General features: G+C 33.7%; 1 long non-coding RNA gene across 2 annotated transcripts; it reads right to left on the bottom strand.

Annotated features, from left to right (window-relative positions):
* Nucleotides 1–139,578: 139,578 nt before the first annotated feature.
* On the bottom strand, nucleotides 139,579–141,375 carry LOC141683530 (uncharacterized). Of its 2 annotated transcripts, none has more exons than XR_012560346.1 (3): nucleotides 141,270–141,375; nucleotides 140,581–140,807; nucleotides 139,579–139,627 (listed from the first exon to the last, which is right to left on the bottom strand). It is a non-coding gene; the product is annotated as an uncharacterized LOC141683530 (long non-coding RNA). The 2 variants fall into 2 exon arrangements; XR_012560345.1 differs by lacking the exon at nucleotides 141,270–141,375 and adding an exon at nucleotides 140,904–141,013.
* Between the last annotated feature and the right edge of the window lie 2,804 nt (nucleotides 141,376–144,179).

Here is a 144,179-nt window from a genome sequence, read left to right as displayed (position 1 = left end):
TTTCACAGACCTTTGATGTAGATTTAACAGCTTCCACCTTCATCTCTTTCTCCTTCTCTAACTCAACAACTAGTGCAATGGATCTTCCCTTCTTCCTTCCCTTCTCCATCTTTTCATCTTGCTCTATTTCAAGCTCAGAGGTTTTTAGGATGCCATACAGTCTTTCCAAGGTGAACACCTTGTAATCTTGTGAATTTCTCAATGAGACTGTCATTGGCTTCCACTCCTTTGGGAGAGATCTAAGGAACTTGAGGTTAGAGTCTTTTATTTGATAGACCCTTTCATGTAGTTTTAGAGCATTCTGCAGTTTTTGAAACCTACTGAATATATCAGTGAGTCACTCACTTTCTTCACAGTGGAAGTGCTCATATTGCTAAATCAAGAGTTGCATCTTGTTCTCCCTTACTTGCTCAGTACCATCACAAATAATCTCTATTGTGTCCCAAACCTTTTTGGCTAGTTTATAGTTAATCATGTTGTCAATTATATCACCATCAACACTATTAAACAGTATATTCATGGCACTACTAGAAAAACGTCAATAGACATCGGCTAAAAACCGATGTCTATGAATGCAAAAATCCGATGTCTTCGTGGGTGATGTTAAAGCCCCCCCATTTAACATCAGTTATAAACTGATGTTAAATACATCATATAACATTAGTTCTTTCTTTAAAACCGATTTCTATATCTTGAAATTAAATTTCTCATACATATATAATCTTCATATATCATCATAATATGATATTTTTATCAATTTAAATATATGTGAGCTAAGCAAAATCTTTCAATTTAATCAATAAACTGATGTTACTAGTACCAGTAACAACAGTTTTCATCAAAAACCGATGTTAACAATCCCTTTGACATCGGTTCTTAATTGGTAACCGATGTCTATTTATAACAAACTGATGCCTATAATACTTAATAACATCAGTTTTTTGTTTTAAGATTTTTTTTGCTGTAGTATTTAACATCGGTTTTTATTGATGTTAATGGTCCACTAAAACTGATGTATTAAGCTTTGATAGACATCATTTTCCATTGTAATGATGTTTGTACCTATATTATTAATGCACATTTTAAAATATAGATTCCAAAAACCAATGAACTACCAAAACCAATTACTACATAATATCAGTTATCTATAAATCTAACAGTCAATATTCAAACATCCGATACAAGAGATTCATCTAATCCAAATATCAAGTACTACACATATCCGTTCATATATTCTACTACTGTCTATACAAAGAATTTGACTTGGTACCGACAATAACATGTAAAATATCATTTGAGGAATGCCCTTGTTCATCTGCATCTTCTGCTGCCTAGAAAAAGAATAAAGGGAAAATATAGGTATTAAATTCTAACATCTAATAAACATATAATCAGATAAAAATTGTAATATCAGAGACTGGTTAGCATACCTTTGCAGATGCCTTACCTATCGAAGGATGTGAACTCAATCCCAAGTAATCATTTCCGGAGATACAGTTACAGAAATACACAACTATCGAATATAAATGCTTTACCATCATCTTTCCCCCTTAATCTCTTCAAAAGACACGCAACCAAGCTGTGGACTCCAGACAGAATTGTAAATGTCTGGCATAGGTAGAAGCAATACAATTAGTTACACACCAACAAATACTAGTCTAGGGGTCTGTTAAGTAGTAAATTACAAGTATGATTTCTCCAACTCTGTTTTGGAAACAGATATTACTATACCTTGGCAGATTTACCCGCCTCTCCAAACGATCCTTTGAATCCTTTCTTCGTAATCAATCCAGAGCCTGATACAAGAGCATAAAGCCATCAATACGGCAACATAAAAAAACACATGAAAGGACCAGATCACACAATCTGCTTGATCATACAAAGAGAAAATGCAATAAACACCAAACAATTACTCCAGTTTTTTTCACTACTGGTGATATAAATTAGAGCACTTAATATATAAAGAACACGCCAATTCTCAACTATCTGGGAATCTAATTACGGAAACGCAAAGGTATATTGATATCAATACATGTCTACTTGACTTGAAAGCAGATAGTAATGACCAATGAGCTAAAGGATACCGGTCTTGGTTTGAATGGTGACTCATTTAACTTGAGAACTAGAAAGCCCTTTGTTTAAAAGAAAAAGTCTTCTGTGTATGAATAAATTACATTTTTATTCATTAGTTGAGAATAAAATCCTCAGGTTCTTTATCAAATGGGATCTTAACAGAATATAACTCACTCAACATTATCCAAAGATAAATCTTTACTCATTATATAAATTCCAGTTTAAACTACATATAATTAAGTAGGAGAATCATAATTTAGACAAGGAGCCATCTAAATTGATAATTAGAAAAAAAACATAATTTAGACATGGAGCCATCTATCAAATATAAATGCTTTACCATCATCTTTCCCTCTTAATCTCTTCAAAAGACACGCAACCAAGCTGTGGACTCTAGACAAAATTGCAAATGTCTGGCATAGGCAGAAGCAATACAATTAGTTACACACCAACAAATACTAGTCTAGGGGTCTGTTAAGTAGTAAATTACAAGTATGATTTCTCCAACTCAGTTTTGGAAACAGATATTACTATACCTTGGTAGATTTACCCGCCTCTCCAAACGATCCTTTGAATCCTTTCTTTGTAATCAATCCAAAGCCTAATACAAGAGCATAAAGTCATCAATACGGTAACATAAAAAAACACATGAAAGGACCAGATCACACAATCTGCTTGATCATACAAAGAGAAAATGCAACAAACACCAAACAGTTACTCCAGTTTTTCACTACTGGTGATATAAATTAGAGCACTTAATATATCAAGAACACGCCAATTCTCAACTATCTGGGAATCTAATTACGGAAACGCAAAGGCATATTGATATCAATACATGTCTACTTGACTTGAAAGTAAATAGTAATGACTAATGAGCTCAAGGATACCGGTCTTGGCTCGAATGGTGACTCATTTAACTTGAGAACTAGAAAGCCCTTTGTTTAAAAGAAAAAGTCTTCTGTGTGTGAATAAATTTCATTTTTATTCATTAGTTGAGAATAAAATCCTCAGGTTCTTTATCAAATGGGATCTTAACAGAATATAACTCATTCAACATTATCCAAAGATAAATCTTTACTCACTATATAACTCCCAGTCTAAACTACATATGTAGTAGGAGAATCATAATTTAGACAAGGAGCCATCTAAATTGATAATTAGAAAAAACAACATAATTTAGACAAGGAGCCATCTATCAAATATAAATGCTTTACCATCATCTTTCCCTCTTAATCTCTTCAAAAGACACGCAACCAAGCTGTGGACTCCAGACAAAATTGCAAATGTCTGGCATAGGCAAAAGCAATACAATTAGTTACACACCAACAAATACTAGTCTAGGGGTCTGTTAAGTAGTAAATTACAAGTATGATTTCTCCAACTCAGTTTTGGAAACAAATATTACTATACCTTGGAAGATTTACCCGCCTCTCCAAACGATCCTTTGAATCCTTTCTTCGTAATCAATCCAGAGCCTGATACAAGAGCATAAAACCATCAATACAATAAATAAGTAATAAGTTGCTTGAAACACGACTCAGCAATAATAGCATCAAAACTCGATACACACATTCATACATGCATCTAGCTATATATATTATATTCTACCACAGTATTACACAATTACAGTAGCTAGTTTACAAAAACCCAATAACTAACCTCCAATTGTTCCAGGTTTGAATACAATCCTGCATCGAGTTTCCTCCTTAGGGTGCCAAAATCCATTGGATTCTCAATAATCTCATGGTAATCAGGAAGCTATAAAGAATAAACAACATTAATTAACAAATATGAGTCATTTATAGATCAAACAACCATGCATCAAGTACAAAAGAATGCCTCATTCAGATCAACATGCTCGGAGAATACACCATAAGTGTCCTTCCTGAAGTTAAATAATTTACGGTACATATAAGATTTGAAACCTTGAATGGTCCAGTATCAGTTCGGAAGCTAACTCTCGGAACATATTTCAACCATACAGGAAAACTCCTGCATCCCAAAAGAAAGAAAGACCAATTTTATCACCTTGATAAAATATGAATAGCAATAGAAGCAACACAAAGAATACGAAACCATAGATCTCCGAAAGATGAATACCCAAAATTCCATTCAGCACAAACATAAGTTCCAATTCGAAAAAACTCTGACATTTTGCGACATTTACAGGAACAAAATATTGGAACCATTTAGCATTCAGGAACACGCATAAAACATATATTGAAACAGAATAGCATAAGAACAAACATACAATACAAGGATGAACTGAAATTAGCAGAAGTTTACAAATACATACACAATTACTAAGCCACAGTGCTACCACAACATGATAGTAATAAAAAAGTTCACAACAAAGAAATAACACAGAACATGACGCCATCAAACTATAACATCAACTTATGAAAGTAGTCTATTGCATCCCCCCTTCACATCTTCCCCTGCCGCATCTCTTTGCGCTCCATGATTGTAATATCCACATCCTCGTCCCATCCTACCAACGCAGTGTGGACAACTTAATGCATAATTAAACTCCGTGGAAGTGTTAAAAAATAGGTAGAATATTAACTATATAAATCTAATTAAAATTAACTAATTAAAAACTTAGGGTTTGAAATTGAAATCCCCAATTTAAAAATTAGGGTTAAGGCTTACCTAATTCAAACTTTGACCTCTGACTTGAGTTTTAAACACCGCTTTGAGCTTTCAGTCCTCAACTTCTAAACCGTTAAACTCTAACTTGAGCTTACTTCCCATCCTAAACAACCTCCAAACTTTTCAAAGTTTGACGAGAGGGCACACAGAGAGAGCAAAGAGAGTAGTTGAGCAAAGAGTGAGAGAGAGAGAGGGAGAGACGGGGAGAGCGAGATAGAGAGCGAGAGCAGTTGAAGGAGAGAGATGGAGCTGTTCTTTCAGTCGAGCAGAGAGAGAGGAGAAAGTTTTTGATTTATTTGATTTATATGTTTTTATGTTTAAGAGATGAGAGTATGTGAATGTATTTTAATTTTTAATTTATTTAAATCTTATGTATAAAGTTGAAAGGGGGAAAGATGATGATTTTGAAATTTTGCTAAAGGTAAAAAATAAGATGGGGGGAATTTTAAGAGGGAATGAATTATTTGACTAAGGGGGGAAATATGGGAGGCGTGCTGGATCATTTTTTGAAAACACACTTTTAATATCGGTTGGGATAAAACAACTGATGTCTATATTATACAAAGACATCGGTTGGGAAAAACTGATGTAAAAATAACTTTTTACATCGGTGCCAAGAGCAACCGATGTCTAAGAGGCGATGTCTATTCTACTTTTTCTAGTAGTGTGGCCTTTATATCTTTCCTGACTTGCTCAATGTCTGGATCAGACCATTCATGCCTAGTTTTTGGAACTGATGGTTCATTCCCTGTAGCAGCTCTCATAGGGACATGATGACCTCTTTCAATGCAATCCACATAAGCTTCATCTTGAGAAAGAAGATGTATGTGCATCATCACCTTCTAGTGGTGATAGTTGTCTTTGTCCAGAAATGGAATTTTAACTCCAACATCCTTTTTGTTCATCTTGTTGATAGTTATGTTCTTTACACTCTTTGTACTTCAAGAGCCTGCTCTGATACCAATTGTTATTCCCAAACAATACAACAAGAATTACAGAAGGGGGTTGAAAGTAATTCTGGCTTCTTTTTCGAGATTTTAAAGATGTTCTAACTTTATATATATAACAGTGTTTGATTTGCAATAATGTGGAATGGAAGAATAATAGAAATCCAAACACTAAGTAATAAAACACAAAGCTTTAAAACTTTTTGGTGGATTTGAATGTATCCACCAGATATATATATATATATATATATTAGATTGAGAACTCTGTGATGCTTTGAATAACACACAACTGCTTAAAAATGAATAAACAAACTTACAGAGAAATTCTTAACAAAATACAGCCTTATCTATTTCTTTGGAAAATAAGCTTACTCAGTTGCTTGTTCTACTTGCTACTCTTGGTTTGTATATCACCAAGTTACATGATAATAAGACAAGACAATAAAACAAAAATGAATCTAGTCTAATATCATGCTGCTACATTACTTTATCCAGCATCTTTGAATATCTTCACAATTGCATGGAAATGGTAATGCTTCTTTGTTCTTAAAATCCTGCTTAACAGGCTGCCACATTCCTTTCGCAAACACCCGATGCATGTGACTGTGTTGTCACTATCAATAGCTATTTTGAATATGATCATTGTTAGTGTAGGTGCCCTAGAGGCAATACATTATTCTTTCAAATCTTTATGTCAGTTGATCATTCAATAAATGTATTTATTATGACCTTAATTACTGCGATATTTTGTTAGCATAATAAATGTCTTTAGAATCATGATACACATTGTATAGTTTAAGTACATGACTTGAACTTAAGATTATATAATATATCATATTCTTAAAGGTCCCTAGTCGAGTATTATTATATAGGACAATAATAATACATATATAGACTAGTATGTTGTTTGACAAGATAACCACATCTCATTGGTTATAAGTATGGGGATACTAAAGTCAATACATAGGTAAATGTGAGAGTACATGGTACTGGACATACCCACAGTGAGATTCTTCATGTTTAATAAAGTCATAAGAAAGACTCACAGTGATAATGGTGTAACGATTATTTGACTTGAAATCATTATATTTCTATACGAGGATTAATATACTTTGACTACATTAAAAGTTACTTTTGATTTAGCAAAAAAAAAAGTTACTTTTGATCGGGTGATGATAAAGGTGGACATCGGGTATATCATGAGTCATATGAGAAAAATGAATGATAGATAAAGGATTTAACCCTCCTATAATTAGGAGAGATATTATTGGCCTCCTGATTGAGTGAGACTATAAAAGCATGGCCATGCTCAAATTATGATTTATCTTGATAGTCTACTCATGGATCGAGTAAACCCGGATTAAATGTTGAAGAGGATGACTAAATACATGCCTCGAGTTTAATCTATAATATGTATGGTTAAAGGGATTATATTACACGAAAAACATTAATCACGTAAGGTTTTATCTAATCACGATTTAATTATTGTTTAATTGGGTAACAATGATGTATTACTAGATACCGCTCATTGTTTATAATTTTATTAGAGAATAAAATTATTGCCAATTAAATAATAGCCTATAGGGTCGCACAAATAGAGCACTTAATGGAATACTTAATTTAAATTATGGATTTAAATTAATTGATGATTATTCGAATTTTATTATAATTAAGTAAGACTTAATTGAGATAATATAAATTCGAATTAAAAGGAATGTTTTTGCCCATAATAATTAAGTATGACTTAGTTATTAATTAAATAATAGAAATTCGTTTTTATTATTTAATCCAATACCTACTAGGGTTGGGCTTTGCTGTTATGGGCCTTTTTAATCAGCCATTATAAATACATAATGATAGGTTAAAAAGAGTTTTGGTACATTTTTTTGAGAAAACCCTAGCAGCAAAGAGAGGCAGAGGCAATTCGGATCGTCAAGAAGGAGGCTAGTACATCCATTCCGTGGTCAAGTTCGTGAGACGTTCTTGGAGGTGCTCGTGCGGATACCATAAAGGTGTTTCTCCGAGAGGTAGACACAAAGCGTGATAGCTAGGATCTCCGTTGAGTTCGTGAAAGTTAAGCTCTTGAAAGGTATGATTCGTATTCTCCATAATCTGCCCATAATTATACATGGATCCTGTTTTTGGGTTTCGAATTTTTTTTTGTTTTATTTACGTTTATCCGCTACGTTTATTGCCTCGGAACCCAACAATCATCCGTCGGGATTTTGTTGAACATCCTTCGGGAATATGATAAACATCCATCGGGAATATGTTGATCATCCATCGGGTGCCTTGTAGATCATCCGTCGGGAGTCTATATATGACTTGACTCCATTTCACTTATACAGAATTACAAGACATCTCATATTTACAATTAGCCAACCTATTTTGTATATCAATCTAGTAGTCAACATGACTTAGAGAATCCATCAGAATCTACTAGACTAAAACATTGTTGTTTACAGAAAAGTGCTACAATACTTATTGTTACATAAGCTACACTCTCGATGGATGTTCAGTTATCATCCGTCGGGACTATAAAGATCATCCGTCGGGACTATAATAAAACATTCGTCGAGAGCTACAAATTCACTAAGTTAAATCTACTAAGGTGTTTTGTTTAACTTATCATCAAGTTCCCAACATATTCCTAACAGTATTATATAGACCAATCGCCCGTTTCAGACAAAACAAACGCATATAGACTATAAAAAATATCTGCTTTCATTAAAAATACTTTCGAGACCACTACACCGTATTTAACCTGTAGCAACACCAAAACAAAAGTGTTATAATGGCCAAAAAGTGTTACCTAAAGCAAAAAAACGGGCTATGGTTACATTTTTTGAAAATTTGGGAGTGTTGGATTTGCCCCTGCTACAATAGGTGTCTACGGTTACACTTTTTAAAATTTTGGTAACACCTCTCAATGTGTTACAATAGAGTACCTATAGTTATATTTTCTATTTCTATAATAACAAGTTGAAGGTGTAACCACAGTTCCATTGCAACACACTTTACCCTTTAGTAACACCAAAAATATGTTGGAATAGACTCTTTTGTAACACCATATTTGCTATTGTAACATTCAATTCAATCTTTTGGTAACATTTTTATATCTTATTGTAACATTCTTTTTTAACACTCTGGTATTTTTGTTTTTTGGTAAACGAGCTCTAAGCCTCATAAAATGTATAAAAGAGAAAGAATTTACACGAGTCATTTCTCAAAATATCTCTTAAAACAGGCTCTAAGAAAAACAAAGTGAAAAAACAAAAAAACAAAAATAAATTACATCAAAAAACAAACCTAACTTAAAATAAGATATGCAAATCTAAAAGATTTAACCAAAAAGCCCACTAGTAATCAAGCAAAAATGAAGCAAAAACTGCAACATCCAGAAACCCAAAAGCCAGAATCACAGAGGTACATAAAATGCTCCAAAGAGAAAACCCCAGACTCCCGCGACGGAAGACAACAAAAAGGAAAACATGGTCCTCGAATGACAATACTTCGAAACAGCCAGACACCTGCAAAGCGAGCTCTGAAAATCTGGAAATTTCTGTAGAAAAAAACCAGACCAAAATCCCCTTCGCAGCATCACAAAATTCATATACTCGCCAGCAAAAAACTCCAATTCTCCTTTCTTGTTCTTCTTTGTTACCTCCTTGGCTTTGTCATCAAACTTTTCAACATTAACCCCAGAAATGTCAACTTTGGTTGATGTACCAATCACATATGTTTGGTTCACACGTCTCAAAGGGACACCGTTAACTTTATGGCCCTGTTGAAATAGAAAATTAAGAACACGACAATCATACTTTCTTAAACAAAAAATATTTTGTACTACTGTTGAAAAATACTACCAGAAACTGTAAAGAAGGGTTGGGGTAAATTTTAAACCATAACCACAAACCTTTAGGACTAATCAACTACAAACAAACTGAAAACATTAACGCCAGAGCTGCTGATATGTAATAAACATTTAAATATGGAGCAGTGCAATAGCGACTCTTCTAACACAACAATAGAGAGATCATATGAAGTGCAGCACGATACTAACATGCTTTGAGTGGAAAATACAGTGCTTGTAAAAAGCAGCAGAAGGAAAAGCACTATAGACTCAACCAGTAGGCTTTAAAAAGGAAAAGCACTGTATATTACCTGTCAAGTTTGACTATAATGCATGAAAAGACTATTAGAAATATTTTAGATTACATAGTAGAGTAATTACACGAGTTTTTTTCCATTTATTTTTGGGAGGAGCCTAGTTGCAAGTAAATAATGGGTAAAAGTAGTTTTCACATTATTAAAAAATAATTATTTTAATTTTAAGCTTCTTCTCCTAAACAACTGGTATTACTTTTACCTGTATACTCAAGTATTTTGGGTATATTGAGAATAGATCTGTCCATTTATTGTTAGTTAAGAAGTATATATCAGGTGTATATCCCCTCTATCTAGTGTTCTTCAACATGTCCTGCACTGTGTACTACTTGTAAAAAGAGTGTTTAGTTAAGTGTAGCAGCATCAACTCCCAGGCTCTGATATAAACATCTCACAAAGGTCTTAAAACATGATCAGAGCAACACCCACCTGCGGGAATCCAACTGGGACAAGAAAGAGGCAAATAAAAAAAGTTAGAAAATAGCTAGAGTAGATTAAAAGAGAAACAAAAATAGTGCAACCAGATAACGTAGTACCTGGCCTGACTCTTGGAGGTTGAAAGCCATACACACCACCTGCATCACCAAATATATTTAGTGCATAATGGGGCCCCCAAATATATATGATACCGAATTAGGGAATAAACTTACTTGCGAGGATCTGCCTCTCTGTTCTGAAGGAAGAGATGGATTTGTAAAATCCCTGATCATATGTGAAGAACAACATGTCAATGACTTGATACACTAACCCACCCGAAAACTCAAATTAGTAGGCCAAAAGACTTACCTTGATCTCTCATTATTATAGTTCACTTATAATTAATCAAGGCCAGGATAATAAGAAGTATGAATTGTAAATGATGAACATTAAAACAAGCTAAAATCAGAAACAACATGATGCAATTAAAAAAGAAAAAAAATACCAATAGTAGGATGGTACCATCAACTGCATAGGACCACGTTCAACTGAAATCGAACCAATACATTAAAGAACTGAAAATAGCTAATGTACTGCAGAAGATGTCTTAAATATTAATATATTAATAAGGATGGTACCATCAACTGAATGTTGTGAGGTTGGCTCTCCTGTGTCTTGGTTGATCAAGTATGCGATGTCTGGTTCTACTCCATGATCTTTTGCTATTCTCCCAAAATAACAAGCTAAGCCTGCGATATCTGATACCCAGCCATTTTTTCCTTTTATTGATGCCAAAACAACGTAGAATGATCACAGATGATTGTCACTGCAGTAGACCTAGTGAATCTTAATCTTTCGCCATCTGTCCAGCAGCTATTACAACTTCATAAACAAGCCCATTGCAGTGTTTTGGCTCAGTCAGAAGCTATGATGGTACTTTAGTTTAAACAAGAAACATAGTAATGTTAGATTAAGTTGGTAACAAATAGTCAAATACATTACCTATTTTTCCAGCCCTGTGAGGACATACGGTTCCGGTGCACACTGATATATTAAGCTGATGGTGTTGCACACTGATTGTTTTAAAAACAAAGCAATATAGAAATCTTGACTCAGGAAAAAAATGCAATATGATACTTACGTATGATAAATAAAGGCCCTCTTCATGTAAAATTGATAGGTATCTGTGTAAAACAAAATTGCAGATTAAACAATGCATAATATTTTTTTGGCTAACTTATAGATTCTAAACTGGAGTCACTTTTCATCTTTCTAATAGAAATAAAACTACCTATTTATAACTGAATTCTCAGAACTCAACAACAAACTAATCAAAAAATTCAGAACTTAACCAGAACCCAATACGAAATGCTAAGAGCCTGCTTGTGGTCATCGAGAAGTTTCAACCTTTCACTGCTAGTAGCGGTAAGAAGATCTGAGTTTACATTCACTTTGACTTTCAACTTTCAAGATCTCCATGTACAATGCATCTGTTAACTAATGGCTTGTACTTTTGAGATAGATCCAATCTCCTTACTAAGTACCATATTGTTAAGAAGAATATTGATAAATTCATCACAAGTAAACTCAAAATAGAGACAAGTACAAACATTATTTTTCAAAAAAAGGGCACCCAAACACTATGGTTATCTAGTAAACTATCAATAACCTATAAATTATTTTCCAAATACAAGAACAATTTTAAAAATTTCAAATAGCCTAATTTTCCCTTTTTCTATTCCTTGTTACTTCTTTTCTATTTTATAACAGTAACATAGTACGGATATGCCCAATTTTTGTAATTAGAAATCCGAAAACAGGATTTGCTCCATAAAGACACCCAGAGAAGGCCCAGAAGATCGAGAAATTTTATAAGGGAAATCCTGAAAGCCCGTCAAATTTTGCTTGATGAATTTGTTCCAAGAATTGGCTTGATGAATTTGTTCGACCAAGGCTACATATTTTGTGATGAATAGAACCCTAAAATAAAATGAGGGTGTTAATATTTTATTTTCCAAAATAAAATGGGCGGGTCAAATTTTTTGTTTTGGCCCGCTTAAAGTTTTATGAAAATTTGATAAAAAATTGGTGAGCCCGCCTAAACATTTAGTCCTACCGTAACACTAATTCTAATATCAATACTAACAATATATTATGTGTTACAATAGCGATTTCATCGTGTCTATGGTAACATCTAGTATCCTCTAATGTAACATAAAAAAACTGTTACCCCAGATCAAATTTTAGTGATTTAAGGCAACATTTATGCTTGTAACACCACAAAAAGTGTTTCTAGAGGCCAAATATGGTGTAGTGCATAAAATCTTTCGTTTCGAAAGGTCGCTTAATTTTGTAAATGTTTCTTAGTCGCGTAATTATCGTAAAATTGTATTTCGACTCGATTTCAGTTTTGATCATACCAGGTCAAATGTTTTGATGAAGTGAGTTATATGTGATATAAAATATATGATAAGTGCCTTATGTGCTTATGTGTTATGTGAATTATGAGTCCACGTGTCTATTAAACTTTATATGATTAAAGGCGATCCTTATCTGTTATTATCGGGCGGGTAGATGATAAGGATAAATGCATAGAGTAGACAATTATATATTGTCAGTTAATTAAATGGTATCTTTTATGATAAATACACATAGTGCGAGACATTCAAAGCTAGAAAGAGATTGTAAAAGTAAAGCCTGATTATGTATAGTAATGAAATGAGTGGATTCAGAATAGAGATAAACCTGAAATGGTTAATGATAAGAAAGGTCAAGTGGTCTGTCAATGGAAATGCAGACACATCAGGACTGAGTGATATGGCAGATAGTTAAAGATCAGAGGTTTATCATCAATTGAAGCAAGTATTCCTAAACTTTCTTCTAAAATACTGCAAATATTTCTTCATTCCTATTTTAAGTTCAGAATAATTAAATGTTTTTATATTTCACTGCAATTACTCTTAATTATGCAAGTACCTCTTTGATCTTGTTCCTTTATTATCGATTGATCTATTAAGTAAATACCTATTATTCCAAGTTATTTGCGAACCCTGAATCGGGATGTTTTAAAATCAAAGTGATTTGACATCAAAATACTCTACGGACTGGATGGTTACGACGAGGGCCAGGAATGAGCTGGACCTAAGGGCCAGAGATTGCTGGACCTTTAACTGGCCATAGTGCCTGGGTACCCTGTATGTTGTTGGGTTATATGGTTGGGTATAGATCTGCGCTATATCTTGACTGATCAGCAGGTTATAGTGCATATGTTGGTTTCTGGTATCCAGTCTAATTTATTGTTCATCGCCATTAACAACATTCCTTCTTGGAAAGTTTATGATTGTAAAAACAAATGAAGATTTGATTCAAGAAATGAATCAGTTAAACATTCACTGTTCTTTTACTGAAAAATGTGATTTATGATTAAAGGCTAATGCGGCCCGATGTTTTATTCGCTCAACTGTTTTAAATAAATAAAGATGTTTTAAAATTATTTAAAAAATGTTTCCAAAAGTTTCTTTGATCTAATACTTGGAAACCAATTATGATACTTGCTGGGCATTTTTGGCTCACTCTTGCTTTGTGAATTCTTATTTCTTTTAGAAATAAATAAGGATAAAAGTGAGTAGCACTTAAGAGACAGCAGAAGTTCGAAAGATCCCAGCTGCAAGAGAATGAAGATGTTAGGATAAATAAGATAAGGGAATTAGTACAGAGGTAATAAATTTGTAATTTAGTTGTTGTAGATTTTAGAAAGTTAGATTCTTGTTTAATGCCATAACCTGTAATTGATCCGCAATTAAGGGGTCATTGTATATTATTTTATATTATGTAAAGATTGTTTAGTAACACCAAATCTTGACCCCGGATTTGGGGATGTTACATTCCTTCAACTGGCTTGCTAACAACCTTTTTACAAAGGTAAGTTAGATGATTCACAGAGCCACATTTCTCACATTTCTTTCTTGGAGCATCTGCAACATAAGCAAAATTGTTGCTTTTGTTTATCCCAATTTTCCCATTTCTATTTTTCTTCTTCTTTCTTGCATCTCCAGTTTTTGTAATAACCCCAATTTTTGGAATTTTTGAAACCATTATGAATAGTGATTTTGCTGATTATGCTGAATAAGAAAACTTTTCATGCCACACTATGTAGGGGTTCTGTTATGGATATTCTGAGATTTTATTAGTACTCTATATGGTATATAAGTGTATGTAAAGATCGTCAGAATCCAATTCCGAACACTTTGATTTTTCCCGAAAATCTACCAGATACAGAAAGAATTGAGTATAAGGTAACAGAATAAAAAGGATTTAAATTCAAGGATTATAAGAGAGGATCATGAAAGGAATATAATGTATTGAGAAAGGTTAAAGAAACCTAAGTAATAAGATCCCGGGTATGATCCCTCAAACGATAAACGAAAACGAAAGTTAAGCGAACCGTATAACAGATCAGCGGTCATTAGGCAAGCAATTAGGAGTTAATCAAGGAGGTTAGGGATGATGATGTCATCAAACCAACAAGGTGTGGACAAGTGGAAGCATTATGACATGTGCAAGATGACATAAGCATGACAAGGGGTTTTGTTTTGTTGGTTGATTTTGGGCCATGTAAAATTTACCATGGTAAAAAACTAAAACATTTTCCAAGGCCAAAAAGGAGAAGCAACCAAGCAAATATCATAAAACACAAAAATTAGAAGTTGACTTTCCCATTTCAAGAAGAAAGCTCTCGGCTAAAACAAACCCAGCAACTTCAAACTGCCATATCTCCTTCAATACTCACTCAAAAGTTGTGTCCTATAGCTCTTTGAAAAGGTATTGAGATGTCCTACAACTCTTGTTCACAAGTCTCTTCCAAATAAGCATGGTAAGACCCTTATTTTTACAGTTTTTTAAATCGGACTTTTAGAAACTTCAAAGCCTAACTTTGTGTTCTTGATTTCTTTGGAAAGATCAAGCTTGTAGGAGGCTCCCTAAGGCTTCCTAGAAACTTAACACCTCCAAAGGAAGGTATAAATCTTCACACCCTTTAGTAATAAGTTTGAATGTTGAAGTTTGGAGATGGTTTGGATGGATGAGTAGTAATTTGAATGATAAGCATGATTCGAGCTTAATTGTTAAGTAGTTTAGTTGAATTTGGAGATGTTATAATATATGATTGGATTGAGATTCTTGAGCTTATTATGACTGAAATCAGTAGCATTGATGTGTATATTGAGTTGTTGTTGATTGGTAGTTGGATTGATATGATTTGGAATGGTAAAAATTTGGGAAATCGCGTAAACATAGCCGTCGTAATGTCCGATTTACTTTAGACTGCTTTTGTTCATAACATTAGGACCCGAGAACTCCCTGCTAAGTTTTTACCATTGCCATTTTTAGATAGTTCATGTTACGAGCTTCGTTTTGATATGTAGTTCGTTTGATTCTGATGTACGGTTTAGGAGAAACGACCGTTTTAAGTAACGGCGTTTCGCGACCGAACCATTACCCCTCGCCTTACTTTGAAACCTTGGTTAAGGATCTTAAAGGGTTAATTAGTGTATGAAAAAATTATGTTAAGTGTGTTAGGAAGTTGGTAAGACACTCGCGAAGGAATCGCCTTAAAACTCGTAATGGTTAAATTATTAAAAATGGTGGAGCCGAGGGTACTCGAGTGACTTAAGAGAATCAGTAAGCGCAAAGCAAGCGTTAGAGTCTAAGTTGGTTAAAGTATAGATTTACAAGTGACTTTGGTTTAATTCCAACTTACTTGTTGTTTATAGGTTACCAAACTCGTCCCGAGCCATTTGTAACCCCCAGTCGCTCAGGCAAGTTTTCTACCCGTTATAACTGTTGTTATGATGTATTTGTGTATATGCATGATCTTGCGTTAAATGCATATTTGTTATAGCAAATTCTTGCGATATATTGTAGCATGTTATATGGTACATATGCATGCCTATTTCGTATTCTTGCCATATATATCTGTTGGTTCAAATGCTTATTCGTTGCATAATACCTATGCTAGAGATAAGCGGTATTTGCGTATACCCTTAGTATAGGGGATCAAAATGTGAACTTTTTCTAAAACCGGGAGGCGAGACTCCCGAGTATAATATATATATATATATTGATATAGTTTTTAAAACTATTAATCGAATAAGGTTTATTCGATAACTTTATTTTATTTAATGAATATTATTACGAATATTCATTCGAGGACTTATGACTTCTTTATTTTAATAAATGAATATTATTTTGAATATTAATTCGAGGGCTTATGACTTCTTTATTTTATTAAATGAATATTATTTTGAATATTCATTCGAGGGCTTATGACTTCTTTATTTTATTAAATGAATATTATTTTGAATATTCATTCGAGGACTTATGACTCCTTTTATTTTAATATTTGAATATTATTTGAATATTCATTCGAGGGCTTATGACTCTTTTATATTATTTATTGAATATTATTTGAATATTCATTCGAGGGCTTATGACTCAGTTTATATTATTTAATGAATATTATTTGAATATTCATTTGAGGATCTATGACTCCGATTATTTGCTAAGGTATGTTTTTTTATTTTATTAAAGAATAAGGTGTCGATAATCAAACTTATCTTTGATTAATCAAATAAAGATAGTACTTTCGTATAAGTATATCTTTGGTTATTTAATACTCATTTCAAGTATAAGTTTTAAAACTTCTACTTCAATTATTTTTATAAAGATTATTCTTTATGGGAATATTATTTAAATAATAATATTCAGATATTTTCTAATATATTGGGACTGATTTATTTCATTAAATCAGCATTACTCCAAACACTCTTTACAGTGTTTTCGAGTCTTCAAAATGATTTTTAAAAGTTAGAGCGGATCCCAAAACTCATTTTTATATTTAAGATCTTTCTTTTAAAGGGGATTTAAATACTCGTTCAAAACTTGAGGGATCCGGCTCAGTGGTGTATTTTACATTCACAACGAGGTTGCTTTTTTGAGAAAACATCTTGATTACTTGCCCATCGATCGGGAAGTAAGTTCATCTATTTAAGTCGGCATAAGCAACATGGGTTCAGTGGGCGTCCATGAAAGTGTAAGTGGCTTAGTGGGAGTCCATCAAATGCGTAAGTGGCTGAGTGGCAGTCCAGCATAAGGTCCTATTGCGGCCAGGGTGATGACCAGTGGAGAATTCGTCCATCTACTAGTAGAAAAGGTTACTTATTGGTATCTTTGCCTGATCAGCAAGATATCAGGTTTATGCCAAGGTTTTCTCCTTTCCAAATTCATTGGATATTGCAACTCTGTTTATAATTTTCATAACAGAGGTTTTCAAGGAGTGTATGAAATGTATATATATAGGTATATATATATATCGGGATTTAATGAAGTATCTCGTAACTTCATTATTTATAATGATATTCAAAGATTGAATCTATTCAAATCTTGTCTTGTAGTCTCATCTATGTGATGAACTTTTGAACTGATTATAACTTGAACGGTGGTAGTTCAAGTAATATTTGGAAAAGATATAAGTATATTGGGGTATCTTGTAACTTCATATTTTCAACTTATATCTAGTTAATGATTATCTTATGCATATCAAAGATTTTCAGAAAAATATTGAGACAAGGGTAGATATATGAGATCACCTTGCAACGATATTTTTATACAGTTATAAACTGGAACTCTGTGTATATTATGCATGGAAGAGGACTTCCAAGATTTTGAAAAGTATATATGTATATATACTGAATATTTTGCGACTTCATCGCATTAAGATATCAAACTTGGTTCATTTCTTTTGACCAATACTTTCATGAGTACTATGAAAAGGCTCATATATTGTTAATCATTATACATATTATTTTGGTGGGCTTGCTGCTCACCCTTGCTTTCTTCTTTTATCACACAACAACAGATAGAAAAGATGAACAGGACCAAGCTCCCGATTCGCAAGCGGTTAGAAAACGTTCCGCAGTCTTCTGAAAGCGTTGATGCCGCCGTAGCTGAGGTAGGAGCTACCAATAGGCTAGGTTTTCAACTATTGATGAACCAGACTTATGTATAATATGAATTGTAATAATGGCAAGGAATATGTAAATTTATTCAGAACCTTTTTAAGGTGTAACGGTTTATAATTGTGGAATATAAGGACTTGTGTTATTTTTGAGTGTTCATCTCTGAGACTATAACTTGTGGTGTGTGTGTTTATTGTGGGGTCACAGTACAGAGTAGTTGATTATTTATTAAGATTGGGTGTTATTAAGGGAAATGGAACTCGTGACAACCCGGATCCCCGACCCCGGATTTGGGGGTGTTACAGTTTTGGTTTCTTTGACAGGTGTCTTGGAGCCTTGGTTGTCTATGAGCTTCTCTTCAGCTTTGGAAGATTGAGTTGCTTCTGTATTTTTCTTCTCATAATCTTCATCAGCAATTTCTTGCTTGATAATCAACTCTTCTTCACTGAAGTTAACTTTACATGCCTTGAACATAGGTGAAACAACCTTTTTCAGCATTGCTAGAACATTTTCATTTTCTGTTGCTTTTTCTTTGTCACCTATATTTTTCTTCTTGCTGTTCAAGGCATCGTAATCAAGACCAATAGAAATATTTGCACATATCTTTTCTTTCTCATGGTATTGTCTAACCAACTCAGATGCATTCTTGAAGGACTTCAACTTTACCTCATTCTTTTCCAGCTTTTCCATTAGGCTGCTTCAATTTCACTTGCACACTTGAGCTTATTCTTCAGATATGCTGTTAGATATATTTGATAATGTCATGGCTAATATGTTTTATGTTTAGCTTTCAGATCTTGTGTGAACAGGATAAATCAGTACTTAACTGTTGATCAGTACTTATACTGGAAGTCAGGACTTAAGGATATCAGTACTTGTATTATCAGGAGATAATAATCAGAAGATAGATATCAGAACTTAAGTGCTGAAGGACAATCAGATAAGGACAGTAGCTGATTAAAGGAAAGAAGATCGAGATAAACATAAGAAGAGATATGCATGAAGAAGGAATTCCGTGAAGAATGGAATACTTGGAATAGAAGATATCTGATTGATATATTTTAGGAAGCAGAATTATATTCCATATCAATTAGCGATTATCTTGTAACTGTGTAGTATATAAACACAGACATAGGGTTTACACTATAAGTGTTATCATTATCGAAGTTATTATTATATATAACCCTAGCAGCTCTCGTGATATTTGTTCATCACTGAGAGGTAACAGTTCCATATTGTAACAGAGTTTATTGTTTCAATAAAGTTTGTTTTCTGTTACTTAAGTTCTTTAAGTTCGATTTGAGTGTACTATACACTGTATTCACCCCCTCTACAGTGTGTGTGTGACCTAACAATTGGTATCAGAGCCTATCTGTTAACATACATACAGTTAAAGATCCAAACACAATCATGTCGGACACAGAAACTCCAACTAAGCCTACTAAAACTGAGGAACCACCGAAGACACAAATTCAGAGTCGGTATGAGACTATCAGAGTCCCCATACTGAGACCATCTGAATATCCCATATGGAAGGTAAGGATGACCATGTTCCTGGAAGCAACAGATCCAGAATACCTTGATAGAATCAAGGAAGGTCCTCACAAACCAACCAAACTCGCTGTTGCAGTTGCAGGTGAAGCAGCAATGACCGTACCAAAGGAGAAGAGTGATTATACTGCTGAGGACATAGCATCAATTGCTAAGGATGCTAAGGTACGACACTTACTGCATAGTGCCATTGATAATGTAATGTCAAACAGGGTAATCAACTGCAAGACTGCTAAAGAGATATGGGATGCTCTGGAAACAAGATGTCAGGGAACTGACACAATTAAGAAGAACAGGAAGACAATACTCACTCAAGAGTATGAACACTTTGACTCAAAGACTAATGAGTCATTGAATGATTTATATGATAGATTTGTCAAACTTTTGAATGATTTGTCATTGGTTGATAAAGAGTATGATCTTGAAGATTCAAACCTTAAGTTCCTGTTAGCTCTTCCTGAATGCTGGGATTTGAAGGCAACGACAATAAGAGACAACTACAATCTTGATGAAACAACTCTTGACGAAATCTATGGAATGCTCAAGACACACGAGCTGGAGATGGAACAAAGAAGCAAGAGGAAAGGAGGAAAGTCAAGGACAGTTGCTCTTAAGGCTGAAGAAGAATTCCCCAAAGCAGCTTCCTCAAAGAAAGACAAGGGTAAAGCTCTTTTCATAAAGTCTGATACTGAGTCATCAAGTTCTGAGAGTGATGATGACTCAGATTCTGAAAGCTTGCCTGAGACTGATGCTGATGAGGAGATGATGAAGCTGTGTGCTCTTATGGTGAAAGGAATCACAAAGATTGCATACAGGAAGTTCAGGAAGGGAAAGAAGTTTTCCAGGAAAAGCATAAGTTCTGATAAGAAGAATTTCAGAAGATCTGAAGGCAGAGGAGGAAAGTCTGACAGAGGAGATTACACCAATGTTAAATGCTATAACTGTGGTGAGAAAGGCCACATATCTCCTAACTGCAAGAAGGTAAAGGGTGACAGAGGCAAGGCTCTTGTCACAAAGCAGAAAAGCTGGACAGACACTTCAGACTCTGAAAGTGAGGAGAACTATGCATTGATGGCAAATGCTGATAAAGAAAGTGCTGAGAGCAGTTCTGAAGCTGCTGAAACAAAGGGCAACAGGAAAAATATTCTAGTTCTGGACAGTGGATGTTCAGGTCATATGACTGGAAATAAGGCCCTGCTATCAGACTTTGTGGAGAAAGCTGGCCCAAGTGTTTCTTATGGAGATGGCAACATTGGAAAAACATTGGGATATGGCAATATCAATCTTGGGAATGTCATCATTAAAGAAGTAGCTCTGGTCTCAGGACTTAAACACAACCTTCTGAGTATAAGTCAAATCTGTGACAGAGGTTATCATGTTGATTTCTTTGAAGAACACTGTGAAATTGTGAGTAAATCTAAAGGCAAAGTTGTTCTGAAAGGATATAGACGTGGTAACATTTATGAAGCTAAGCTTTCAACAAGTACTGATGGCTCTGCAATCTGTCTGTTAAGTAGAGCATCAATTAAAGAAAGCTGGAATTGGCATAAGAAACTCTCTCATTTAAATTTCAATAATATAAATGAACTGGTCAAGAAAGATCTTGTGAGAGGATTGCCAAAAACAGTATTTGCTCCTGATGGTCTTTGTGATTCATGTCAGAAAGCCAAACAAAGAAAATCTTCATTCAAGAGCAAGACTGAATCATCAATTCTTGAGCCTTATCATCTTATACATGTTGATCTATTTGGTCCAGTAAATGTCATGTCTATTGCAAAGAAGAAGTATGCGTTGGTCATAGTGGATGAGTTCACCAGATACACATGGGTGTATTTCTTGCACACAAAAAGTGAAACTGCATCTATCTTGATTGATCTTGTCAAACAGCTGGATAAAATGGTCAAAGATTCTGTAAAAATTTTAAGGAGTAATAATGGCACTGAGTTCAAGAATTTGATAATGGAAGAGTTCTGCAAAAGCCATGGAATAAAGCAGGAATTTTCTGCTCCTGGAACTCCACAGCAAAATGGAGTTGTTGAAAGGAAGAATAGAACTCTCATTGAAGCTGCACGTACAATGCTTGAAGAAGCAAAGCTTCCAACCTATTTCTGGGCTGAAGCTGTGCAGACTACTTGTTTTACTCAAAATGCAACACTCATTAACAAGCATGGAAAAACACCATATGAGATGGTGAAGAAAAAGAAGCCAAATCTGAAATATTTTCATGTATATGGATGCAAGTGTTTTGTTCTCAAGACTCATCCTGAACAGCTATCAAAGTTTGATCTAAAAGCTGATGAAGGAATCTTTGTTGGATATCCACTTTCCACAAAAGCCTTCAGAGTCTATAATTTGAGAACAAAAGTGGTCATGGAATCTATCAATGTCTCTTTTGATGACAAGAAAATCACTGGTCTTAAAGATTTCGTTGACCATGATCAGCTGAGATTTGAAAATGAAGACTCATATTCTGATACTGAAAATCCTGACAGTCTAAGTCCTGATACTACAAACTCTGACGGATTAAACTCTGATGTTATTGAAACTGTGGTGACTACGTTAAAGGAAGATGCACCTATGCAGGGGGAGCATACTCAAGATCCTACCACATCTCAAGAAACATCAGAACATGCATCTGGCTCTTCAAGTTCTGATTCGTCAAGTTCTGATAAGCCAAGTTCTGATAATGCTGAAAATCTTAATTCTGAAGAATCCAACTCAGAGAGCATAGTTTCAGGGGGAGCATCAGAAAATGAAAATGAAGATAGCATGGATCATGGGGGAGCATCCAGTTCTAGAGAAAACATTCCATCTGCAAGGAAGTGGACAAAATCACATACACCTGATTTGATAATTGGAAATCCTGATGCAGGTGTCAGAACTAGAACAGGTACTTCAAATGAGTGTCTATATAATTCTTTTCTCTCTCAGACTGAGCCAAAGAAAGTAGAAGAAGCTCTTCAAGATGCTGATTGGGTGCAAGCAATGCAGGAAGAGTTGAATGAATTTGAAAGAAACAAAGTTTGGACCCTAGTGCCAAGACCAAAGAATAGATCTGTTGTTGGTACAAAGTGGGTATTCAGAAACAAAACTGACAGTGATGGCATAATTACAAGGAATAAGGCAAGGCTGGTTGCAAAAGGATATTCTCAACAGGAGGGAATTGATTATGATAAAACATTTGCACCAGTTGCTAGGTTAGAAGCCATAAGGATATTTTTGGCTTATGTTGCTCACAAAAAGTTTACTGTCTTTCAAATGGATGTGAAAAGTGCTTTTCTCAATGGAGAATTGGGAGAAGAGGTATATGTTGAACAACCTCCAGGTTTTGTAGATACCAAACATCCAGATTATGTCTACAGGCTTGATAAAGCACTTTATGGACTTAAGCAAGCTCCTAGAGCATGGTATGAGACTTTAGCTCAGTTTCTTCTGGAAAATGGATTCAACAGAGGGACAATAGACAAAACACTGTTCTACCTCAACCATGGAAAGGACTTACTTCTGGTCCAGATTTATGTTGATGATATCATTTTTGGATCTACAAATGACAAACTTTGCAAGAAGTTTGCCAAACTAATGCAGTCAAGATATCAGATGAGTATGATGGGGGAACTTAGCTATTTTCTGGGCCTTCAAGTCAAGCAGAATGAGGAAGGCACTTTTATTTGTCAAACCAAGTAGACCAGAAATTTGGAATGCAAGATTGTTCAAGTGCATCCACTCCAATGGCCACTGCAACAAAACTGGATACGGATACCGATAAATCAGTAGATATTACTGACTACAGAGGTATGATTGGCTCTCTACTCTATCTAACTGCTAGTAGACCTGATATCATGTATGTTACCTGTCTTTGTGCAAGATTTCAAGCAGATCCAAGAGAACCTCACTTAACAGCTGTAAAAAGAATCTTTAAGTATCTTAAAGGAACAGCTGCTCTGGGATTATGGTATCCTAGAGAATCAGATTTTAAACTAATAGGTTACTCAGATGCAGATTTTGCAGGTTGCAAAATTGACAGGAAAAGCACAAGTGGAAGCTGCCAATTTCTTGGAGGCAGATTGGTTTCTTGGTACAGCAAGAAACAAAAGTCAATTTCCACATCAACTGCAGAAGCAGAGTATATTGCTGCAGGAAGCTGTTGTGCACAGATTCTTTGGATGAAGAATCAGTTACTGGATTATGGGTTAACATATTTCAAAATCCCTATTTACTGTGATAATCAAAGTGCTATTGCTATGACAGGTAATCCAGTTCAACACTCTATGACAAAGCACATCAGCATCAGGTACCACTTCATCAGGGAACATGTGGATGAAGGTACAGTGGAATTGCATTTTGTTCCCACAGATCAACAGTTGGCAGATATCTTCACAAAACCATTATGTGAAGCTACTTTTACAAGATTGGTAAATGAACTTGGAATGGTTTCAGGTTCCTTCTCTAAATCTGCTTAGACTTGTTCTGTGTTATCAGACTTTATGCTCAGTATTTACAGAATTAATCTCATTGTGTATTCTGTGCTTAATTGCTAAATATTTTTAAGTACTGACTGTTGTCTGATATATATTTCTCAACTCTGATACGTGATATGTCTGTTTCAGTAATTATTCAATCCTATGAGGATAACTGTGCTAGATAACTGACCTAGTAGTCTTCAATAAACAAATGATTCCATGGAAGAAGTAATTATTTCAGTGGAAATCTTATGACACTAGCAAATTCTGATAATTGAGCTTAGTTAAGTTCACTTTGTATATCTTATTACTAAGTCACAAATTAGAATAATGCTACTCATCTGTTAAGTTCTGATACTAGTAAAACTGCTGAATGCACTAAGTGTTGATAGACCTCTCTTATCAAAAGAAAAAGCAAAAAGATCAAAGAATAAAATCAGGTACTCCTTTGAGATCTAGAGTAAAAATGTGGAAGGGACGACCCAAGTGCATTGCTGGTATTAAGTAAATATGCATCAGAAAAGCAAAATATTTTCTTGGTGACTTTTCACACTCTATGATTACTGGAGAAATACTCTGAAAATAGCATAAATTCTGATAAACAGTCGTGACTCACTTACACTGAGAAGCCACTGTAAAATAGAATTTCAAAAGATGCATAAAATTAGCATAAAATAGTTGAGGTGGACTCAAGCATAAACTCATTCTTCAGTCGGTTTCAGGACAATGACAGATCTTTAGCAAAATTTTAGTTATGCCTTATTTCTAAGATGTACTGCAGTGAATCAGACTTTACTCTTTGTCTGTTTTTAGCTTAATGCACACACTAATCACTCCATCTGAATGATGAAAATTTCTGTGGTGGTCTATGTTATTTTCGATAAACAGTCAGTGTGTCCTTATTGCACAAATTCTGAGGACAAGTTCTAAGTTACATGTTCTAATGATTAAGTTCTGACGTCCATAACTCAGAACTTGTATGAGGATTTACTAAGATGGGCATTCCTTTTTCGAGTTAAGAAATTATGTCTTCTTCCTGTTCTTCTTCATCCTCAGCTTTGTCAGGCTTCTTAGCCAGGACTAAAGCTGTTGATGTTAGGATTAGAAGCTTAGGGAAAATCTTGTATAAGTATTGATGTAATTTCCATTTCATAAATATATTGACTTGATATATTAATGAAAACTATTTTTACTTCAAGATTGTGTCTCTGAGTTATTTTATCTTGAGTTGATAAATCCTGATTGATATTCTGATGACCATTTAAATTGTACTTTTAGTCAAGTTCTGATTCTCTGTCAGCACTTATTCATCGACATTATCTCGGTCATTTTTAACATGATTTATTTTCAGAATATTAATGTTGCAGTGACAAATAATTCAATCAGTGATAACGGGTTAAAATTTGAATTTTTTCCCTTGATAAATGGAATAGTTTTTCCTTGAAACTCGGCAAATGGGTAAGTCATGATTACTGTTTTCTCGAGCCCAGTAACTATCCGTTATTACTGCATGTCTGACAGGTGTCCAACGGTAATATTTTTTTTGTATAAGTATAGCAGAGAGAAGATTTCTTTAATCTTTTTAATTTCTTCATCTTCTATCTCTCTTCTTACTTTTACTCTCCTTCACTTTACTATTTCCGTTGTTTTCATACAGATATTATATCAAACACCTATCAGGCATACTTAACTCTAAACTTTTTCACATGGCACCAAAGGATTTAATCATTGATGGAGCTAAGTTTGTTCCAAACAACTATACTGCAATTCTTGATCATGCTGAAGCTCCATCTGAATTGCACTTTGTGCAAGATCTTCTTGCACATAGTGAGGTTGGGTACGCCTTAACTCAGCCTGAATTATTTTCAAGTCAACAAGTTCTGAGGTTCTGGAGGACTGGCATTTTTGATGATGGTGGTAACCGTGGAACTCCCAGTATTATCTTCCAAGTGGGTGATTCATCTTTTGTAGTCACTCCTGGTACATTACGCAGGGCTTTACATCTTCCAGAGGATTGTACTTTCTCAGTTCCAGAGGACTCAGCCCTTAGGGAGTTTATGGCTGCATTGGGATATGAAAAGAGTCTGACGAAACTTAGACAGTTGAAACTGGCTAATATCAGAAGAGAATGGAGTTTCTTCTTTGATTGCATCACCAAAGCTTTTAGAAATAAATGTTCGAATTTTGATGCTATTCCCATTATGAGTCAGCACATCGGGTATGCAATTATCAATCAAACTCATTTTGATTTTGCAACTGCTTTAATTGGTTTTATTGGGGATAGGATGACAGAGGATCGAGATGTTGTTTATTTTGCTAGATTCTGTCAACTTATTTACACTTATTGTACTGATGAACCTCAGTTAGTCAGCACCCAAACCCCACCTTTTAAGGTTGCAAAAAGATACTTTAATGATCTGGTAAATGCTGATACTAAGAAGAAAATGGTTAGACCATTACAGATTCCTAAGTCTGTAAAACAGATCCTGGTAAATGCTGATCCTGATACCTATAGATCTATTTACTCTGATGTTCAACCACCTCCAACCACCCAAAATCCATCAACCTCAGTACCTACCTCTCATTCTACTCAACCTACCCTCAGAACTTATCTCAAATCCTATCTCTCCACTTCACAGACTGCTCAACCTACTTCTTCAGCACCTACTGTGAAGCCTACATCCTCTAAGCCAAAGAGAACAAAGACTGTTCCTCAAACACCTCAAAAGAGGAGGAGAATTACTTTGAGAGATGAATCAGATTCTGAGGATCAGATTCCTTCTTCAGAACCTGTGGTAGATGAAGCTGAGAAGGCAACTTCTCAGAAGGATTCTGTAATTGGGGGTTCTAGGCTTCTCAAGAGGCTTAGACGTATGACAGTTCCTGAAACTCCCAAGGAATCCAAATCAACAAGGAAGTACAAGAAACAGAGGGCACAAAGGCCAGTTTCAGATGATGAGGAGGAAGCAGCTAAGGAAGGGGATCAGGAATCTCTGATCTCACAAGACAAGGAATTTGCTCCAGTCACTTCTTCTCCATCAACTCCATCTCAGGAAGCTGTATCTGACAAGGCTAATTCACCTTCTGTGTCTCTTGTTGATCCAGGCACAAGTGCTGAAATTGATATTCAGAACCTGGTTGCGCCTGAAATACTTTTCTTAGAAGGTCCAACAGCAAATAATCCTTCCACAACACCTGTTACTGATGCTGTTCAAACTCCTGAGTTATCACCAACACCTTCTCTGCATCAAGATGCTGATGATCAGATTTTAGGTGAGCATCAGGATATGGCTGTTGATCAGAACTTAGTATCAGATCAGCAATTAGAGGATGCTGAAGCCTCCATTGCTACTCACACTGTTGTCTTATCAAAAGATACTGATTCTCTAAGTTCTGATGCTGCAAATGTTGGAGATACTGGTGAGGCTGCTACAACTGTAGATGCTGATGAAGCAGGTCCTTCAGGACATACTCCTCCACTGACTCTTCCTAAGTCTGAACTGGTAAAGGAGTTTGTTATCAGGGATGCACCAGTACCTTGGAGTGAAACTTCTGCAGGTCAGGAGTGGACTAAGGAATGGAACTCAGTTTCATGAGTTCCAAATGCTTTACATCTTGCTGAGCACTTGACTAAAGCTGATGAAATGTTACATTCTGATGATTTTAAAACCCAGCTTAGAGTCACTGCATTGAGTACTAAACATCTACAAGGTCTTCATTCCAACACTCATGCAGAGCTACACAAGATTCAGGAGAACTTTATCAAACATGAACAAGTTTGGAAAATTGATAAGAAAAAGTTCTTCCAACCTACCATTGACAGGGTTGCTTATATTGAGAAAACTCAAGAGAAGCAACAAGCTCAGATTGATCAAATTCTGACAAATCAAGCTTCTCAGCAATCGCAACTTACTGAAATCCAGACCTCAGTGGAACTACTTATCTCTCTTTTATTACCTGCTGATGCCAAAAAGGGGGAGAAGGTAATTAAGTCCAAATGCAAAACCAACAAGACACTGCAAGGAAAGGATGATGGAAAAGATGACCAAGAAAACTCTGGAATGGGTAGTGGTCATAGTCAAGGTAGAAGGTTTACATCAAGACAAGCTAGTCACAGAACAAGTTCTGATACTGAGAAAAAAATAAGTTCCGCTGCTGGTAAAAGGATAAGTTCTGATGAACTTCTAGATCTTGATGAGGAAATGTCAAGACAGTTATTTCTTCAAGAAAATCCAGGGATGGACTTGGAAAGTTTAAAGGAAGAAGAAGCCAGACTTAAATCAGAGAAAGTCACATCTAAATCTGAAGCTTCTGGTAAAAAGTTACTTCCAAAACCTAAAGGCATTGTGATCAAAGAAAGGATACATACTGAAGAAACTTTGGCTAGATCACAACCACAGATAGATCCAAGATCCAAGGGTAAAGAAAAGGTTGGTGAACCTATCAAGCCTTATGTACCTCCTGAGGAAGAAGAAATTACTGATGGAAAAGATGATCTTGCTCTGACTTCAAGAAAAGTTCTTAAAATAACCTCTGACATGGCTCAAGTTGTTCAGAGTCAAGAAATTGTAAGTTCTGATATTCAGAAGAAGCAAGTAACCTCTGACAGTGCTCAAGTTAACTTGATATCAGAAAATAGATCTAAAACACTCCTACCAGGATTCACTAAAGCAAAACAGACTCAATCTTTGAAGACTACTCCAAGTGGTTTTGAAGCAAGAGTAGTTACTGGAAAGGAAGCTAGAGATAAAACTGGATTGGGAAGTGCTGATGAAAGAAGAGTACACAACACTACCAATGATCCAACTTCCTTGAGTGAACCAGGTATTGGAGCAACTCCTGAGAGATTGAATCAACTGGAATCTGTACAGATGGTTTACCATACCTACTTGAAAGAATACATCATGTTGTATTTCATGACAGATGGTAGGGTTTATCATATAAGACAAAATGCCATTCCTTTGAAGTATTTTGAAGAATTGGAGCATGTACTTTTCTTACTTCAAGTGGATGACAGAATAATAGAGACTGCTGCAAACTACTTAAAAGAACAGATTCAGAGACAGAAAAGGCTTTATTCTGTTAAGTCTGACAGCAGATATGTTCCAAAGTACAGAGATCACAATGGTGATATTGTTGATATGAAGCCTAATACTGCACAGATCAGAACGTATCTTGGTATTAAGGGACTTGAATTCAATCTTGAATCTGACAAAGCTTATGTCATAAGACTAGATCAGGAGTTAAGGAAAGCAAAGATTAATGATCTCAGAGCTGCAATCTTTCAAACTGGTGAAGATACTGCAGAGCTTAAAGGTATTAAAAGGAGAATGATTGATGAACTAAGATATGCTGAGAAATGTTTGTTGAAGAACTATCTCAGAACAACTCCTGACATCAGAGAGATCAGAAGATGATGAAGCCAAGTCGAAGATCTATAACTGCTTAAATTCTGATATTTATACAGATTGAAGTTGTTATCAGAAGTTGAAATTGGTAAAACTTTAAGGACTGTAAGTTGTAGTTATCTAGTCTATTTCTCATGCATTTGTACTTAATGTTTTTGATATCATCAAATATCTGTTTCACTTGTATATTTTGTTAATTTACAAGTTGGGGGAGATTGTTAGATATATTTGATAATGTCATGGCTAATATGTTTTATGTTTAGCTTTCAGATCTTGTGTGAACAAGATAGATCAGTACTTAACTGTTGATCAGTACTTATACTGGAAGTCAGGACTTAAGGATATCAGTACTTGTATTATCAGGAGATTATCATCAGAAGATAGATATCAGAACTTAAGTGCTGAAGGACAATCAGATAAGGACAGTAGCTGATTAAAGGAAAGAAGATCGAGATAAACATAAGAAGAGATATACATGAAGAAGGAATTCCGTGAAGAATGGAATACTTGGAATAGAAGATATCTGATTGATATATTTTAGGAAGCAGAATTATATTCCATATCAATTAGCGATTATCTTGTAACTGTGTAGTATATAAACACAGGCATAGGGTTTACACTATAAGTGTTATCATTATCGAAGTTATTATTATATATAACCCTAGCAGCTCTCGTGATATTTGTTCATCACTGAGAGGTAACAGTTCCATATTGTAACAGAGTTTATTGTTTCAATAAAGTTTGTTTTCTGTTACTTAAGTTCTTTAAGTTCGATTTGAGTGTACTATACACTGTATTCACCCCCTCTACAGTGTGTGTGTGACCTAACATATGCATTTTCTTTTCTTACAGCTTCAAGCTCTACCAACAACAATTCAGATTCTTGTTTCTCATTTTCAAGCTTCTCATTTATCTTCGTTTGTCTGCTAACTTCTTCATTAGCAGCAACCATACTTGTATGATTGTGAAACATTTATGTGCTCATCTTCTCTACAGTTTCCTTATATTGACTCATATTTAAATCAATGGTAGTGAGAGTTGGTAACTGTGATTTTGATGAGGATGATTCTCCTTGCTCCAAGGACATTAGTGCATAATTTCCAACTTCCTCATCTTTATCATTATCAGAGTCATTCCAACTTTTTCCCTCTGCAATATAAGCTTTGCTTTGTTGTTTCTTCAGAAGAGCTTCATACTTTACTTCCAATTCAAAATAGGCTTTGTCTTTCTTTGTTATCTTGGGTTTCCTGTATTCTATAGCAAAATGGCCTAGTTCATCACAGTTGTAGCACCTTATCTTTGATCTGTCAACACATCCAGTTTTGTAACAATTTTTTCTATCAGATGTGTACTTCCCTTTTCCTTTCCAGCTGCTATCTTTGTTGATTGATTGTCCTTTACCCTTGAAGAATCTTGGCTTCTTTACTCTAATGTTAGAGAACTTTCTTGCCAAATAAGCCATTGACTGATCAAGCTCATCAAGTTCATCTAGGGTATAGAACTCATCTTCTTCCAATTCTGGAATGACTTGTTCATGTGAATCATTGGTTCTTTGCTCACTTGTTGAGGCAACTGGAGTCTGGGATCTTGGCTCATCATTTGAGGTCTGGCTTTCATTGACAATTAGAGCACTTGAACCATCAACCACATGCCCTTGACCAGCTCTTAATGATTTTCTTTGAATCATTTCTAATTTATATGTAATTAAGATTCTATACAGAATTTCCAGAGTTATTCTGCTCAAGTCTCTCCTTTCTCTGATTGCTGAAATTTTCTGTTCCAAATGATCAGGGAGTGTAAGCAAGAATTTCAAGTTTACTTTTTCCCAGATCTGCTTAGCAGTGTTACAATTGACAATGATATTGTACATTACATTGTCAAGTGACTCTATCAATATCTGCTGTAAGCCACTATCCAGGGAAACTTTCTTTTTCTCAGGCTCTGTGTACTCAAAAGGATCTTTTGGAGCATAATGAGCTGGGATGACTATGTCTCCATCTGTAGATTTTTCAACTCTAACCATAGGAGTGAAAGGCCAATTTTTGAGAATCTGAATGTAGAGTGGATTGGCCATCCTGATAAACAACAACATTTTCTTTTTCCAAAGAGTGTAGTTAGCTTTGTCAAAATTAGAAATTTTGATGCTATTTTGCTATAATACCACTTGTTAGGTAATGAAATACACACAGAGGGGGGAGGGGTGAATGTGTTTTTATGTTTTTCTGCTTTTCTTAAAATGTTTATGGTTTTGAACAAAGTAAATCAAATCTTTTAGTAAGATGTGTTAAGACTAAAATTAAGCATGCAACAATGAATAACACAGATATTTCAAAACTCACTTAATTTTATATTAAAATTAAGAATGTCTTGCTACAAAATTTCTAGGCTCCTTGTTGATAAAGAGCTTAGCTTTAATCTTGAGAGAATACAAGAATTCTTGATTTATTTATTACAACTAACAAAGGACCGATGTTAAATTTATATGATAGTTAACTACTGGTTTACACAGTGTGTAATAAGAAATGCTATTCACTTTTGTAGACTATCACTAATCATTCCATTTAAGGAAAAAGTCTATCTTCCATTTATGGCTTAACATATCTTTGCATACTGTGTTAACTTTGATCTTCCTTTGTCAGTTAATCTACACTCTTGATCTTGCACACTCTTCAAGCTGCTTTGTCAGTTCTCTAGTGAAGAAATGACTTGTCGATATCTCCAATCTTCATGTCTTTAATTTGGCTTGTCTATATCTCTGTGTTCTCTAGTAGCTTTCTTGAGTTCTCTATAAGTCATTCTGGAATTCTCGAATAACTTCTCCATAACACAAAATATGTGACTTGTAGAGATCATGACTTAGAACATTTTTCTCAAAACAGATTTGTTCAACTCCAAGCTTCTTCATAATTCTTCTGAGGCATGACCTTCTTGATCTTCTTCCAGATAGAATTCTTAGGCTTGATACTGTTTAAAGAAAATGACTTCAGTCTGCTCTTTGACATTTTCACAGATTTTAAATGTTATAATACTAAATACAAACTAAGATAACAATACACCTTACTAGGGTTGTCAATTTGACTTAGTCTTGTTATTATGCAGGCATGTCTTGTACAACAGGGGTACCAAATAAGAATGCCAATTTTTATTTTTATAACCTTACTCAAATGAATATTTGTTTTATTAAATTCTAAAAAAGTTGAACAATTATATTTCTAATATGTAATATTTCATTAACAATAATGATTCCATGAAATATTACTCGATTATTCATTATGTTTCAGTTTCCCATTTGGAAATGTAATTCTTTTAAAAAAATAATTTTAACAATCACCCATATTATTATAAGATCTGTTAAAAAATCTAATTTTCCCCTTAAATATGAGGTATTTTCTTTTGTTAATTTTACAAATAAGTAGTTGCGCCTTGTAAATGATGTAATAACCGGGAAATTTACGTTATATTCTATCATATTTATAATAAAATATGTGTATTAATATGTCATTTATGTGTGATTATCTGTTGAAATCTAACTGTTATGTGTTATTTGCATTTCGTGTCATTTCTGTATTTTTAAGGTATTTGCAGATATTTTATTTGGCATTCATCGATTCCATTTCAAACATTTTATGACCTAAACAATGATTTTAAAACCAATATTTCAAATAAAATAATGGGCCTTATTTTTCATCAAACGGCTTTTACAATCGCATTATTCTGAATATCTAGATATTTTATAAATTTTCTCATTTTACGAAAAATAACTTTTCCGGGCCCCATTGGGTATTAAAAACCCCACAAAAATCATATTTTTATTTTTATAAAATTCTAGGACTTTCATTTATATTATTTCTTTGCATTTTTGTAATATTCACAATTTTTAGGAAATTTTGGCATATATATTGCATATATAAAATAATTATAAATTAAATTTTAATACTAAAAAATTATAAAAATTAGGGCCAAATATATTTATTAAATGTATAATTAGCCCCTTAATTTTATTTAGGAGTATTATTTTTACTACTATAAATAGCCTAATTATTATTTAATTATAATTAATAAATCATTAAAATCTGCAAAAATGCACAAAATTCTCTGAAATCGGGTCGGGAAGAACCGAGTCGGGTTGAAGAATCAAGCCGTGATTTCTCACTGATTACAGCATCAAATCGTGTGATTCCAGTAACCAAATCGAAGGTTTTGATCTGTCCTTTCCATTTCTAGCATCAATTTCACGTTTTAATTCGTAGTTTTTGATTTGCAAATTCTAGGGTTTATGTTCGAATTAGGACTTTTTGATTGCAGGGTTATTTTGATGTTTTGAGGATTGATATAGCTGTGTTAGATGATTTACAGTTGATTCCTGGTATTTAATTGGAGAAACGATATTTGTAGAGTGATTCACGATCTCTAGGGTTTATGTCAGATTTCCAAAACACAACTCGATGATTTCTGTGAATCTTTGGTTCCTGAAAGTTTAAGGCTTTGATTGTATGTATTCATAGCTTTAATTTCCACTATAGAACGTTGAGTTTGGTTTACAGAATCAAAAGATAGGATTTTGGCCGGAGTCAGTTTGATTTTGATCGGAGAATGATATACAGGGATGTTTTTTGTCGACTTTGGCCTGAAACAGACTGGGGGAGTGATTTGGAATGGTTTGGGATCAAAAACGGTACCAAACGGTGCTCATTTGGCCAGGAACAGAGATCACCGGAGTCCGGGAAACCCACCGGATTCTGGGAATTTTCCGGTGAGTTCATCCCCGACCCGGGATGTTCTTGGTGACCCGGTTGCAACCCGATTTGCAACCCGGGTTTTCAGACAAATGTTTCTGGATTTTTAATTTTTATTTTAATTTTTTATTAATTTTAAAAATCAGATTGATTTATTTTATAAATTGATTAATTAATTATTTAATTAATTGATTTATATTATAAATAATTCTGAATTATTTTCAAAAAAAAAAATCAGATTGAATTATTTTCTTAATTATTTATTAATTATTTATTATTTGATAACTATTTATTAATTATTTAAAAATGATTAATTATTTTGATAATTAATCAAATAATTTTCAATAAATCATAATAAATTCATTTTAATTCCATTTTAATTCCAAAAATTATAGAAAAATCATTTTTAATTCTGATTTTTCATAAATCGTGATTTAAAAATTATTTTTGAGTTTTAAAAATTGGTAATAATTATTTATAATAAATAATAAATTGAATTATCAGTGTTTAATTGATAATAATTAAACCGTTAGTCCGATTCGAGCAAAACGAAAGCCTGTTGACTCAGAAAAATGAATTCTTTTCATTAAAAATAATATTAAAGCTTAATTTATTCTAGAAATTAGTTGATTTTGTTACTTGTTTGATTATCAGTCGAAATGCGTACCGAGACGAGTCCGAAAAATTCTGAAAAAATGGGAAACGAGTCAGATAACGATTAGTTGAGCAATCAGCGAGTCGATTTTGGTTCTAAAAAATTATTTTAACTATAAAAAAATGATTATGTGCTTATGTGCTTATGTGTATTACGTGGTTAATTGAGTCTTAATTGCTAATAAGTAATACATGAGTCGGTCATAAGCGCATGGGTAGAAGTTAGGAACGGTGTGAAGTCGATTCAAGATGCAATTGAAGTACGAAGTGACTTAACCAGTCTGTTTTGCTAACAGAAACTAAGCCAGCCAGGCAAGTTGAGTCGGTATTAGTCCAAGATAATAGACGAAAGTGATCTAATTCTAGTGAATCGCACCGAAGGCAAGTTTTTTCCCTATTCTATTTTAAGAATAGTGATATTTCTTCAAATGCTTATCACATTTGCACTCTTTTAATTCTTGTTCTTAATCACTGATACACACTTGCTATTCCTTTGTTCATATTTCATTTCGATTCTTGATTTCTCCGTTTCTTTGGATTCTTGATTCATATGCCATTGATGATACATTGAGATTGATATATTCTGGTATTTAGAATATATCAAAGCATACCGATTGTTTTGGTTGCTAAGCGATGGACTGGATAATGATATTTTTGGGATTGAGTGTGTCTTAATCCTGAGGACCGGGATGACTGGTGCCTCGACATGGGCCGTAGTGCCTGGGTACCCGACTGGATCTATATAGTGAGATATAGATCTGCATTATATTCTCACTGATCAGCAGAATATAGATGCGAACTTGTGTCCAGTTTAGTTCCTTTGTACTCGCCAATAATGGCCTTCTTTTTACTGTCGTGAGGGTTATATCTTTGCAGATATACCCGGGATTACGGATTTATTTAAAATGCTTTAACACTGTTTATATTTTGTGAACTTGTTGAGCAATTTTTGGCTCACCCCTTTTTGTTGTTATTCACCTTATTGTTGTCAGTTAAGAAGGAATACGAAACCCATCAGGACTCGAGTGGTAAAGAAGCGGGTCAAGCCTCGGGATCCTCTTATACCCAAGGTGTTGATCCCATTCCAAGAAGAAAGCTTTGAGTTGCCCGAGCAGGTGGAGTGTTGATAGATAGTGTGTGTGTTTGAGTTAAAAGTTGAACTTATTTTTAAATGAATTTGAGAATGGCCGGTAATAAAGAGAGCTTGTGGGATTTTCAATTGGTTTGTAATAAAATAGTTAGTGGTTCTTGTTTTCATACTTCAACCTAAAAAGATCCTGGTTAGTATTAAAGGGGTTTAATTTCTTTTCTTTATTAATTGTTAATCAGATTGTACATATTTGGTTTTTAGCTAGTAACCCCCAGACTTATACCCCAGGTCTGGAGGGCGTTACAGTTTGGCATCAGAGCTGTAGGTTTGGTCCTTAAAAACAAGAATATTACGATTAAGATAAGATAGGGAGATCACATAAGATAGGGATAGTCAAATTAGGAAGAATAGTGTTAGGATTTAGGTCAGATTAGAATAAGGAAGTATAAATCTTAGGATTGTCTAGTGACCTTTTATTTTCTTTGGTATATTATCAGATGGCATCTTTTTGTTATTCTGCATCTTCCGAGAGGACAGTTACTGGGCCAGCAACACCAGTTATACCTCCAGTATCTGAGTATATGTTTCCTCCTCTAGCACCTCCACCACCATTGCCACAGGAGCCGGTACCACCAATACATGGGATAGTTCATGACCCCATGGAGATGTTTGATCCCTTTGAGTTCTTTGAGCCGATGGTTCCATTACCAGTTGAGCATCAGTTTATACCGGGTATTGAACATGAGTTACCACCACCACCATTGTTACCTCCTATACTAGTGCATGCCCCAGAGCCGGATATAGTTCAGATGATTCCAGTCGAGGGGATGGGAGAGCATGATGTGGATCTACAGTTAGGTTTACCACAACAGGGTGCAGGTATTCTGAGGGTTCCTTCACAGGAGTCAGTAGGTCAGGTTGCTCAGCCGTATATGGTACCATACCATGAGTATAGAGTTATGAGGGATGATATGGAGTATTGGCGGGCAAAGTGTCGAGAGATCATGCATCTGTTTGAGCAGAGGGACTGAGGACCGTTAGCAGCCATACAGCCGAATTATTATATGAGACAGCGATTACAGTCAGTGTTGATGAGTGCCACTTGGGAGCTTGATGATTTGACCCATGATGGACCTCCTTCTTTCGCAGAGTTCTACAGGATATTCCGCTTGGCACAGACTTTGGTCCAGGCACTTAGAGAGGAGCTTAGGCGTATTCCGCCTGGGTTTTGAGGCAGTGATAGTTTGAGACAGTGACTCCAGGATACAGATGTATATAGAGGCAGCATAGTATAACTTAGTGAGTAGTGTGTACGTGTGTACTAGTAGTTTAACTGGTAGTAGTAGTTTGACTTGTAACGGTAGTGTGACTTGTAACCGTAGTGATTACCAGTAGCCCGAGACTTTTTGTATCAAGCATTTACACCTGAGGCTGGTGTCACATATATATAAACTGAACTTTTCAAATTTCTTTTATTTAAATTTCAGTCTTTACAGTTTTACAGTATTTACTTTCACTTTCTTGTTTTACAGCTTTCCATATTATAATTCCTGTAAAAAAAGAACAACCATTTTATTTAACTGTTTACATTCATCAACTTTTTTCTTTATATAAACCATGTTATTAATACAGGATAAATTGTTTTCCTTTACGTCTTGTCAATTGTTATTAAATTGTTAAAGAAATATCACTTGTTTTATTATCAGAAGAAGATGGCACCAAAAAGAAAGACTAGAGCTGAGGCCTCTAACAGCAATTCCGAAGATCAGACTAATGAGACCATGAACCAAATGTTCCATCTGATGCAACAACAGATGGTAATGATGCAGCAACAGATGCAGCATTAACAACAGCAGATACAACAATAAATGTTACAACAGCCACCTCGTCCTGAGCCTCAATTACCACAAGTATTACCTGTTGTTACTTTTAAGCAGTTTCAGTCAGTTAAACCTCCAGAATTTGAAGGGTCTACTGATCCTATTAAAGCTACCACTTGGTTAAAAGTGATAGAGAAAGTGTTTGCACTAGTGAAGATAGGTGAGGACCAGAAGACTGATTTTGCTAGTTACTTGTTGAAAGGAGAGGCAAATTATTGGTGGGAATCTAAAAAGGCTTTAGAGGGTGTAGAAGTTGTTGCTTGGGGTAGGTTTAAAGAATTGTTTTTAGAAAAACATTTTCCTCGCTATGTGAAAAATCAAATGCAGATTAAGTTTTTAGAACTGAAGCAGGGTAATATGTCCGTGACAGAATATGAGGCCAAATTTACTGAGTTGGCTAGATTTGTCCCAGAACAGGTTGATACTGAAGAGAAGTTAGTTCAAAGATTTCAGGAAGGATTACGACCATGGATTCGTGGCCAAGTTGCAATTTTTGAGTTGACAACGTATACCGCCGTGGTTCAGAAAGCTTTGATTATCGAAGGGGAAAGTGAAAGATCTCAGCAAGACAAAGGACAGGGAAGTTTCCAAGATCGCTCCAACAGAAAGCCGGGATTCCAAGCCCGGGCAAATTTGAATTTTAAAAGGATAGGACAAGGTCCACAGAAAGTAGGTAATCGCTTCCAAACCTCCAGTCCGCAGGGAATGGTCAGAGTTCCAGTGCCGTACTGTAAGACATGTAATCGAACGCATACCGATGTATGTATTAAAAGGGATGTAACGTGTTATCAGTGTAAGCACAAAGGGCATTATTCTAATGAAAGTCTAGCAGGTAGAACAACGGAAATGACTTGTTTCCAGTGTGGAAAGAAAGGGCATATCGCCAGAAATTGCAAAGGACCAGCTATGGTAGCCAGTATTCCAAGAGTGTTGGTATTACCTCCGTCACCGCCTAATCAACCCAAAGCAAGGACTTTTAACATGACAATGAAAGAAGCAGTGCAGAGTCCGAGTGTTATTACAGGTACGCTTTTGGTGAATGCCGTAAATTCAAAAGTATTAAATGATTCTGGAGCTACTCGTTCATTTATTTCTGAAGAATTTCTTGATAAGTTACATTATGAAATCGAATGGTTGGGCGAGACGTTAATTATAAAATTAGCGAATGACGACCAAGTTCCAGTAGATCGAGTATGTCCTGCGTGTGATATAGAAATAGCCGGACATCATTTTTCGGTAGATTTGATTCCTTTTAAGCTAGGAGAATTCGATATCATTTTGGGAATAGATTGGTTAGCTTGTCATAATGCTCAGATAGATTGCACGAATAAGAAAGTCAAATTGTGAACTGCAGAAAATGCAACGGTAATATTCAAAGGTGAAAAACAGCGGAAGAAATTTCTCACTGTGATGCAGACTAAACGATTGCTTCGACAAGGATGTGAGGCGTAAATAGCTTACATGTTAGATACTGAAAAAGGAAGTCCTAGAATAGAAGACATTCCTGTTGTATGCGAGTTTCTAGACGTCTTTCCAGACGAGCTTCCAGGGTTACCGCCAGATCGAGAAATTGAATTTACGATTGATCTAACACCAGGCACAGAACCAGTTCCGAAAGCTCCATATTGAATGGCTCCAGTCAAAATGAAGGAATTGTCAACGCAACTGCAAGATCTTCTAGGCCGAGGTATCATACGACCTAGTGTATCCCCATGGGGTGCACCGGTGTTGTTTGTAAAGAAAAAGGAAGGCAGCATACGACTGTGCATCGACTATCGGGAATTGAATAAACTCACTATCAAGAAAAAGTATCATTTACCGAGAATCGATGATTTGTTCGATCAGCTAAAAGGAGCAGCATGGTTTTCAAAGATAGATCTGTGATCAGGCTATCATCAATTGAAGATTAAAGCTGAAGATATTCCAAAGACTGCGTTTTGTACGAAATATGGGCATTACGAGTTTTTGGTAATGGCATTCGGTTTGACAAATGCGCCAGCTGCATTCATGGATTTGATGAACAGAGTATTCAAGAAATATTTGGATAAATTTGTGATTGTATTCATTGATGACATCTTGATTTATTCCAAGACGGAAGAAGAGCATGAAGAACACTTGAGGATAGCTTTGGAAATTCTGAGGAAATAGCAACTATACGCGAAATTTTTGAAATGTGAATTCTGGTTAAGGGAAGTACAATTTCTAGTGCATATTATCAGTAGAGAAGGCATCCAAGTCGATCCAGTGAAGATTGAAGCTGTGTTGAATTGGGAACGACCAAAGGCACCGACAGAAGTTCGAAGTTTCTTGGGATTGGCCGGGTATTATCGAAGATTTGACAAAGATTTTGTGAAAATAGCAATGCCGCTGACCAAGTTAACTCGAAAAAGTGAGAAGTTTGTATGGAATGATAAGTGTCAAGAAAGTTTCCAAGAGTTGAAGAATCGGTTAGTAACCGTACCGGTACTTGTATTACCAGACGAATATGGAAATTTTGTCATTTACAGCAACGCTTCGTATCGCGGGTTAGGATGTGTATTGATGCAGCACAGTAACGTCATCGCATATGCTTCGAGACAACTTAAACCTCATGAGCAGAAATATACTACGCATGACCTGGAATTGGCAGCGATCGTATTTGCGTTGAAGCTTTGGAGACATTATCTCTACGGTGAAAAATGTGAAATTTACACAGATCATAAAAGTCTGAAATATATCTTTACGCAGAAGGAGCTGAACATGCGACAACGTCGATGGCTGAAATTGATAAAGGATTACGATGTCAAGATCAATTATCATCCAGGAAAAACAAATGTTATAGCAGATGCGCTGAGCAGGAAAGAAAGATTGAATCGGTTAACTTCATGTGAAGAATTAGCCAAAGAATTCGATAAATTGGAAATCGAGATTCGTATTCCCGATGAATCTGCAGAAGCTGTCTACACTATGACTTTCCAACCGGAGTTGTTATAGAAGATTCGCCGCTGTCAAGAGGAAGTTATGAGTCAAGATGACGACCTAACGGGAGAAGAGATTCATAACTCAGAAAGATAATGAAGGAATTTTATGCTTTGCATCGAGAATCTGGATCCCTAATGTGGTAGAATTAAAAGAAGAAATATTGGAAGATGCGCACAATTCAAAGTATTCCATTCATCCAGGGAGCACAAAAATGTATCGCGATCTGAAGAAAAACTTCTGGTGGCCGAACATGAAGAAAGAAATAGCAGAATGGGTGAGTAAATGCTACACATGCCAGCGAGTTAAAGCGGAACATCAACGTCCGAGCGGATTATTACAACCGTTAGACATTCCAGAATGGAAATGGGAACATCTAGCGATGGATTTTGTAGTAGGACTATCGAGGACTAGGGCAAATCATGATGCGATATGGGTAATCATTGACAGAATCACGAAGTCGGCACATTTTCTACCAATTAACGAAAGATTTTCACTCGACAAGTTAGTGCATTTGTATCTCAAGGAAATTGTGATGCGACATGAAGTTCCAATATCTATCGTGATGGGCAAACTGAAAGAACTATCCAAATGATTGAAGACATGCTACGAGTTTGTGCGATCGATTTTGAAGGCAGTTGGGATAAGCATTTACCTTTAGTGGAATTTTCTTATAATAACAGCTATCACGCCAGCATTGGAATGCCACCGTATGAAGCACTATACGGGAGAAAATGCAGAGCACCAATATATTGGGATGAAGTTGGAGAACACAAGATTTTGGGTCCAGAATTAATTCAACATATTTTGGGATGAAGTTGTATTAATATGTCATTTACGTGTGATTATCTGTTGAAATCTAACTGTTATGTGTTATGTGCATTTCGTGTCATTTCTGTATTTTTAAGGTATTTTTCAGATATTTTATTGGCATTCATCACTTCCATTTCAAACGTTTTATGACCTAAATAATGATTTTAAAGCCAGTATTTCAAATAAAATAATGGGCCTTATTTTTCATCAAACGGCTTTTACAATCGCATTATTCTGAACATCTAGATATTTTATAAATTTTCTCATTTTACGAAAAATGGACTTTTCCGGGCCCCATTGGATGTTAAAACCCCCACAAAAATCGCATTTTTATTTTTATAAAATTCTAGGACTTTCATTTATATTATTTCTTTGCATTTTTGCAATATTCACAATTTTTAGGAAATTTCGGCATATATATTGCATATATAAAATAATTATAAATTAAATTTTAATACTAAAAAATTATAAAAATTAGGGCCAAATATTTTTATTAAATGTATAATTAGCCCCTTAATTTTATTTAGGAGTATTATTTTTACTACTATAAAAGCCTAATTATTATTTAATTATAATTAATAAATCATTAAAATCTGCAAAAATACACAAAATTCTCTGAAATCGGGTCGGGAAGAACCGAGTCGGGTTGAAGAATCAAGCCATGATTTCTCATTGATTACAGCATCAAATCGTGTGATTCCACTAACCAAATCGAAGGTTTTGATCTGTCCTTTCCATTTCTAGCATCAATTTCACGTTTTAATTCGTAGTTTTTGATTTGCAAATTCTAGGGTTTATGTTCGAATTAGGACTTTTTGATTGCAGGGTTATTTTGATGTTTTGATGATTGATATAGCTGTGTTAGATGATTTATAGTTGATTCATGGTATTTAATTGGATAAACGATGTTTGTAGAGTGATTCACGATCTCTAGGGTTTATGTCAGATTTTCTAAACACAACTCGATGATTTCTGTGAATCTTTGGTTCCTGAAAGTTTAGGGCTTTGATTGTATGTATTCATAGCTTTAATTTCCACTATAGAACGTTGAGTTTGGTTTACAGAATCAAAAGATAGGATTCTGGCAGGAGTTAAGTTTGATTTTGATCGGAGAATGATATACATGGATGTTTTTTGTCGACTTTGGCCTGGAACAGATGGAGGAGTGATTTGGAATGGTTTGGGATCAAAAACGGTACAAAACGGTGCTCGTTTGGCCAGGAACAGAGATCACCGGAGTCCGGGAAACCCACCGGAATCTGGGAATTTTCCGGTGCGTTCATCCCCGACCCGGGATGTTCTTGGTGACCCGGTTGCAACCCGATTTGCAACCCGAGTTTGATCTGTTTTTGTCAGGAATTGTTTTCTGACAAATGTTTCTGGATTTTTAATTTTTATTTTATTTTTTTATTAATTTTAAAAATCAGATTTATTTTATAAATTGATTAATTAATTATTTAATTTATTGATTTATATTATAAATAATTCTGAATTATTTTTTTAAAAAAAAATCAGATTGAATTATTTTCTTAATTATTTATTATTTATTAACTATTTATTAATTATTTAAAAATGATTAATTATTTTGATAATTAATCAAATAATTTTTAATAAATCATAATAAATTTATTTTAATTCCATTTTAATTCCAAAAATTATAGAAAAATCATTTTTAATTCTGATTTTTCTTAAATCATGATTTAAAAATTATTTTTGAGTTTTAAAAATTGGTAATAATTATTTATAATAAATAATAAATTGAATTATCAGTGTTTAATGGATAATAATTAAACCGTTAGTCCGATTCGAGCAAAACGAAAGCCTGTTGACTCAGAAAAATGAATTCTTTTCATTAAAAATAATATTAAAGCTTAATTTCTTCTAGAAATTAGTTGATTTTGTTACTTGTTTGATTATCAGTTGAAATACGTACCGAGACGAGTCCGAAAAATTTCGGAAAAATGGGAAACGAGTCAGATAACGATCAGTTGAGCAATCATCGAGTCGATTTTGGTTCTAAAAAATAATTTTAACTATAAAAAAATGATTATGTGCTTATGTGCTTATGTGTATTACGTGGTTAATTGAGTCTTAATTGCTAATAAGTAATACATGAGTCGGTCATAAGCGCATGGGTAGAAGTTAGGAACAGTGTGAAGTCGATTCAAGATGCAATTGAAGTACAAAGTGACTTAACCAGTCTGTTTTGCTAACAGAAGCTAAGCCAACCAGGCAAGTTGAGTCGGTATTAGTCCAAGGTGATAGACGAAAGTGATCTAATTGTAGTGAATCGCACCGAAGGCAAGTTTTTTCCCTATTCTATTTTCAGAATAGTGATATTTTTTCAAATGCTTATCACATTTGCACTCTTTTGATTCTTGTTCTTAATCACTAATACACACTTGCTATTCCTTTATTCATATTTCATTTCGATTCTCGATTTCTCCGTTTCTTTGGATTCTTGATTCATATTCCATTGATGATACATTGAGATTGATATATTCTGGTGTTTAGAATATATCAAAGCATACCGATTGTTCCGGTTGCTAAGCGATGGAATGGATAATGATATTTTTGGGATTGAGTGTGTCTTAATCCTGAGGATCGGGATGACTGGTGCCTCGACATGGGCCGTAGTGCCTGGGTACCCGACTGGATCTATATAGTGAGATATAGATCTGCATTATATTCTGACTGATCAGCAGAATATAGATGCGAACTTGTGTCCAGTTTAGTTCATTTTTACTCGCCAGTAATGGCCTTCTTTCAACTCTCGTGAGGGTTATATCTTTGCAGATATACCCGGGATTACGGATTCATTTAAAATGCTTTAACACTGTTTATATTTTGTGGACTTGTTGAGCAATTTTTTGCTCACCCCTTTTTGTTGTTATTCACCTTATTGTTGTTAGTTAAGAAGGAATATGAAACCCATCCGGACTCGCGTGGTAAAGAAGCGGGTCAAGCCTCGGGATCCTCTTATATCCAAGGTTTTGATCCCAATCCAGGAAGAAAGCTTTGAGTTGCCCGAGCAGGTGGAGTGTTGATAGATAGTGTGTGTGTTTGAATAAAAGTTGACCTTAGTTTAAAATGAATTAGACAATGGCCTGTAATAAAGAGAGCTTGTGAGATTTTGAATTGGTTTGTAATAAAGTAGTTAGTGGTTCTTGTTTTCATACTTCAACCTAAAAAGATCCTGGCTAGTGTTAAAGGGGTTTAATTTCTTTTCTTTATTAATTGTTAATCAGATTGTACAGGTTTGATATTTAGCTAGTAACCCCCAGACTTATACCCCGGGTCTGGAGGGCATTACAAATGACGTGAATGCTGGGCCTGCTGGCCCAACATTAAGGCCCAATAGAAAATTAGGAACCCAAAATACCAGAAATGTAAAGGTACCTCCTGCAAGCATTTAACAAATGGGATCTTCATGCGAAAAAAAGAGAAAAAAGAAAACTAAGAAAAAAATGATGGGATGTAAACAAACATATATAAAAAATATTGATACTAGAACAAAAAGATTAAGACGTGCTTAATAAGGAAAAAACATCTAAAACAAAATCAAATGAAATTTAGAGCCATTAAAGACGTTCCCCGTTAAAAAAAACATCTAAACCTGAAATAAATAAAATATATATGTAAAAAGGACATGCTTGCAAGGAAAATCACCACATAAAATCGAATAAAATAAAAAGTTTTATTGTAAAACTTTTATACAAATATCTCCAAAATTAAATATAAAAATTACTGAAAATATAAACAACTAGAATGTAGTATATCACTGACTAAAATCGGATAGACCACTACATCACTATTATATTAAATGTTATTGGAAAATAAATTAAATTGATAGAGAATGAAGCTCTCTAAATCAGTCTTTACGAGGACGTCCTCGTGGCCAACGACTTAAAAGCTGACCAACACTACTTCCACCAGACTGATCAACATTGCTTCCACCAGATTGACCAAAATTGCTTTCACCAGACTGACCTCCATTACTCATGCGATTACCAAATCCAAGATGACCAAAATTACTCATATCATTACCAACTCCAAGATTAAGAATTTGATTGTTTGAGAATGGCCGAGGATGATGTTCTTCACTGTTGGAAAGAGCAGGATTATAGTAACCCATTGAATTTGGGATCGAAAGAGTTGGATCAGAGTATTCCATTGAATTTGGGAAAGAACCTGGTCATGATGGCTATATGACATACAAAATTTCCACACTGTTAGAAAAAAGTTAAATGTTCATCGGATACATGACTATGCATATAATATCACTACCCATAAAAGAAAATTATTCTAATAGTAAGCAAGTCCATATTATATAACATATGAGGTATAAAAGGTACGAGAATAGTTAAAAATTCAAAATCTAAAAAAAATCAAAGTGAACATATTAATATTTAATCGGACCAGAAAAAATCGATTATCTATCATATAAGCTCAAAGAGGTTCGATTATCTATTAGATCTGATAGCAATCTTAAGTATAAAATGTTAATCAAAAAATAAATACAGAGTTACATCAAATAAAGAGATAAACATATAAGAAACTTACAAAATGATACATTCAAGTCGTCGCCTTTCTCAATCTTTATGGAGCACTTTCTTCATTATTTAATATAAACAATAAGCAAAAATAACAACCGAAGATGAATATAAACACTCAAAAATATTTTTTTTTTATAATTGGTCTTTTGGGAAAAGATCGTTGGTTTCATTTTAAATACTAATTAAGAGATAAAAATGATATATCATAATCAATATGGCATTGATTGAAAATAAATTTTACAAACTTAAAGAGAGAAAAATATGTTTGGATCTCGATTTGGGATTTATGAACTCATGAATGAGGCGGCCGAAAGAGAAAGAGCAAAGAGAAAAAATAATGTGACTGAAACGGGTAAAAATTAAGATTTGTTTATGTATGTATATATAGAAAAGAATGTGTTCGTACTATTTCTATTTTATTTATTTACTTCAAAACCATATAGATGAGTTGGGCCTTAAAGTCTCTTGGACATGGATCTAGCTTATTTTACATGTATATCTTAACGACAATTTTAATAATTTCGGATATATTTCAGTGATAGGCCCAACAAGTTAGACAAATCATAACAAAATATCATAAATTTATTGGCTTGCAAATAGAAACACTAAATTGATTCTAATTATTCCACAATAAAACCATGAATCCATATTATGATACCCAACAACTTACAAATTATTTTGCATTCACTTACTCACAAGATAATGAATATTTATGAATATGTTATCTTATTAAACATGATAAATACTATATCTTAACACTAATAAAATAATGTTAAAACATAAAAAGTATTATCCATGATAATTGAAATACAATGCAATAAAAATTGTAAAAAAATGCAAAAACTTTGACTGGTAATGTCTGTTTTTATTTTTATTATAGTTATGATATAAAATTCTTATATAAAGTTATTAAAACAAATCATAAAACAAATTATAAATTTATTAGAAGAATAAAAGAAAAATGATTAAAATTTTATAAGGATAAGGATATAAAATTTAATTAGACTAGCGCGCCTAAAATTTAGTTCAGATTTCAATACATATAAAATGTAGGTTAGGAATTAGAGTTTTAAAATACTATATATAGATCATAAGTATATTTCTCATCATTGTTTTTAGAACTTGAAGAGTTTAATAAATACAAATAGACAATCTTGTAAATTTCATCCCTATAACTTTCATGTGTGATTTTCAAGAAAACATTGGTTAGTTAGTTAAAAGGCTAATATGAATATGATCAGGCTTTAGTTAAGTTTCTGATCCATTTTCTAGTGTTTTCACTTGTGTGTTACGTGTATATTCAATATCGAAACTTGGGCTGAAGAATGATATATTTTGAAATGATATTTGTTGTGTATATGTTGCGTCTAGATGATAATTTTGAGATTCTGAATTGTGAATATATAAGAATCAGAACGTATGACCGAGTAAGTGGGTTGTAGTGACAATTTTCTAAAAATTCAGGACCATAATCATTGGGTTGTAATAATCGTGATAATAATCAAAAGTGTTCGTATCGTGTATCGTTCCATGTAGATTATCTCCTTGACTAACTTGAATGACTTGAATGTGAAGCACATCCTCCCCCTCACTGATTGGCTCTCCTTGACTAACTGGGACAAATGAGTCTTTTTCCCCCTTTTTGTTAGCATCAAGTTGAGTGGAGGTTAAAGTTTGTGCAGCCACCAGCTTTTGAAGCAACTGATTTTGTTGGGCCTGATGTAAATGAATGGGAGTGATAGAGGCTTCTACTGCCTTTAGACTTGTATCCAGGGAATCCACTTTGGTTGCAAGATTAGAATTCTTTCTTAACTGTCTGTTGATGTCAAGCACTGTTGTATTTGGAAATTTAGCATCCAATCTTTTAGAGACATCCTTCTTGACTTGGTCAATCTCTGTTTTGATTGAAGTGACATCCAGATTGTGTTGGAGATTGTATTTGATGTAGTTATAGAGAGTTGAGGTGTGCCTGTAGAAGCTTCTTGGTGCTAGCATTAGTGGTGGCTTGAAGAGCAGCCTGTGTCTGTTGAATTATATGAAAGAGAGTGGACTTGAAATGATGTTCATCACAATCTTTGGAAAATGCCTAAGATGGCATGCTAGATCTGGAGCTAGGGCCTTCTTCTCCCCCCATGTCCATTGGCTCTTCTTCATCATCATCTTCATCTCCAAAGAACTCTTCAGAACCACCATTTCCATAATCAACATCATCACCAGCTGTAGATGGCATCCTTTGCTCTTTGCATTGAACTAGTTGTATGCACCAAGTTTAGCATCTTTTCTGCAGCCACATTGTCCTGTTCAGCTAGAACTTGATATACTGAAACATGGTGAGTAAATGCCTCAGCTTCAAAAGAAACAGAATTTAAAACAACTTGATATTTTTGTTGAATTAGCTATCTTTTGACAGCCTCATTGACATCCATTAACTCACTTACAATGGGCTCTTCCCATTCAGCTGTACATGCTTTTCTCTCATTTTCTCTCTGTTCTTGCATCAAGGCTCCCCTTGGCTTACCACCCTCACACCCTCACCTTCACCTACTAAGGTGGAACTCCTCTCACTCTCTTTTTCCAGGCTGGAAGAAATAGCCTACATGATTTCTCTCTTTTGCTCTCCTTTTGCCTGAGAGCAACTTAGCCTCTCACTCAATTCACTCCCTTCCCTCAGTCCTAAGAGTGATTGTACAACTACTAACTCATCTACACTTGTAACAATTTTTGAAATTTTAGTTTGTGTAGTGAGTACCGAAGGATGAGGAACATCCATCGAGGTAGTAGTTAGGATAGCCGACGGATGACTACTGTTAGGCACATCCGTCGGGATATAATCACTAACCGATGGATGAACAATATCCACCGGAATAGAAGAAACGATAGAGTTTGGAGTGGAAACTATTGTAGACTCTGTGCAGATTGATGATAATTTGGGCACAGATGTCTTAATAGTTCCTAAAAGAATTGGCAAGTGAGCCAACAAATCATCTAAAAGATGATTCTCACTTGCACTAGATTTTGGCTTCTCCAACAGAGTTAAAGAATGAGAATCAAGGATTGATGTGTTGATCATATCCACATCCAGAGAATTTGTGGGAGAGTTTGGTGTTTGTGGTGCTTCTATGACTAAAGATTTTGGCCGTGACTTCACATTTATTGGAGCCACATCAAACTGAATTTGAGATGGTGCAGTGACTGAGTCTTTAGCTGTAGTTTATACTGTGTGTGTTCCCTGTGCATCCCCAATGGTCTTAGATCTCTTCTTTTTGGCATAAGTTTATGGTGAGCTTGTGTCCCTTACCCTCTTGGTCTGTGATCCTGGTTGGGAGCTTGTTTCAATAGTAACATCATTTTGGGAGGATGAAACTAGAGTTGTGTTTATTTCCTTATTAATCACCATAGTTTTTTGGGAAAATATGGTGTGGCTAGGCTTGGGTACACTCATCTCTCCATCCATATTCTTGGGGTTTCTTTGATGTTCACCCTGTCCCTCACCTATCTTACCACCCTTCACTCTCCACTCTTTAGTTTTGGTAGATTTTGCAACTAATTTCTTTTGAGAGAAACGAGAGGGGGTTTTCATTGTTTTGGATTTGGAAATTTTTGTTTTGGTGGCTTGGGTAGATATCTGTTGGGCCATTGACACAGATGCTATAGCCATACTCAAAGGCAAAGAAATTTGGGAGGTAGAAATAGTAGAGACAGTGGTGCTTACCTCACTTACCTTAGGGCCCTCCATGATTGGAAAATAGAAAAGGGGCACCTCATTGTGATGACTTGCTCTGTTAAGATCTGCAATCACTCTCCTTTCTTGAACCCAACTATCCAGTTTGTTGGTTGGGTTCTCAATAATAATATACTCAATAAAATGGTTAGCAAGAATCATAAAGAATCTAGCATAATAGACATTTTTAGCTCTCTTTTTATTTCCCCTAACTTGTAACCTAACTCAAACATGATCCTGTCACTGAAATTATAGTACTTATCAGTAAATAGCATATAAAGCATGGCAGTGTTGACATAATCAAAATTACTTATCTTACTAGAAAACACCTTGGTAACTACATTACACAAATAACTCCAGTCTTTTCCTAAGACCTAGCTTTCTAATCTCACCTAACTTAGTGGTCGGAAGAGAATAGCCAATAGAATTAAGCATGGTAACTAAATTAGCATCTGTGTATGGTTCAATAGTAGTGTTTTCAGGAATCTTAAAGCATGCTTGAATTTTATCATTGTTAATGCAGAATTGCTTACCTTTAAGAGTAAAAGTTATGGTTTTGTCAGCAGACTGGTACACAGCAGTTGTCCATATCTCCTCCACAACTTCACAGTAGATTATGGGTGATTCCAGCATGGCATAACTGAGTTTGCATCCTTTCATAAAGTCCATTTTGTGGAAGTCTTCAGATGCAGGAATTTCTTTGTTCACAAGAGCAGGGAAGTCGTTCTTCTCATAGATGAATCCTGACTGAGACATGATTTTGACTACTGGAGCCATTGTTAAAGTGAGGAAATTTGTAGTGAGAAAGAGGATTTTGCTTTGAGGAAGAAGATAGCAGTTAGTTGCAATAGAGAATCATAAAAGTTAAAATAAACTTGAAGTGAGGCTTTTATGTATTCTCAGATTAAAATGGAATAAAAATTAAATTAAAAAATTAAAGACCCAATCAAAATTGCCCAAAATAGCCGTTTTAAAAATAAAATAAACTGTCAAAATTCTGTCAATTATCCGTCGTGATATACGTACAGACTATAAGTATATCCGATGGATAATGTTCAGTACTTTTAACAGCTAAGATATAGACGATTCGACGGATGAGAATAAAGTAATTATCCGTCGGGTATAAGATAATCCAAAAAGGTAATTGATTTTTACCAAGCTATTCTATTTCGACGAATGATCAAACTCGATGGATAATGAGCATCCGTTGAGATGTAAATTTTGACTTAGCAAAAATTTCATCTAAAACTAAAAAATCAATTAAGTTTCTGGCTGCATCACAACTTGCAAAATTATCAGAAATAATTTAAGAATAATTCAGCATACCTAACTCACTTACCAACCTAGTAAAGGTGGATTCATCAAGTGGCTTGGTAAAGATATCTACAAGCTGCTTTTCACTTAGAACAAAATAAAGTTCCACAGTACCATTCATCACATGCTCCCTAATAAAGTGGTACTTGATATCTATGTGCTTGGTCCTTGAATGCTGAACAGGATTTTCAGTAATTGCAATAGCTCTTGTGTTATCACATAAAATAGAAATCTTATTCACCTGTAGACCATAGTCCAACAGTTGATTTTTCATCCATAAGATCTGTGCACAACAACCATCAGCTTATTTCCTAGAAATTGACAAGTTCCTATAGTACTTTTTCTATCAATCTTACAACCTGCATAATCTGTATCTGAATAACCAGTTAGATCAAATCCAGAATCTCTAGGATACCAAATTCTAAGTTTTGGTGTTCCTTTGAGATATCTGAAAATTCTCTTAATAGCTACTAAATGAGATTCTCTAGGATCAGCCTAAAATCTAGCACAAAGACAAGTAGCAAACATTATATTTGGCCTACTAGTTGTTAAGTACAGAAGTGAGCCAACCATGCCTCTATAGCTTGAAATATCTACAGACTTTTCAGTAGTGTTTAATTCAAATTTAGTTATAGTGGCCATGGGAGTTTTTGCAGATGTGCAATCCATTAGATCAAACTTCTTTAAAAGATCATAAATATATTTGGTTTGACTAAAGAATATTCCATCACTAACTTGCTTAACTTGTAAACCAAGAAAGTAAGTTAGTTCTGCCATCATGCTCATTTCATACTTACTTTGCATCAATTTGGCAAAGTTTTTGCAAAGTTCTTCATCTGTAGAGCCAAATATAATATCATCTACATAAATTTGAACAAGTATACTAGAGCCATTAACATTTCTAAAGAATAAAGTTTTGTCAACAATACCTCTTGTGAAGTGATTTTCTTAGAGAAACTTTGACAAAGTATCATACCAGGCTCTAGTTGCTTGCTTCAATCCATAAAGTGCTTTCAAAAGATAGTAGACATATTCTGGAAAATATAGATCTTCAAAACCAGAAGGCTGACTGACATAGACTTCCTCCTCCAAATCTCCATTCAGAAAGGCACTTTTGACATCCATTTGATAGACTTTGAAATTGACATGGGCTGCATAGGCTAAGAAAATTATGATGGCTTTAAGTCTTGTAACAGGAGCAAAAGTTTCATCAAAATCTATTCCTTCTTGTTTACAGTAGCCATTAGTAACCAATCTAGCTTTGTTTCTGACAACTATGCCATTTTCATCCATCTTGTTTCTGAATACCCACTTGGTGCCAATTGAATTCTTTCCTTTAAGCTTGGGAACCAGCTTCCATACCTTGTTCCTTTCAAATTGTTTTAGCTCTTCCTGTATAGCTAAAACCCAATCAGGATCCAACGCAACTTCTTCTACCTTCTTTGGTTCTATTTTAGAAAGAAAGCTGCTATACAGACATTCTTCTTGAGTTGCTTTCCTTGTTTGAACTCTAGAAGATGCATCACCAATAATGAGCTCAAAAGGGTGATCTCTAGTCCATTTTCTCTGTTGTGGTAGATTAGTTCTAGATGAAGAGACCTCATTGTTGTCTTGATGTGTGACTGAGTTTTGATTATAAGAAACTCCCCCCTTAGTTTATGGATCTTTGACTTAAAGATGGGGTTCTTTCTGTAAGTCATCTGTTTTGACTCTCAGCTTCTCTCATTGTTCCAACAGATGATCTACTTTGTATCTCGATCGATGAAGCTGATTGTCTACCGACGAATGCGGTAGATTTTCTACCAACGGATGAAGCAGTTATGTAATTTGACGGATGTTGAATTATGTGCTTCATTAGTTGTAGATTTTTCTGCATTATCCTTAGCCACTATTTCTTGATCACTTTCATCACTAACCATCTCAACATTATCGAATTTGAGGCTTTCATGGAAATTCCTTCATCTGCTTTGGCATCAAAATTTTTATCATCAAACACAACATGTACAGATTTCATAACAATGTTGGTTCTTAGATTGTAGACTCTATATGCTTTTCCCACAACATATCTAACAAAAATTCCTTCATATGCTTTGGCATCAAACTTTCCATGTTGATCAGTTTGATTCCCTAAGATATAGAGTTTGCAGCCAAAGACATGTAAAAATTTCCATATTGGCTTCCTGTTCTTGAACAATTGATAGGGTGTCATGCATTTTGCTTGATTGATCAAAGAAATATTCTGAGTGTAACATGCAGTATTCACAGCTTCAACCCAAAAATATGTTGATAACTTTGATTCTTCTAGCATTGTTCTTGCAGCTTTAATAAGGGATCTGTTTTTCCTTTCCACCACTCCATTTTGTTGTGGAGCTCTAGCTGCAGAAAACTCATGAATAATCCCATTCTCTTCACAAAATGATCTCATCACAGAATTCTTGAACTCGGTTCCATTATCACTCCTGATTCTTCTTACTTTGAAGTTAGGATGATTGTTAACTTGCCTTATATGATTGATGATGATTTCACTAGCTTCATCTTTGGATTTCAAAAAATATGTCCAAGAGAACTTTGAGAAATCATCTACAATTACTAGGAAAAATCTTTTCCTTAAGATAGACAATACATTGACTGGTCCAAATAAATCCATGTGCAATAGTTGCAAAGGTTCTTCAATTGTTGAATGAAGCTTCTTTCTGAATGATGCTTTAATCTGCTTTCCTTTCTGGAAGGCATCACACAATCCATCCTTAGTAAACTCCACTTGAGGAATACCTCTAACCAATTCTTTCTTGACTAACTCATTCATGGTCTTGAAGTTTAGATGGGACAGCTTCTTGTGCCATAGCCAACTTTCATCTTGACATGCTTTACTGAGAAGTCAAGTTACTGATTCTGTATTTGATGAGTTGAAATTAGCTAGGTACACATTTCCTTTTCTCACTCCAATGAGAACCACTTTGTTGCTCTTCTTGTTGGTCACAACACAGGCTTCAAAATTGAAAGTGACTGAGTTGCCCTTATCACAAAGCTTGCTGATACTCAACAAATTATGCTTGAGTCCATCCACTAGGGCAACCTCTTCAATGATGACATTATCTTTTGAAATCAAGCCATATCCCACAGCATAACCCTTGCTGTCATCTCCAAAAGTGATACTTGGGCCAACTCTTTCCTTGAACCCAGTGAGCAGGGTAGAATATCCAGTCATGTGACTTGAGCACCCACTATCCAAATACCAAAGATTCTTTCTGTTTCCCTGCACACATCAAAATCAAATCAAGTTGATTTTGGTACCCAAGATTTCCTGGGTCTTGCCTTGTTAGCCTTTTTTTTGGTTTCTTAGGTTTGACCTCATTTGACTTGGTAATTTCAGATTCATCCTTAGTCATTTGAGTTGGACCTTTGAAACCAGTCATTGAAATAGAATTATCATGCACATTTCGGTTTACATGAAAAGGCATGCTATTTGCAAACATGTTATTCCAGTAAGGCATGCTAAATGGAATTTGAGGCATACTAAATGCAGCATAATAAGGATTAGGTGCAAATGGCATATTAGCAAATTGTGCATTCATATTCTGAGCAGACATAACATTTATAGGCATGGCAGTCATGTTGGGAAAAGAATAAGGTGCATACATGGGAGTAGGCATATCAAGTTTTCAATTAACAGACAAATGATTAACACTACCACACTTAACACAGATTTTTCTTGGAGCATATTTATCAGGTGTGTAGTTAATATGTTTGTTAATCCCTAATTTCCCATTTCTACCATTTTTCCTTTTTGATTCTGTTTTAACCTCAATCTTTTCTAATCTGTCATTCAATTGCTTGAGAGACAGATGCCCAACATTAACTCTCTTTTCTTTTCTTACTTGACTTGATTCTCCTGGAACAAAGTTTGTAGAAACTGATCCATACTTATCATTCAACTTAGCTAGCTTAGCTTTGCTAACTGGCTTACTAACATTCAATGGAAATGGCTCATTGTCTTTCGACGTATAATCCTCTTGATTATTCGACGGATAATTTTCATCATCTGTCGAGTCCACATCTATTGAAAGTCCTTCAACCAAGTTGGAATCAAGCTTCTCTTTATTCTTTTTCCAGGCTGCATCACAAAAGGATTCTATACCTTGAACTTTAGTGATTTGAGCATGGACATCTCTGGATGATTTCCATGCCTTAATCACTTCATGTTCTCGTTCAAGTTGTTTTCTTAAAATCTCCTCTTTCTTTAAGGATTCTGTAAGTTCATCCTTATCAACCTTGCATTCTAATTTTAATTTTTCAAACTCAATAAATTGAGTCTCTAGCACATTGTTTCTAACACTTAAAAACACATTAATTTTTTTAATTTTATTGTTTTCTTTAGTGAGAGACTTGGGTGTAACACGCATGTGATATAATTCAGTAGACATGTCATTTATTGCATCATTAAACTCATCTTAAGACAAATGAGCTATGTTAGTTGTGATTACCTGATTTCTTGATGAACTTATCTGCGTTTCATCTGACTTGGCCATTAGGGCTAGATTGACATAGTAAATTTCTTCATCTTCATTCAATCCATCTACAGCCAAGTCATTCTCCTGAGTTATGAAAGCCCTTTCCTTTTGTTTGAGCAACCCAAAGTATTTCTATTTATAGTCAACAGGATCAAACTTCTTTTTACCAGAATCAGGCTTTCTGCACACACTGGAAAATGCCCTGCTAAGCCACATTTGAAATACTTGAATTTTGACTTATCAACCATGTTTCTTTTTGGCTTGGCTGCTCCAAAATTCTTCTTGAATTTGAGCTTGGCAAACTGCCTGGATAAAAATGCTAGATGCTCATCTATATCATCCATTTCATCTTGGCTCAATTGTTCTTCATTTTCAGCTACCACCCCTTTACCCTTGCTTTCACAGACCTTTGATGTAGATTTAACAGCTTCCACCTTCATCTCTTTCTCCTTCTCTAACTCAACAACTAGTGCAATGGATCTTCCCTTCTTCCTTCCCTTCTCCATCTTTTCATCTTGCTCTATTTCAAGCTCAGAGGTTTTTAGGATGCCATACAGTCTTTCCAAGGTGAACACCTTGTAGTCTTGTGAATTTCTCAATGAGACTGTCATTGGCTTCCACTCCTTTGGGAGAGATCTAAGGAACTTGAGGTTAGAGGCTTTTATTTGATAGACCCTTTCATGTAGTTTTAGAGCATTCTGCAGTTTTTGAAACCTACTGAATATATCAGTGAGTGACTCACTTTCTTCACAGTGGAAGTGCTCACATTGCTAAATCAAGAGTTGCATCTTGTTCTCCCTTACTTGCTCAGTACCATCACAAATAATCTCTATTGTGTCCCAAACCTCTTTGGCTATTTTATAGTTAATCATGTTGTCAATTATATCACCATCAACACCATTAAACAGTATATTCATGGCCTTTATATCTTTCCTGACTTGCTCAATGTCTGGATCAGACCATTCATGCCTAGGTTTTGGAACTGATGGTTCAGTCCCTGTAGCAGCTCTCATGGGGACATGATGACCTCTTTCAATGCAATCCACATAAGCTTAATCTTGAGAAAGAAGATGTATGTGCATCATCACCTTCTAGTGGTGATAGTTGTCTTTGTCCAGAAATGGAATTTTAACTCCAACATCCTTTTTGTTCATCTTGTTGATAGTTATGTTCTTTACACTCTTTGTACTTCAAGAGCTTGCTCTGATACCAATTGTTATTCCCAAACAATACAACAAGAATTACAGAAGGGGGTTGAAAGTAATTCTGGCTTCTTTTTCAAGATTTTAAAGATGTTCTAACTTTATATATATAACAGTGTTTGATTTGCAATAATGTGGAATGGAAGAATAATAGAAATCCAAACACTAAGTAATAAAACACAAAGCTTTAAAACTTTTTGGTGGATTTGAATGTATCCACCAGATATATATATATATATATATCAGATTGAGAACTCGGTGATGCTTTGAATAACACACAACTGCTTACAAATGAATAAACAAACTTACAGAGAAATTCTTAACAAAATACAGCCTTATCTATTTCTTTGGAAAATAAGCTTACTCAGTTGCTTGTTCTACTTGCTACTCTTGTTTGTATATCACCAAGTTACATGATAATAAGACAAGACAACAAAACAAAAATGAATCTAGTCTAATATCATGCTGCTACATTACTTTATCTAGCATCTTTAAATATCTTCACAATTGCATGGAAATGGTAATGCTTCTTTGTTCTCAAAATCCTGCTTAACAGGCTGCCACATTCCTTTTGCAAACACCCGATGCATGTGACTGTGTTGTCACTATCAATAGCTATTTTGAATATGATCATTGTTAGTGTAGGTGCCCTAGAGGCAATACATTATTCTTTTAAATCTTTATGTCAGTTGATCATTCAATAAATGTATTTATTATGACCTTAATTACTGCGATATTTTGTTAGCATAATAAATGTCCTTAGAATCATGATACACAATGTATAGTTTAAGTACATGACTTGAACTTGAGATTATATAATATATCATATTCTTAAAGGTCCCTAGTCGAGTATTATTATATAGGACAATAATAATACATAGATAGACTAGTATGTTGTTTGACAAGATAACCACATCTCATTGGTTATAAGTATGTGGATACTAAAGTCAATACATAGGTACATGTGAGAGTACATGGTGCTAGACAGACCAACAGTGAGATTCTTCATGTTTAATAAAGTCATAAGAAAGACTCACAGTGATAATGGTGTAACGATTCTTTGACTTGAAATCATTATATTTCTATACGAGGATTAATATACTTTGACTACATTAAAAGTTACTTTTGATCGGGTGATGATAAAAGTGGACATCGGGTATATCATGAGTCGTATGAGAAATATGAATGATAGATAAAGGATTTAACCCTCCTATAATTAGGAGAGATATTATTGGCCTCCTGATTGAGTGAGACTATAAAAGCATGACCATGCTCAAATTATGATTTATCTTGATAGTCTACTCATGGATCGAGTAAACCCGGATTAAATATTGAAGAGGATGACTAAATATATGCCTCGAGTTTAATCTATAATATATATGGTTAAATGGATTATATTACACGAAAAACATTAATCACGAAAGGTTTTATCTAATCACGATTTAATTATTGTTTAATTGGGTAACAATGATGTATTACTAGATACCGCTCATTGTTTATAATTTTATTAGAGAATAAAAATATTGCCAATTAAATAATAGCCTATAGGGTCGCACAAATAGAGCACTTAATGGAATAGTTAACTTAAATTATGGATTTAAATTAATTGATGATTATTCGAATTTTATTATAATTAAGTAAGACTTAATTGAGATAATATAAATTCGAATTAAAAGGAATGTTTTTGCCTATAATAATTAAGTATGACTTAGTTATTAATTAAATAATAGAAATTCGTTTTTATTATTTAATCCAATACCTACTAGGGTTGGGCTTTACTGTTATGGGCCTTTTTAATCAGCCATTATAAATACATAATGATAGGTTAAAAAGAGTTTTGGTACGTTTTTTTGAGAAAATCCTTGCAGCAAAGAGAGGCAGAGGCAATTCGGATCGTCAAGAAGGAGGCTAGTACATCCATTCCGTAGTCAAGTTCGTGAGACGTTCTTGGAGGTGCTCGTGTGGATACCATAGAGGTGTTTCTCCGAGAGGTAGACACAAAGCGTGATAGCTAGGATCTCCGTTGAGTTCGTGAAAGTTAAGCTCTTAAAAGGTATGATTCGTTATCTCCATAATCTGCCCATAATTATACATGGATCCTGTTTTTGGGTTTCGAAATTTTTTTTGTTTTATTTACGTTTATCCGCTACGTTTTATGCCTCGGAACCCAACAATCATCCGTCGGGATTTTGTTGAACATCCTTCGGGAATATGATAAACATCCATCAGGAATATGTTGATCATCCATCGGGTGCCTTGTAGATCATCCGTCGGGAGTCTATATATCACTTGACTCCATTTCACTTATACAGAATTACAAGACATCTCATATTTACAATTAGCCAACTTATTTTGTATATCAATCTAGTAGTCAACATGACTTAGAGAATCCATCAGAATCTACTAGACTAAAACATTGTTGTTTACATAAAAGTGCTACAATACTTATTGTTACATAAGCTACACTCTCGATGGATGTTCAGTTATCATCCGTCGGGACTATAAAGATCATCCTTCGGGACTATAATAAAACATTCGTCGAGAGCTACAAATTCACTAAGTTAAATCTACTAAGGTATTTTGTTTAACTTTTCATCAAGTTCCCAACATATTCCTAACAGTATTATATAGATCAATCGCCCGTTTCAGACAAAACGAACGTATATAGACTCAGAAAAATATCTGCTTTCATTAAAAATACTTTCGAGACCACTACACCATATTTGACCTGTAGCAACACCAAAAAAAAGGGTGTTAAAATGGCCAAAAAGTGTTATCTAAAGCAAAAAAATGGGCTATGGTTACATTTTTTGAAAATTTGGGAGTGTTGGATTTGCCCCTGCTACAATAGGTGTCTACGGTTACACTTTTTGAAATTTTGGTAACACCTCTCAATGTGTTACAATAGAGTACCTATAGTTACATTTTCTATTTCTATGGTAACAAGTTGAAGGTGTAACCACAGTTCCATTGCAACACACTTTACCCTTTAGTAACACCAAAAATATGTTGGAATAGACTCTTTTGTAACACCATATTTGCTATTGTAACATTCAATTCAATCTTTTGGTAACATTTTTATATCTTATTGTAACATTCTTTTTTAACACTCTGGTACTTTTGTTTTTTGGTAAACGAGCTCTAAGCCTCATAAAATATATAAAAGAGAAATAATTTAGACGAGTCATTTCTCAAAATATCTCTTAAAACAGGCTCTAAGAAAAACAAAGAGAAAAAACAAAAAAACAAAAATAAATTACATCAAAAAACAAACCTAACTTAAAATAAGCTAGGCAAATCTAAAAAATTTAACCAAAAAGCCCACTAGTAATCAAGCAAAAATGAAGCCAAAACTGCAACATCCAGAAACCCAAAAGCCAGAATCACAGAGGTACATAAAATGCTCCAAAGAGAAAACCCCAGACTCCCGCGACGGAAGACAACAAAAAGGAAAACACGGTCCTCGAATGACAATACTTCGAAACAGCCAGACACCTGCAAAGCGAGCTCTGAAAATCTGGAAATTTCTGCAGAAAAAAAACCAGACCAAAATCCCCTTCGCAGCATCACAAAATTCATATACTCGCCAGCAAAAAACTCCCATTCTCCTTTTTTGTTCTTCTTTGTTACCTCCTTGGCTTTGTCATCAAACTTTTCAACATTAACCCCAGAAATGTCAACCATGGTTGATGTACCAATCACATATGTTTGGTTCACACGTCTCAAAGGGACACCGTTAACTTTATGGCCCTGTTGAAATAGAAAATTAAGAACACGACAATCGTACTTTCTTAAACAAAAAATATTTTGTACTACTGTTGAAAAATACTACCAGAAACTGTAAAGAAGGGTTGGGGTAAATTTTAAACCATAACCACAAACCTTTAGGACTAATCAACTACAAACAAACTGAACATTAACGCCAGAGCTGCTGATATGTAATAAACATTTAAATATGGAGCAGTACAATAGCGACTCTTCTAACACAACAATAGAGAGATCATATGAAGTGCAACACGATACTAACATGCTTTGACTGGAAAATACGGTGCTTGTAAAAAGTAGCAGAAGGAAAAGCACTATAGACTCAACCAGTAAGCTTTAACAAGGAAAAGCACTGTATATTACCTGTCAAGTTTGACTATAATGCATGAAAAGACTATTAGAAATATTTTAGATTACATAATAGAGTAATTACACGAGTTTTTTTCCATTTATTTTTGGGAGGAGCCTAGTTGCAAGTAAATAATGGGTAAAAGTAGTTTTCACATTATTAAAAAATAATTATTTTAATTTTAAGCTTCTTCACCTAAACAACTGGTATTACTTTTACCTGTATACTCAAGTATTTTGGGTATATTGAGAATAGATCTGTCCATTTATTGTGGTTATACCAATTCTCAGTTAAGAAGTATATATCAGGTGTATATCCCCTCTATCTAGTGTTCTTCAACATGTCCTGCACTGTGTACTACTTGTAAAAAGAGTGTTTAGTTAAGTGTAGCAGCAGCAACTCCCAGGCTCTGATATAAACATCTCACAAAGGTCTTAAAACATGATCAGAGCAACACCCACCTGCGGGAATCCAACTGGGACAAGAAAGAGGCAAATAAAAAAAGTTAGAAAATAGCTAGAGTAGATTAAAAGAGAAACAAAAATAGTTCAACCAGAAAACTTAGTACCTGGCCTGACTCCTGGAGGTTGAAAGCCATACACACCACCTGCATCACCATAACCTGGCTATTGCAAAGAAAAAGGAAATCATATGTTTAGTGCATAATGGGGCCCCCAAATATATATGATACTGGATTAGGGAATAAACTTACTTGCGAGGATCTGCCTCTCTGTTCTGAAGGAAGAGATGGATTTGTAAAATCCCTGATCATATATGAAGAACAGCATGTCAATGACTTGATACACTAACCCACCCGAAAACTCAAATTAGTAGGCCAAAAGACTTACCTTGATCTCTCATTATTATAGTTCACTTATAATTAATCAAGGCTGGGATAATAATAAGTATGAATTGTAAATGATGAACATTAAAACAAGCTAAAATCAGAAACAACATGATGCAATTAAAAAAGAAAAAAAATACCAATAGTAGGATGGTACCATCAACTGCATAGGACCACGTTCAACTGAAATCGAACCAATACATTAAAGAACTGAAAATAGCTAATGTACTGCCGAAGATGTCTTAAATATTAATATATTAATAAGGATGGTACCATCAACTGAATGTTGTGAGGTTGGCTCTCCTGTGTCTTGGTTGATCAAGTATGCGATGTCTGGTTCTACTCCATGATCTTTTGCTATTCTCCCAAAATAACAAGCTAAGCCTGCGATATCTGATACCCAGCCATTTTTTCCTTTTATTGATGCCAAAACAACGTAGAATGATCACAGATGATTGTCACTGCAGTAGACCTAGTGAATCTTAATCTTTCGCCATCTGTCCAGCAGCTATTACAACTTCATAAACAAGCCCATTGTAGTGTTTTGGCTCAGTCAGAAGCTATGATGGTACTTTAGTTTAAACAAGAAACATAGTAATGTTAGATTATGTTGGTAACAAATAGTCAAATACATTACCTATTTTTCCAGCCCTGTGAGGACATACGGTTCCGGTGCACACTGATATATTAAGCTGATGGTGTTGCACACTGATTGTTTTAAAAACAAAGCAATATAGAAATCTTGACTCAGGAAAAAAATGCAATATGATACTTACGTATGATAAATAAAGACCCTCTTCATGTAAAATTGATAGGTATCTGTGTAAAACAAAATTGCAGATTAAACAATGCATAATATTTTTTTGGCTAACTTATAGATTCTAAACTGGAGTCACTTTTCATCTTTCTAATAGAAATAAAACTACCTATTTATAACTGAATTCTCAGAACTCAACAACAAACTAATCAAAAAATTCAGAACTTAACCAGAACCCAATACGAAATGCTAAGAGCCTGCTTGTGGTCATCGAGAAGTTTCAACCTTTCACTGCTAGTAGCGGTAAGAAGATCTGAGTTTACATTCACTTTGACTTTCAACTTTCAAGATCTCCATGTACAATGCATCTGTTAACTAATGGCTTGTACTTTTGAGATAGATCCAATCTCCTTACTAAGTACCATATTGTTAAGAAGAATATTGATAAATTCATCACAAGTAAACTCAAAATAGAGACAAGTACAAACATTATTTTCAAAAAAAGGGCACCCAAACACTATGGTTATCTAGTAAACTATCAATAACCTATAAATTATTTTCCAAATACAAGAACAATTTTAAAAATTTCAAATAGCCTAATTTTCCCTTTTTCTATTCCTTGTTACTTCTTTTCTATTTTATAACAGTAACATAGTACGGATATGCCCAATTTTTGTAATTAGAAATCCGAAAACAGGATTTGCTCCATAAAGACACCCAGAGAAGGCCCAGAAGATCGAGAAATTTTATAAGGGAAATCCTGAAAGCCCGTCAAATTTTGCTTGATGAATTTGTTCCAAGAATTGGCTTGATGAATTTGTTCGACCAAGGCTACATATTTTGTGATGAATAGAACCCTAAAATAAAATGAGGGTGTTAATATTTTATTTTCCAAAATAAAATGGGCGGGTCAAATTTTTTGTTTTGGCCCGCTTAAAGTTTTACGAAAATTTGATAAAAAATTGGTGAGCCCGCCTAAACATTTAGTCCTACCGTAACACTAATTCTAATATCAATACTAACACTATATTATGTGTTACAATAGCGATTTCATCGTGTCTATGGTAACATCTAGTATCCTCTAATGTAACATAAAAAAACTGTTACCCCAGATCAAATTTTAGTGATTTAAGGCAACATTTATGCTTGTAACACCAAAAAAAGTGTTTCTATAGGCCAAATATGGTGTAGTGCATAAAATCTTTCGTTTCGAAAGGTCGCTTAATTTTGTAAACATTTCTTAGTCGTGTAATTATCGTAAAATTGTATTTCGACTCGATTTCAGTTTTGATCATACCAGGTAAAATGTTTTGATGAAGTGAGTTATATGTGATATGAAATATGTGATACGTGCCTTATGTGCTTATGTGTTATGTGAATTATGAGTCCACGTGTCTATTAAACTTTATATGATTAAAGGCGATCCTTATCTGTTATTATCGGGCGGGTAGATGATAAGGATAAATGCATAGAGTAGACAATTATATATTGTCAGTTAATTAAATGGTATCTTTTATGATAAATACACATAGTGCGAGACATTCAAAGCTAGAAAGAGATTGTAAAAGTAAAGCCTGATTATGTATAGTAATGAAATGAGTGGATTCAGAATAGAGATAAACCTGAAATGGTTAATGATAAGAAAGGTCAAGTGGTCTGTCAATAGAAATGCAGACACATCAGGACTGAGTGATATGGTAGATAGTTAAAGATCAGAGGTTTATCATCAATTGAAGCAAGTATTCCTAAACTTTCTTCTAAAATACTGCAAATATTTCTTCATTCCTATTTTAAGTTCAGAATAATTAAATGTTTTTATATTTCACTGCAATTACTCTTAATTATGCAAGTACCTCTTTGATCTTGTTCCTTTATTATCGATTGATCTATTAAGCAAATACCTATTGTTCCAGGTTACTTGCGAACCCTGAATCAGGATGTTTTAAAATCAAAGTGATTTGACATCAAAATACTCTACGGACTGGATGGTTACGACGAGGGCCAGGAATGAGCTGGACCTAAGGGCCAGAGATTGCTGGACCTTTAACTGGCCATAGTGCCTGGGTACCCTGTATGTTGTTGGGTTATATGGTTGGGTATAGATCTGCGCTATATCTTGACTGATCAGCAGGTTATAGTGTATATGTTGGTTTCTGGTGTCCAGTCTAATTTATTGTTCATCGCCATTAATAACATTCCTTCTTGGAAAGTTTATGATTGCAAAAACAAATGAAGATTTGATTCAAGAAATGAATCAGTTAAACATTCACTGTTCTTTTACTGAAAAATGTGATTTATGATTAAAGGCTAATGCGGCCCGATGTTTTATTCGCTCAACTGTTTTAAATAAATAAAGATGTTTTAAAATTATTTAAAAAATGTTTCCAGATGTTTCTTTGATCTAATACTTGAAAACCAATTATGATACTTGCTGGGCATTTTTGGCTCACTCTTGCTTTGTGAATTCTTATTTCTTTTAGAAATAAATAAGGATAAAAGTGAGTAGCACTTAAGAGACAGCAGAAGTTCGAAAGATCCCAGCTGCAAGAGAATGAAGATGTTAGGATAAATAAGATAAGGGAATTAGTACAGAGGTAATAAATTTGTAATTTAGTTGTTGTAGATTTTAGAAAGTTAGATTCTTGTTTCATGCCATAACCTGTAATTGATCCACAATTAAGGGGTCATTGTATATTATTTTATATTATATAAAGATTATTTAGTAACACCAAATCTTGACCCCGGATTTGGGGATGTTACATTCCTTCAACTGGCTTGCTAACAACCTTTTTACAAAGGTAAGTTAGATGATTCACAGAGCCACATTTCTCACATTTCTTTCTTGGAGCATCTGCAACATAAGCAAAATTGTTGCTTTTGTTTATCCCAATTTTCCCATTTCTATTTTTCTTCTTCTTTCTTGCATCCCCAGTTTTGGTTTCTTTGACAGGTGTCTTGGAGCCTTGGTTGTCTATGAGCTTCTCTTCAGCTGTGGAAGATTGAGTTGCTTCTGCATTTTTCTTCTCATAATCTTCATCAGCAATTTCTTGCTTGATAATCAACTCTTCTTCACTGAAGTTAACTTTACATGCCTTGAACATAGGTGAAACAACCTTTTTCAGCATTGCTAGAACATTTTCATTTTCTGTTGCTTTTTCTTTGTCACTTATATTTTTCTTCTTGCTGTTCAAGGCATCGTAATCAAGACCAATAGAAATATTTGCACATGTCTTTTTTTATCATGGTATTGTCCAACCAACTCAGATGCATTCTTGAAGGACTTCAACTTTACCTCATTCTTTTCCAGCTTTTCCATTAGGATGCTTCAATTTCACATGCACACTTGAGCTTATTCTTCAGATATGCATTTTCTTTTCTTACAGCTTCAAGCTCTACCAACAACAATTCAGATTCTTGTTTCTCATTTTCAAGCTTCTCATTTATCTTCGTTTGTCTGCTAACTTCTTCATTAGCAGCAACCATACTTGTATGATTGTGAAACATTTATGTGCTCATCTTCTCTACAGTTTCCTTATATTGACTCATATTTAAATCAATGGTAGTGAGAGTTGGTAACTGTGATTTTGATGAGGATGATTCTCCATGCTCCAAGGACATTAGTGCATAATTTCCAACTTCCTCATCTTTATCATTATCAGAGTCATTCCAACTTTTTCCCTCTGCAATATAAGCTTTGCTTTGTTGTTTCTTCAGAAGAGCTTCATACTTTGCTTCCAATTCAAAATAGGCTTTGTCTTTCTTTGTTATCTTGGGTTTCCTGTATTCTATAGCAAAATGGCCTAGTTCATCACAGTTGTAGCACCTTATCTTTGATCTGTCAACAGATCCAGTTTTGTAACAATTTTTTCTATCAGATGTGTACTTCCCTTTTCCTTTCCAGCTGCTTTCTTTGTTGATTGATTGTCCTTTACCCTTGAAGAATCTTGGCTTCTTTACTCTAATGTTAGAGAACTTTCTTGCCTAATAAGCCATTGACTGATCAAGCTCATCAAGTTCATCTAGGGTGTAGAACTCATCTTCTTCCAATTCTGGAATGACTTGTTCATGTGAATTATTGGTTCTTTGCTCACTTGTTGAGGCAATTGGAGTCTGGGATCTTGGCTCATCATTTGAGGTCTGGCTTTCATTGACAATTAGAGCACTTGAACCATCAACCACATGCCCTTGACCAGCTCTTAATGATTTTCTTTGAATCATTTCTAATTTATTTGTAATTAAGATTCTATACAGAACTTCCAGAGTTATTCTGCTCAAGTCTCTCCTTTCTCTGATTGCTGAAATTTTCTGTTCCAAATGATCAGGGAGTGTAAGCAAGAATTTTAAGTTTACTTTTTCCCAGATCTGCTTAGCAGTGTTACAATTGACAATGATGTTGTACATTACATTGTCAAGTGACTCTATCAATATCTGCTGTAAGCCACTATCCAGGGAAACTTTTTTTTTCTCAGGCTCTGTGTACTCAAAAGGATCTTTTGGAGCATAATGAGCTGGGATGACTATGTCTCCATCTGTAGATTTTTCAACTCTAACCATAGGAGTGAAAGGCCAATTTTTGAGAATCTGAATGTAGAGTGGATTGACCATCCTGATAAACAGCAACATTTTCTTTTTCCAAAGAGTGTAGTTAGCTTTGTCAAAATTAGAAATTTTGATGCTATTTTGCTATAATACCACTTGTTAGGTAATGAAATACACACAGAGGGGGGAGGGGTGAATGTGTTTTTATGTTTTTCTGCTTTACTTGAAATGTTTATGGTTTTGAACAAAGTAAATCAAATCTTTTAGTAAGATGTGTTAAAACTAAAATTAAGCATGCAACAATGAATAACACAGATCTTTCAAAACTCACTTAATTCTTTATTAAAATTAAGAATATCTTGCTACAAAATTTCTAGGCTCCTTGTTGATAAAGAGCTTAGCTTCAATCTTGAGAGAATACAAGAATTCCTGATTTATTTATTACAACTAACAAAGGACCGATGTTAACTTTATATGATAGTTAACTACTGGTTTACGCAGTGTGTAATAAAAAATGCTATTAACTTTTGTAGACTATCACTAATCATTCCATTTTAGGAAAAAGTCTATCTTCCATTTATGGCTTAGCATATCTTTGCATACTGTGTTAACTTTGATCTTCCTTTGTCAGTTAATCTACACTCTTGATCTTGCACACTCTTCAAGCTGCTTTTTGTAGATTTGTTAATCCAGCTGGTTGGATTGTTTGTTGATTGTTAATCTTGGATATTGAACTAGTCTGCAATTTGTACTTTGAGATTTTACATCGACCTCTCCCGTTAGGCATATAGAGAACTTGACATCTCGATAAGTATATTGGATTATCGAGATCTCTAATCACTCTATTGTTGTTTTGACTTGTAGAGGTCTCTGAGTTCTCTATAAGAGAATTTAGCTTGTCGAGATCTCTCATCTTCATATCTTCATTTTGACTTATCGAAATCTCTGAGTTCTCTAGTGACTTGTTGACTTGTCGATAACTCAGAGTTCTCTAGTGAAATTTGACTTGTCAATAACTCAGAGCTCTCTAGTAAATTTTGACTTGTCGATATCTCTGAGTTCTCTAGTGAAAATTGACTTATCGATACTCAGAGTTCTCTAATGAATTTTGACTTGTCAATAACTCTGACTTCTCTAGTGAAGAAATGACTTGTCGATATCTCCAATCTTCATGTTTTCAATTTGGCTTGTCTATATCTCTGAGTTCTCTAGTAGCTTTCTTGAGTTCTCTATAAGTCATTCTGCAATTCTCGAATAACTTCTCCATAACACAAAATCTGTGATTTGTAGAGATCATGACTTAGAACATTTTTCTCAAAACAGATTTGTTCAACTCCAAGCTTCTTCATAATTTTTCTGAGGCATGATCTTCTTGATCTTCTTCCAGATAGAATTCTTAGGCTTGATACTGTTTAAAGAAAACGACTTCAGTCTGCTCTTTGACATTTTCACAGATTTTAAATGTTATAATACTAAATGCAAACTAAGATAACAATACACCTTACTAGGGTTGTCAATTTGACTGAGTCTTGTTATTATGCAGGCATGTCTTGTACAACAGGGGTACCAAATAAGAATGCCAATTTTTATTTTTATAACCTTACTCAAATGAATATTTGTTTTATTAAATTCTAAAAAAGTTGAACAATTATTTTTCTAATATGTAATATTTCATTAACAATAATGATTCCATGAAATATTACTCGATTATTCATTATGTTTCAGTTTCCCATTTGGAAATGTAATTCTTTTAAAAAAATAATTTTAACAATCACCCATATTATTATAAGATCTGTTAAAAAATCTAATTTTCCCCTTAAATATGAGGTATTTTATTTTGTTAATTTTACAAATAAGTAGTTGCGCCTTGTAAATGATGTAACAACCGGGAAATTTACGTTATATTCTATCATATTTATAATAAAATATGTGTATTAATATGTCATTTATGTGTGATTATCTGTTGAAATCTAACTGTTATGTGTTATGTGCATTTCGTGTCATTTCTGTATTTTTAAGGTATTTGCAGATATTTTATTTGGCATTCATCGATTCCATTTCAAACGTTTTACGACCTAAACATTGATTTTAAAGCCAATATTTCAAATAAAATAATGGGCCTTATTTTTCATCAAACGGCTTTTACAATCGCATTATTCTGAATATCTAGATATTTTATAAATTTTCTTATTTTACGAAAAATGACTTTTCCGGGCCCCATTGGGTGTTAAAAACCCCACAAAAATCACATTTTTATTTTTATAAAATTATAGGACTTTCATTTATATTATTTCTTTGTATTTTTGCAATATTCACAATTTTTAGGAAATTTTGGCATATATATTGCATATATAAAATAATTATAAATTAAATTTTAATACTAAAAAATTATAAAAATTAGGGCCAAATATATTTATTAAATGTATAATTAGCCTCTTAATTTTATTTAGGAGTATTATTTTTACTACTATAAATAGCCTAATTATTATTTAATTATAATTAATAAATCATTAAAATCTGCAAAAATACACAAAATTCTCTGAAATCGGGTCGGGAAGAACCGAGTCGGGTTGAAGAATCAAGCCGTGATTTCTCACTGATTACAGCATCAAATCGTGTGATTCCAGTAACCAAATCGAAGGGTTTGATCTGTCCTTTCCATTTTTAGCATCAATTTCACGTTTTAATTCGTAGTTTTTGATTTACAAATTCTAGGGTTTATGTTCGAATTAGGACTTTTTGATTGCAGGGTTATTTTGATGTTTTGAGGATTGATATAGCTGTGTTAGATGATTTACAGTTGATTCCTGGTATTTAATTGGAGAAACGATATTTGTAGAGTGATTCACGATCTCTAGGGTTTATGTCAGATTTCCAAAACACAACTCGATGATTTCTGTGAATCTTTGGTTCCTGAAAGTTTAAGGCTTTGATTGTATGTATTCATAGCTTTAATTTCCACTATAGAACGTTGAGTTTGGTTTACAGAATCAAAAGATAGGATTTTGGCCGGAGTCAGTTTGATTTTGATCGGAGAATGATATACAGGGATGTTTTTTGTCGACTTTGGCCTGAAACAGACTGGGGGAGTGATTTGGAATGGTTTGGGATCAAAAACGGTACCAAACGGTGCTCATTTGTCCAGGAACAGAGATCACCGGAGTCCGGGAAACCCACCGGATTCGGGGAATTTTCCGGTGAGTTCATCCCCGACCCGGGATGTTCTTGGTGAGCCGGTTGCAACCCGATTTGCAACCCGGGTTTGATCTGTTTTTGTCAGGAATTGTTTTCAGACAAATGTTTCAGGATTTTTAATTTTTATTTTAATTTTTTATTAATTTTAAAAATCAGATTGATTTATTTTATAAATTGATTAATTAATTATTTAATTAATTGATTTATATTATAAATAATTATGAATTATTTTTTCAAAAAAAAATCAGATTGAATTATTTTCTTAATTATTTCTTAATTATTTATTATTTGATAACTATTTATTAATTATTTAAAAATGATTAATTATTTTGATAATTAATCAAATAATTTTCAATAAATCATAATAAATTCATTTTAATTCCATTTTAATTCCAAAAATTATAGAAAAATCATTTTTAATTCTGATTTTTCATAAATCATGATTTAAAAATTATTTTTGAGTTTTAAAAATTGGTAATAATTATTTATAATAAATAATAAATTGAATTATCAGTGTTTAATTGATAATAATTAAACCGTTAGTCCGATTCGAGCAAAACGAAAGCCTGTTGACTCAGAAAAATGAATTCTTTTCATTAAAAATAATATTAAAGCTTAATTTATTCTAGAAATTAGTTAATTTTGTTACTTGTTTGATTATCAGTCGAAATGCGTACCGAGACGAGTCCGAAAAATTCTGAAAAAATGGGAAACGAGTCAGATAACGACCAGTTGAGCAATCAGCGAGTCGATTTTGGTTCTAAAAAATTATTTTAACTATAAAAAATGATTATGTGCTTATGTGCTTATGTGTATTACGTGGTTAATTGAGTCTTAATTGCTAATAAGTAATACATGAGTCGGTCATAAGCGCATGGGTAGAAGTTAGGAACGGTGTGAAGTCGATTCAAGATGCAATTGAAGTATGAAGTGACTTAACCAGTCTGTTTTGCTAACAGAAGCTAAGCCAACCAGGCAAGTTGAGTCGGTATTAGTCCAAGATAATAGACGAAAGTGATCTAATTCTAGTGTATCGCACCGATGGCAAGTTTTTTCCCTATTCTATTTTCAGAATAGTGATATTTCTTCAAATGCTTATCACATTTGCACTCTTTTAATTCTTGTTCTTAATCACTGATACACACTTGCTATTCCTTTGTTCATATTTCATTTCGATTCTTGATTTCTCCGTTTCTTTGGATTCTTGATTCATATGCCATTGATGATACATTGAGATTGATATATTCTGGTATTTAGAATATATCAAAGTATACCGATTGTTTCGGTTGCTAAGTGATGGACTGGATAATGATATTTTTGGGATTGAGTGTGTCTTAATCCTGAGGACCGGGATGACTGGTGCCTCGACATGGGCCGTAGTGCCTGGGTACCCGACTGGATCTATATAGTGAGATATAGATCTGTATTATATTCTGACTGATCAGCAGAATATAGATGCGAACTTGTGTCCATTTTAGTTCATTTTTACCCGCCAGTAATGGCCTTCCTTTTACTGTCGTGAGGGTTATATCTTTGCAGATATACTCGGGATTACAGATTTATTTAAAATGCTTTAACACTGTTTATATTTTGTGAACTTGTTGAGCAATTTTTGGCTCACCCCTTTTTGTTGTTATTCACCTTATTGTTGTCAGTTAAGAAGGAATACGAAACCCATCAGGACTCGAGTGGTAAAGAAGCGGGTCAAGCCTCGGGATCCTCTTATACCCAAGGTGTTGATCCCAATCCAGGAAGAAAGCTTTGAGTTGCCCGAGCAGGTGGAGTGTTGATAGATAGTGTGTGTGTTTGAGTTAAAAGTTAAACTTATTTTTAAATGAATTAGAGAATGGCCTGTAATAAAGAGAGCTTGTGGGATTTTCAATTGGTTTGTAATAAAGTAGTTAGTGGTTCTTGTTTTCATACTTCAACCTAAAAAGATCCTGGTTAGTGTTAAAGGGGTTTAATTTCTTTTCTTTATTAATTGTTAATCAGATAAACCCCCAGACTTATACTCCGGGTCTGGAGGGCATTACAGTTTGGCATCAGAGCTGTAGGTTTGGTCCTTAAAAATAAGAACATTAGGATTAAGATAAGATAGGGAGATCACATAAGATAGGGATAGTCAAATTAGGAAGAATAGTGTTAGGATTTAGGTCAGATTAGAATAAGGAAGTATAAATCTTAGGATTGTCTAGTGACCTTTTATTTTCTTTGGTATATTATCAGATGGCATCTTCTGGTTATTCTGCATCTTCCGAGAGGACAGTTACTGGGCCAGCAACACCAGTTATACCTCCAGTATCTGAGTATATGTTTCCTCCTCTACCACCTCCACCACCATTGCCACAGGAGTCGGTACCACCAATACATGGGATAGTTCATGACCCCATAGAGATGTTTAATCCCTTTGAGTTCTTTGAGCCGATGGTTCCATTACCAGTTGAGCATCAGTTTATACCGGGTATTGAACAGGAGTTACCACCACCACCATTGTTACCTCCTATACCAGTGCATGCCCCAGAGCCGGACATAGTTCAAATGATTCCAGTCGAGGGGATGGGAGAGCATGATGTGGATCTATAGTTAGGTTTACCACAACAGGGTGCAGGTATTCCGAGGGTTCCTTCACAGGAGTCAGTAGGTCAGGTTGCTCAGCCGTATATGGTACCATACCATGAGTATAGAGTTATGAGGGATGATGTGGAGTATTGGCGGGCAAAGTGTCGAGAGATCATGTATCTGTTTGAGCAGAGGGACAGAGGACCGTTAGCAGCCCTACAGCCAAATTATTATATGAGACAACGATTACAGTCAGTGTTGATGAGTGCCACTTGGGAGCTTGATGATTTGACCCATGATGGACCTCCTTCTTTCGCAGAGTTCTACAGGATATTCCGCTTGGCACAGACTTTGGTCCAGGCACTTAGAGAGGAGCTTAGGCGTATTCCGCCTGGGTTTTGAGGCAGTGATAGTTTGAGACAGTGACTCCAGGATACAGATGTATATAGAGGCAGCATAGTATAACTTAGTGAGTAGTGTGTACGTGTGTACTAGTAGTTTAACTGGTAGTAGTAGTTTGACTTGTAACGGTAGTGTGACTTGTAACCGTAGTGATTACCAGTAGCCCGAGACTTTTTGTATCAAGCATTTACACCTGAGGCTGGTGTCACATATATATAAACTGTACTTTTCAAATTTCTTTTATTTAAATTTCATTCTTTACAGTTTTACAGTATTTACTTTCACTTTCTTGTTTTACAGCTTTCCATATTATAATTCCTGTTGAAAAAAAAGAACAACCATTTTATTTAACTGTTTACATTCAGCAACTGTTTTCTTTATATAAACCATGTTATTAATACAGGATAAATTGTTTTCCTTTACGTCTTGTCAATTGTTATTATATTGTTAAAGAAATATCACCTGTTTTATTATCAGAAGAAGATGGCACCAAAAAGAAAGACTAGAGCTGAGGCCTCTAACAGCAATTCTGAAGATCAGACTAATGAGACCATGAACCAAATGTTCCATCTGATGCAATAACGGATGGTAATGATGCAGCAACAGATGCAGCATTAACAACAACAAATACAACAATAAATGTTATAACAGCCACCTCGTCCTGAGCCTCAATTACCACAAGTATTACCTGTTGTTACTTGTAAGCAGTTTCAGTCAGTTAAACCTCCAGAATTTGAAGGGTCTACTGATCCTATTAAAGCTACCACTTGGTTAAAAGTGATAGAGAAAGCGTTTGCACTAGTGAAGATAGGTGAGGACCAAAAGACTGATTTTGCTAGTTACTTGTTGAAAGGAGAGGTAAATTATTGTTGGGAATCTAAAAAGGCTTTAGAGGGTGTATAAGTTGTTGCTTGGGGTAGGTTTAAAAAATTGTTTTTAGAAAAACATTTTCCTCGCTATGTGAAAAATCAAATACAGATTAAGTTTTTAGAACTGAAGCAGGGAAATATGTCCGTGGCAGAATATGAGGCCAAATTTACTGAGTTGGCTAGATTTGTCCCAGAATAGGTTGATACTGAAGAGAAGTTAGTTCAAAGATTTCAGGAAGGATTGCGACCATGGATTCGTGGCCAAGTTGCAGTTTTTGAGTTGACAACGTATACCGCCGTGGTTCAGAAAGCTTTGATTATCGAAGGGGAAAGTGAAAGATCTCAGCAAGACAAAGGACAGGGAAGTTTCCAAGATCGCTCCAGCAGAAAGCCGGGATTCCAAGCCCGGGCAAATTTGAATTTTAAAAGGATAGGACAAGGTCCACAGAAAGCAGGTAATCGCTTCCAAACCTCCAGTCAGCAGGGAATGGTCAGAGTTCCAGTGCCATACTGTAAGACATGTAATCGAAAGCATACCGATGTATGTATTAAAAGGGATGTAACGTGTTATCGGTGTAAGCAGAAAGGGCATTATTCTAATGAATGTCTAGCAGGTAGAACAACGGAAATGACTTGTTTCCAGTGTGGAAAGAAAGGGCATATCACCATAAATTGTAAAGGACCAGCTATGGTAGCCAGTATTCCAAGAGTGTTGGTATTACCTCCACCGCCGCCTAATCAACCCAAAGCAAGGACTTTTAACATGACAATGAAAGAAGCAGTGCAGAGTCCGAGTGTTATTGCAGGTACGCTTTTGGTGAATGCCATAAATTCAAAAGTATTAAATGATTCTGGAGCTACTCGTTCATTTATTTCTGAAGAATTTCTTGATAAGTTACATTGTGAAATCGAATGGTTGGACGAGATGTTAATTATAAAATTAGCGAATGACGACCAAGTTCCAGTAGATCGAGTATGTCCTGCGTGTGATATAGAAATAGTCGGACATCATTTTTCGGTAGATTTGATTCCTTTTAAGCTAGGAGAATTCGATATCATTTTGGGAATGGATTGGTTAGCTTGTCATAATGCTCAGATAGATTGCACGAATAAGAAAGTCAAATTGCGAACTGCGGAAAATGCAACGGTAATATTTAAAGGCGAAAAACAGCGGAAGAAATTTCTCACTGTGATGCAGACTAAACGATTGCTTCGAGAAGGATGTGAGGCATACATAGCTTACGTGTTAGATACTGAAAAAGGAAGTCCTAGAATAGAAGACATTCCTGTTGTATGTGAGTTTCCAGACGTCTTTCCAGACGAGGTTCCAGGATTACCGCCAGATCGAGAAATTGAATTTACGATTGATCTAACACCAGGCACAGATGCAGTTTCGAAAGCTCCATATCGAATGGCTCCAGTAGAAATGAAGGAATTGTCAACGCAACTGCAAGATCTTCTAGGCCGAGGTATCATACGACCTAGTGTATCCCCATGGGGTGCACCAGTGTTGTTTGTAAAGAAAAAGGACGGCAGCATGTGACTGTGCATCGACTATCGGGAATTGAATAAACTCACTATCAAGAAAAAATATCCTTTACCGAGAATCGATGATTTGTTCGATCAGCTAAAAGGAGCAGCATGGTTTTCAAATATAGATCTGTGATCAGGCTATCATCAATTGAAGATTAAAGCTGAAGATATTCCAAAGACTGTGTTTCATACGAGATATGGGCATTATGAGTTTTTTGTAATGGTATTCGGTTTGACAAATGCGCCAGCTGCATTCATGGATTTGATGAACAGAGTATTCAAGAAATATTTGGATAAATTCTTGATTGTATTCATTGATGACATCTTGATTTATTCCAAGACGGAAGAAGAGCATGAAGAACACTTGAGGATAGCTTTGGAAATTCTGAGGAAATAGCAACTATACGCGAAATTTTCGAAATGTGAATTCTGGTTAAGGGAAGTACAATTTCTAGGGCATATTATCAGTAGAGAAGGCATCCAAGTCGAACCAGTGAAGATTGAAGCTGTGTTGAATTGGGAACGACCAAAGGCACCGACAGAAGTTCGAAGTTTCTTGGGATTGGACGGGTATTATCGAAGATTTGACAAAGATTTTGCGAAAATAGCAATGCCGCTGACCAAGTTAACTCAAAAAAGTGAGAAGTTTGTATGGAATGATAAGTGTCAAGAAAGTTTCCAAGAGTTGAAGAATCGGTTAGTAACCGTACCGGTACTTGTATTACCAGACGAACATGGAAATTTCGTCATTTACAGCAACGCTTCGTATCGCGGGTTAGGATGTGTATTGATGCAACACGGTAACGTCATCGCATATGCTTCGAGACAACTTAAACCTCATGAGCAGAAATATACTACGCATGACCTGAAATTGGCACCGATCGTATTTGCGTTGAAGCTTTGGAGACATTATGTCTACGGTGAAAAATGTGAAATTTACACATATCATAAAAGTCTGAAATATATCTTTTCGCAGAAGGAGCTGAACATGCGATAACGTCGATGGCTGGAATTGATAAAGGATTACGATGTCACGATCAATTATCATCCAGGAAAAACAAATGTTGTAGCAGATGCGCTGAGCAGGAAAAAAAGATTGAATCGGTTAACTTTATGTGAAGAATTAGCCAAGGAATTCGATAAATTGGAAATCGAGATTCGTATTCCCGATGAATCTGCAGAAGCTATCTACACTATGACTTTCCAACCGGAGTTGTTATAGAAGATTCGTCGCTGTCAAGAGGAAGTTATGAGTCAAGATGACGACCTAACGGGAGAAGAGATCATAACTCAGAAAGATAATGAAGGAATTTTATGCTTTGCATCGAGAATCTGGATCCCTAACGTGGTAGAATTAAAAGAAGAAATATTGCAAGATGCGCATAATTCAAAGTATTCCATTCATCCAGGGAGCACAAAAATGTATCGCGATCTGAAGGAAAACTTCTGGTGGCCGAACATGAAGAAAGAAATAGCAGAATGGGTGAGTAAATGCTACACATTCCAGCGAGTTAAAGCGGAACATCAACGTCTGAGCGGATTATTACAACCGTTAGACATTCCAGAATGGAAATGGGAACATCTAGCGATGGATTTTGTAGTAGGACTACCGAGGACTAGGGCAAATCATGATGCGATATGGGTAATCATTGACAGAATCACGAAGTCGGCACATTTTCTACCAATTAACGAAATATTTTCACTTGACAAGTTAGTGCATTTGTATCTCAAGGAAATTGTGATGCGACATGGAGTTCCAATATCTATCGTGTCTGATCGAGATCCTCGTTTTAACTCAAGATTTTGGAGACAATTTAAAGAATGTCTTGGAACTAAATTGAACATGAGTACCGCTTATCATCCGCAAACTGATGGGCAAAGTGAAAGAACTATCCAAATGATTGAAGACATGCTAGGAGTTTGTGCGATCGATTTTGAAGGCAGTTGGGATAAGCATTTACCTTTAGTGGAATTTTCTTATAATAACAGCTATCACGCCAGCATTAGAATGCCACCGTATGAAGCACTATACGGGAGAAAATGCAGATAACCAATATATTTGGATAAAGTTGGAGAACGCAAGATTTTGGGTCCAGAATTAATTCAACAGACAAAAGAAAAGATTGAACTCATTCGAAAACGACTCGATGCAGCGCAAAATAGGCAACGCAAATATGCAGACCAGGCGAGAAAAGATATGGACTATCAGGAAGGAGAAAACATATTACTCAAAATATCGCCATGGAAAGGATTGACCAGATTTGGTAGTAGGGGTAAATTGAAGCCATGATACGTCGGACCGTTTGAAATTTTGAAGAAAGTGGGAAAACTTGCGTACGAATTGGCCTTACCGCCTCATATGCAACATATCCACAATGTGTTTCACGTGTCAATGCTTAAGCGATATAATCTTGATTCTAGGCATATAATAGAGTATGAGCCGATAGAAATCCAACCTGATTTGTCTTTTGTAGAGCAGCCGGTAAGAATTTTAGATCGGCGAGAGAAAGTGTTGAGAAATAAGTCTGTATATTTAGTACGAGTGTTGTGGAGAAACCCTATGGTTGAAGAATCAACCTGGGAACTTGAAAGTGAAATGTTAGAGAAATACCCACATTTGTTTTCATAGAAGATTCTGAGGACATAATCCTATTAAGAGAGGGAGAATGTAACGACCGGAAAATTTACGTTATATTCTATTATATTTATAATAAAATATATGTATTAATATGTCAATTACGTGTGATTATCTGTTGAAATCTAACTGTTATGTGTTATGTGCATTTCATGTCATTTCTGTATTTTTAAGGTATTTTTCAGATATTTTATTGGCATTCATCACTTCCATTTGAAACGTTTTATGACCTAAACAATGATTTTAAAGCCAATATTTCAAATAAAATAATGGGCCTTATTTTTCATCAAACGGCTTTTACAATCGCATTATTCTGAACATCTAGATATTTTATAAATTTTCTCATTTTACGAAAAATGACTTTTCCGGGCCCCATTGGGTGTTAAAACCCCCACAAAAATCACATTTTTATTTTTATAAATTTCTAGGACTTTCATTTATATTATTTCTTTGCATTTTTGCAATATTCACAATTTTTGGGAAATTTTGGCATATATATTGCATATATAAAATAATTATAAATTAAATTTTAATACTCAAAAATTATAAAAATTAGGGCCAAACATTTTTATTAAATGTATAATTAGCCCCTTAATTTTATTTAGGAGTATTATTTTTACTACTATAAAAAGCCTAATTATTATTTAATTATAATTAATAAATCATTAAAATCTGCAAAAATACCCAAAATTCTCTGAAATCGGGTCGGGAAGAACCGAGTCGGGTTGAAGAATCAAGCCGTGATTTCTCATTGATTACAGCATCAAATTGTGTGATTCCAGTAACCAAATCGAAGGTTTTGATCTGTCCTTTCCATTTCTAACATCAATTTCACGTTTTAATTCGTAGTTTTTGATTTGCAAATTCTAGGGTTTATGTTCGAATTAGGACTTTTTGATTGCAGGGTTATTTTGATGTTTTGATGATTGATATAGCTGTGTTAGATGATTTATAGTTGATTCATGGTATTTAATTGGATAAACGATGTTTGTAGAGTGATTCACGATCTCTAGGGTTTATGTCATATAGGATTTTGGCCGGAGTTAAGTTTGATTTTGATCGGAGAATGATATACATGGATGTTTTTTGTCGACTTTGGCCTGAAACAGACTGGGGGAGTGATTTGGAATGGTTTGGGATCAAAAATGGTACCAAACGGTGCTCGTTTGGCCAGGAACAGAGATCACCGGAGTCCGGGAAACCCACCGGAATCTGGGAATTTTTCGGTGAGTTCATCCCCGACCCGGGATGTTCTTGGTGACCCGGTTGCAACCCGATTTGCAACCTGGGTTTGATCTATTTTTGTCAGGAATTGTTTTCTGACAAATGTTTCTGGATTTTTAATTTTTATTTTATTTTTTTATTAATTTTAAAAATCAGATTTATTTTATAAATTGATTAATTAATTATTTAATTAATTGATTTATATTATAAATAATTCTGAATTATTTTTTTTAAAAAAATCAGATTGAATTATTTTCTTAATTATTTATTATTTATTATTTATTAACTATTTATTAATTATTTAAAAATGATTAATTATTTTGATAATTAATCAAATAATATTGAATAAATCATAATAAATTCATTTTAATTCCATTTTAATTCCATTTTAATTCCAAAAATTATAGAAAAATCATTTTTAATTCTGATTTTTCTTAAATCATGATTTAAAAATTATTTTTGAGTTTTAAAAATTGGTAATAATTATTTATAATAAATAATAAATTGAATTATCAGTGTTTAATTGATAATAATTAAACCGTTAGTCCGATTCGAGCAAAACGAAAGCCTGTTGACTTAGAAAAATGAATTCTTTTCATTAAAAATAATATTAAAGCTTAATTTCTTCTAGAAATTAGTTGATTTTGTTACTTGTTTGATTATCAGTTGAAATAAGTACCGAGACGAGTCCGAAAAATTTCGGAAAAATGGGAAACGAGTCAGATAACGATCAGTTGAACAATCAGCGAGTCGATTTTGGTTCTAAAAAATTATTTTAACTATAAAAAAATGATTATGTGCTTATGTGCTTATGTGTATTACGTGGTTAATTGAGTCTTAATTGCTAATAAGTAATACATAAGTCGGTCATAAGCGCATGGGTAGAAGTTAGGAACGGTGTGAAGTCGATTCAAGATGTAATTGAAGTACATAGTGACTTAACCAGTCTGTTTTGCTAACAGAAGCTAAGCCAGCCAGGCAAGTTGAGTCGGTATTAGTTCAAGGTGATAGACGAAAGTGATCTAATTGTAATGAATCGCACCGAAGGCAAGTTTTTTCCCTATTCTATTTTCAGAATAGTGATATTTCTTCAAATGCTTATCATATTTGCACTCTTTTGATTCTTGTTCTTAATCACTGATACACACTTGCTATTCCTTTGTTCATATTTCATTTCGATTCTTGATTTCTCCGTTTCTTTGGATTCTTGATTCATATTCCATTGATGATACATTGAGATTGATATATTCTGGTGTTTAGAATATATCAAAGCATACCGATTGTTCCGGTTGCTAAGCGATGGAATGGATAATGATATTTTTGGGATTGAGTGTGTCTTAATCCTGAGGACCGGGATGACTGGTGCCTCGACATGGGCCGTAGTGCCTGGGTACCCGACTAGATCTATATAGTGAGATATAGATCTGCATTATATTCTGACTGATCAGCAGAATATAGATGCGAACTTGTGTCCAGTTTAGTTCATTTTTACTCGCCAGTAATGGCCTTCTTTCTACTCTCGTGAGGGTTATATCTTTGCAGATATACCCGGGATTACAGATTCATTTAAAATGCTTTAACACTGTTTATATTTTGTGGACTTGTTGAGCAATTTTTTGCTCACCCCTTTTTGTTGTTATTCACCTTATTGTGGACTAGTTAAGAAGGAATATGAAACCCATCAGGACTCGAGTGGTAAAGAAGCGGGTCAAGCCTCGGGATCCTCTTATACCCAAGGTGTTGATCCCAATCCAGGAAGAAAGCTTTGAGTTGCTCGAGCAGGTGGAGTGTTGATAGATACTGTGTGTGTTTGAATAAAAGTTGACCTTAGTTTAAAATGAATTAGACAATGGCCTGTAATGAAGAGAGCTTGTGAGATTTTGAATTGGTTTGTAATAAAGTAGTTAGTGGTTCTTGTTTTCATACTTCAACCTAAAAAGATCCTGGTTAGTGTTAAAGGGGTTTAATTTCTTTTCTTTATTAATTGTTAATCAGATTGTACATGTTTGATATTTAGCTAGTAACCCCCAGACTTATACCTCGGGTCTGGAGGGCATTATAAATGACGTGAATGCTGGGCCTGCTGGCCCAACATTAAGGCCCAATAGAAAATTAGGAACCCAAAATACCAGAAATGTAAAGGTACCTCCTGCAAGCATTTAACAAATGGGATCTTCATGCGGAAAAAAAGAGAAAAAAGAAAACTAAAAAAAAAATGATGGGATGTAAACAAACATATATAAAAAATATTGATACTAGAACAAAAAGATTAAGACGTGCTTAATAAGGAAAAAACATCTAAAATAAAATCAAATGAAATTTAGAGCCATTAAAGACGTTCCCCGTTAAAAAAACATCTAAACCTGAAATAAATAGAATATATATATGTAAAAAGGACATGCTTGCAAGGAAAATCACCACATAAAATCGAATAAAATAAAAAGTTTTATTGTAAAACTTTTATACAAATATCTCCAAATTTAAATATAAAAATTACTGAAAATATAAAATACCAAAATGTAGTATATCACTGACTAAAATCGGATAGACCACTACATCACTATTATATTAAATGTTATTGGAAAATAAATTAAATTGATAGAGAATGAAGCTCTCTAAATCAGTCTTTACGAGGACGTCCTCGTGGCCAATGACTTAAAAGCTGACCAACACTACTTCCACCAGACTGATCAACATTGCTTCCACCAGATTGACCAAAATTGCTTCCACCAGACTGACCTCCATTACTCATGCGATTACCAAATCCAAGATGACCAAAATTACTCATATCATTACCAACTCCAAGATTAAGAATTTGATTGTTTGAGAATGGCCGAGGATGATGTTCTTCACTGTTGGAAAGAGCAGGATTATAGTAACCCATTGAATTTGGGATAGAAAGAGTTGGATCAGAGTATTCCATTGAATTTGGGAAAGAACCTGGTCATGATGGCTATATGACATACAAAATTTCCACACTGTTAGAAAGAAGTTAAATGTTCATCGGATACATGACTATGCATATAATATTACTACCCATAAAAGAAAATTATTCTAATAGTAAGCAAGTCCATATTATATAACATATGAGGTATAAAAGGTACGAGAATAGTTAAAAATTCAAAATCTAAAAAAAATAAAAGTGAACATATTAATATTTAATCGGACCAGAAAAAATCGATTATCTATCATATAAGCTCAAAGAGGTTCGATTATCTATTAGATCTGATAGTAATCTTAAGTATTAAATGTTAATCAAAAAATAAATACAGAGTTACATCAAATAAAGAGATAAACATATAAGAAACTTACAAAATGATACATTCAAGTCGTCGCCTTTCTCAATCTTTATGGAGCACTTTCTTCATTATTTAATATAAACAATAAGCAAAAATAACAACCGAAGATGAATATAAACACTCAAAAATATTTTTTTTTATAATTGGTCTTTTGGAAAAATATCGTTGGTTTAATTTTAAATACTAATTAAGAGATAAAAATGATATATCATAATCAATATGGCGTTGATTGAAAATAAATTTTACAGACTTAAAGATATGTTTGGATCTCGATTTGGGATTTGTGAACTCATGAATGAGGCGGCCGAAAGAGAAAGAGCAAAGGGAAAAAATAATGTGACTGAAACGGGTAAAAAATTAAGATTTGTTTATGCATGTATATATAGAAAAGAATGTGTTCATACTATTTCTATTTTATTTATTTACTTCAAAACCATATAGATGAGTTGGGCCTTAAAGTCTCTTGGACATGGATCTAGACTTATTTTACATGTATATCTTAATGACAATTTTAATAATTTCGGATATATTTCAGTGATAGGCCCAACAAGTTAGATGAATCATAACAAAATATCATAAATTTATTGGCTTCCAAATAGAAACACTAAATTGATTCTAATTATCCCACAATAAAACCATGAATCCATATTATGATACCCAACAACTTACAAATTATTTTGCATTCACTTACTCACAAGATAATGAATATTTATGAATATGTTATCTTATTAAACATGATAGAAACTATATCTTAACACTAATAAAATAATGTAAAAACATAAAAAGTATTATCCATGATAATTGAAATACAATGCAATAAAAATTATAAAAAAATGCAAAAACTTTGACTGGTAATGTCTGTTTTTATTTTTATTATAGTTATGATATAAAATTCTTATATAAAGTTATTAAAACAAATCATAAAACAAATTATAAATTTATTAGAAGAATAAAAGAAAAATGATTAAAATTTTATAAGGATAAGGATATAAAATTTAATTAGACTAGCGCGCCTAAAATTTAGATCAGATTTCAATACATATAAAATGTAGGTTAGGAATTAGAGTTTTAAAATACTATATATAGATCATAAGTATATTTCTCATCGTTGTTATTAGAACTTGAAGAGTTTAATAAATACAAATAGACAATCTTGTAAATTTCATCCCTATAACTTTCATGTGTGATTTTCAAGAAAACATTGGTTAGTTAGTCAAAAGGCTAATACGAATATGATCAGGCTTTAGTTAAGTTTCCGATCCATTTTCTAGTGTTTTCACTTGTGTGTTATGTGTATATTCAATATCGAAACTTGGGCTGAAGAATGATATATTTTGAAATGATATTTGTTGTGTATATGTTGCGTCTAGATGATAATTTTGAGATTCTGAATTGTGAATATATAAGAATGAGAACGTATGACCGAGTAAGTGGGTTGTAGTGATAATTTTCTAAAAATTCAGGACCATAATCATTGGCTTGTAATAATCGTGATAATAATCAAAAGTGTTCGTATCGTGTATCGTTTCATGTAGATTATCTCCTTGACTAAATTGAATGACTTGAATGTGAAGCACATCCTCCCCCTCACTGATTGGCTCTCCTTGACTAACTGGGACAAATGAGTCTTTTTCCCCTTTTTGTTAGCATCAAGTTGAGTGGAGGTTAAAGTTTGTGCAGCCACCAGCTTTTGAAGCAACTGATTTTGTTGGGCCTGATGTAAATGAATGGGAGTGAGAGAGGCTTCTACTTCCTTTAGACTTGTATCCAGGGAATCCACTTTGGTTGCAAGATTAGAATTCTTTCTTAACTGTCTGTTGATGTCAAGCACTGTTGTATTTGGAAATTTAGCATCCAATCTTTCAGAGACATCCTTCTTGACTTGGTCAATCTTTTTTTTGATTGAAGTGACATCCAGATTGTGTTGGAGATTGTATTTGATGTAGTTATAGAGAGTTGAGGTGTGCCTGTAGAAGCTTCTTGGTGCTAGCATTAGTAGTGGCTTGAAGAACAGCCTGTGTCTGTTGAATTATATGAAAGAGAGTGGACTTGAAATGATGTTCATCACAATTTTTGGAAAATGCCTAAGATGGCATGCTAGATCTGGAGCTAGGGCCTTCTTCTCCCCTATGTCCATTGGCTCTTCTTCATCATCATCTTCATCTCCAAAGAACTCTTCAGAACCACCATTTCCATAATCAACATCATTACCAGCTGTAGATGGCATCCTTTGCTCTTTGCATTGAACTAGTTGTATGCACCAAGTTTAGCATCTTTTCTGCAGCCACATTGTCCTATTCAGCTAGAACTTGATATACTGAAACATGGTGAGTAAATGCCTCAGCTTCAAATGAAACAGAATTTAAAACAACTTGATATTCTTGCTGAATTAGCTATCTTTTGACAGCCTCATTGACATCCATTAACTCACTTACAATGGGCTCTTCCCATTCAGTTGTACATGCTTTTCTCTCATTTTCTCTCTGTTCTTGCATCAAGGGCTCCCCTTGGCTTACCACCCTCACACCCTCACCTTCACCTACTAAGGTGGAACTCCTCTCACTCTCTTTTTCCAGGCTGGAAGAAATAGCCTACATGATTTCTCTCTTTTGCACTCCTTTTGCCTGAGAGCAACTTAGCCTCTCACTCAATTCACTCCCTTCCCTCAGTCTTAAGAGTGATTGTACAACTACTAACTCATCTACACTTGTAACAATTTTTGAAATTTTAGTTTGTGTAGTGAGTACCGAAGGATGAGGAACATCCATCGAGGTAGTAGTTAGAATAGCCGACGGATGACTGCTGTTAGGCACATCCGTCGGGATACAATCACTAACCGATGGATGAACAATATCCACCGGAATAGAAGAAATGATAGAGTTTGGAGTGGAAACTATTATAGACTCTGTGCAGATTGATGATAATTTGGGCACAGATGTCTCAATAGTTCCTGAAAGAATTGGCAAGTGAGCCAACAAATCATCTAAAAGATGATTCTCACTTGCACTAGATTTTGGCTTCTCCAACAGAGTTAAAGAATGAGAATCAAGGATTGATGTGTTGATCATATCCACATCCAGAGAATTTGTGGGAGAGTTTGGTGTTTGTGGTGCTTCTATGACTAAAGATTTTGGCCGTGACTTCACATTTATTGGAGCCACATCAAACTGAATTTGAGATGGTGCAGTGACTGAGTCTTTAGCTGTAGTTTATACTGTGTGTGTTCCCTGTGCATCCCCAATGGTCTTAGATATCTTCTTTTTGGCATAAGTTTATGGTGAGCTTGTGTCCCTTACCCTCTTGGTCTGTGATCCTGGTTAGGAGCTTGTTTCAATAGTAACATCATTTTGGGAGGATGAAACTAGAGTTGTGTTTATTTCCTTATTAATCACCACAGTTTGTTGGGAAAATGTGGTGTGGCTAGGCTTGGGTACACTCATCTCTCCATCCATATTCTTGGGGTTTCTTTGATGTTCACCCTGTCCCTCACCTATCTTACCACCCTTCACACTCCCCTCTTTAGTTTTGGTAGATTTTGCAACTAATTTCTTTTGAGAGAAACGAGAGGGGGTTTTCATTGTTTTGGATTTGGAAATTTTTGTTTTGGTGGCTTGGGTAGATATCTGTTGGGCCATTGACACAGATGCTATAGCCATACTCAAAGGCAAAGAAATTTGGGAGGTAGAAATAGTAGAGACAGTGGTGCTTACCTCACTTTCCTTAGGGCCCTCCATGATTGGAAAATAGAAAAGGGGCACCTCATTGTGGTGACTTGCTCTGTTAAGATCTGCAATCACTCTCCTTTCTTGAACCCAACTATCCAGTTTGTTGGTTGGGTTCTCAATAATAATATACTCAATAAAATGGTTAGCAAGAATCATAAAGAATCTATCATAATAGACAGTTTTAGCTCTCTTTTAATTTCCCCTAACTTGTAACCTAACTCAAACATGATCCTGTCACTGAAATTATAGTACTTATCAGTAAATAGCATATAAAGTATGGCAGTGTTGACATAATCAAAATTACTTATCTTACTAAAAAACACCTTGGTAACTACATTACACAAATAACTCCAGTCTTTTCCTAAGACCTAGCTTTCTAATCTCACCTAACTTAGTGGTCGGAAGAGAATAGCCAATAGAATTAAGCATGGTAACTAAATTAGCATCTGTGTATGGTTCAATAGTAGTGTTTTCAGGAATCTTAAAGCATGCTTGAATTATATCATTGTTAATGCAGAATTGCTTACCTTTAAGAGTAAAAGTTATGGTTTTGTCAGCAGACTGGTACACAGCAGTTGTCTATATCTCCTCCACAACTTCACAGTAGATTGTGGGTGATTCCAGCATGACATAACTGAGTTTGCATCCCTTCATAAAGTCCATCATTTTGTGGAAGTCTTCAGATGCAGGAATTTCTTTGTTTACAAGAGCAGGGAAGTCGTTCTTCTCATAGATGAATCCTGACTGTGACATGATTTTGACTACTGGAGCCATTGTTAAAGTGAGGAAATTTGTAGTGAGAAAGAGGATTTTGCTTTGAGGAAGAAGATAGCAGTTAGTTGCAATAGAGAATCATAAAAGTTAAAATAAACTTGAAGTGAGGCTTTTATTATTCTCAGATTAAAATGGAATAAAAATTAAATTAAAAAATTAAAGACCCAATCAAAATTGCCCAAAATAGCCATTTTAAAAATAAAATAAACTGTCAAAATTCTGTCAATTATCCGTCGTGATATACGTACAGACTATAAGTATATCCGATGGATAATGTTTAGTACTTTTAATAGCTAAGATATAGACGATTCGACGGATGAGAATAAAGCAATTATCCGTCGGGTATAAGATAATCCAAAAAGGTAATTGATTTTTACCAAGCTATTCTATTTCGACGAATGATCAAACTCGATGGATAATGAGCATCCGTCGAGATGTAAATTTTGACTTAGCAAAAATTTCATCTAAAACTAAAAAATCAATTAAGTTTCTGGCTGCATCACAACTTGCAAAATTATCAGAAATAATTTAAGAATAATTCAGCATACCTAACTCACTTACCAACCTAGTAAAGGTGGATTCATCAAGTGGCTTGGTAAAGATATCTGCAAGCTGCTTTTCACTTAGAACAAAATAAAGTTCCACAATACCATTCATCACATGCTCCCTAATAAAGTGGTACTTGATATCTATGTGCTTGGTCCTTGAATGCTGAACATGATTTTCAGTAATTGCAATAGCTCTTGTGTTATAACATAAAATAGAAATCTTATTCACCTGTAGACCATAGTCCAACAGTTGATTTTTCATCCATAAGATCTGTGCACAACAACCATCAGCTTATTTCCTAGAAATTGACAAGTTCCTATAATACTTTTTTTATCAATCTTACAACCTGCATAATCTGCATCTGAATAACCAGTTAGATCAAATCTAGAATCTCTAGGATACCAAATTCCAAGTTTTGGTGTTCCTTTGAGATATCTGAAAATTCTCTTAATAGCTACTAAATGAGATTCTCTAGGATCAGCCTAAAATCTAGCACAAAGACAAGTAGCAAACATTATATTTGGCCTACTAGCTGTTTAGTACAGAAGTGAGCCAACCATGCCTCTATAGCTTGAAATATCTACAGACTTTTCAGTAGTGTTTAATTCAAATTTAGTTGTAGTAGCCATGGGAGTTTTTGCAGATGTGCAATCCATTAGATCAAACTTCTTTAAAAGATCATAAATATATTTGGTTTGACTAAAGAATATTCCATCACTAACTTGCTTAACTTGTAAACCAAGAAAGTAAGTTAGTTCTGCCATCATGCTCATTTCATACTTACTTTGCATCAATTTGGCAAAGTTTTTGCAAAGTTCTTCATCTGTAGAGCCAAATATAATATCATCTACATAAATTTGAACAAGTATACTAGAGCCATTAACATTTCTAAAGAACAAAGTTTTGTCAACAATACCTCTTGTGAAGTGATTTTCTAAGAGAAACTTTGACAAAGTATCATACCAGGCTCTAGTTGCTTGCTTCAATCCATAAAGTGCTTTCAAAAGATAGTAGACATTTTCTGGAAAATTTAGATCTTCAAAACTAGAAGGCTGACTGACATAGACTTCCTCCTCCAAATCTCCATTCAGAAAGGCACTTTTGACATCCATTTGATAGACTTTGAAATTGACATGGGCTGCATAGGCTAAGAAAATTATGATGGCTTTAAGTCTTGCAACAGGAGCAAAAGTTTCATCAAAATCTATTCCTTCTTGTTGACAGTAGCCCTTAGTAACCAATCTAGCTTTGTTTCTGACAACTATGCCATTTTCATCCATCTTGTTTCTGAATACCCACTTGGTGCCAATTGAATTCTTTCCTTTAAGCTTGGGAACCAGCTTCCATACCTTGTTCCTTTCAAATTGTTTTAGCTCTTCCTGCATAGCTAAAACCCAATCAGGATCCAACGCAACTTCTTCTACCTTCTTTGGTTCTATTTTAGAAAAAAAGCTGCTATACAGAGATTCTTCTTGAGTTGCTTTCCTTGTTTGAACTCTAGAAGATGCATCACCAATAATGAGCTCAAAAGGGTGATCTCTAGTCCATTTTCTCTGTTGTGGTAGATTAGTTCTAGATGAAGAGACCTCATTGTTGTCTTGATGTGTGACTGAGTTTTGATTATAAGAAACTCCCCCCTTAGTTTATGGATCTTTGACTTAAAGATGGGGTTCTTTCTGTAAGTCATCTGTTTTGATTCTCAGCTTCTCTCATTGTTCCAACAGATGATGCACTTTGTATCTCGATGGATGAAGCTGACTGTCTACCGACGAATGCGGTAGATTGTCTACCAACGGATGAAGCATTATGTAATTTGACGGATGTTGAATTATGTGCTTCATTAGTTGTAGATTTTTCTGCATTATCCTTAGCCACTATTTCTTGATCACTTTCATCACTAACCATCTCAACATTATCGAATTTGAGGCTTTCATGGAAATTCCGTCATCTGCTTTGGCATCAAAATTTTTATCATCAAACACAACATGTACAGATTTCATAACAATGTTGGTTCTTAGATTGTAGACTCTATATGCTTTTCCCACAACATATCTAACAAAAATTCCTTCATATGCTTTGGCATCAAACTTTCCATGTTGATCAGTTTGATTCCCTAAGATATAGAGTTTGCAGCCAAAGACATGTAAAAATTTCAATATTGGCTTCCTGTTCTTGAACAATTGATAGGGTGTCATGCATTTTGCTTGATTGATCAAAGAAATATTCTGAGTGTAACATGCAGTATTCACAGCTTCAGCCCAAAAATATGTTGATAACTTTGATTCTTCTAGCATTGTTCTTGCAGCTTTAATAAGGGATCTGTTTTTCCTTTCCACCACTCCATTTTGTTGTGGAGCTCTAGCTGCAGAAAACTCATGAATAATCCCATTCTCTTCATAAAATGATCTCATCACAGAATTCTTGAACTCAGTTCCATTATCACTCCTGATTCTTCTTACTTTGAAGTTAGGATGATTATTAACTTGCCTTATATGTTTGATGATGATTTCACTAGCTTCATCTTTGGATTTCAAAAAATATGTCCAAAAGAACTTTGAGAAATCATCTACAATTACTAGGAAAAATCTTTTCCTTAAGATAGACAATACATTGAATGGTCCAAATAAATCCATGTGCAATAGTTGCAAAGGTTCTTCAATTATTGAATGAAGCTTCTTTCTGAATGATGCTTTAATCTGCTTTCCTTTCTGGCAGGCATCACACAATCCATCCTTAGTAAACTCCACTTGAGGAATACCTCTAACCAATTCTTTCTTGACTAACTCATTCATGGTCTTGAAGTTTAGATGGGACAGCTTCTTGTGCCATAGCCAACTTTCATCTTGACTTGCTTTACTGAGAAGTCAAGTTACTGATTCTGTATTTGATGAGTTGAAATTAGCTAGGTACACATTTCCTTTTCTCACTCCAATGAGAACCACTTTGTTGCTCTTCTTGTTGGTCACAACACAGGCTTCAAAATTGAAAGTGACTGAGTTGCCCTTATCACAAAGCTTGCTGATACTCAACAAATTATGCTTGAGTCCATCCACTAGGGCAACCTCTTCAATGATGACATTATCTTTTGAAATCAAGCCATATCCCATAGCATAACCCTTGCTGTCATCTCCAAAAGTGATACTTGGCCAACTCTTTCCTTGAACCCAGTGAGCAGGGTAGAATATCCAGTCATGTGCCTTGAGCACCCACTATCCAAATACCAAAGATTCTTTCTGTTTTCCTGCACACATCAAAATCAAATCAAGTTGATTTTGGTACCCAAGATTCCCTGGGTCTTGCCTTGTTAGCCTTTTTTTTGGTTTCTTAGGTTTGACCTCATTTGACTTGGTGATTTCAGATTCATCCTTAGTCATTTGAGTTGGACCTTTGAAATCAGTCATTGAAATAGAATTATCATGCACATTTCGGTTTACATGAAAAGGCATGCTATTTGCAAACATCTTATTCCAGTAAGGCATGCTAAATGGAATTTGAGGCATACTAAATGCAGCATAATAAGGATTAGGTGCAAATGGCATATTAGCAAATTATGCATTCATATTCTGAGCAGACATAACATTTATAGGCATGGCAGTCATGTTGGGAAAAGAATAAGGTGCATACATGGGAGTAGGCATATCAAGTTTGCAATTAACATACAAATGATTAACACTACCACACTTAACACAGATTTTTCTCGGAGCATATTTATCAGGTGTGTAGTTAATATGTTTGTTAATCCCTAATTTCCTATTTCTATCATTTTTCCTTTTTGATTCTGTTTTAACCTCAATCTTTTCTAATCTGTCATTCAATTCCTTGAGAGACAGATGCCCAACATTAACTCTCTTTTCTTTTCTTACTTGACTTGATTCTCCTGGAACAAAGTTTTTAGAAACTGATCCATACTTATCATTCAACTTAGCTAGCTTAGCTTTGCTATCTGGCTTACTAACATTTAATGGATATGGCTCATCGTCTTTCGACGTATAATCCTTTTGATTATTCGACGGATAATTTTCATCATCTGTCGAGTCCACATCTATTGAAAGTCCTTCAACCAAGTTGGAATCAAGCTTCTCTTTATTCTTTTTCCAGGCTGCATCACAAAAGGATTCTATACCTTGAACTTTAGTGATTTGAGCATGGACATCTCTGGATGATTTCCATGCCTTAATCACTTCCTGTTCTCGTTCAAGTTGTTTTCTTAAAATCTCCTCTTTCTTTAAGGATTCTGTATGTTCATCCTTATCAACCTTGCATTCTAATTTTATTTTTCAAACTCAATAAATTGAGTCTCTAGCACATTGTTTCTAACACTTAAAAACACATTAATTTTTTTAATTTTATTGTTTTCTTTAGTGAGAGACTTGGGTGTAACATACATGTGATATAATTCAGTAGACATGTCATTTATTGCATCATTACACTCATCTTAAGACAAATGAGCTATGTTAGTTGTGATTACCTGATTTCTTGATGAACTTATCTGCGTTTCATCTGACTTGGCCATTAGGGCTAGATTGACATAGTAAATTTCTTCATCTTCATTCAATCCATCTACAGCCAAGTCATTCTCCTTAGTTATGAAAGCCCTTTCCTTTTGTTTGAGCAACTCAAAGTATTTCTGTTTATAGTCAACAGGATCAAACTTCTTTTTACCAGAATCAGGCTTTCTGCACTCACTGGCAAATGCCCTGCTAAGCCACATTTGAAATACTTGAATTTTGACTTATCAACCATGTTTCTTTTTGGCTTGGCTGCTCCAAAATTCTTCTTGAATTTGAGCTTGGAAAACCGCCTGGATAAGAATGATAGATGCTCATCTATATCATCCATTTCATCTTGGCTCAACTGTTCTTCATTTTTAGCTACCACCCCTTTACCCTTGCTTTCACAGACCTTTGATGTTGATTTAACAGCTTCCACCTTCATCTCTTTCTCCTTCTCTAACTCAGCAACTAGTGCAATGGATCTTCCCTTCTTCCTTCCCTTCTCCATCTTTTCATCTTGCTCTATTTCAAGCTCAGAGGTTTTTAGGATGCCATACAGTCTTTCCAAGGTGAACACCTTGTAATCTTGTAAATTTCTCAATGAGACTGTCATTGGCTTCCACTCCTTTGGGAGAGATCTAAGGAACTTGAGGTTATAGGCTTTTATTTGATAGACCCTTTCATGTAGTTTTAGAGCATTCTGCAGTTTTTGAAACCTACTGAATATATCAGTGAGTGACTCACTTTCTTCATAGTGGAAGTGCTCACATTGCTAAATCAAGAGTTGCATCTTGTTCTCCCTTACTTGCTCAGTACCATCACAAATAATCTCTATTGTGTCCCAAACCTCTTTGGCTATTTTATAGTTAATCATGTTGTCAATTATATCACCATCAACACCATTAAACAGTATATTCATGGCCTTTATATCTTTCCTGACTTGCTCAATGTCTGGATCAGACCATTCATGCCTAGGTTTTGGAACTGATGGTCCATTCCCGGTAGCAGTTCTCATGGGGACATGATGACCTCTTTCAATGCAATCCACATAAGCTTCATCTTGAGAAAGAAGATGTATGTGCATCATCACCTTCTAGTGGTGATAGTTGTCTTTGTCCAGAAATGGAATTTTAACTCCAACATCCTTTTTGTTCATCTTGTTGATAGTTATGTTCTTTACACTCTTTGTACTTCAAGAGCTTGCTCTGATACCAAATTGTTATTCCCAAACAATACAACAAGAATTACAGAAGGGGGTTGAAAGTAATTCTGGCTTCTTTTTCGAGATTTTAAAGATGTTCGAACTTTATATATATAACAGTGTTTGATTTGCAATAATGTGGAATGGAAGAATAATAGAAATCCAAACACTAAGTAATAAAACACAAAGCTTTAAAACTTTTTGGTGGATTTGAATGTATCCACCAGATATATATATATATATATATATATATATATCAGATTGAGAACTCTGTGATGCTTTGAATAACACACAACTGCTTACAAATGAATAAACAAACTTACAGAGAAATTCTTAACAAAATACAGCCTTATCTATTTCTTTGGAAAATAAGCTTACTCAGTTGCTTGTTCTACTTGCTACTCTTGGTTTGTATATCACCAAGTTACATGATAATAAGACAAGACAATAAAACAAAAATGAATCTAGTCTAATATCATGCTGCTACATTACTTTATCCAGCATCTTTGAATATCTTCACAATTGCATGGAAATGGTAATGCTTCTTTGTTCTCAAAATCCTGCTTAACAGGCTGCCACATTCCTTTCGCAAACACCCGATACATGTGACTGTGTTGTCACTATCAATAGCTATTTTGAATATGATCATTGTTAGTGTAGGTGCCCTAGAGGCAATACATTATTCTTTTAAATCTTTATGTCAGTTGATCATTCAATAAATGTATTTATTATGACCTTAATTACTGCGATATTTTGTTAGCATAATAAATGTCCTTAGAATCATGATACAAAATGTATAGTTTAAGTACATGACTTGAACTTGAGATTATATAATATATCATATTCTTAAAGGTCCCTAGTCGAGTATTATTATATAGGACAATAATAATACATAGATAGACTAGTATGTTGTTTGACAAGATAACCACATCTCATTGGTTATAAGTATGGGGATACTAAAGTCAATACATAGGTACATGTGAGAGTACATGGTACTAGACAGACCAACAGTGAGATTCTTCATGTTTAATAAAGTCATGAGAAAGACTCACAGTGATAATGGTGTAACGATTCTTTGACTTGAAATCATTATATTTCTATACGAGGATTAATATACTTTGACTACATTAAAAGTTACTTTTGATCGGGTGATGACAAAAGTGGACATCGAGTATATCATGAGTCGTATGAGAAATATGAATGATAGATAAAGGATTTAACCCTCCTATAATTAGGAGAGATATTATTGGCCTCCTGATTGAGTGAGACTATAAAAGCATGGCCATGCTCAAATTATGATTTATCTTGATAGTCTACTCCTGGATCGAGTAAACCCGGATTAAATGTTGAAGAGGATGACTAAATACATGCCTCGAGTTTAATCTATAATATATATGGTTAAATGGATTATATTACACGAAAAACATTAATCACGAAAGGTTTTATCTAATCACGATTTAATTATTGTTTAATTGGGTAACAATGATGTAATACTAGATACCGCTCATTGTTTATAATTTTATTAGAGAATAAAATTATTGCCAATTAAATAATAGCCTATAGGGTCGCACAAATAGAGCACTTAATGAAATAGTTAATTTAAATTATGGATTTAAATTAATTGATGATTATTCGAATTTTATTATAATTAAGTAAGACTTAATTGAGATAATATAAATTCGAATTAAAAGGAATGTTTTTTCCCATAATAATTAAGTATGACTTAGTTATTAATTAAATAATAGAAATTCGTTTTTATTATTTAATCCAATACCTACTAGGGTTGGGCTTTGCTGTTATGGGCCTTTTTAATCAGCCATTATAAATACATAATGATAGGTTAAAAAGAGTTTTGGTACATTTTTTTGAGAAAACCCTAGCAGCAAAGAGAGGCAGAGGCAATTCCGATCGTCAAGAAGGAGGCTAGTACATCCATTCCGTAGTCAAGTTCGTGAGACGTTCTTGGAGGTGCTCGTGTGGATACCATAGAGGTGTTTCTCCGAGAGGTAGACACAAAGCGTGATAGCTAGGATCTCCGTTGAGTTCGTGAAAGTTAAGCTCTTGAAAGGTATGATTCGTTATCTCCATAATCTGCCCATAATTATACATGGATCCTGTTTTTGGGTTTCAATTTTTTTTTTATTTTATTTACGTTTATCCGCTATGTTTTATGCCTCGGAACCCAACAATCATCCGTCGGGATTTTGTTGAACATCCTTCGGGAATATGATAAACATCCATCGGGAATATGTTGATCATCCATCGGGTGCCTTGTAGATCATCCGTCGGGAGTCTATATATCACTTGACTCCATTTCACTTATACAGAATTACAAGACATCTCATATTTACAATTAGCCAACCTATTTTGTATACCAATCTAGTAGTCAACATGACTTAGAGAATCCATCAGAATCTACTAGACTAAAACATTGTTGTTTACAGAAAAGTGCTACAATACTTATTTTTACATAAGCTACACTCTCGATGGATGTTCAGTTATCATCCGTCGGGACTATAAAGATCATCCGTCGGGACTATAATAAAACATTCGTCGAGAGCTACAAATTCACTAAGTTAAATCTACTAAGGTGTTTTGTTTAACTTATCATCAAGTTCCCAACATATTCCTAACAGTATTATATAGACCAATCGCCCGTTTCAGACAAAACGAACGTATATAGACTCAGAAAAATATCTGCTTTCATTAAAAATACTTTCGAGACCACTACACCATATTTGACCTGTAGCAACACCAAAAAAAAAGTGTTAAAATGGCCAAAAAGTGTTACCTAAAGCAAAGAAATGGGCTATGGTTACATTTTTTGAAAATTTGGGAGTGTTGGATTTGCCCCTGCTACAATAGGTGTCTACGATTATACTTTTTGAAATTTTGGTAACACCTCTCAATATGTTACAATAGAGTACCTATAGTTACATTTTCTATTTCTATGGTAACAAGTTGAAGGTGTAACCACAGTTCCATTGCAACACACTTTACCCTTTAGTAACACCAAAAATATGTTGGAATAGACTCTTTTGTAACACCATATTTGTTATTGTAACATTCAATTCAATCTTTTGGTAACATTTTTATATCTTATTGTAACATTCTTTTTTAACACTCTGGTACTTTTGTTTTTTGGTAAACGAGCTCTAAGCCTCATAAAATATATAAAAGAGAAAGAATTTACACGAGTCATTTCTCAAAATATCTCTTAAAACAGGCTCTAAGAAAAACAAAGAGAAAAAACAAAAAAACAAAAATAAATTACATCAAAAAACAAACCTAACTTAAAATAAGATAGGCAAATCTAAAAGATTTAACCAAAAAGCCCACTAGTAATCAAGCAAAAATGAAGCCAAAACTGCAACATCCAGAAACCCAAAAGCCAGAATCACAGAGGTACATAAAATGCTCCAAAGAGAAAATCCCAGACTCCCACGACGGAAGACAACAAAAAAGAAAACATGGTCCTCAAATGACAATACTTCGAAACAGCTAGACACCTGCAAAGCGAGCTCTGAAAATCTGAAAATTTCTGCAGAAAAAAAACCAGACCAAAATCCCCTTCACAGCATCACAAAATTCATATACTCGCCAGCAAAAAACTCCCATTGTCCTTTCTTGTTCTTCTTTGTTACCTCCTTGGCTTTGTCATCAAACTTTTCAACATTAACCCCAGAAATGTCAACCTTGGTTGATGTACCAATCACATATGTTTGGTTCACACGTCTCAAAGGGACACCGTTAACTTTATGGCCCTGTTGAAATAGAAAATTAAGAACACGACAATCGTACTTTCTTAAACAAAAAATATTTTGTACTACTGTTGAAAAATACTACCAGAAACTGTAAAGAAGGGTTGGGGTAAATTTTAAACCATAACCACAAACCTTTAGGACTAATCAACTACAAACAAACTGAACATTAACGCCAGAGCTGTTGATATGTAATAAACATTTAAATATGGAGCAGTACAAAAGCGACTCTTCTAACACAACAATAGAGAGATCATATGAAGTGCAACACGATACTAACATGCTTTGACTGGAAAATACGGTGCTTGTAAAAAGTAGCAGAAGGAAAAGCACTATAGACTCAACCAGTAAGCTTTAACAAGGAAAAGCACTGTATATTACCTGTCAAGTTTGACTATAATGCATGAAAAGACTATTAGAAATATTTTAGATTACATAGTAGAGTAATTACACGAGTTTTTTCCATTTATTTTTGGGAGGAGCCTAGTTGCAAGTAAATAATGGGTAAAAGTAGTTTTCACATTATTAAAAAATAATTATTTTAATTTTAAGCTTCTTCACCTAAACAACTGGTATTACTTTTACTTGTATAGTCAAGTATTTTGGGTATATTGAGAATAGATCTGTCCATTTATTGTGGTTATACCAATTCTCAGTTAAGAAGTATATATCAGGTGTATATCCCCTCTATCTAGTGTTCTTCAACATGTCCTGCACTGTGTACTACTTGTAAAAAGAGTGTTTAGTTAAGTGTAGCAGCATCAACTCCCAGGCTCTGATATAAACATCTCACAAAGGTCTTAAAACATGATCAGAGCAACACCCACCTGCGGGAATCCAACTGGGACAAGAAAGAGGCAAATAAAAAAAGTTAGAAAATAGCTAGAGTAGATTAAAAGAGAAACAAAAATAGTGCAACCAGATAACTTAGTACCTGGCCTGACTCTTGGAGGTTGAAAGCCATACACACCACCTGCATCACCATAACCTGGCTAATGCAAAGAAAAAGGAAATCATATGTTTAGTGCATAATGGGGCCCCCAAATATATATGATACCGAATTAGGGAATAAACTTACTTGCGAGGATCTGCCTCTCTGTTCTGAAGGAAGAGATGGATTTGTAAAATCCCTGATCATATATGAAGAACAGCATGTCAATGACTTGATACACTAACCCACCCGAAAACTTAAATTAGTAGGCCAAAAGACTTACCTTGATCTCTCATTATTATAGTTCACTTATAATTAATCAAGGCTGGGATAATAAGAAGTATGAATTGTAAATGATGAACATTAAAACAAGCTAAAATCAGAAACAACATGATGCAATTAAAAAAGAAAAAAATACCAATAGTAGGATGGTACCATCAAATGCATAGGACCACGTTCAACTGAAATCGAACCAATACATTAAAGAACTGAAAATAGCTAATGTACTGCAGAAGATGTCTTAAATATTAATATATTAATAAGGATGGTACCATCAACTGAATGTTGTGAGGTTGGCTCTCCTGTGTCTTGGTTGATCAAGTATGCGATGTCTGGTTCTACTCCATGATCTTTTGCTATTCTCCCAAAATAACAACCTAAGCCTGCGATATCTGATACCCAGCCATTTTTCCTTTTATTGATGCCAAAACAACGTAGAATGTATAGAAATATGAAACTAAGTACACACAAACACAATTGAGACAAGCTCGTTTTTATATTGATCAAAACACAGAAAAGAAAGTTAAGTTCCCAGTGATTTTCTGAGAACTGGTACAATAACTTAAATAAAAGAAAACCAACTGATCCTAATATGGTGACTAAGAAATCGGGCAACTCACCAGTACACCACCTCTTATTCCACTACACTCCTACAAAGACTCAACTGCTATGACTAAGTCCAGTCAAATGAATATACACCTGACTATAACGACTACTTATTGAAATAAATGAACAACCTAGTTTAGATTAATTTCCTACAGAATGATCACAAATGATTGTCACTGCAGTAGACCTAGTGAATCTTAATCTTTCGCCATCTGTCCAGCAGCTATTACAACTTCATAAACAAGCCCATTGCAGTGTTTTGGCTCAGTCAGAAGCTATGATGGTACTTTAGTTTAAACAAGAAACATAGTAATGTTAGATTAAGTTGGTAACAAATAGTCAAATACATTACCTATTTTTCCAGCCCTGTGAGGACATACGGTTCCGGTGCACACTGATATATTAAGCTGATGGTGTTGCACACTGATTGTTTTAAAAACAAAGCAATATAGAAATCTTGACTCAGGAAAAAAATGCAATATGATACTTACGTATGATAAATAAAGACCCTCTTCATGTAAAATTGATAGGTATCTGTGTAAAAAAAAATTGCAGATTAAACAATGCATAATATTTTTTTGGCTAACTTATAGATTCTAAACTGGAGTCACTTTTCATCTTTCTAATAGAAATATAACTACCTATTTATAACTGAATTCTCAGAACTCAACAACAAACTAATCAAAAAATTCAGAACTTAACCAGAACCCAATACGAAATGCTAAGAGCCTGCTTGTGGTCATCGAGAAGTTTCAACCTTTCACTGCTAGTAGCGGTAAGAAGATCTGAGTTTACATTCACTTTGACTTTCAACTTTCAAGATCTCCATGTACAATGCATCTGTTAACTTCTTCATTTATCAATGGTAGTGAGAGTTGGTAACTGTGATTTTGATGAGGATGATTCTCCTTGCTCCAAGGACATTAGTGCATAATTTCCAACTTCCTCATCTTTATCATTATCAGAGTCATTCCAACTTTTTCCCTCTGCAATATAAGCTTTGCTTTGTTGTTTCTTCAGAAGAGCTTCATACTTTGCTTCCAATTCAAAATAGGCTTTGTCTTTCTTTATTTTCTTGGGTTTCCTGTATTCTATAACAAAATGGCCTAGTTCATCATAGTTGTAGCACCTTATCTTTGATCTGTCAACATATCCAGTTTTGTAACCATTTTTTCTATCAGATGCGTACTTCCCTTTTCCTTTCCAGCTGCTGTCTTTGTTGATTGATTGTCCTTTACCCTTGAAGAATCTTGGCTTCTTTACTCTAATGTTAGAGAACTTTCTTGCCAGATAGGCCATTGACTGATCAAGCTCATCAAGTTCATCTAGGCTGTAGAACTCATCTTCTTCCAATTTCAGAATGACTTGTTCATGTGAATCATTGGTTCTTTGCTCACTTGTTGAGGCAACTGGAGTCTGGGATCTTGGCTCATCATTTGAGGTCTGGCTTTCATTGAGAATTAGAGCACTTGAACCATCTACCACATGCCCTTGACCAACTCTTAATGATTTTCTTTGAATCATTTCTAATTTATATGGAATTAAGATTCTATACAGAACTTCCAGAGTTATTCTGCTGAAGTCTCTCCTTTCTCTGATTGCTGAAATTTTCTGTTCCAAATGATCAGGGAGTGTAAGCAAGAATTTCAAGTTTACTTTTTCCCAGATCTGCTTAGCAGTGTTATAATTTACAATGTTGTTGTACATTACATTGTCAAGTGACTCTATCAATATCTGCTGTAAGCCACTATCCAGGAAAACTTTCTCTTTCTCAGGCTCTGTGTACTCAAAAGGATCTTTTGGAGCATAATGAGTTGGGATGACCATGTCTCCATCTGTAGATTTCTCAACTCTAACCATAGGAGTGAAAGGCCAATTTTTGAGAATCTGAATGTAGAGTGGATTGGCCATCCTGATAAACAGCAACATTTTCTTTTTCCAAAGAGCGTAGTTAGCTTTGTCAAAATTAGAAATTTTGATGCTACTAATTTTCTATGTATTCATTCTTCAAAGATCTTGATTCTGTTTATTTTCATATTTTGCTCTAATACCACTTGTTAGGTAATAAAATACACACAGAGGGGGGGGGGGTGAATGTGTTTTTATGTTTTTCTGCTTTTCTTGAAATGTCTATGGTTTTGAACAAATAAATCAAATCTTTTAGTAAGATGTGTTAAGACTAAAATTAAGCATGCAACAATGAATAACACAGATCTTTCAAAACTCACTTAATTTTATATTAAAATTAAGAATGTTTTGCTACAAAATTTCTAGGCTCCTTGTTGATAAAGAGCTTAGCTTCAATCTTGAGAGAATACAAGAATTCCTGATTTATTTATTACAACTAACAAAGGACCGATGTTAACTTTATATGATAGTTAACTACTGGTTTACACAGTGTTTAATAAGAAATGCTATTCACTTTTGTAGACTATCACTAATCATTCCATTTTAGGAAAAAGTCTATCTTCCATTTATGGCTTAGCATATCTTTGCATACTGTGTTAACTTTGATCTTCCTTTATCAGTTAATCTATACCTTTGATCTTGCTCACTCTTCAAGCTGCTTTTTGTAGATTTGTCAATCCAGCTGGTTGGATTGTTTGTTGATTGTTAATCTTGGATATTGAACTAGTCTGCAATTTGTACTTTGAGATTTTACATCGACCTCTCCCGTTAGGCATATAGAGAACTCGACATCTTGATAAGTATATTAGATTATCGAGATCTCTAATCACTCTATTGTTGTTTTGACTTGTAGAGGTCTCTGAGTTCTCTATAAGAGAATTTAGCTTGTCGAGATCTCTCATCTTCATATCTTCATTTTGACTTATCGAAATCTCTGAGTTCTCTAGTGACTTGTTGACTTGTCGATAACTCAGAGTTCTCAAGTGAAATATGACTTGTCAATAACTCAGAGTTCTCTAGTAAATTTTGACTTGTCGATATCTCTGAGTTCTCTAGTGAAAATTGACTTATCGATACTCAGAGTTCTCTAATGAATTTTGACTTGTCGATAACTCTGAGTTCTCTAGTGAAGAAATGACTTGTCGATATCTCCAATCTTCATATTTTCAATTTGGCTTGTCTATATCTCTGAGTTCTCTAGTAGCTTTCTTGAGTTCTCTATAAGTCATTCTGGAATTCTCGAATAACTTCTCCATAACACAAAATCTGTGACTTGTAGAGATCATGACTTAGAATATTTTTCTCAAAACAGATTTATTCAACTCCAAGCTTCTTCATAATTCTTCTGAGGCATGATCTTCTTGATCTTCTTCCAGATAGAATTCTTAGGCTTGATACTGTTTAAAGAAAAAGACTTCAGTCCGCTCTTTGACATTTTTATAGATTTTAAATGTTCCAATACTAAATGTAAACTAAGATAACAATACAACTTACTTAGGGTTGTCAATTTGACTTAGTCTTGTTATTGTACAGGCATGTCTTGCAAAACTGGAGTACCAAATAAGAATGCCAATTTTTATTTTTATAACCTTACTCAAATGAATATTTGTTTTATTAAATTCTAAAAAAGTTGAACAATTATTTTTATAATATGTAATATTTCATTAACAATAATGATTCGATGAAATATTACTCAATTATACATTATGTTTCAGTTTCCCATTTGGAAATGTAATACTTTTAAAAAAAAAATATTTTTAACAATCACCTATATTATTATAAGACTTGTTCAAAAATCTATTTTCCCCCCTTAAATATGAGGTATTTTCTTTTGTTAATTATACAAATAAGTAGTTGCGCCTTGCAAATGACATGAATGCTGGGCCTGTTGGCCCAACATTAAGGCCCAATAGAAAATTAGGAACCGAAAATACCAGAAATTTAAAGGTATCAAGCATTTAACAAATGGGATCTTCATGCGAAAATGAGAGAAAAAGGAAAAGAAAGAAAAAAATAATGGGATGTAAACCAACATATTTAAAAAATATTGATATTAGAACAAAAAGATTAAGATGTGCGTAATAAGGGAAAAAACATCTAAAATAAAATCAAATGAAATTTAGACCCATTAAAGACATTCCCCATTAGAAAAAACATTTAAACCTGAAATAAAATAGAATATAGATATGTAAAAAGGACATGCTCGTGAGGAAAGTGACCATATAAAATCGAATAAATTTTTTTTTTGTTGTAAAACTTTTATACAAATATCTCCAAAATTAAATATGAAAATTATTGAAATTATAAACAACTAGAATGTAGTATATCACTGACTAAAAATGGATAGACCACTCTATCACTATTACACTAACTGTTATTAGAAAATAAATTAAATTGATAGAGAATGAAGCGCTCAAAATCAATCTTTACGAGGACGTCCTCGTGGCCTACGACTTAAAAGCTTACCAACACTACTTACACTAGACTGATCAACATTGCTTCCATCAGATTGACCAATATTGCTTCCACCAGACTGACCCCCATTACTTATACCATTACCAAATCCAAGATGACCAAAATTACTTATATCTTTACCAACTCCAAGATTAAGAATTGGATTGTTTAAGAATGGCCGAGGATGATGTTCTTCACTGTTGGGAAGAGAAGGATTATAGTAACCCATTGAATTTGGGATAGAAAGAGTCGGATCGGAGTATTCAATTAAATTTGGGAAAGAACCTGGTCATGATGGCTATATGACATACAAAGTTTCCATACAGTTAGAAAGAAGTTAAATGTTCATCGGATCCATGATTATGCATATAATATCACTACACGTGAAAGAAAATTATTCTAATAGTAAGCAAGTCAATATTATATAACATATGAGGTATAAAATGTATGAAAATAGTTAAATATTCAAAATCTAAAAAAATACAAGTAATCGTAATAATATTTAATCGGACCACAAAAAATCGATTATCTATCATATAAGATCAAAAAGGTTCAATTATCAATCAGATCTGATAGCAATCTCAAGTATAAAATATTAATCAAAAAATAAATACAGAGTTGAATCAAATAAAGAGATAAATATATGAAAAACTTACAAAATGATACCTTCAAGTCGTCAGCTTTCTCAATCTTTATGGAGCACTTTCTTGATTATTTAATATAAATAATAAGCAAAAATAACAGCCGAAGATGAATATAAACAATCATAAATATTGGTTTTTTTATAATTGGTCTTTTAGGAAAAGATCGTTGGTTTAAATTTCAAATATTAATTAAGAGATAAAAATGATACATTATAATCAATATGCGTTGATTAAAAATAAATTTATCAGACTTAAAGAGAGAAAGATATATTTGGATCTCGATTTGGGATTTGTGAACTCATGAATGAGGTGGCCGAAAGAGAAAGAGCAAATAGAAAAAATAATATAACTGAAATTCTTTGATAATCACAGATGTATAGAAGATCTCCCTTATTGACAGTTGGTTGAGCTTTGGCTAGGGTTTTCGTTCTGAAACTCACAGGCTTGACCTTCTTGATTGCTCTACACTTTGTTTTCTTTGGCTTGTTGAAGTTAGGTAAATTGAGTTCAGGAATTCTTAAACTTTCCCAGTCTATTGGCTCATCCTTAGGAATTATAGGCTCCCCATAAAAGTTCTTTGTTGGATCCACCTTGAATTTCTCATGCATCACTGAGGGCCGGATGTTTGAGTTATAGAAGTAGACTGGTTGGGAATGTAATCTTCCAATTCCTCATCACTGAAGTCAAATTTTCTCTTGATTTTTTTCGTACATCTTAGTTTCTTTGTCTGTTGAGGTTTATTGAGCATTTTATGATCTTGAGCTTCAGTAATCATAAGTGGTTTCTCAGAAATCTCAGTTTTGTTTTCACAGCTTGAAGTTTGGCCAAGATAGCAGCTTGCTTCTTCTTTTGTTTGAGCTTTTTAGCATCTAAAGCAGCCTGCTTCTTTTCTTGCTTGATTCTTTCTTTTTCTTCCTTCTTGGCTTCTGTAAACTGAGGGTGTCCAGCAACCACACAGATTTCTTTACCAAATCTGTAGATCTTGGAAATTCTTCTTTTCAGCACTGAATCAGTTGGATCTTTGAAGAATGCAATGGACCTTTCCAGCAGCTTCTTTTTATCTGGACTTGGAGTCTCAAACATAAGATCCACCAGATTGGCCTTTGGAGACTTTATGCATGAAGGTTGGTCCTTTTATAAGCTACCTAGAATCATTTCATTCACAAAGATTTGTTTGACTTGAGAGTGATGATGAAAAGTCTTGTTTGGTTTCTCAATTGGCCCAGATTTCCTTGTAATTTCTTCATCTATTTTCTTCCACTTTTCATCCAATTCCTTCTCAATAGCTGCAACATCAAGCTTCTTGATATTTGACTTTGAATCCAGCTTAGTAGCTACTATTTGGATCAGATCAATGTTGTCCAATACTTGTGGCTTTGGTAAAGTAATTTCTGGAACCATTACTTGACTGATTTGAATGTGAAACACATCCTCCCCCTCAGCTCTCCTTGACTAACTGGGACAAGTGAGTCTTTCTCCCCCTTTTTGTTTGCATCAAGTTGAGTGGAGTTTGAAGTTTGTGCAGCCACCATCTTTTGAAGCAACTGAGTTTGCTGGGCCTGATATAAATGAATGGCAGTGAGAGAGGCTTCTACTTCCTTTAGTCTTGTATCCAAAGAATCCACTTTGGTTGCAAGATTAGAATTCTTTCTTAACTGTCTGTTGATGTCAAGCACTGTTGTATTTAGAAATTTAGCATCCAATCTTTCAGAGACATCCTTCTTGACTTGGTCAATCTCTGTTTTGATTGAAGTGACATCCAGATTGTGTTAGAGATTGTATTTGATGTAGTTGTAGAGATTTGAGGTGTGCCTGTAGAAGCTTCTTGGTGCTAGCATTAGTGGTGGCTTGAAGAGCAGTCTGTGTCTCTTCAATTATATGAAAGAGAGTGGACTTGAAATGATTTTCATCACAATCTTTGGAAAAGCCAAAGATGACATACTAGATATGGAGCTAGGGCCTTATTCTCCCCTATGTCTATTGGCTCTTCTTCATCATCATCTTCATCTTCAAAGAACTCTTCAGAACCACCAGTTCCAATATGAACATCATCACCAGCTGTAGATGGCATGGCTGTGATGGCATCCTTTGCTCTTTGTATTGAAGTAGTTGTATGCACCAAGTTTAGCATCCTTTCTGCATCCACATTGTCCTGTTCAGCTATAACTTGATATGCTGACACAAGGCGAGTAAATTCCTCAACTTTAAAAGAAATAGAATCTAAAACAGCTTTATATTCTTGCTGAATTAGTTGTCTCTTGTCAGCCTCATTGACATTCATTAACTCACTTATAATGGGCTCTTCCCAGTCAGCTGTACCTGCTGTTCTCTCATTTTTCTCTCTGTTCTTGCATCAAGGGCTCCCCTTGGCTCACCACCCTCACACCCTCACCTTCACCTACTAAGGTGAAACTTCTCTCACTCTCTTTTGCCAGGCTGGAAGAAATAGCCTGCATGATTTCTCTCTTTTCCTCTCCTTTTTCCTGAGAGAAACTCAGCCTCTCACTCAATTCACTCCCTTCTTTCAGTCCTAAGAGTGATTGCACAACTATTAACTCATCTACACTTGTAACAGTTGTTGAAATTTCAGTGTACGTAGTGAGTACCGAAGGATGGGGAACATCCATCAGGGTAGTAGTTAGGATAGTCGACAGATGACTGCTGTTAGGCACATTCATTGGAATACAATCACTAACCGATGGATGGACAATATCCACCGGAATAGAAGAAATGATAGAGTTTGGAGTGGAAATTATTGTAGACTCTGTGCAGATTGATGATAATTTGGGTACAAATGTCTCAACAGTTCCTGAAAGAATTGGCAAGTGAGCCAACAAATCATCTAAAAGATGATGCTCAATTGCACTAGATTTTGGCTTCTCCAATAGAGTTAAAGAAGGATAATCAGGGATTGATGTGTTGATCATATCCACATCCAGAGAATTTGTGGGAGAGCTTAGTGTTTGTGGTGTTTCTACGACTAAAGATTTTTGCTGTGACCCCACATTTATTGGAGCCACATCAAACTGAATTTGAGATGGTGCAGTGACTAAGTCTTTAGCTGCAGTTTGCACTGTGTGTGTTCACTATGCATCCCCATTAGTTTTAGATCTCTTCTTTCTGGCATAAGTTTGGGGTGAGCTTGTGTCCCTTACCCTCTTGGTCCGTGCTCCTGGTTGGGAGCTTGTTTCAATAGTAACATCCTTTTGGGAGGATGAAACTAGAGTTGTGTTTATTTCCTTATTAATCACCACAATTTGATGGGAAACTGTGGTGTGGCTAGGCTTGGGTACACTTATCTCTCCATCCTTATTCTTGGGGTTTTTTGATGTTCACCCTGTCCCTCACCTATCTTACAACCCTTCATACTCCCCTTTTTGGTTTTGGTAGATTTTGCAACTGATTTCTTTTGAGAGAAACTAGAGGGGGTTTTCTTTGTTTTGGATTTGGAATTTTTTTTGGTGGCTTGGGTAGACATCTGTTGGGCCATTGATACAGATGCCATAGCCACACTCCAAGGAAAAGAAATTTGGGAGGTAGAAATAGTAGAGATAGTGGTGCTTACCTCACTTACCTTAGGGCCTTCCATGATTGGATAATAGAAAAGGGGCAACTCATTGTGATGACTTGATCTATTAAAATCTGCAATCACTCTCCTTTCTTGAACCCAACAATCCAGTTCGTTGGTTGGGTTCTCAATAACAATATCCTCAATAAAATGGTTAGCAAGAATCATAAAGAATCTAGCTTAATAGACATTTTTAGCTCTCTTTTTAATTTCCCCTAACTTGTAACATACCTCAAACATGATCATGTCACTGAAATTATAGTACTTATCAGTGACTAGCATATAAAGCATGTTAAGCATGACAGTGTTGACATAATCAAAATTACTTATCTTACCAGAAAACACCTTGGTAACTACATCACACAAATAACTCCACTCTCTTCTAAGACCTAGCCTTCTAATCTCACTTAACTTAGTGGTAGGAAGAGCATAACCAATAGAATTAAGCCTGGTAACTAAATTAGCATCTGTGTGTGGGTGATTGTGGGTGATTCCAGCATGGCATAACTGAGTTTGCATCCCTTCACCAACTCCATTATTTTGTGAAAGTCTTCAGATGTAGGAATTTCTTTCTTCACAAGAGCAGCGAAATTGTTCTTCTCATAGATGAATCCTGATTGAGACATGATTTTGACTACTGGTGCCATTGTTAAAGTGAGGAAATTTGCAGTGTGAAAGAGGATTTTGCTTTGAAGAAGAAGATAGAAGTTAGTTGCAATAGAGAATGATAAATGTTAAAATAAACTTGAAGTGAGGCTTTTATGTATTCTCAGATTAAAATTGAATAAAAATTAAAGTAAAAAATTAAAGACCCAATCAAAATTTCCCAAAATAGCCATTTTAAAAATAAAATAAACTGTCAAAATTCTGTCAATTATCCGTCGTGATATATGTACAGACTGTAAGTATATCCGATGGATAATGTTCAGTACTTTTAACGGCTAAGATGTAGACAATTCGACGGATGAGAATAAAGCAATTATCCGTCGGGTATAAGATAATCCAGAAAGGTAATTGATTTTTACCAAGCTATTCTATTTCGACGGATGATCAAACTCGATGGATAATGAGCATCCGTCGAGATGTAAATTTTGACTTAGCAAACATTTCATCTAAAACAGAAAAATCAATTAAGTTTCTGGCTGTATCACAACTTGCAAAATTATCAGAAATAATTTAAGAATAATTCAGCAAACCTAACTCACTTACCAACCTAGTAAAGGTGGATTCATCAAGTGGCTTGGTAAAGATATCTGCAAGCTGCTTTTCACTTGGAACAAAATGAAGTTCCACAGTACCATTCATCACATGCTCCCTAATGAAATGGTACTTGATGTCTATGTGCTTTGTTCTTGAAGCTGTACTGGATTTTCAGTGATGGCAATTGCACTTGTGTTATCACAGAAAATAGGAATTCTATCCACTTGTAGACCATAGTCCAACAATTGGTTTAATATCCATAGAATCTGTGCATAACAACTACCAGTAGCAATATATTCAGCTTCAGCTGTAGAAATAGAAACTGAATTTTGTTTTTTACCGAATCACGACACAAGCTTGTTTCCTAGAAATTGATAGGTTCATGTTGTACTTTTTCTATCTATTTTACAACCTGCATAATCTGCATCTGAATAACCACTTAGATCAAAACCATAATCTCTAGGGTACCAAATGCCAAGTTTTGGTGTTCCCTTGAGATATCTGAAAATTCTCTTAATAGCTACTAAGTGAGATTCTCTAGGATCAACCTGAAATCTAGCACAAAGACAAGTAGCAAATATCATATCTGGCCTACTAGCTGTTAAGTACAGAAGTGAGCCAACCATGCCTCTATAGCTTGAAATATCCATAAACTTCTTTAAAAGATCATAAATATATTTGGTTTGACTAATGAATATTCCATCACTAACTTGCTTAACTTGTAAACCAAGAAAGTAAGTTAGTTCTCACATCATGCTCATTTCATACTTACTTTGTGTCAATTTTGTAAACTTTTTACAAAGTTTTTCATCTGTAGAGCAAAATATAATATCATCTACATAAAAATTGAACAAGTATACTAGAGCCATTAATATTTCTAAAGAATAAAGTTTTGTCAACAGTACCTCTTGTGAAGTGATTTTCTAAGAGAAACTTTGACAAAGTATCATACCAGGCTCTAGGTGCTTGATTCAATCCAAAAAGTGCTTTCAAAAGATAGTAGACACATTCTGGAAAATTTGGATCTTTAAAACCAGGAGGCTGACTGACATAGACTTCCTCCTCCAAATCTCCATTCAGAAAGGTACTTTTGACATCCATTTGATAGACATTGAAATTGGCATGGGCTGCATGGGCTAAGAAAATTCAGATGGCTTTAAGTCTTGTAATAGGAGCAAAAGTTTCATCAAAATCTATTCCTTCTTGTTGACAGTAGCCCTTGGCAACTAATCTAGCTTTGTTTCTTATTACTATGCCATTTTTATCCATCTTGTTTCTGAATACCCACTTGGTGTCAGTTGAATTCTTTCCTTTAGGCTTGGGTACCAGCTTCCATACCTTGTTCCTTTCAAATTGGTTTAGATCTTCCTGTATCGCTAAAACCCAATCAGGATCCAACAGAGCTTCTTCTACCTTCTTTAGTTCTTCCTTAGAAAGAAAGCTGCTATACAGACATTCTTCTTGTGTTGCTTTCCTTTTTTGAACTCTACAAGATGCATCATAAATAATGAGCTTAAAAGGGTGATCTCTAGTCCATTTTCTCTGTTATGGTAGACTAGCTCTAGATGAAGAGGCCTCATTGTTGTCTTGATGTGTGACTGAGTTTTGATTATAAGAAACTGCCCCTGAGTTTATGGATCTTTGACTTAAAGATGGGGTTCTTTATGTAAGTCATCTCTTTTGACTCTCAGATTCTCCCATTATTCCGACGGATGATGCACTTTGTATCTCAACGGATGAAGCTGATTGTCTACTGAGGCAGATTGTCTACCGATGGATGAAGCATTATGTAACTCGACGGATGTTAAATTATGTTCTTCATTAGTTGTAGATTTTTTTGCATTATCCTTAGCCACTATTTTTTGATCAGTTTCATCATCACTAAGGCAACCTTTTCAATGAAGACATTATCCTTTGAAATCAAGCCAAATCCCACAGTATAACCCTTGCTGTCATCTCCAAAAGTGATACTTGGGCCAACTCTTTCCTTGAACCCAGTGCGCAGGGTAGAATCTCCAGTCATGTGCCTTGAGCACCCACTATCCAAATACCAAAGATTCTTTCTGTTTTCCTGCACACATCGAAATCAAATCAAGTTGATTTTGGTACCCAAGTTTTCTTGGGTCTTGCCTTGTTAGCCTTTTTCTTTGGTTTCTTAGGTTTGACCTCATTTGACTTGGTGATTTCAGATTCATCCTTAGTCGTTTGAGTTGGACATTTGAAACCAGTCATTGAAATAGAATTATCATGCACATTTTGGTTTACATGAAAAGGCATGCTAAATGGCATTTGAGGCTTACTAAATGCAACATAATAAGGATTAGGCGTAAATGGCATATTAGCAAATTGTGCATTCATATTCTGAGCAGGCATATCATTCATTGGCATTGTAGGCATGGCAGTCATGTTGGGAAAAGAAGAAGGTGCAGACATGGGAGTAGGCATAACAAGTTTGCAATTAACAGACAAATGATTAACACTACCACACTTAACACAATTTTTCTTGGAGCATATTTATCAGGTGTCTAGTTGTTATGTTTGTTAATCCCTACTTTCCCATTTCTATTTTTTTCCTTTTTGATTCTGTTTTAACCTCAATCTTTTCTAATATGTCATTCAATTGCTTGATAGACAGATGCCCAACATTAACTCTATTTTCTTTTCTTACTTGACTTGATTCTCCTGGAACAAAGTTTTTAGAAACTGATCCATACTTATCATTCAACTTAGCTAGCTTATCTTTGCGAACCGGCTTACTGACATTCAACGAATGTGGCTCATTATCTTTCGACGGATAATCCTTTTGATTATTCGACGGATAATTTTCATCATCCGTCGAGTCCACATCTCTTAAAAGTCCTTCAACCAAGTTGGAATCAAGATTCTCTTTATTTTTTTAGGGGCTACATCACAAAAGGATTCTATACCTTAAACTTTAGTTATTTGAGCATGGAAATCTCTGGATGATTTCCATTCCTTAATCACTTCCTGTTCTCGTTCAAATTGCTGTCTTAAAATCTCCTATTTCTTTAAGGATTCTGTAAGTTCATCTTTAGCAACCTTGCATTCTAATTTCAATTTTTCAAACTCAATAAATTGAGTTTCTAGCACATTGTTTCTTTCACTTAAAAACATATTTTTTTTTAATTTTATTGTTTTCTTTAGTGAGAGACTTGAGTGTAACACGCAGGTGATAAAATTCAGTAGACATGTCATTTATTGCATCATTACACTCAACTTTAGAAAAATGAGCTAGGTTAGTTGTGATTACCTGATTGCTTGATGAACTTGTCTCCGTTTCATCTAACTTGGCCATTAGGGCTAGATTGACATAGTTGATTTCTTCATCTTCATCCAATCCATCTGCAGCCTAGTCATTCTCCTGAGTTATGAAAGCGCTTTCCTTTTGTTTGAGCAACTCAAAGTATTTCTGTTTATAGTCAATATGACCAAACTTCTTTTTACCAGAATTAGGCCTTCTGCACTCACTGGCAAAATGCCCTGCTAAGCCACATTTGAAACACTTGAATTTTGACTTATCAACCGTGTTTCTATTTGGCTTGGCTGCTCCAAAATTCTTCTTGAATTTGAGCTTGGCTAACCGCCTGGATAAGAATGCTAGATGCTCATCTATATCATCCATTTTATCTTGGATCAACTATTCTTCATTTTCAGCTATCAGCCCTTTACCCTTGCTTTCACAGACCTTTTATGTAGATTCAACAGCTTCCACCTTCATCTCTTTCTCCTTCTCTAACTCAGCAACTAGTGCAATAGATCCTTCCTTCTTCCTTGCCTTCTCCATCTTTTCATCTTGCCCTATTTCAAGCTCATAGGTTTTTAGGATGCCATACAGTCTTTCCAAGGTGAACTCTTTGTAATATTTTGAATTTCTCAATGAGACTGTCATTGGCTTCCACTCCTTTGGGATAGATCTAAGGAACTTGAGGTTAGAGTCTTTTGTTTGATAGTCCCTTCCTTGCAATTTTAGAGCATTCAACAGTTTTTGAAACCTACTGAAAATATCAGTGATTGACTCATTTCTTCACAGTGGAAGTGCTCATATTGCTGAATCAAGAGTTGCATCTTGTTCTCCCTTACTTGCTCAGTACCATCACAAATAATCTATATTGTGTCCCAAACCTCTTTGGCTATTTTACAGTTAATGATGTTGTCAAACATATCACCATCAACACCATTAAACAATATATTCATGTCCTTTTTATCTTTCCTGACTTGCTCAATGTCTGGATCAGACCATTCATGCCTGGGTTTTGGAACTGATGGTTAATTCCCTATAGCATCTCTCATGGGGACATGATGACCTCTTTCAATGCAATCCACATAAGCTTTATCTTGAGAAAGAAGACGTAGGTGCATCATCACTTTCCAGTGGTGATAGTTGTCTTTGTCCAGAAATGGAATTTTAACTCCAACATCATTTTTGTTCATCTTGTTGATTGTTGTGATCTTTATACACTTTGTACTTCAAGAGCTTGCTCTGATACCAATTATTATTCCCAAACAATACAACAAGAATTACAGAAGGGGGGTTTAATGTAATTCTGGCTTCTTTTTTGAGATTTTAAAGTTGTTCTAACTTTAGTGTTTGATTTGCAATAATGCGGAATGGAAGAATGCGGAATGAAAGAATAATATAACACAAAACACTAAGTAATAAAACACAAAGTTTTAAAACTTTCTGGTGGATTTGAATGTATCCACCAGATATATATATATATATACATATATCAGATTAAGAACTCTGTGATGCTTTGAATAACACACAGCTTCTTACAAGTGAACAAACAAAATTACAGAAAAATTCTTAACAAAATACAACCTTATCTATTTCTCTGGAAAATAAGCTTACTCAGTTACTTGTTCTACTTGCTACTCTTGGTTTGTATATCACCAAGTTACATGATAATAAGACAAGACAATAAAACAAAAATAAATCTAGTCTTATATAATGCTGCTACATTACTCTATCCAGTATCTTTGAATATCTTCACATTTGCATGGAAATGGTAATGCTTCTTTGTTCTCAAAATCCTGCTTAACAGGCCGCCACATTTTTTTTAAACACCCGACGCATGTGACTGTGTTGTCACTATCAACAGCTATTTTGAATATGATCATCCGTCGGGATTATGTTGAACATCCGTCGGGAATATAATAAACATCCATCGGGAATATATTGATCATCCATCAGGAGCCTCGTAGATCATCCGTCGGGAGTCTAACTGTCACTTGACTCCATTTCACTCATACAGAATTATAAGACATCTCATATTTACGATTAGCCAACCTATTCTGTATATCAATCTAGTAGTCAACATGACTTAGAGAATCTTACAGAATCTACTAGACTAAAACATTGTTGTTTGCAGAAAAGTGCTACAATACTTATTGTTACATAAGCTACACTCTCGATGAATGTTCAGTTATCATCTATCGGGACTATAAAGATCATCCGTGGGGACTATAATAAAACATCTGTCGAGAGCTACAAATTCACTAAGTTACTCAACATGACTTAGAGAATCCTACAAAATCTACTAGACTAAAACATTGTTGTTTGCAGAAAAGTGCTACAATACTTATTGTTACATAAGCTACATTCTCGATGGATATTCAGTTATCATCCGTCGGGACTATAAAGATCATCCGTCGGGACTATAATAAAACATCTGTCAGTAGCTACAAATTCACTAAGTTAAATCTACTAAGGTGTTTTGGTTAACTTATCATCGAGTCCCCAACATATTCCTAACAGTATTATATAGACCCTTCGTCCATTTCAGACAAAACAAACGCGTCTAGACTTAAAAAAATATTCTGCTTTCATTAAAAATACTTTCAAGACATAAAATCTATCGTTTCAAAAGGTCGCTTAATTTGTAAACGTTTCTGGGTCCCGTAATTATCGTAAAATTATATTTCGACTTGATTTCAGTTTTGATCATACCGGGTCGAATGTTTTGACGAAGTGAGTTATATGTGATATGAAATATGTGATGCGTGCCTTATGTGCTTATGTGTTATGTGAATTATGAGTCCAAGTGTCTATTAAATTTTATATGATTAAAGGCGATCCTTATCTGTTATTATCGGGTTGGTAGACGATAAGGGTAAACATATAGACTAGACAATTATATATTGTCAGTTAATTGAATGGTATCTTTTATGATAGATACACATAGTGCAAGGTATTCAAAGCCAGAAAGAGATTGTAAAAGTAAAGCCTGATTATGTATAGTAATGAGACGAGTGGATTCAGAATAGAGATAAACCTGAAATGGTTAATGATATAAAAGGTCAAGTGGTCTGTCAAGGAAATGCAGACATATCAGGACTGAGTGATATGGCAGATAGTTAAAGATCAGAGGTTTATCATCAATTGAAGCAAGTATTCCTAAACTTTCTTCTAAAATACTGCAAATATTTCTTCATTCCTATTCTAAGTTCAGAATAGTTAAATGTTTTGATACAAAGCAAACTGATTAGCTAGTTATAGTGCGTATGTTGGTTTCTAGTGTCCAGTCTAGTTTATTGTTGATAACCAATAATGACATTCCTTCTTGGAAAGTTTATGATTGCAAAAACAAACGAAGATTTGATTTAAGAAATGAATCAGTGAAACATTCATTGTTCTTTTACATAAAAATATGATTTATGATTAAAGGCCAATGAGGGCCGATGTTTTATTCGCTCAACTGTTTTAAATAAATAAAGATGTTTGAAATTATTTAAATTTTTTTTCAAAAAGTTTCTTTGATCTAATACCCGGAAACCAATTATGATACTTGCTGGGCATTTTTGGTTCATTTTTGCTTTGTAAATTCATATTTCTTTTAGAAACAAATAAGGATAAAAGTGAGTAGCTCTTCAGAGACAGCAGAAGTTCGAAAGATCCCAGCTGCAAGAGGATGAAGATGTTAGAATAAATAAGATAGGGGAATTAGTACAGAGGTAATAAATTTGTAATTTAGTTGTTGTAGATTTTAAAAGGTTAGATTCTTGTTTCATACCATAACCTGTAATCGATCTAGAATTAAGGGGTCATTGTATATTATTTTATATTATGTAAAGATTGTTTAGTAACACCAAATCTTGACCCCGGATTTGGGGATGTTACATTCCTTCAACTGGCTTGCTAACAAACTTTTTACAAAGGTAAGTTAGATGATTCACAGAGCCACATTTTTCTCATTTCTTTCTTGGAGCATCTGCAATATAAGAAAAATTGTTGCTTTTATTTATCCCAATTTTCCCATTTCTATTTTTCTTCTTCTTTCTTGCATCTTCAGTTTTGGTTTCTTTGACAGGTGTTTTGGAGCCTTGGTTGTCTATGAACTTCTCTTCAGCTTTGGAAGATTGTGTTGCTTCTGTATTTTTCTTCTCATAATCTTCATCAGCAATTTCTTGCTTGATAATCAACTCTTCTTCACTGAAGTTAACTTTACATGCCTTGAACATAGGTGAAACATCCTTTTTCAGCATTGCTGGAACATTTTCATTTTCTGTTGCTTTTTCTTTGTCACCTATATTTTTTTTCTTGCTGTTCAAGGCATCATAATCAAGACCAATAAAAATATTTGCACATGTCTTATTTTTCTCATGGTATTGTCCAACCAACTCAGATGCATTCTCCAAGGACTTCAACTTTACCTCATTCTTTTCCAGCTTCTCCCTTAGCACTGCTTCAATTTCACTTGTTCTTCAGATATGCATTTTCTTGTCTTACAGCTTCAAGCTCTACCAAGAACAATTCAGATTCTTGTTTCTCATTTTCAAGCTTCTCATTTATCTTTGTTTGTCTGCTAACTTCTTCATTAGCAGCAACCATACTTGTATGAATGTGAAACATTTCTGTGCTCATCTTCTCTACAGTTTCCTTATATTGACTCACATTTAAATCAATGGTAGTGAGAGTTGGTAACTGTGATTTTGATGAGGATGATTCTCCTTACTCCAAGGCCATTAATGCATAATTTCCAACTTCCCCATCTTATCATTATTAGAGTCATCCCAACTTTTTCCCTCTGTAATATAAGCTTTGCTTTGTTATTTTTCAGAAGAGCTTCATACTTTGTTTCCAGTTAAAGATAGGCTTTGTCTTTATTTTCTTTCCTGGGTTTCATGTATTCTATAGCAAAATGGCCTAGTTTATCACATTTGTAGCACCTTATATTTGATCTGTCAACAGATCCAGTTTTTTAACCATTTTTTCTATCAGATGTGTACTTCCCTTTTTCCTTTTCAGCTGCTGTTTTTGTTGAATGACTGTCCTTTACCCTTGAAAAATCTTGGCTTCTTTACTCTAATGTTAGAGAAATTTCTTGCCATACAGGCCATTGACTGATCAAGCTCATCAAGTTCATCTAGGGTGTAGAACTCATTTTCTTCCAATTCCAGAATGACTTGTTCATATGAATCATTGGTTTTTTGCTCACTTGTTGAAGCAACTGGAGTCTGGGATCTTGGCTCATCATTAGATGTCTGGCTTTCATTGACAATTAGAGCACTTGAACCATCTAAACATCTAAAATAAAATAAAATGAAATTTAGAGCCATTAAAGACGTGCCCTGTTAGAAAAAAACATCTAAACCTGAAATAAATAGAATATAGATATGTAAAAAGGACATGCTCGTAAGGAAAATCACTACATAAAATCAAATTAAACAAAAAGTTTTGTTATAAAACTTTTATACAAATTTCTCCAAAATTAAATATAAAAATTACTGAAAATATAAACAACTAGAATGTTGTATATCACTAACTAAAAATGGATAGACCACTACATCACTATTACATAAAATGTTATTGGAAAATAAATAAATTGATAGAGAATGAAGCTCTCTAAATCAATCTTTATGAGGACGTCCTCATGGCCAACCACTTAAAAGATGACCAACACTACTTCCACCAGACTGATCAACATTGCTTCCACCATATTGACCAACATTTCTTCCACCAGACCCCATTACTCATGCCATTACCAAATCCAAGATGACCAAAATTACTCATATCATTACCAACTCCAAGATTACGAATTGGATTGTTTGAGAATGGCCGAGAATGATGTTCTTCACTGTTGGGAAGAGCAGGATTATAGTAACCCATTAAATTTGAGATAGAAAGAGTCGGATCAGAGTATTTCATTGTATTTGGGAACGAACCTGGTCATGATGGCTATATGACATACAAAGTTTCCACACAGTTAGAAAGAAGTTAAATGGTCATCAGATACATGATTATGCATATAATATCACTACCCGTAAAAGAAAATTATTCTAATAGTAAGCAAGTCAATATTATATAACATATGAGGTATAAAAGGTACAAAAATAATTAAAAATTCAAAATCTAAAAAAAATCAAAGTGAACGTAATAATATTTAATCGGATAAGAAAAAATCGATTATCTATCATATAAGCTCAAAAAGGTTCGATTATCTATCAGATCTAATAGTAATCTTAAGTATAAAATATGAATAAAAAAAATACAGAGTTACATCAAATGAATAGATAAACATATGAAAAACTTACAAAATGATACCTTGAAGTCGTCGCCTTTCTCAATCTTTATGTAGCACTTTCTTCATTATTTAATATAAACAATAAGCAAAAATAACAACCGAAAATGAATATAAACACGCATAAATATTAGCTTTTTTATAATTGGTCTTTTGGGAAAAAATTGTTGGTTTAAATTTCAAATACTAATTAAGAGATAAAAATGATACATCATAATCAATATGGCGTTGATTGAAAATAAATTTTAAAGACTTAAAGAGAGAAATATAAGTTTGGATCTCGATTCGGGATTTTTGAACTCATGAATAAGGCGGCTGAAAAAGAAAGAGCAAAGAGAAAAAATAATGTGACTGAAACGCGTAAGAAATTAAGATTTGTTTATGCATGTATATATAGAAAAGAATGTGTTCATAGTATTTCGATTTTATTTATTTACTTCGAAACCATATAGATGAGTTGGGCCTTAAAGCCTTTTGGACATGGATCTAGACTTATTTTACATGTATATCTTAATGACAATTTTAATATTTTCGGATATATTTCGATGATAGGCCCAACAAGTTAGACAAATCACAAAAACTATCATAAATTTATTGGCTTGCAAATAGAAACACTGAATTGATTCTAATTATCCCACAGTAAAACCTTGAATCCATATTATGATACCCAACAACTTACAAATTATTTTTGCATTCACTTGCTCACAAGATAATGAATATTTATGATGTTATCTTATTAAACATGATAGATACTACATCTTAAAAATAATAAAATAATGTAAAAACATAAAAGTATTATCCATGATAATTGAAATACAATGCAATAAAAATTATAAAAAAATGCAAAAACTTTAACTAGTAATGACTATTTTTATTTTTATTATAGTTATGATATAAAATTCTTACATAAAGTTATTAAAACAAATCAGAAAACAAATTATATATTTAATAGAAGAATAAAAGAAAAATAATTAAAATTTGATAAGGATATAAAATTTAGTTAGACTAATGCGCCTAAAATTTTGATCAGATTTCAATACATATAACATGTAGGTTAGGAAATAGAGTTTCAAAATACTATATATAGATCATATGTGTATTTCTCATCATTGTTATTAGAACTTGTAGAGTTTTATAAATACAAATCTCCAATATGGTAAATTTCGTCCCTATAACTTTCATGTGTGATTTTCAAGAAAAAATTGGTTAGTTAGTCAAAAGGCTAATACGAATATGATCAGGCTTTAGTTAAGTTTCCGATCCATTTTCTAGTGTTTTCACTTGCGTGTTACGTGTATATTCGATATCGAAACATGGGCTAAAGAATGATATATTTTGAAATGATATTTGTTGTGTATATGTCGCGTCTAGATGATAATTTTGAGATTCTGAATTGCGAATATATAAGTACATAATGTATGACCGAGTAAGTTGGTTGTAGTGACAATTTTCTAAAAATTCAGGACCATAATCATTGGGTTGTAATAATGGTGATAAGAATCGAAAGTGTTTGTACCGTGTATCGTATCATGTAGATTATCTCTTTTTTTATATGTGTATGTTATTTGACTGTATTAGTATGATCGATTGGTTTCCGTTAGGGTTGTATATTTTATTACATACAATTTTTTAGGTTTGGTGTAATAATTGAGTTGGATAACATTGGAGTTCGATGACTTAGGATTAAAGTATATTTATTTTCGAATCATCGGTAGCTGTGTTTTTGTAATAGTCAACTTTGTAATAGAATTTTGGATTAATGAATTCATTTAATTTCTTTAATATAGAATGAATAGTCCAAAAGTCGAGCTATTACATATATTTATTTTGTAATTTCAAATAAAAAAGAAAAATAAATTAAAACAAATACAAATATTGAAAAACAAAAATTAGGTAGTTGAAAATATTTGAGTATTTTTTTTTTGAAATGGTGTCCCAATAATTTTTTTTCAATTTTCTTGAACCATAAAAGTGGAAGACATATCAATTTATAACACAACTTACTAGAATTATAGTATAAACCTAATGCAATGTATTGAAGTAAATTTTTTCTTTGAAATTAATATATAGGTAATACTTCAAAATTCTAATTGAACTAAGTTTTCTTTGTATGCATTATTTCATAAATGAGACCAAGAAAGTCGGATGGAAGGAGTACCAAATAAGAATGCCAATTTTAATTTTTATAATCTTACTCAAATGAATATTTGTTTTCTTAAATTCTAAAAAAGTTGAACAATTATTTTTCAAATATGTAATATTTCTTTCACAATAATGATTTCATGAAATATTACTCGATTATTCATTATATTTTATTTTCCCATTTGGAAATGTATTTTTTTTTTAAAATAATTTTAACAATCACCCATATTATTAGATCTGTTCAAAAATCTATTTCCCCCCTTAAATATGAGGTATTTTCTTTTGTTAATTTTACAAATAAGTAGTTGCGCCTTGCAAATGACGTGAATGCTGGCCCAACATTAAGGCCCAATAGAAAATTAGGAACCCAAAATACCAGAAGTGTAAAGGTACCTCCTGCAAGCATTTAACAAATGGGATCTTCATGCGAAAATAAGAGAAAAAAGAAAAGAAAGAAAAAGTAATGGGATGTAAACCAACATATTTAAAAAATATTGATACTAGAACAAAAAGATTAAGACCTGCGTAACAAGGGAAAAAACATCTAAAACAAAATCAAATGAAATTTACAGCCATTAATAACGTTCCCCGTTAGAAAAAACATCTAAACATGAAATAAATGGAATATAAATATGTAAAAAGGACATGCTCGTGAGGAAAATCGCAACATAAAATCGAATCAAATAAAAAGTTTTGTTGTAAAACTTTTATACAAATATCTTCAAAATTAAATATAAAAATTACTGCACATATAAACAACTAGAATGTAGTATATCACTGACTAAAAATGGATATACCACTACATCACTATTACATTAAATGTTATTGGAAAATATATTAAATTGATAGAAAATGAAGCTCTCTAAATCAATCTTTATGAGGCCGTTCTCGTGGCCAACGACTTAAAAGCTGACCAACACTACTTCCACCAGACTGATCAACAGTTCTTCCACCACATTGACCGACATTGCTTCCACCAGACTGACCCCCATTACCCATGCGGTTACCAAATCCAAGATAACCAAAATTACTCATATCATTACCAACTCCAAGATTAAGAATTCGATTTTTTGAGAATGGCCGAGGATGATGTTCTTCACTGTTGGGAAGAGCAGGATTTAGTAACCCATTGAATTTCGGATAGGAAGAGTCGGATCAGAGTATTCCACTGAATTTGGGAAATAACCTGGTCATGATGGCTATATGACATACAAAGTTTCCACACAGTTATAAAGAAGTTAAATTTTCATCGGATACATGATTATGCATATAATATCACTACCCGTAAAAGAAATTATTTTAATAGTAAGCAAGTCAATCTTATATAACATATGAGGTATAAAAGGTACAAAAATAGTTAAAAATTCAAAATCTAAAAAAAATCGAAGTGAACGTAATAATATTTAATCGGACGAGAAAAAATCGATTATCTATCATATAAGCTTAAAAAGGTTCGATTATCTATCATACATGATAGCAATCTTAAGTATAAAATGTTAATCAAAAAATAAATACAGAGTTACATCAAATAAGGCGATAAACATATGAGAAATTTATAAAATGATACCTTCAAGTCGTCGCCTTTCTCAATCTTTAAGGAGCACTTTCTTCATTATTTAATATAAACAATAAGAAAAAATGATACATCATAATAAATATGGCGTTGATTGAAAATAAATTTACAGACTTAAAGAGAGAAATATATGTTTGGATCTCGATTTGGGATTTGTGAACTCATGAATGAGGCGGCTGAAAGAGAAAGAGCAAAGAGAAAAAATAATGTGACTGAAACGGGTAAGAAATTAAGATTTGTTTATGCATGTATATATAGAAAAGAATGTGTTCGTACTATTTCTATTTTATTTATATACTTTGAAACCAGATAGATGAGTTGGGCCTTAATTAAAGCCTTTTGGACATGGATCTAGACTTATTTTACATGTATATCTTAATGAGAATTTTAATATTTTCGGATATATTTCGATAATAGGCCCAACAAGTTAGACAAATCATAAAAAAATATCATAAATTTATTGGCTTGCAAATAGAAACACTGAATTGATTCTAATTATCCCACAATAAAACCATGAATCCATATTATGATACCCAACAACTTACAAATTATTTTGCATTCACTTACTCATAAGATAATGAATATTTATGATGTTATCTTTTTAAGCATGATAGATACTACATCTTAACAATAATAAAATAATGTAAAAACATAACAGTATTATCCATGATAATTGAAATACAATGCAATAAAAATTGTAAAAAAAAGCAAAAAGTTTGACTAATAATGACTCTTTTTATTTTTATTATAGTTATGATATAAAATTCTTATATAAAGTTATTAAAACAAAATCAGAAAAAATTATATATTTATTAGAAGAATCAAAGAAAAATGATTAAAATTTGATAAGGATATAAAATTTAACTAGACTAGTGCGCTTAAAATTTAGATCAGATTTTAATACAAATAACATGTAGGTTAGGAATTAGAGTTTCAAAATACTATATATAGATCATATGTGTATTTCTCATCATTGTTATTAGAACATGTAGAGTTTTATAAATACAAATCTCCAATCTCGTAAATTTGTCCCTATAACTTTCATGTGTGATTTTCAAGAAAACATTGGTTAGTTAGTCAAAATGCTAATAAGAATATGATCAGGCTTTAGTTAAGTTTCCAATCCATTTTCTAGTGTTTTCACTTGTGTGTTATGTGTATATTCGATATCGAAACTTGGGCTGAAGAATGATATATTTTAAAATGATATTTGTTATGTATATGTCGCGTCTAGATGATAATTTTGAGATTCTGAATTGTGAATATATAAGTACAGAATGTATGACCGAGTAAGTTGGTTGTAGTGACAATTTTCTAAAAATTCAGGACCATAATCATTGGGTTGTAATAATCGTGATAAGAATCGAAAGAGTTTGTATCATGTATCATATCATGTAGATTATCTCTTTTTTATATGTGTATGTTATTTGACTGTATTAGTTAGATCGATTGGTTTTCGTTAGGGTTGTATATCTTATTACATACAATTTTTTAGGTTTGGTGTAATAATTGAGTTGGATAACATTGGAGTTCGATGACTTAGCATTAAAGTATATTTACTTTCGAATCATCGGTAGCTGTGTTTTTTTAATAGTCAACTTTGTAATAGAATTTTGGATTAATGAATTCATTTAATTTTTATTTTAATATAGAATGAATAGTCCAAAAGACGAGCTGTTACATATATTTATTTTAAAATTTCAAATTAAAAAGAAATATAAGTTAAAACAAATACAAATATTGAAATACAAAAAGTAGGTAGTTGAAAATATTTGAGTAGTTTTTTTTTGAAATGGTGTCCCAAGACTTTTTTTTTTCAATTTTCTTGAACCATAAAAGTGGAAGACATATTAATTTATAACACAGCTTACTAGAATTATAGTATAAACCTAATGCAATGTATTGAAATAAATTTTTTCTTTGAAATTAATATATAGGTAACACTTCAAAATTCTAATTGAACTAAGTTTTCTTTCCTTTAGGGTTGGGTACCAGCTTCCATACCTTGTTCCTTACAAATTAGTTTAGCTCTTCCTGTATAGCTAAAACCCAATCAGGATCCAACATAGCTTCTTCTACCTTCTTTAGTTCTTCCTTAGAAAGAAAGCTGCTATACAGACATTCTTCTTGTGTTGCTTTCCTTGTTTAAACTCTACAAGATGCATCACAAATTGGCATACAGACATTGAAATTGGCATGGGCTGCATGGGCTAAGAAAATTCAGATGGCTTTAAGTCTTGTAACAGGAGCAAAAGTTTCATCAAAATCTATTCCTTCTTGTTGACAGTAGCCTTTGGCAACTAATCTAGCTTTGTTTCTTATAACTATGCCATTTTTATCCATCTTGTTTCTGAATACCCACTTGGTGTCAATAAAATTCTTTCCTTTAGGCTTGGGTACCAGCTTCCATACCTTGTTCCTTTCAAATTGGTTTAGATCAACCTGTATAGCTAAAACCCAATCAGGATCCAACAAAGCTTCTTCTACCTTCTTTAGTTCTTCCTTAAAAAGAAAGCTGCTATACAGACATTCTTCTTGTGTTGCTTTCCTTTTTTGAACTCTACAAGATGCATCACAAATAATAAGCTTAAAAGGGTGATGTCTAGTCCATTTTCTCTGTTGTGGTAGACTAGCTCTAGATGAAGAGGCCTCATTGTTGTCTTGATGTGTGACTAAGTTTTGATTATAAGAAACTCCCCCTGAGTTTATGGATCTTTGACTTAAAGATGGGGTTCTTTATGTAAGTCATCTCTTTTGACTCTCAGCTTCTCTCATTATTCCGACGGATGATGCACTTTGTATCTCAACGGATGAAGCTGATTGTCTACCGATGGATCAGGCAGATTGTCTACCGATGGATGAAGTATTATGTAACTCGACGGATGTTAAATTATGTTCTTCATTAGTTGTAGATTTTTTTGCATTATCCTTAGCCACTATTTTTTGATCACTTTCATCATCACTAGGGCAACCTTTTCAATGATGACATTATCCTTTGAAATCAAGCCAAATCCCACAGTATAACCCTTGCTGTCATCTCCAAAAGTGATACTTGAGCCAACTCTTTCCTTGAACCCAGTGCGCAGGGTAGAATCTCCAGTCATGTGCCTTGAGCACCCACTATCCAAATACCAAAGATTCTTTCTATTTCCCTGCACACATCAAAATCAAATCAAGTTGATTTTGGTACCCAAGTTTTCTTGGGTCTTGCCTTGTTAGCCTTTTTCTTTGGTTTCTTAGGTTTGACCTCATTTGACTTGGTGATTTCAGATTCATCCTTAGTCATTTAAGTTGGACATTTGAAACCAGTCATTGAAATAGAATTATCATGCACATTTTGGTTTACATGAAAAGGCATGCTAAATGGCATTTGAGGCATACTAAATGCAACATAATAAGGATTATGCGCAAATGGCATATTAGCAAATTGTGCATTCATATTCTGAGCAGGCATAGCATTCATTGGCATGGCAGGCATAGCAGTCATGTTGGGAAAAGAAGAAGGTACAGACATGGGAGTAGGCATAACAAGTTTGCAATTAACAGACAAATGATTAATACTACCACACTTAACACATATTTTTCTTGGAGCATATTTATCAGGAGTGTAGTTGTTATGTTTGTTAATCCCTACTTTCCCATTTCTATTTTTTTCCTTTTTGATTCTGTTTTAACCTCAATCTTTTCTAATATGTCATTCAATTGCTTGATAGACAGATGCCCAACATCAACTCTATTTTCTTTTCTTACTTGACTTGATTCTCCTGGAACAAAGTTTTTAAAAACTGATCCATACTTATCATTCAACTTAGCTAGCTTAGCTTTGCGAACCGGCTTACTAATATTCGACGAATGTGGCTCATTGTCTTTCGACGGATGATCCTTTTGATTATTTGACGGATAATTTTCATCATCCGTTGAGTCCACGTCTGTTGAAAGTCCTTCATCCAAGTTGGAATCAAGATTCTCTTTATTCTTTTTACGGGCTACATCACAAAAGGATTCTATACCTTGAACTTTAGTTATTTGAGCATGGAAATCTCTGGATGATTTCCATGCCTTAATCACTTCCTGTTCTCGTTCAAATTGCTTTCTTAAAATCACCTCTTTCTTTAAGGATTCTGTAAGTTCATCTTTAGCAACCTTGCATTCTAATTTTAATTTTTCAAACTCAATAAATTGAGTTTCTAGCACATTGTTTCTTTCACTTAAAAACACATTTTTTTTAATTTTATTGTTTTCTTTAGTGAGAGACTTGAGTGTAACACGCAGGTGATAAAATTCAGTAGACATGTCATTTATTGCATCATTACACCCAGCTTTAGAAAAATGAGCTAGGTTAGTTGTGATTACCTGATTGCTTGATGAACTTGTCTCCGTTTCATCTAACTTGGCCATTAGGGCTAGATTGACATATTTGATTTCTTCATCTTCATCCAATCCATCTGCAGCCTAGTCATTCTCCTGAGTTATGAAAGCGCTTTCCTTTTGTTTGAGCAACTCAAAGTATTTCTGTTTATAGTCAATAGGACCAAACTTCTTTTTACCAGAATTAGGCCTTCTGCACTCACTGGAAAAATGCCCTGCTAAGCCACATTTGAAACACTTGAATTTTTACTTATCAACCATGTTTCTATTTGGCTTGGCTGCTCCAAAATTCTTCTTGAATTTGAGCTTGGCTAACCGCCTGGATAAGAATGCTAGATGCTCATCTATATCATCCATTTCATCTTGGATCAACTATTCTTCATTTTCAGCTATCAGCCCTTTACCCTTGCTTTGACAAACCTTTTATGTAGATTCAACAGCTTCCACCTTCATCTCTTTCTCCTTCTCTAACTCAGCAACTAGTGCAATAAATCCTTCCTTCTTCCTTGCCTTCTCCATCTTTTCATCTTGCTCTATTTCAAGCTCATAGGTTTTTAGGATGCCATACAGTCTTTCCAAGGTGAACTCTTTGTAATCATTTGAATTTCTCAATGAGACTGTCATTGGCTTCCACTCCTTTGGGATAAATCTAAGGAACTTGAGGTTAGAGTCTTTTGTTTGATAGACCCTTCCATGCAGTTTTAGAGCATTCAGCAGTTTTTGAAACCTACTGAAAATATCAGTGAGTGACTCATTTCTTCACAGTAGAAGTGCTCATATTGCTGAATCAAGAGTTGCATCTTGTTCTCCCTTACTTGCTCAGTACCATCACAAATAATCTATATTATGTCCCAAACCTCTTTGGCTATTTTACAATTAATGATGTTGTCAAACATATCACCATCAACACCATTAAACAATATATTCATGGCCTTTTTATCTTTCCTAACTTGCTCAATGTCTGGATCAGACCATTCATGCCCGGGTTTTGGAACTGATGGTTCATTCCCTATAGCATCTCTCATGGGGACATGAGGACCTCTTTCAATGCAATCCACATAAGCTTTATCTTGAGAAAGAAGATGTAGGTGCATCATCACTTTCCAGTGGTGATAGTTGTCTTTGTCCAGAAATGGAATTTTAACTCCAACATCATTTTTGTTCATCTTGTTGATTGTTGTGATCTTTATACACTTTGTACTTCAAGAGCTTGCTCTGATACCAATTGTTATTCCTAAACAATACAACAAGAATTACAGAAGGGGGGTTGAATGTAATTCTGGCTTCTTTTTTGAGATTTTAAAGTTGTTCTAACTTTAGTGTTTGATTTGCAATAATGCGGAATGGAAGAATGCGGAATGAAAGAATAATATAACACAAAACACTAAGTAATAAAACACAAAGTTTTAAAACTTTCTGGTGGATTTGAATGTATCCACCAGATATATATATATATATACATATATCAGATTGAGAACTCTGTGATGCTTTGAATTGCACACAACTTCTTACAAGTGAACAAACAAAATTACAGAGAAATTCTTAACAAAATACAACCTTATCTATTTCTCTGGAAAATAAGCTTACTCAGTTACTTGTTCTACTTGCTACTCTTGGTTTGTATATCACCAAGTTACATGATAATAAGACAAGACAATAAAACAAAAATGAATCTAGTCTTATATAATGCTGCTACATTACTCTATCCAGCATCTTTGAATATCTTCACATTTGCATGGAAATGGTAATGCTTCTTTGTTCTCAAAATCCTGCTTAACAGGCCGCCACATTTCTTTTGCAAACACCCGACGCATGTGACTGTGTTGTCACTATCAACAGCTATTTTGAATATGATCATCCGTCGGGATTATGTTGAACATCCGTCGGGAATATAATAAACATCCATCGGGAATATATTGATCATCCATCAGGAGCCTTGTAGATCATCCGTCGGGAGTCTAACTGTCACTTGACTCCATTTCACTCATACAGAATTATAAGACATCTCATATTTACGATTAGCCAACCTATTCTGTATATCAATCTAGTAGTCAATATGACTTAGAGAATCCTACAGAATCTACTAGACTAAAACATTGTTGTTTACAGAAAAGTGCTACAATACTTATTGTTACATAAGCTACACTCTCGATGAATGTTCAGTTATCATCCATCAGGACTATAAAGATCATCCGTGGGGACTATAATAAAACATCCGTCAAGAGCTACAAATTCACTAAGTTACTCAACATGACTTAGAGAATCCTACAAAATCTACTAGACTAAAACATTATTGTTTGCAGAAAAGTGCTACAATACTTATTGTTACATAAGCTACATTCTCGATGGATGTTTAGTTATCATCCGTCGGGACTATAAAGATCATCCGTCGGGACTATAATAAAACATCCGTCAGGAGCTACAAATTCACTAAGTTAAATCTACTAAGGTGTTTTGTTTAACTTATCATCGAGTCCCCAACATATTCCTAACAGTATTATATAGACTCTTCGTCCGTTTCAGACAAAACGAACGTGTCTAGACTTAGAAAAATATTCTGCTTTAATTAAAAATACTTTCGAGACATAAAATCTTTCGTTTCAAAAGGTCGCTTAATTTGTAAACGTTTCTGGGTCCCGTAATTATCGTAAAATTATATTTCAACTTGATTTCAGTTTTGATCATACCGGGTCGAATGTTTTGACGAAGTGAGTTATATGTGATATGAAATATGTGATGTGTGCCTTATGTGCTTATGTGTTATGTGAATTATGACTCCAAGTGTCTATTAAATTTTATATGATTAAAGGCGATCCTTATCTATTATTATCGGGTGGGTAGATGATAAGGGTAAACATATAGACTAGACAATTATATATTGTCAGTTAATTGAATGGTATCTTTTATGATAGATACACATAGTGCAAGGCATTCAAAGCCAGAAAGAGATTGTCAAAGTAAAGCCTGATTATTTATAGTAATGAGACGAGTGGATTCAGAATAGAGATAAACCTGAAATGGTTAATGATATGAAAGGTCAAGTGGTCTGTTAATGGAAATGCAGACATATCAGGACTGAGTGATATGGCAGATAGTTAAAGTTCAGAGGTTTATCAATTGAAGCAAGTATTCTTAAACTTTCTTCTAAAATACTGCAAAAATTTCTTCATTCCTATTCTAAGTTCAGAATAGTTAAATGTTTTGATACAAAGCAAACTGATCAGCTAGTTATAGTGCGTATGTTGGTTTCTAGTGTCCATTCTAGTTTATTGTTGATCACCAATAACGGCATTCCTTCTTGGAAAGTTTATGATTGCAAAAAAAAATGAAGATTTGATTCAAGAAATGAATCAGTGAAACACTCATTGTTCTTTTACATAAAAATATGATTTATGATTAAAGGCCAATGAGGGCCGATGTTTTATTCGCTCAACTATTTTAAATAAATAAAGATGTTTGAAATCATTTAAATTTTTTTTCAAAAAGTTTCTTTGATCTAATAACTGGAAACCAATTATAATACTTGCTGGGCATTTTTGGTTCATTCTTTCTTTGTAAATTCATATTTCTTTTAGAAACAAATAAGGATAAAAGTGAGTAGCTCTTCAGAGACAACAGAAGTTCGAAAGATCCCAGCTGCAAGAGGATGAAGATGTTAGAATAAATAAGATAGGGGAATTAGTATAGAGGTAATAAATTTGTAATTTAGTTGTTGTAGATTTTAAAAGGTTAGATTCTTGTTTCATACCATAACCTGTAATCGATCTGGAATTAAGGGGTCATTGTATATTATTTTATATTATGTAAAGATTGTTTAGTAACACCAAATCTTGACCCCAGATTTGGGGATGTTACATTCCTTCAACTGGCTTGCTCACAAACTTTTTACAAAGATAAGTTAGATGATTCACAGTGCCACATTTTTCACATTTCTTTCTTGGAGCATCTGCAATATAAGCAAAATTGTTGCTTTTATTTATCCCAATTTTCCCATTTCTATTTTTCTTCTTCTTTCTTGCATCTTCAGTTTTGGTTTCTTTGACAGGTGTTTTGGAGCCTTGGTTGTCTATGAGCTTCTCTTCAGCTTTGGAAGATTGAGTTGCTTCTGTATTTTTCTTCTCATAATCTTCATCAGCAAATTCTTGCTTGATAATCAACTCTTCTTCACTGAAGTTAACTTTACATGCCTTGAACATAGGTGAAAAATCCTTTTTCAGCATTGCTGGAACATTTTCATTTTCTATTGCTTTTTCTTTGTCACCTATATTTTTCTTCTTGCTGTTCAAGGCATCATAATCAAGACCAATAAAAATATTTGCACATGTCTTGTTTTTCTCATGGTATTGTCCAACCAACTCAGATGCATTCTCCAAGGACTTCAACTTTACCTCATTCTTTTCCAGCTTCTCCCTTAGCACTGCTTCAATTTCACTTGTTCTTCAGATATGCATTTTCTTGTCTTACAGCTTCAAGCTCTACCAAGAACAATTCAGATTCTTGTTTCTCATTTTCAAGCTTCTCATTTATCTTTGTTTGTCTGCTAACTTCTTCATTAGCAGCAACCATACTTGTATGAATGTGAAACATTTCTGTGCTCATCTTCTCTACAGTTTCCTTATATTGACTCACATTTAAATCAATGGTAGTGAGAGTTGGTAACTGTGATTTTGATGAGGATGATTCTCCTTGCTCCAAGGCCATTAGTGCATAATTTCCAACTTCCCCATCTTATCATTATTCGAGTCATCCCAACTTTTTCCCTCTGTAATATAAGCTTTGCTTTGTTATTTCTTCAGAAGAGCTTCATACTTTGTTTCCAGTTAAAGATAGGCTTTGTCTTTATTTGCTTTCCTGGGTTTCATGTATTCTATAGCAAAATGGCCTAGTTCATCACATTTGTAGCACCTTATGTTTGATCTGTCAACAGATCCAGTTTTTTAACCATTTTTTCTATCAGATGTGTACTTCCCTTTTCCTTTCCAGCTGCTGTTTTTGTTGAATGATTGTCCTTTACCCTTGAAATATCTTGGCTTCTTTACTATAATGTTAGAGAAATTTCTTGCCATATAGGCCATTGACTGATCAAGCTCATCAAGTTCATCTAGGGTGTAGAACTCATTTTCTTCCAATTCCAGAATGACTTGTTCATATGAATCATTGGTTTTTTGCTCACTTGTTGAAGCAACTGGAGTCTGGGATTTTGGCTCATCATTAGAGGTCTGGCTTTCATTGACAATTAGAGCACTTGAACCATCTAAACATCTAAAATAAAATAAAATGAAATTTAGAGCCATTAAAGACGTGGCCTATTAGAAAAAAATATCTAAACCTGAAATAAATAGAATATAGATATGTAAAAAGGACATGCTCGTAAGGAAAATCACTACATAAAATCGAATTAAACAAAAAGTTTTGTTATAAAACTTTTATACAAATTTCTCCAAAATTAAATATAAAATTACTGAAAATATAAACAACTAGAATGTTGTATATCACTAACTAAAAATGGATAGACCGCTACATCACTATTACATAAAATGTTGTTGGAAAATAAATTAAATTGATAGAGAATGAAGCTCTCTAAATCAATCTTTATGAGGACGTCCTCATGGCCAACCACTTAAAAGATGACCAACACTACTTCCACCAGACTGATCAACATTGCTTCCACCATATTGACCAACATTTCTTCCACCAGACCCCATTACTCATGCCATTACCAAATCCAAGATGACCAAAATTACTCATATCATTACCAACTCCAAGATTACGAATTGGATTATTTTAGAATGGTCGAGAATGATGTTCTTCACTGTTGGGAAGAGCAGGTTTATAGTAACCCATTGAATTTGAGATAGAAAAAGTCGGATCAGAGTATTTCATTGAATTTGGGAACGAACCTGGTCATGATGGCTATATGACATACAAAGTTTCCACACAGTTAGAAAGAAGTTAAATGTTCATCAGATACATGATTATGCATATAATATCACTACCTGTAAAAGAAAATTATTCTAATAGTAAGCAAGTCAATATTATATAACATATGAGATATAAAAGGTACAAAAATAATTAAAAATTCAAAATATAAAAAAAATCGAAGTGAACGTAATAATATTTATTCGGACAAGAAAAAATCGATTATCTATCATATAAGCTCAAAAAGGTTCGATTATCTATCAGATCTAATAGTAATCTTAAGTATAAAATATGAATAAAAAAATAAATACAGAGTTACATCAAATGAATAGATAAACATATGAAAAACTTACAAAATGATACCTTGAAGTCGTCGCCTTTCTCAATCTTTATGGAGCACTTTCTTCATTATTCAATATAAACAATAAGAAAAAATAACAATCGAAAATGAATAAAAACACGCATAAATATTAGCTTTTTTATAATTGGTCTTTTGGGAAAAAATCGTTGGTTTAAATTTCAAATACTAATTAAGAGATAAAAATGATACATCATAATCAATATGGCGTTGATTGAAAATAAATTTTACAGACTTAAAGAGAGAAATATAAGTTTGGATCTCGATTCGGGATTTGTGAACTCATGAATAAGGCGGCTGAAAAAGAAAGAGCAAAGAGAAAAAATAGTGTGACTGAAACGCGTAAGAAATTAAGATTTGTTTATGCATGTATATATAGAAAAGAATGTGTTCGTAGTATTTCGATTTTATTTATTTACTTCGAAACCATATAGATGAGTTGGGCCTTAAAGCCTTTTGGACATGGATCTAGACTTATTTTACATGTATATCTTAATGACAATTTTAATATTTTCGGATATATTTCGATGATAGGCCCAACAAGTTAGACAAATCACAAAAACCTATCATAAATTTATTGGCTTGCAAATAGAAACACTGAATTGATTCTAATTATCCCACAGTAAAACCTTGAATCCATATTATGATACCCAACAACTTACAAATTATTTTTGCATTCACTTACTCACAAGATAATGAATATTTATGATGTTATCTTATTAAACATGATAGATACTACATCTTAAAAATAATAAAATAATGTAAAAACAAAAAAGTATTATCCATGATAATTGAAATACAATGCAATAAAAATTATAAAAAAATGCAAAAACTTTAACTTGTAAAGACTATTTTTTATTTTTATTATAGTAATGATATAAAATTCTTACATAAAGTTATTAAAACAAATCAGAAAACAAATTATATATTTAATAGAAGAATAAAAGAAAAATAATTAAAATTTGATAAGGATATAAAATTTAATTAGACTAATGCGCCTAAAATTTTGATCAGATTTCAATACATATAACATGTAGGTTAGGAAATAGAGTTTCAAAATACTATATATAGATCATATGTGTATTTCTCATCATTGTTATTAGAACATGTAGAGTTTTATAAATACAAATCTCCAATATGGTAAATTTCGTCCCTATAACTTTCATGTGTGATTTTCAAGAAAACATTGGTTAGTTAGTCAAAAGGCTAATACGAATATGATCAGGCTTTAGATAAGTTTCCGATCCATTTTCTAGTGTTTTCACTTGCGTGTTACGTGTATATTCGATATCGAAACTTGGGCTAAACAATGATATATTTTGAAATGATATTTGTTGTGTATATGTCGCGTCTAGATGATAATTTTGAGATTCTGAATTGCGAATATATAAGTACAGAATGTATGACCGAGTAAGTTGGTTGTAGTGACAATTTTCTAAAAATTCAGGACCATAATTATTGGGTTGTAATAATGGTGATAAGAATCGAAAGTGTTTGTACCGTGTATCGTATCATGTAGATTATCTCTTTTTTTATATGTGTATGTTATTTGACTGTATTAGTATGATCGATTGGTTTCCGTTAGGGTTGTGTATTTTATTACATACAATTTTTTAGGTTTGGTGTAATAATTGAGTTGGATAACATTGGAGTTCGATGACTTAGGATTAAAGTATATTTACTTTCGAATCATCGGTAGCTGTGTTTTTGTAATAGTCAACTTTTTAATAGAATTTTGGATTAATGAATTCATTTAATTTTTTCTAATATAGAATGAATAGTCCAAAAGTCGAGCTATTTCATATATTTATTTTGTAATTACAAATAAAAAAGAAAAATAAGTTAAAACAAATACAAATATTGAAATACAAAAATTAGGTAGTTGAAAATATTTGAGTAGTTTTTTTTTTTGAAATGGTGTCCCAAGAATTTTTTTTCAATTTTCTTGAACCATAAAAGTGGAAGACATATCAATTTATAACACAACTTACTAGAATTATAGTATAAACCTAATGCAATGTATTGAAGTAAATTTTTCTTTAAAATTAATATATAGGTAATACTTCAAAATTCTAATTGAACTAAGTTTTCTTTGTATGCATTATTTCGTAAATGAGACCAAGAAAATCGGATGGAAGGAGTACCAAATAAGAATGCCAATTTTAATTTTTATAATCTTACTCAAATGAATATTTGTTTTCTTAAATTCTAAAAAAGTTGAACAATTATTTTTCTTATATGTAATATTTCTTTCACAATAATGATTTCATGAAATATTACTCGATTATTCATTATATTTTATTTTCCCATTTGGAAATGTATTTTTTTTAAAAAAAATAATTTTAACAATCACCCATATTATTAGATCTGTTCAAAAATCTATTTCCCCCCTTAAATATGAGGTATTTTCATTTGTTTATTTTACAAATAAGTAGTTGCGCCTTGCAAATGACATGAATGCTGGCCCAACATTAAGGCCCAATTGAAAATTAGGAACCCAAAATACCAGAAGTGTAAAGGTACCTCGTGCAAGCATTTAACAAATGGGATCTTCATGCGAAAATAAGAGAAAAAAGAAAAGAAAGAAAAAGTAATAGGATGTAAACCAACATATTTAAAAAATATTGATACTAGAACAAAAAGATTAAGACGTGCGTAACAAGGGAAAAAACATCTAAAACAAAATCAAATGAAATTTACAGCCATTAATAACGTTCCCCGTTAGAAAAAACATCTAAACATGAAATAAATAAAATATAAATATATAAAAAGGACATGCTCGTGAGGAAAATCCCAACATAAAATCGAATCAAATAAAAAGTTTTGTTGTAAAACTTTTATACAAATATCTTCAAAATTATATATAAAAATTACTGCAGATATAAACAACTAGAATGTAGTATATCACTGACTAAAAACGAATAGACCACTACATCACTATTACATTAAATGTTATTGGAAAATATATTAAATTGATAGAAAATGAAGCTCTCTAAATCAATCTTTATGAGGCCGTTCTCATGGCCAACGACTTAAAAGCTGACCAACACTACTTCCACCAGACTGATCAACAGTTCTTCCACCACATTGACAAACATTGCTTCCACCGGACTGACCCCCATTACCCATGCGGTTACCAAATCAAAGATAACCAAAATTACTCATGTCATTACCAACTCCGAGATTAAGAATTCGATTGTTTGAGAATGGCCGAGGATGATGTTCTTCACTGTTGGGAAGAGCAGGATTATAATAACCCATTGAATTTGGGATAGGAAGAGTCGGATCAGAGTATTCCACTGAATTTGGGAAATAACCTGGTCATGATGGCTATATGACATACAAAGTTTCCACACAGTTATATATAAGTTAAATGTTCATCGGATACATGATTATGCATATAATATCACTACCCATAAAAAAATTATTTTAATAGTAAGCAAGTCAATCTTATATAACATATGAGGTATATAAGGTACAAAAATAGTTAAAAATTCAAAATCTAAAATAAATCGAAGTGAACGTAATAATATTTAATCGGACCAGAAAAAATCGATTATCTATCATATAAGCTTAAAAAGGTTCGATTATCTATCATACGTGATAGCAATCTTAAGTATAAAATGTTAATCAAAAAATAAATACAGAGTTACATCAAATAAGGCGATAAACATATGAAAAATTTACAAAATGATACCTTCAAGTTGTCGCCTTTCTCAATCTTTATGGAGCACTTTCTTCATTATTTATTATAAACAATAAGAAAAAATGATACATCATAATAAATATGGCGTTGATTGAAAATAAATTTACAAACTTAAAGAGAGAAATATATGTTTGGATCTCGATTTGGGATTTGTGAACTCATGAATGAGGCGGCTGAAAGAGAAAGAGCAAAGAGAAAAAATAATGTGACTAAAACGGGTAAGAAATTAAGATTTGTTTATGCATGTATATATAGAAAAGAATGTGTTCGTACTATTTCTATTTTATTTATTTACTTTGAAACCAAATAGATGAGTTGGGGCTTAAAGCCTTTTGGACATGGATCTAGACTTATTTTACATGTATATCTTAATGACAATTTTAATATTTTCGGATATATTTCGATAATAGGCCCAACAAGTTAGACAAATCACAAAAAAAATCATAAATTTATTGGCTTGCAAATAGAAACACTGAATTGATTCTAATTATCCCACAATAAAACCATGAATCCATATTATGATACCCAACAACTTACAAATTATTTTACATTCACTTACTCACAAGATAATGAATATTTATGATGTTATCTTTTTAAGCATGATAGATACTACATCTTAACAATAATAAAATATTGTAAAAACATAAAAGTATTATCCATGATAATTGAAATAGAATGCAATAAAAATTGTAAAAAAATGCAAAAACTTTGACTAATAATGACTCTTTTTATTTTTATTATAGTTATGATATAAAATTCTTATTTAAATTTATTAGAATAAAATCAGAAAAAAATTATATATTTATTAGAAGAATCAAAGAAAAATGATTAAAATTTGATAAGGATCTAAAATTTAACTAGACTAGTGCGCTTAAAATTTAGATCAGATTTCAATATATATAACAAGTAGGTTAGGAATTAGAGTTTTAAAATACTATATATAGATCATATGTGTATTTCTCATCATTGTTATTAGAACTTGTAGAGTTTTATAAATACAAATCTCCAATCTGGTAAATTTCGTCCCTATAACTTTCATGTGTGATTTTCAAGAAAACATTGGTTAGTTAGTCAAAATGCTAATAAGAATATGATCAGGCTTTAGTTAAGTTTCCGATCCATTTTCTAGTGTTTTCACTTGTGTGTTATGTGTATATTGAATATCGAAACTTGGGCTGAAGAATGATATATTTTAAAATGATATTTGTTGTGTATATGTCGCATCTAGATGATAATTTTGAGATTCTGAATTGCGAATATATAAGTACAGAATGTATGACTGAGTAAGTTGGTTGTAGTGACAATTTTCTAAAAATTCAGGACCATAATCATTGGGTTGTAATAATCGTGATAAGAATCGAAAGTGTTTGTATCGTGTATCGTATCATGTAGATTATCTCTTTTTTATATGTGTATGTTATTTGACTGTATTAGTTAGATCGATTGGTTTCTGTTACGGTTGTATATCTTATTACATACAATTTTTTAGGTTTGGTGTAATAATTGAGTTGGATAACATTGGAGTTCGATGACTTAGCATCACTACACCATAGATGGCCTATAGCAACATCAAAAAAATGTTACAACAGGCCAAAATAATGTTACGATAGCCATCCAAAAGACCTGAGGTAACATCAAATAATGTTACACCAGTGGGGCCCACAGCGATGACATGGCATGTAGGTTCACAGTGGTGATGTGGCATGTGAGTTCCACAGTGGTAGCATCAAATTTTTACCAGGGGTAACACTTTGAACAACCTACTCTAACACTTTATGAAGCTACTGTAATAATTTACCAGGAAGAAAAATGAAAAACTAATATCAAAAAGTGTGAAATTGACTGGAAAATTTGAAAATATATTACATTAATCTAATACTTTCCAAATTTAATAATCTCAACTACATTCATAACCAGTCTACAATCTACGGAAATCATAATAAATTTAACCAATACAACCATCTAATCTACATCCCAAAACATGTTCCACTTCCTGCTAGTAGGTGCCGAGAACTTGACACGTATGCATTCATCAACAAATATATAGTCGTTAAAGCTGAAATGAGAAAAAAAATAAAGGTTAGGCCATACAATACCCTATATATATACCCCATGCAAAAGTATTGTGCTTATATATTCTATAACAACTACTATTTTACACACCTGATGCATGTATACATACAACATTAATGCTCCTGGGATTGAAGTAATAAGAGATGTGATAGAATTTAGAAGATAAAGTTTAAAACAGATTCTTCATAGGGAGCATATCCAGCAAAAGAAAGAGGATACCATCTCATTGACATCAAGCGTAAATAAATTTACCAAGTCATTCACATATCAAATTTTCACAAAAGAAGAAAATAAAACCTGATCACCACGTAAAGGTAAACTAAATTATCTAAGTAAGCCTCTATCTCATTTTCCACTCCACTTGATTCATAAAAAAATGCTTGAATCTGAGAGTAGCTGCAAAAACATGTATTACATGTTACACTAGTTTACTATTGCCTTTTCTTTCTTTACAATAATTCCGACTTAACTTTTTAGAGCATATATGCATAGAAAGTATGAAAATATTTCAATATAGTCAAATTTTGGATATCTTATGCATTTGGATATCTTATGCATGCAGGAGCCTCGATGGATTATGAAAATGTAACAAATACACCTCCGAATAGAAAAAGGGATTAACTTAAATATAAAAGTGTTTAAAAAAACAACTCACCTTGAATATCTTTGTTTGCTGCTTCAGCCAATTGGAAAGAATCAGGCATATTGTCCCCTTCTGAACAATAGCATAATAAGCAAGTGACCTTCAAACCTATGGCCTGATTAGGCACACAAAAAATAGTTAGATACACAACTATAGAATATTGTTCTTACTAGGTAAGACAACTTAAATACTTTTGGATATATTACACCAATATTTAGGTTATAAAAACCTATATAACTTAATATATTTATATATATATATATGCAGAAATGCACAGTTATCATTGTTGTTTCCATATTAGTACTGAATTTAAGTAGCTGAGTTGGTTTTGGTGGCCGTTGTTTTACTTTCACCAATTATAAACTCCAGCTCTGCCCTATTTTCTATTATCCATAAGCTGCAAACTTTAGTTACAAATTTAGCTAATCCAGTTTCAGTTTTTTATTAAAAGCATAGCGACAAGTGCTGATTCATAGCATCAGATTCTTCTGCGCACAATTTGTATCACCATCACACGTAGTTCATCGAAATAGCAAATACATAGAACTCTCCATTTATAATCGTATCAATAGTTGTAGTTCAGTATACAGAAGGAAGAGGTGCATGAAGGGAAAGGGCAAGTAGCACGTGGTGTATCATCTTTGATTCCTGATAAACAGTTCAAGAGTATAATTAAGTCAAAGGATTCTATGGTATATAGAGTATGATGATGACATAAAGTTCCAAGCTACAGTTCACATTCTAATAATTACCAAAATGCAGGATCTCATGTTATATTAAATGCTACCAAACTATAATATGGAAGTTTTCCAAATAATGTGATCAAAATGAACAGATAACAACCAAAAGGCTCTAAGCTCGAAGCCTGAAGTATCAATTTATCCCTTTTACGGGAGGTTTAAGGTTCAAACCTTGTCAAAGTGAAGAAGAAACTGTGAGTGTGTTATTAAAAAAAACAAAAAACAAACAGATAATAATTATAGTGGCATATTAAACACGGGAAATTAGAAATACTTAATCACAAGGACATTTTACTCTTTCGAATGCTTTGTGTAAATAGCTTATTACCTTAAAACAAGAAAACATTGCAGCAAAAGGCAAACTTGGAAAGTAATCTTCATCTTGCAACTCATCTTCAAACAACAGAGTGTCTTCCTGCACCATCTTTCCTTGGGCTAAATCGTTTAGATGTTTCCACCTTCTCTGAGCAGGATTATAATCTTCGAGTCTTTTCCATCAAGTCTTTCACAATATTCATCTGTTCCATCAATATTGGAACTAGAAAGGTAGTGTATCTGCAATCAACTGAAAGATATCACATTATGTAACTGAGTTGACTTGCTTTGTAAAATTACGAGCTATTGAAGGTGTTTACAGTAATATAGCACAACCATAAATAGTCACTCCACCTACGCCACCATACTGCCCCACCACACCCAAACAGTGCACCACACTCGACCCCTGGACCACACCCGCTTGGTGCGCCCCAACTCCATTCCCCTGTACATCACCCTGACCAACTTAAACACAAATTGTACACTAAATATATAAATGATCCTTTTTCTTTAAGCCATCGCGAATTACGAGAAAACATATAATTATATTACAAACAAGAAGAAATGAGTAATTTAGAACTTATACACTAAATTCCACTTAAACACAACTTGTACACTAAATTTGAAGATTATAGATAATAAGAAACCAAAATTAAATTAAATTGACAAGTGAGGAAGCGAGGAAAAAAGGATGTTGCTTACCAATCCTTATCCAAAATCGCATGCTTGAAGGACTCATGCCTCCCATCTACTTGATCAGTGAAAATGAATATCAAAGGGTCCCAATACTTTTAGTTAACAAAGGTTATACCATATACGAGCTCGAAAACATAAAATAACATAAGATTGACAACAAAAAGACATAAAAATCCGCAAATTACAAACAAATAAAAATAATAAAAAATTGGGGGAAAATAGAAAGAGTACATTCAGATCTTATTACCCTTGTCGACCCCATACATACCCGAAGAGAAGGTACCAAAAGCAGTGAAGAAGATTTGAATTAGATTTGCAACATAACTCGGACCTTTACTAAGGATCTAACGAGCGTAACGAACCAGAGCGAACGCAAAGTTTCACTCGACAATAACATAAGGGCCGCATCTACAATTATAAAACAAAAAGAACAGTAATTAATAATAATCCCGCAAAGCTTAAGCCCTAATTTAAAAACCAAATGCCTAGTTGACGAAACCCCAATTCAATTGAACCCTAATTAGGAAAGTAAATCCTTAATTATACAACAGAGATTACTGGTAGAGACTAAGACATCAGAAAGAGATACGAAAAAAGAATAGAGATTAACCAGAGAGAATATGGAGAGAGAAATCTAAAATGTTGAGAGGGAGAGAGGAATTGCAAGAGAGGGACAAGAAATGAGAGTGTTTGAAGTTTTCAAAATTTTTGAGAAAATTGGGCGGCTAATTGCTAAACTTTTACCCGCTTGAGCCCAAATATTTCCCCTTCGGATTGACCAGTAATATTCATATAATTATCATTATTATTTTAATAAATTAATTAAATTTAACTTAATATTTTTTAAAAAATTAGTTATTTGTATTTATAAAATTTATAATTCTTATTTTTATATTTTTGATTTTTAAAACTTGTATAGTTGTATATTAGTGCTCATATCAAAAGCAGGGGAATTTATACTATTTAATTTTTTATTACTTTTAAAAATTTTATCTTAAATTTTTTTAAAATTTATTATTTTAAAAAAAATGTTATATAAAAGTTTCGTGTATCATGTATCTCATTTATTAAATTGGTATATCAGCTTATATCTTTGAAAAATAAATTTAAATTAATATTTAATTTTAAAAAATAGAATATATATTTTAATACTCTAAGGTAACACTTTGACAAAAAAGTTACAAGCTACAACACTGTCTACCTAATACAACGTCACATTTCTGGCTAAGGTAACACAAAAAACACAATGTTAAATTAGCTCATAAGTATCATATCTAGGGTAACATTTTAAGTAACATTTCTTGAGAGGACGGTTGCGATAGGCCATCTATGGCGTAGTGACATTAAAGTATATTTACTTTCGAATCATCGGTAGCTGTGTTTTTTTAATAGTCAACTTTGTAATAGAATTTTGGATTAATGAATTCATTTAATTTTTATTTTAATATAGAATGAATAGTCCAAAAGACGAGCTGTTACATATATTTATTTTAAAATTTCAAATTAAAAAGAAAAATAAGTTAAAACAAATACAAATATTGAAATACAAAAAGTAGGTAGTTGAAAATATTTGAGTAGTTTTTTTTTTGAAATGGTGTCCCAAGATTTTTTTTTTCAATTTTCTTGAACCATAAAAGTGGAAGACATATCAATTTATAACACAACTTACTAGAATTATAGTATAAACCAAATGCAATGTACTGAAATAAATTTTTTCTTTGAAATTAATATATAGGTAACACTTCAAAATTCTAATTGAACTAAGTTTTCTTTCCTTTAGGGTTGGGTACCAGCTTCCATACCTTGTTCCTTTCAAATTGGTTTAGCTCTTCCTGTATAGCTAAAACCCAATCAGGATCCACCAGAGCTTCTTCTACCTTCTTTAGTTCTTCTTTAGAAAGAAAGCTGCTATAGAGACATTCTTCTTCTGTTGCTTTCCTTGTTTAAACTCTACAAGACGCATCACAAATAATGAGCTTAAAAGGGTGATCTCTAGTCCATTTTCTCTGTTGTGGAAGATTAGCTCTAGATGAAGAGGCCTCATTGTTGTCTTGATTTGTGACTGAGTTTTAATTATAAGAAACTCCCCCTAAGTTTATGGATCTTTGACTTAAAGATGGGGTTATTTATGTAAGTCATCTATTTTGACTCTCAGCTTCGCTCATTGTTCCGACAGATGATGCACTTTGTATCTCAACAGATGAAGCTGATTATCTACCGACGGATGGAGCAGATTGTAACTACGCCATAGATGGCCTATCGCAAAAATTTGATCATCAGTATTACTAACTAATGTTACATTAGCTATGTTTATCTTTGTCTACCGCAACATTACATATTTAATGTTACTATAGCCTTTCCAACATGTTACTATAGATAGAAAGCGTTACACCATGCACCATGTATGAAATTATGTTACCATAGGGTATTTACCAATAAAATATTATCATATAAAAAATAACTAAATTTACATCTAATTATTTGTGTCTTAATTAATTAACTTGAAAATATATTTAAGTAATAATTTAAAAATATAACTTTAATCAAATAAGTTAATATTTTTTTTTTATTTTAAATATTAAAGTAAATCTATATTTTTCTAATATATAATTTTTTTTCTTTTAAATTAATAAAAACATAAATAATCCTATTATTTGATTTAAAAAATAACTAATTTGATAAAATTAATTTATCGGTTGAATTTATAAATTATAGAAAGTGATATTGTTTTTACATAATAAATAATTTGATTATAATTTATAATAAATAATTAATTTTTTTAAAAAAAAGAAAGTTAAAATACAAAAGAAGAGTTTAATTGTATAGGCGGGCTAAAATTTGGGCCAAAAATTGGAAGAAGTGGCAAATTTTTCAGACAGGCCCGCTAAAATTTTGGATAAGTTACAATCCCTCTCT

Source organism: Apium graveolens, chromosome 9, assembly GCF_009905375.1.
Source record: "Apium graveolens cultivar Ventura chromosome 9, ASM990537v1, whole genome shotgun sequence".
Lineage (NCBI taxonomy): Eukaryota > Viridiplantae > Streptophyta > Magnoliopsida > Apiales > Apiaceae > Apium > Apium graveolens.
Note: the sequence above shows the minus strand (reverse complement) of the source record. Positions and strands in the feature narration are given on the sequence as shown.